We start from the raw sequence: 140,775 nt of genomic DNA on the forward strand, positions 1-140,775 counted from the left end.
ATAAAAACACCTGCAGCCACTCTTCTTTCCTCCCCAACTTCTACTTTCAATGGCTCACTCGCTGATGGCTCCCCCTCTGCCGTCAAACATGCCCACGTCTCCCCTAGCTCCCCCCACCGAAAAAAACCTTACCTACCTCCCACTGCCCCACCTGGCTATGGTCCCATTTCCCTCCCACAACTCCTGTACAGAGGTTTGGCAAGAACAGAAGCCCGGTAGGCTTCTGGAGTTGCTCAGGCTCCTGCAAGGTGCTAGCCCTCCTCTCTGCTCAGCCTGGGCCCAACCGTCATGGTCATCCCCCTCTAAACTGTAACCTGGACAGACATTCAGAGAGAGAGAGAGAGACCATGAAGCAGCATGGCCTAGTGGAAATAGAACAGACATGGGAATCAGAGGACCTGAGTTCTAATCCTAGCTCTGCCACTTGCTTGCTGTGTGACCTTGGGCAAGACACTTAACTTACCCGTGTCTCGGCTTCCTCAACTGCAAAATGGGGATTCAATATCTGTTCTCCCTCCTACTTAAGACCGTGAGCCCCTCTGTGGGGACAGGAACTTGTACCTACCCCAGCGCTTAGAACGGTGTTTGACACATTTTAACAAGTACCGTAAAATGAAACGAACAAGTTCAAAATGTTTTCAAGTGGAATTTTAGCCCATTCTTGGTTGGGATAAAGCATTCAAGCGCAGTAGGTCCGAGGTCTCCCCTCTCCGACTCAAGTCCGACGGGTGGAGGACGAGGACCGTGTTTTACCAACCATCGGCACCTGCATATTTATGCAGTTGGCTTTAGGCCACAGGTCATGTGTTTCTTCGATCAACGCACGTGAGCCAACAAGTAAGTACCTTGGATAAATTGGAACACACGTGGGGTCAGGGCAGAATATGGTGAAATGTGACCAGGTGTGTTTTGGTGAACATCTGGGAAGAGAGGAACGGGGCTGCTTTGTTGAGGACACAGCATTTCTCCTCATCAAAAAGGAGGCCACAAGATGGACCGGAAAGAGCCTAAATGCTACTATCGGTTGGGGGGAAACGCTGACTCCCTGAGTTATTTCTCTACCATTGCTGTCAGTTCTGTTTCCATCCAGGGCCTGCGGCCCAGGCCCACTGTGAACTGTGCAGGCATAAACACCAGCACTGAGGAAGCCCCATCCTGGGGCAGCTCCGGAGGCCCCATACCCAGAGTCGGGCAGTGACTCCCTCCTGGTGTTCAGCAAAAGACGCCATGAGTCAAATCAGCCTGGCTGGGAAAGCGGGACTGAGTCCTTGGCTCTTTTGGATCCGCCCTTTTTCCACTGGTCACGTGAATCCTGCGGGGGGAAATCCGGTGAATCTCTTCGGAAATGACATCGGTAGTCAAGATCCACTGGGGTCAGGATCCATGATCCACACCCAGATCCGCTGGGGCCGGAGTCTGTGGCCAGCGCCCAGATCCACTGGGGGCCACGATCCGTGGTTGCGCAGTGAACACGCATTTCTGTTCCTATTTCACTGGGGCTCAGAGTCCGCCACAAGATGCCAGGAAGGAGCCATGCCCTTACTCGACTGCGCTCGCTAGAAATTGACGAGACAATGAATCGGCTAAAAATAACAGATCGAGGCACTGCCTGGCCGCACTGCGGGCTCCCAGGCCGGGGCGTGGTCGCCTTGTTGGGATTCAAAGTGGGCGAATCTTGACAGCTCGGAAAGTAAAGCAGCAACTTCAAGCGCTGTGTCACTCCGTGGAGATGCGGCCCTGACCGCCGGGAGCGTCCACTAGCTTCCACGGCGAGCTGCGGCAGCGATGTAAAATCCCTGGCACCTAAGCAGGCCGCAGACATCGTCGGAGTTGCTTCCTGCTTCCTCCGGCTGCGTTTCAGGAGCGGTACCAACTGTGCGTTTCTAAGATCCGAGCTGCAGTCTCAGAGGACAACGTGGGCTTGAGGCTGCAGAGACCTGCAGCCCCGGAATACCAGGACTGTTGGCACGGATCCTGAGTGAAAGCGATAACGGTCAGCCTTAATTCTTAGAAAATAGCACGTGACAGAGCCTGGCTGGTCCAGAAGGGACTTCCTCTCCTGGGGCAATTGCTCAGGGAAGAAAATGGCCCCCAAATCACTGAGACGCCGTGGAGAGTCTGCTCCCTGGGGCTTGTGATGAAGGGGCTTGGCCATCTCAGGACACCCGGCCTCCTCCATCTCCTGCCGGTGCTTACGCTCCTCTTCTTCACCCCCACCGAGCCTCCAGCCCACAGACACCCAGCCAATCATTTGCTCCCGCAACGGCGGGAACCCTTGGGCCAACACGGCGACCATCGGCGGGACGTCACGGAGCTGGGACACGGACGTTTCTTCGCAAAAGGGGCTGGGCGACCCCGCTGCACAGTGGTCCTGCAGTGAGACACCACGTGGCCCGCAGAATCACAAAAAAGGAGTTGTCCGTGGGTATCTGAGCCGAAAAGAAGAGGAGGGCACGGAAACCCACTGTGCCCCCACCCGTCACTGAGCCTTCAGTCCCGGGGGTCCAGCCCTCCTTCATGCACACAGTGTCTCCACTTCCTTGGGAGAACTTCCTTGTAGGATGCCACAGGACCATAGACCACCCCCAGGCCAGATCAAGGGTCACCTCCACGATCGTGGACACGGACGCAGGGCCCACCTCCGTCCCCAGCACCGGGCACAAGAGGTCCCTGCCCTCGGGAGGCTTTCAGTCGGGACGGGAGGCCGACGCACAAACTGAAGCAGAGGTGGGTACGGAGCACTGCCCGAGTGCTCGGCCCTATCCTGAGCGCTTGAGAGAGTGCAACGGTCGCCAGATGCACGCTCCCTGCCCTCCGAGACCTCGCACTCTAATAGTAGATTACATGGCGGAACCCGAGAAAGATACAGAAACCCTGAGAACACGTGAAGAGCTGCGTGCGCTCTAACTAGGGCCCGGGGTGGAGAGCGCTGAGCAACTGCTCTGGGTCCAGCAGGCTGAGCCCTGAGCCTCCTAGTTTCTTTTATCTATTTTCAATTCTCTAAAATGGGACTCTGGGACCTGTTTCAGGCCTCCCTGCTGCCTCCCCACCACTCACACGCACACACACACACTCTCACCTCGCTACTCTCCTGCTGCAACCCAGCCGGCACATTTCGCTTCTCTGGTGCTAGCCTATTCACTGTACCTAAATCTCATCTGTCTCATCACCGACCTCTCGCCCACGCCCTGCCTCTGGCATGGAGCACCCTCCCTCTTCGTATCTGACAGACAATTACTCTCCCCCGCTTCAAAGCCTTATTGAAGCACATCTCCAAGAGGCCTTCCTTGTCTGAGCCCTCCTTTCCTCCTCTCCCACTCCCTTCTGCATCACCCTGACTTGCTCCCTTTATTCATCCCCCCTCCCAGCCCTACAATACTTAGGTACATATATGTAATTTTATTTATATTAATGTCTGTCTCCCCCTCTAGACTGTAAGTTCATTGTGGGCAGGGAATGTGTCTGTTATAGTGTCCTACTGTACTCTCCCAAGTCCCTAGTACAGTGCTCTGCACACAGTAAGCACTCAATAAATACGACACATACACACACGCACACATACTTTCTCTCTTTCTCTCAGCCATGTGGTCCTCGCCATATGGATTCCCCTGAGGGGGAAATGCAGAAGGGGAAAGAAAAGATCCCCGTAGAGATTGGGCCACAGAGATTCAGTCACGTTTCCTGACTGACCGGAAGAGAGGAGAGGGACTGCTGATGGTGTTTCTGCCAGAAGATCCAGTTGCTGTTCTGTCGTACTCTCCCAGGCGTTTAGTACAGTGCTCTGCATACAGGAAGCGCTCAATAAATGATTAATCGATCGATCGATTGATAGCAGTAGCATCATGTTGGTCGATCCCAGGAGTGGGATCTGGGTCTCCTGCAGCGGCCCCCAGCTCTGGGTGGTGTCCTGGTCACTGCCTTGCACAAGGACGGCTCCTGTCCATTCAACCTTGGGCTGGCCTGTCCACACAGGAGCTTCGCTGCTCCGGCCCCACGCAGATACAAGCCCGTTTTAAAGCGAACCAGAAGCAACTCTCAACTCAACTCTCAAAGCATGCAAATACCCACCTGCGGTGGTCTCCCCAAGCTGATATTCCCCGATCCCCAGCCGCACATTTCTGCAGAGAGGCACACGGTGTGAATATACTCTTGAGGTGTGAAAAGATTTCTCTGCCTCAGAAGCAAAGCTCCCCCTCTCCCAACTGTTCCTCAGAAAAGCTGTCAAGAAATTGACACCCCGGGGGGCCCAAATGGTGAATTTGCACAGCTGATTGGCCGCACGGTCCCTGCGCGACGACTCTGCACCGGGGCCACCACCTCCATCTCCTTGGCCGCAGGGAAGTGGTGCAGGGGAGACGGCATCTCCCCCGGCCCCGCCGGCTAGGCCTCCAGAACGCGCTGTGTATTCATTCATTTAGTCAATCCTATTTATTGAGGGCTTACTGTGAGCAGAGCACTCTTCTAAGCGCTTGGGAGAGGACAAGACAACAATAAACAGACACTTTCCCTGCTCACGACGAGCTTACAGGCGAAAGGAAGCAGACGGCACTGCCCGTCACACCGCGGGCCGCAGCTTCCCAAACGGCATTTTCTCCTGGGAGGTGGGGCCACCGTGGATGTCTGTCCTGCCGCTCGCCTCCTTGCCGGGCGGCGGGACGACACCCAGACACCTCAGGTTCGTCCCACTTGGGCGGCCCTCGCCTGGGACACACCGTCCACCCGAGCGTCCAGCTGAAGGCCGCCCAGGCCCAGGCCGCGGCCGGGTTACTGCCCGTGGATGATGATAGTCGTAATTATGGTACTTGCTAAGCGCTTACTATGTCCCGAACACTGCTCTAAGCGCTGGGGTAGATATAAGCTAATCAGGTTGGATACAGTCCCTGTCCCACATGGGGTTCCCACTTTTAATCCCCATTATACAGATGAGGTAACTGAGGCATAGAGAAGTTAAATGACTTGCCCAAGGTCGCACAGCAGACACGTGGCGGAGCCGGGATTAAAACCTAGGTCCTTCTGACTCCCAAGCCCGCGCTCTGTCCACTAAGCTGTGCTGCTTCGCAGATCCGCCGACTTCCTGACGGGGGGGGAGGGGACTGGTGTAATGGAAAAGATCTGGAATTCCCCAGCGCAATTTTCTCAAAGCCATGGCCCCCAGACAGAGAACTGGCATGCCCTGGGGGGAAAAGCATGAGGCAGAGAGTCAGCAGACCCAGGTTTGAGTTCCAGCTCTGCCACGGGCCTGCCATGTGACCCTGGGCAAGTCCCTTTACCTCCTTGAGCCTCTGTTTCCTCATCTGTAAAATGGGGATAAGGTCCTCAGCCTCCCCATGTGAGGCAGTGGCTGGGTACCATCTGACTGACTTACACCTGCCCTCATGTTGGGCTCACAGTGTGTGCTTCAGACAGACCGCTATTCTCATCAATCAGGATGAAAAGATTGTAAGCTTGTGGGGGGGCGGTGGTGGTGCGGACACCGCACGCTGACGGTGACGACGCTGGTCCGGCCTTGTGCTCACAGTCTTCCCCACTGAACAGGGAGGGACCCCTTGGGGCTTTCCGTAAAACCCTCCAAAGGCAACGCACCGACCTGCCAGTCTCACTGCACCGGATCCCCCCGATCCTGCTCAGGTCCAGCTACTCCTCCGAGGCCCCCGAATCTCGAGCAAACTCTCCTGGCCATTTGTCAATATGGTTACAAAGGTTTCTAGCTCCCTGGGACCCCAGCATGCTCCTCCCCTCACACACACACAAACACACGTACACAGGCGGGTGGGTCTATTCCAAGCCCCCGGCAGGAGGAGTGGGATGGAAGAAGGGTTGCTATAGAGACGGCTTTGCTGGAGAGACAGGCAGGAACCTGCGACGGCAGAACGGAAGGGGCGTCTCTGCCTCTCCCCTGGGCTGTGACCTCAAGTCATCTGGGCCGGAGCAGGGAAGGTCAAGGAAAAGGGGAAGACTGAAGACCAACACCAAGTGGCTTCGATAGCACTCCTTCTCCCCCTTCACCATCCTCCACTCCATCCTCTCTCTCACTGTCCAACTCCCCGGGGTGGTCGGGGGAGGCAGCGCGGACGTCTTCTCAGAAAGGCCACTTGACCCACAGCATGCGGGCCTTCCTCGGACCCCTTGGCTGGAAGCATAGCAAATGGTGGGAATTCTAGGAAATGGGAACAGTTTACCCGGGGGTCCGGACCATCGCTCCCGCGCAGGCCCTGGCTACTGGCGCCCGCCTCCAGGGCCCTGCTGGTTTGCTGGCATCCATGTTCTCTGCCCTCCACCGAGGTCGGATGCCCCCCGGGTAGGCGGTGACCTCCGCAGGAAGGGGTGCCTCCTGCTGACTTCAGCTGGCTAAGTTGGCCTGGGCATGGTGATGTAAAACAGAAAGCAATTTCAGGAAGAGCAAACAGCTTTCAACCTTTTCTCTATTTTTCAACCTACCAAGGGGCTGGAGGGATGGGGACCTCAGAAACCCCTCTCCCCAACAGCGACTCCCCAACTCAGAGAGGAGGAGTGAGAGCCTCCTGTTCCCTGCCCTGACAAACGAGCCAGGGCAGCTGGGGAGAGTCCCACCCCGCCCCAAACCCTCAATCCACTTAGAGCCCATGATCCTGTCAGTGTGGGGGGGGGGGGGCTGAGCCGGGGGGAGGGGGACGGAACACAGTCTCCAATTATTTCCTCTCTCAAGCTTCGTGACACAATCCCTTGTCATCTCCCTGCGTTAAAGTGGGGGACGCCGCCTCTAACTTGGGAAGGCAGCGGCCTGTGGACCGTGAGAGGCGTCGGGGGGCACCTGTGTTCCAGGCTATCTGGAGAGCGTGGGGCCTGAGTGGGGTCCAGTGACGGCTCCCCACCCGGGGAGCTGGGGAGACCATCCGCGATCCTCACCGGGGCTCTTTCGGGGACGGGAAAGGATGTTCACAGCCCCCCTGAGTTCATAGTCCCACTGCCCTGCCTTGTGCTCCCTCCCAAGACCGTGTTGAAGAACCCCCTGCTTGAGCTAGGAAGTCCACCAGTCCAGGTGCAAGGCCTTACTTGTGTCAAGTCATCAGTTTTGAATTTTGACTAGAGACTTATTAGCACTTCCAAGGTCTTAAGGCGGGAAGGGGAAGAAGAATCCAAAGCCAAACTCTTACCCTGGGAAGAGCTAAAGTTTATTTCTGGCAGGAAAGGGGAGGGGACCGTGAAACGGGCAGCCTCTAGAACGCCAGCTGTCTCCTCCGGCGCCTGCACCTCAGAGCGCCGAGGCTACTGAGGCTGCCCATCTCAGATTCTGGCCCTGCCTCGGTAAGGAGCCCAAAGGAAACGATGGGGGTGGGGAGGAAGGGGAAAAATCCAGAACGCATTTCACAGCTCCTCTCTTTTCCGGCAGGGATTCTGAAAAGTGGGATTTGGGGGGGGGGGGGGTCCTCCAAGTATCCCGCCAGCACCCCTCTAAATCCAGAGTAAGAGCCGTAAACCCGGGTGAGCGAATCCAACTCAGAGTGGCCCTATTCTTCTGGGGACTGGGGCAGACCCTTCCTCTACGCCGGACCGCATGGCGAGCACCCCCGTCAGCCTCAGCCTGTCAGAACAAACGTCTGGACGGCTCCCCTGGGGCGCTGGGTGGAGGCGCCGGCCGGTCCAGGAAGGATGCGGCTGGGACCTGGGCCACACAGCTCGGGCAGGGGGGCAAGGGATGGGGAGTGGGCATCACTCAGTGGCCTCAGCAGCACAAACATCAAAACATCAATCTGCACCTTGTCTCCCCTCTCCTAAACAACCATCAGTGATTGCCCATTCCTCTTATCAAGCAGAAACTGTTAAACATTGTTTCTAAGGCATTCGCTAAATTCCATCCTGTCTTAATTATCCACTCTCTCCACCCACCAGTCCTCAGTTCACCCTCATCATTCGTCTTAAGCCCGTTGACTGTGGCTCATTCTCCCCTCTCTCGCCTTAGACTTCTTACTCCCCTCTTCCTGCCTGGAACTCTCTCCTCCTTTATATTTGACAGATCATATCTCATCCCATCTTCAAGTCCTTCTGAGATCGCAACTCCTCCGGGAAGTCTTCCCCAGTCAATCTCTCATCTCTGGGGCTTATCTCCTCCCACTGCCCATTCGGCGTGACCCCTTAACCCATGTGCACTCACATCCCGCCCTACCACTTAGATATAAATCTTACATGTCCTATTGCTTAGGAGTAATAAGCATGAGTACTCATTAGCAGTAATAAGCATGAAGGGGGCCGGGGTGGGGGAGAGGCGGGATGGAGGGGCAGGTCCCAGCTCCCCACTCCTGTGGAAATTCTGCTTTCTGCTTCATGAAGTCGCCCGAATTTAAGCAATTTCCAAAAGAAATGGCAAAAGCCACACTGCCGTCTGGGAAGTGGGAAGAGGACCCTACTTGGCAAAATGGCTTAGCAAACACATGCCAACATAGGAACACACACAAACATTCCAGCACACACACACACACTCCAGCACACGCCCGTGCACACACTCTCAGCCGATTCCTTCTGCGGCGGAAGAGGAAACACGGGGGTCGCAAGCTGCCAACAGCAACCCCACACTCAATCCCTGATCCAGAATTAGATTTTCCAGGTCAAAGAATCAGTGCCAACCTCCAGGCCTACCAGATCTCAGTCTCTGAGCTGCCCGGCCTCTGAACATGCAGCTCATCACCTTCATCCTCCTCATCATCAATGATATTTATTGAGTGCCTCCTGTGTAGAGAGCGCTTGGAAGAGTACAACGCAACAGAGATATACGTATATATAAGCGCGGTGCCTGCCTACAATGAGGGGAAGACAGATATTAATATAAATAATTTCTAACATATAATTTATGGAGATGGACGCAAATATCAGCAGCGTGGCTTAGTGGAAAGAGCACGGGCTTGGGAGACAGAGGATGCGGGTTCTAATCCCGGCTCTGCCACTTGTCTGCTGTGTGACCTTGGGCAAGTCACTTAACTTCTCTGTGCCTGGTACCTGATCTAAAAATGGGGATTAAGAAGGTGAGCCCCACACGGGGCAACCTGATTACCTTATATGTACCCCAGCGCTTAGAACAGTGCTTGGCACATAGTAAGCACTTAACAGATACCATAACTATTATTATAAAGGTCACAGATCCAAGTGCATAGATGACGCAGAAGGGAGAGGGAGCCGGGGAAGAGAGGGCTTAGTTGGGAAAGGCCACCAGAGGAGCCGAAAGCGCGGCAACCACCGTCCTTCCTCAGATGGCCGCGCTGGGAAGCCCCGGCCACTCATCTCCCAGGTGGAGCTCCCAAGCCCCCACATCCCGGCAACATCAAGACTTCACGAGGGGCTGCACCTTCTCGGTCCAAGCTGCGTGACCTGACGGGAAGGCGCGCCCCGACTCCAACGGCCACTTGGGCCAACAGGGACAGGGCTTCTGGGAAAGGTGAGGTCCCATCTCCTCCAATTAAGCCCTCTCTTCCCCGGCTCCTTCTCCCTTCTGTGTCACCTATGCACTTCAATCTGCGACCTCTGGACATTTGATGTTTTCCCCACCCCAACCCCACAGCACTTGCGTACAGATCTTTGAATTGTATGTTGCAAACTGCTTATCTCCCCCTCGAGATTGTAAGCTTGTTATGGGCAGGGAATGCGTCTGCTAATTTTGTTATATTGTACTCTCCCAAACGCTTAGTACGGTGCTCTGCGCACAGTAAGCGCTAAGTAAATACGACCGATCGAAATATCAGCTTTTAAAAGAGGCAGAAGGATGGAGAAGAAAAAGGAATTTTCCCTGCAATCCTATGTCCTCCTTCCCATCCCCACGAGGTGAGGGTTTGGGGGCCTGCTCCTCTCCCCCGAGGCCGGCTGGGGTCTCCGCTGTTTCTTTCCAAACTGCAAAGTCTTAATAGGGATGGTGCCGTCGGGGGTCTGGCCCCCTGCCGCTTAATCACCGGCCCCCGCCGCCCAATGAAGCGCCTCTATTTCCTCCATTCCTTCCTCCCGGCAACCGGGCCTGGGGACGTCTCCATGGCAACAAAAAGCACTCGGCATCGCGCGTGTGTTTTGGGCCAATTTAACCTGGAATCGTCTATTGTGGAGGAAAATATGGTGCAGTAAGTGAAGAGCTGTCAAGAAGCAGCCGGCGGGAAGGAGGATGGGGTAAACAGGGATAGCATCCTCTCCGAGGCCAGAAAAAAACTCGCGCGCCAAAACTGCTGTCGAACCGCATATGTTGAGCGAGCGTTTCCCAAAAAGCTCTCCGGTTGTTGGGACGGGGGGTGGGGGGGAGCGGGGGCAGCCAGGCCTCAGGCTCTGAAAGGCAGAGAGGAGGCAGAACAGGGAGGAACCACGGGTTGTGCCGAGACCTCCAAACTTCTATGCTGGGAGACATTGGAGCCCAACGGATAGAGTTCGAGCCTAGGAGTCAGAAGAACCTGGGTTCCAATTCTAGCTCCTCCACTTGTATGATGTGTGTGACCTTGGGCAAGGTACTTCACTTCCCTGTGCCTCAGTCACCTCATCTGTAAAATGGGGATCGAAACTGTGAGCCCCACGTGGTAGAGGGACTGTGTCTAACCTGATTACTCTGTATCTACCCCAGTGCTTTAGATCAGGGCTTGACACATAGTAAGCGCTTAACAAATACCTTCATCAACATCACCATCGTCAATGGGGCCAGGGGATGGGGAGGGGACTCCAGCTTGGCGATAGTCCAGGGTCCCACTGTCTCTGGTCCCTGGGCAGAAGGCCGTGCCTCACCTCCCCTCCTTTTCCCTCTCCTGACCCCTTCCCTCCCCAAGCTCACCAGGCCCTGGAGCCAGCGGGCGCGCAGTCGGGAGCCACGGTCTCCCAACTCGACCCCACGGAGGGATTCGGCAGGCCACACTGCGGCCGGGCCCCTGCCCCGTCCCTTCTGTCCAGGGCGTTTCAGCCGATCCCACACTCCAGGCACCCTGGGACTGGGTCTGACACAGCGATACCAGCTCGTGACCCTGAAGGACCCGGGAGCAGAGCTATAAGTGCTTCTGGAGATCACATCTCCTCCGGGAGGTCTTCCCCGATCATTCTCCCAAGTCCCCTGTCTATTTCTGCCTTACTGCCACGCCGGCCACGGCCTCGGGGACCTACCTCCTGACCCCATAGCACTCTCGATCAGATCTTTATGCTCTATGGCTTTCTCTTGTCTTGATTTATTTCAGGGCCCGCGGTCACCCAACATACGCTGTCGCTACCCCGGGCAGCGGTGTTGGCGAGAGGGCTGGTGTGGCCTCCTCTGCCATTCCTACGGGAGCCAGCTACCCCATCCGCCGGCCGCCTCTGCCCGAGTCCTGATCAAGGCGAGAGGTCGGGGGGAACGGTTCTCCTGAGGACAAAGACGCCACCCCCACCCACACAAACCCCTCTATATCCCACGTCTCTGCACGTCCTGGCTCACAACTGGACTCAGAACGTCGGGACGGGCCGTCCCGCTGCACAAAAAGCACGAGGTACGCACTATCCGAGACCCCGAGGGCCTGGCTCTCTGCACCCGGGTAGGCGAGGGAAGCCAGGTGCTTCTCCAGCTGGGTTCCCCCTCAGGGGGGAAAGGAAGGCCTTGGGTGGGGAGTGCGGTTTATTAGGGGGAAGAGCGTAAGAACCCTGGTTGGCGACAGCCCACTGCTCCGGGGCCGTCGGCAAGAACACCTGCTTCCCGTGGCTTTAATTCAGACAAAAGTGCCCCCGGGAGGACCCTGCCACTATCCCGAGGCCGACTCTCAGACCAGGGCCTTCCCCGGACATACCCCTTCATCTCCCCCCCCCCCACAATCACCGTCCCAGATTCTCCCCCTCCGCACCTTGACAGCCGGGTCTCAGGATGGAGTCGATCGATCGATGGATCGACAAACCAGTAGTATTTGGGACCGGGGCAGTGTGAGGTTGGGTGGCCGGGTTGGGAGGGGGGAGGCGGGAGAGGTCAGAGGGACCCGGGGCCAGGGCCACCTGTGCCACAGCCTCAGGCCCTAATGTGCCAGTGATGATGCCAGGAAGAGGAAACTGCCTGCCTGAATTAGAACCATTTCCTTCCCTCGTTTGATCCATCAAGGACGGTTCCTTTCTGACGCTTTTCCTGCATCTTGCAATGCATTTTGTTCACACGCTCCCGAGACGGCGGGGGCGGGCAGCCTCGTTGCCAATTTGTTCTGAGATTCCGGTTTAGAAAGAAGCAGTAAACAGACTTATATTACAGGCCCCCCCCGCCCCCCCCCCCCCCCCGTAAACTGTCTGTTTTAGTGTCTGTGCTAATTACGTGTCATTATCCGATTGGCGTGAGCTCCGATTTCACGCCCCGTTCCCATGGCATCCTCTGGGCCGCCGCCGCCTCCCCCGCCGCTGCCCCCCGCTGATTGTTTCACGCTCACCCGGGCCTGGTGAGCAGGTGGCAGCTGCGTGGGCAGTGGCGTGGGCCGTGGCAATATGGGCAGCGGTGGCCCACGTGGCCGGCCTCCCGGCGGCCACGTCACCCGTGTCCCAGGAGCCATGACGGGCAGGAGGAGGGCACGCTCGGCGCTGGGCCCGTCATCCGCCCGGGGACGGTTCTGGGTGGCCGGAGGGCCCAATCCAGTGTCACCCTGGTTGCCCACCCACGGAGAGCTGAACGTGTGGTGGGGGTGGGCTGGGGAAGACAAGACTCTCCCCTAGAGGACCCCGGTACCGGCCACCGGGACAGCAGACCAAGGGGACCCCGCCCCCTCCCACACACTCCTGGCAGCTTTCCAAACCACCAGACAGCGAGACAGACATGGCGTCACATGTCATGATGGACACACTACATAACTCGATGACATCATCCACGCCTTTCTGTGGAAGATGGTCAAGTTCGCCCGCATCTAAAAGGCTTCCCCAAGGATGCACGGGGGCAGGTAGAGAGGGGAGCCCTCTCTCCCCACCCCCGGCAGCTCCAGAACCACTGGCTTACAGTGTGGGTGCGCTACTTTCTAAAATCCACTCAGAAACCTGGGTTCCCTCAGTTCTCTTCTCCTGCCCAAGAGAACAGACGGACCCCCACGGACCTTTCAGAAGGCCAACTCTCCTTGCCCTCCCTAACTAATCAATGGTATTGATTGAGACCCACCATACCACGAACTTGGGAGCATCTAATACAATAGGGTAGATAGATCCTGATCTTCCCCTCCCTGGGATGACCAGCTCCAGAAGGTGTCCCACCACCCCATTCCTCTTCACTCTTGATAATAAGGGGGATCATAGTCAAAGAGGTAGAGAAAACAGGCAGTGACCACCCCTTCCTCCCCCACCCCAGTTACAATGAGGGAACTGAGGCCCAGAAAGTTAAGTGACTTGCCAAGGTCACACAGCAGGCAAGGGGTGGAGCTGGGATTCGAACTATGAATCTCCTGACATCTAGTGCTGTGATCTTTCCCTTCTCAAGTCTATAGGGTCATTTCGGGCAGGGAGCATGTTTACCAACTCCACTGTACTGTACTCTCCCAAGCACTTAGGACAGTGTACGCAGTAGGTGCTTAATAAATATCACGGGTTGATTTCCGGCAGACCACTCTGCTCATCAACAGGACAGGAGGCATCCGGGAGGGCCGACCTCACTGTCTCCTGCCTCTCACCTCTCCAGTCTATACTTCACTCTGCTGCCTGGATCGTTTTTCTAAAAAATCATTCTGTGCACTCCTCCCTACTCCTCAAGAACCTATCAATGGTTGCGCTTCCACCTCTGCATCAGATAGAAACCGTTTACCATCGGCTTTCAGGCACTCAACCAGCTCGCCCCCTCCCACCATAACTCGTTAATCTACTACACAACCCGGCCCACACACTTCACTCCTCTAACACCAGCCTACTTACTGTGCCTTGATCTCATCTGTCTTGCCGTCAACAGCTCGCTCACTTCTTCCCTCCTGCATGGAACTCCCTCTGCCTTCATATCCAACAGACCACCGCTCTCCCCCTCTTTAGGGTCCTACTAAAATCCTATCTCCTCCAGGAAGCCCTCCCAGCTGGCATTCAGAGCTCCTGCCCCAGGACAGTTTCACACTCCGCTCAATCAGTTAGTGGTATTTATGAGTGCTTACTACGTTCAGAATGCTCTACTAAGCTCTTGGGAGAGTACAAGTGAGTTGCTAGACAAGGTTCCCTGCCCTCAAGGAGCTTATAATATGGTGGGGGAGACACATTAAGGTGGGGAAATTGGAGCTCAGCAGGGAAGACCCCTCGGAGGAGATAGGATTTTAGTAGGGCTTTGAAGATGGGGAGAGTGGTGATCTGCAAATCAATTCACGGTATTTATCGAGCACTCACGGTGTGCACAGCACTGTTCTAAGTGCTTGGGAAAGAACAGTACGGTAAAAGTGGTAGACCCAATCCCTACCCAAAGGGAGCTTACAGTCTATCTGTCAGATATCAAGGGGCTCTGAGTTTCAGGCCTGAGGGAGGAGGACCTGAACAAGGCGGTGGCAATGAATGAGAAAGACAAGATTGAGGTAAAGCGAGTAGGCCGGTGTTAGAGGAACAAGGTATGCGGGCTGGATTACAGTAGGAAATCCGGGAGGTAAGGTAAGAGGGGGAGAGCTGACTGCCTGCCTTAAAGCAGATGGTGAGGAGCTTTTATTGGCCCCGGAGGTGGATGGGCAACCATCCTGAGGCGTGGGGAGGCACGGACTGAAATTTTTCTTAGAAAAATGATCCGGGCAGGAGAGTGAAGCAAGACCTGGAGAAGGGGGAGATCGTTGGCATCTCCTCCCTTAACCATAAGCCCAGAGCCCGCTCGCTCCCAGCTCCTGAAGCAGGACCCAAGTGGGCCCAAAACGCGCCAGCTGCCCTTTCTGCCCTGACACTGGGCAACCATCTCAACCACAACCAGCACGGCAGGGAAGTCGCTAGAGGTTCGCCTGACATTAAATAAGGCCCCCTCTCCCCCGACCCCCGGGTTTCTGGAGACCAAGCCCCCCTACCTCCAAGGCCAACATGAGTTCGACTCCCGGCTCTGCCCCTTGGCAGCTGTGTGACCGTGGGCAAGTCACTTCACTTCTCTGTGCTTCAGTGACCTCATCTGTAAAATGGGGATTAACTGTGAGCCTCACGTGGGACGACCTGATGACCCTGTATCTACCCTAGCGCTTAGAACAGTGCTCTGCACATAGTAAGCGCTTAGCAAATACCAACATTATTATTATTATCTATCCCCAAAGTCTTACAGCAGCAGCAGCAGCAGCAGCAGCAGGAGAAACAGTGAATTCTGAGCGCCCTCTGGAGGCAATGCACTGTACTGAGCGCTTGGCAAAGCCCAAATCCAGGCTACTACAGTGTCAACTTTAAAACGGATGGAGCATATTATATAATACTGCTCTAGTGTCCTTCTTAGGGAAACAATTCACTTGATGCAAAAATCCCGAAATTATAAATACAAATTTGGTTTGGCTCCCACCCGTGGCTCAGTGGCAAGAGCCCGCACTTGGGAGGCACAGGTCATGGGTTCGAATCCCAGCTCTTGTCAGCTGTGTGACTATGGGCAAGTCACTTAACTTCTCTGTACCTCAGTTACCTCATCTGGAAAACGGGGACGTAGGCTGTGAGCCTCCCGTGGGACAACCTGATTACCTTGTATCTCCCCCAGCGCTTAGAACAGTGTTCTGCACATAGTAAGCGCTTAACCAATACCAACATCATCATTATTATTATTATTATTCACCCTTTGCACCCTGTATTCATCACCCCTGCTCCCAGCCCCATGGCACCTATGTACCTATAATAATAATGAAGATGATGGCATTGGTTAAGCGCTTACTCTGTGCCAAGCACCGTTCTAAGCGCTGAGCACTGTTTCTGGATTCCTTTATATCGTCTGTCTCCCCCTTCTAGGCTATAAACTCATTGTGGGCAGGGAATGTATCTACTAACTCTATTACATTTTACTCTCCCAGGTGCTTCGTACAGTGCTCAGCACACATTAAACTCTCGAGTAAGGGCTCAATAAATACGATTGAACAAACAGGATTAAATGAACCCTTATGAAAAGCTCCAGGCATGTCAGGCAAATGAGCCCTCGTGGACTGGGTGGACAGCCAGACATGGAAAGGTCCTTCTGGTCCCCTGCTGTTTTCAAGGGCGGTCGATTCTTTATAGAGCCCTCATCCATCCCGTCTGTCCTGCCGCCGACCCTTCATGCCCATCCTGCCTCTGGCCCGGAGGGCTCTCCATCCTCAAATCCGACAGACGATTACTCTTCCCCCACTTTCAAGAGGCCTTTCCTGACTATGCCCCCCTTTCCTCTTCTCCCGCTCCCTTCTGCATCACCCCGACTTGCTCCCTTTGTTCATACCTGCCCGAGCCACGCAGCACTTCCGTACCTATCTGTAATTTATTTATACTAATGTCCGTCTCCCCACCGCTAGACTGTAAGCTTGTTGTAAGGAATGTGTCTGTTTATTGTTCCTTGTACCTCCCCAAGCTCTTAGTACAGTGCTTTGCACCCTGAAAGCGACTCAATAAATACAATTCATTGATTGTCTTGATTAAGCATCCCCTCACCTGAGACGTTCAGATCCGTCCATTTCCCTGGCAACAGAACTTGGATCCCATTCAGCGGAGTGGGGATCCGTTTTCTCGGCCGGAGGCGCCTTCAGCCAATCGCTGCTCGACACAGCCGGGTCCCTTGCAGAGCGCTAGGGAAAGTCTGTTGCTAAGGTGTTTTGTGGTGGTTAAATGAACCTCTGAAATATTGATTTAGATGCTCCTGTCTTAAGTGGTTGGCTTTTCTCAATGCAGAGCCTCAAACAGCCGCTGAGCCTCCGATGTCACAAATCTGCAGGCACTGGCTGCTGGCTGTTGTAGTCAAAGCCACAGTTGCCTACCCCATGCTTACTTCGTGCCGAGCACTGTCCTAAGTGCTTAGGAGAGTACGGTATATTTGGTAGACACGATTCCTACCCTGGAGGAGCTTACGGTCTATCACGGGAGGGCGTTAAATTAATTAAATGGAATAATAAAAGTAACTGTGGTATTTATTAAATGATTACTACATGACAGGTACTGTCTTGGCACATAATAAGCACTTAACAAATACCATTATTATACAAATTGCTAGGGTCAATACAAGCAAATCGGGTTGGACACAGTACCTGTCCCACGTAGGGTTCACAGTCTCGACCCCCATTTTACAGATGAGGTAACAGATGCAGAGAATGAAATGATTTGCCCATAGTCACACAGCAGACAAACGGCAGAAGCAGCGTGGAGAAGAGAAGCAGCGTGGCTCAGTGGAAAGAGCCCGGGCTTGGGAGTCAGAGGTCACGGGTTCAAATCCCGTCTCCGCCGCTCGTCAGCTGTGTGACTTTGGACAAGTCACTTCACTTCTCAGTTTCCTCATCTGTCAAATGGGGATGAAGACTGTGAGCCCCACGTGGGACAACCTGATCACCTTGTATCTCCCCCAGCGCTTAGAACAGTGCTTTGCACATAGTAAGCGCTTAACAAATGCCATCATTATTATTAGGATAAAGACCACAGCCCTGGGAATCAGAGGACCCAAGTTTTAATTCTGGCTCTGACACTGGCCTGCTCTCTGACTTGGGCACGTCACTATCCCCCCATTAGACTGTAAGCCCATCAAAGGGCAGGGACCGTCTCTGTTACCGATTTGTACATTCCAAGCGCTCAGTACAGTGCTCTGCACATAGTAAGTGCTCAATAAATACTATTGAATGAATGAATGAATGAACTTCTTGATTGCCTCCGTTTCTTCTTTGGCGAAATGAGAATTTAATACCTCTGCTCCCTCCCTCTTAGACTGTGAGTCCTGTGTGAGAGAGGAACCGTGTGATCTGGCTGGATCATATGTACCTGACTACTTGGCACCTAAATGCTTAACAAATAGTCCTATTATTAGATGACAGGAAAGGGAAGCCATCGAGTGTAAGGATGCATGCGTAAGGTACGCTACGCAGAGAATAAATGGTGGTATTTGTTAAGCGCTTACTATGTGCAAAGCACTGTTCTAAGCGCTGGGGGATGCAAGGTAATCAGGTTGTCCCACGTGGGGCTCACAGTTTTAATCGCCATTTTACAGATGAGGTAACTGAGGCACAGAGAAGTCAAGTGACTTGCCCAAAGTCACACAGGTGGCAAGTAGCGGAGCCGGGATTCGAACCCATGAACTCTGACTCCCGAGCCCGCGCTCTTTCCAGTGTACCACGCTGCTTCTCTGAGAAGCAGCCTGGCTCAGAGGAAAGAGCACAGGCTCGGGAATCAGAGGTTCAAATCCTGCCTCTGCCACTTGTCAGCTGGGTGACTGTGGGCAAGTCACTTCACCGGGCCTCAGTTCCCTCATCTAAAAGGGGGAGGAAGCCTGTGAGCCTCACAGGGGACAACCTGATGACCCTGTATCTCCCCCAGCTTGTAGAACAGTGCTCTGCACAGGGTAAGCGCTTAACAAATACCAACATTATGGTGATTTTGCCTGGGCCCGGCCGCCATTACGAGGGCCTTCGCCTCAGGGGAGGCGGGGAGGCCCAGTGGTTGGAGCGTCCGCGCTCTGCGCACGTGACGCCCGGGCGCGCGCGCCTCCCTAGGCCGCCCGCCCGCAGGCCCTCGAAGCCCCCCAATGTCACCCCTCATTTGGCCTCCCCCGATCTCTGTGTGGCCAGGGAATATGGCTTCTCATTGTTCTCTTGTACCCTCCCAAGGGCTGGGTACAAGCGGCAGCGGGGCTCTGTGGAAAGAGCAGGGGCTTGGGCGTCAGAGGTCATGGGTTCGAATCCCAGTCCAGCCGCTTGCCAGCTGGGTGACTGTGGGCAAGTCACTTAAATAAATAAATGTTGGTATTTGTTCAGCGCTTACTATGTGCAGAGCACTGTTCTAAGCGCTGGGGAGATACAGGGGCATCAGGGTGTCCCACGTGAGGCTCACAGTTATCCCCATTTGACAGATGAGGTCACTGAGGCCCAGAGAAGTGAAGTGACTTGCCCACAGTCACACAGCTGACAAGGGGCAGAGCCGGGAGTCGAACCCCATGACCTCTGACTCCGAAGCCCAGGCTCTTTCCACTGAGCCGCTCTGTGAAGTGAAGCCACTTCACTTCTCTGTAATCATTATTATTATTATTGCAGTGCTCAGCACGTAGTAAGCCCTCATTAAATACGATTGAATGAATGAGTGGGAGGCCCCCTCACCTGTCTCCCCGCAGAGGGCCAAGATAAAGCTCACCTCCTCCAAGAGGCCTTCCCAGACTGAGCCTCCCCCTTTTCCCCCACCCTTCACCTCCCCTCAGCTAAGCCCCCTTTCCCTCTGCTCCTCCCCTTCTCCCTTAGCACTGTGTTCATTTGTATATATCTTTATTACCCTATTTATTTTAATGAGCTGTACATCCCATTGATTCTATTTATTGCTATTGTTTTTGTCTCTCTCCCCCGATTAGACTGTCAGCCCGTCAATGAGCAGGGATTGTCTCTGTTGCCCAATTGTCCATTCCAAGCGCTTAGTCCATTGCTCTGCACATAGTAAGCGCTCAATAAATACTATTGAATGAATTGAATGAATAAAGCAGCTTGGCTCAGTGGAAAGAGCACGTGTTTGGGAGTCAGAGGTCATGGGTTCTAAACCCCACTCCGCCACTTGTCAGTTGTGTGACTATGGGCCAGTCAATTTCTCTGGGCCTCAGTTTCCTCATCTGTAAAATGGGCATTGACTGTGAGCCCCACGTGGAACAACCTGGTCACCTTGCATCCCCCGCTCTTCGAACAGTGCTCTGCACATAGTAAGCACTTAACAGATGCCATCATAATAATAAAATCCATCCTTCCTCTTCAGGATAAGTGTGACTAAAAACACAACCAACTCACAAATCTGAAAGGGCACTGGTAGAGGGGGCGGTTGCGGGGCAGCTCATACTGGGCATACGCCCGTCTGCTCCACTCAGGCCCTTCATTAGTTGCTTCCAAAGCAGGCAAACATGGCGTGGGAGCCAGGAACCCTCTGAGGGCAAGGAACGTGCCGCTATTTCCTCAGGTACAGCAATGGAGAAAGGGGGAGGGAACAAAGCCTGGACGTGACCTTCCCTTCCCAAAGCCCGTGGGGAAGCCAGGGGACCTAGCCCTGTCTGTCCATTCAATCATATTTATTAAGCACTAACTGTGTGCCGAGCACTGTCCTAAGTGCTTGGGAAAGTACAACAGTAAACAGTGATACTCCCTGCTAAAAATAAGCTCGCAGTCTGGGGCAGGGAGGAGACGGACATCAATACGACGTCTATGTGTCCCCACCAGAGGTTTGGGGGGGGGGGGTCCCTCAGCCTATCACCCCTCATCCCCACCCCTACCCTAACCCGACCCCTGGTCACCCATCTCCAACCCTGCTCGCCCTTCAACACGCACTCCCATCCCCACCCGCTGCTCCCTTGTCCAACCTCCCTCTGCCTCTTCAGCTAGTAAAGTCACTGGAACCCAACCAGAATGGCATCAAAACCATTTCCTTTTCAGGGGCGGGGGAAGCTGAAACAGTTACAAATCAGGAGGCTGGGATGTTTGCTTCTGACAGATGGTGTGGTGCAGAGCCCTGGACTGGGACAACTGGGGCCCACCCTCGGTCACTATGGCGAGTTGGCAAAGCTAGCGAAGAGTGGGCAGCCCTCCGTGCCTGCAAGTGCGCACGCACGTGCACACACCCAAACCCACACCCACCCCCCATACCCAACTCTCTCACACACCAGCATGCCAATTTTGCAAATAGCACTAAAAATACGAATCTTTTATGATGACATGATCAAGGCCAACAAAGTTTGGTCCTGAAAATTGGGTGATTGCAACTCAAGTAATGATTTTTGCTGCCCCATTCCACTGACGAGAATTCTTTCATCTTTCCTTCCATCCCCACGGCACATATGTATCTACCTGTAATATACCTATTTATATTAATATGTCTCCCCCTCTACACTGTGAGCTCGTTGTAGGCAGGAATGTGCTACATTGTACTCTCCCAAGCACTTAGTACAGTGCTTTGCACACAGTGCTCAATAAATACAATTGAATGAACAAACCTCTTCTTAAAAAACAAATTATATGACCATCACTTTGACAGAACACGCTTAATCCCGCACACCAGACGTCGAGGGAGTTGGTGGTGTTTGGTCTGCCATTAACCTGGTGCTCTGACCCGACGTACAGGCAGACCTCAGGAACGGTGTACAATATCCAACCTGAATTGCTTGTATCCTCTTCGGCGCTTAGTACAGTGCATAGAGTGCCTGGCACACAGTAAGCCCTTTACAAAATACCATTATTACGTTCCTCTGACCACGAACAAGTTGTGAATCAGCATTTATGTCGGTTGGTTTCCCATTCCAGAGTCCACTGAGTTCTGACCGAGAACATAGAAGTAGACTGGACGTCACTCCAAGATTTCCCAGAGTTTCGTGATTCCCCATGTTTCCCAAACCCGGCCCCCTCCACTCAGCTTCCCGGCCCACCGACGTACCCAGGCGGGCCGCACGGGTCCTGGAATGGGTCAGCGATTATCACAGGACAATTCTCCGGATTTACTCACTGTGGGAGGTTTGGAACCGGGGCTATACCTGTAACAGATCAGTGTTTGGGTGCTGCTGTGAAGCAGTTTACTTGCCGAAAAGCATTCGAAGTACTTCAATACGTCTTCACCTCTACACTGAGCTCGTTGTGGGCAGGGACTGTGTCTCCTGACTCCATGGTACTGTATCCTTCCTAACGCTTGGGACCGTGTTCTGCACACAGTAAGAGCTCAAGAGATTTCGACTGATCGATTCAACATCATTCCCAGAAGTTTTTCTGACACCAGAATTCGGATAAAAGCTCTGCAATCCAGAGAGGCAAGTATGACCGGGTGAAAGAGCAAAGAACTGGGAGTTAGGAGATCTGGGTCCTAATCCCGGACCTGGCACTGGTGTGCCGGGTCATCTTGAGAAAGTCCTGCTCTGTGCCTCAGTTTCCTCCTAGGTAAAATGGAGATAAACTACCTATTCTCTCCCTAGGAGCCACAAAAGGGACAAGACTATGTACGATCTGATTACTTTATGTGCCTCAGTGCTCAGCTTGGCATATAAATTCTTAATACCATAAGTATCATTAATTAGAAAATCTCATTCTGAATTTTAATATAAATCTTACAGATTATTAATATTCTATTCCCAGACAGGTCCGAGGCACATTCACCATTCCCGATGGGAGACTCCAGCAGGATCCCCCAACCCATTCCGGGAAAGACTGCTTTAAAATAGGTCATGCGAGAACAGCACAACTATATTTAATCAACGAGGGAACCAGCAATTCACCTGTGATCCACTCATCACTTGAGGTTTCAGGAGGAAAAAAACCAGTTCAGGGTGTGCTGGGTTCAAAAGAGAACCCAGAGTGAATACTAGCCAAACACAAAATTGAATTCAACGTACAAAATGAAGAGCTCTTTTCATGAGACTCCCAGTTCTGAAAATTAAGTTAAATAGTACAGTATTTGTTCTTTCGTTGCCCTTGAAGCAAATGGTTCTTTTGTGTGGAAAGATTTCAGCGTTAGTTGACATGCCAAAAACTGAATAAAACTCAACCATGCTTTCTTCAGAAACAATGGGGAGGACAGACTGGATTTAGCTCCAAATCCTCCCTCCAGACTACAAAATTAGGTAAAGAATGTCCATTTTCTTCCAGGCTGAGCCTTGGAACCCTAAGTTCCTCCTGACTAGAATCAAGAGCGCAAATAACATTTAGAACTGCCACAGGTCGAAAGGCGCCGCTTTCTCCGCTCTCAGCCACCCTTCGGGCGCAGCCCTAGAAATCCACAGCCGGCTCCCGACTCCACACTCTTCCCCGGGTGGGTTAACACGTACTTGTCCTCTTCGGGGTTGGGAACTCTGACGAGATAAGCAAAATGAAAGGCTGCGCGGCCCGAGCAGGTGGCTCAGCCGGCCGCCCCGACCCATCCCCACCGGCGGCACTCTATCTCCCTGATCTCTGCTGATGGAGACTTTCTCCAGAAACAGCACCGTGAGGGGAAAGTCGGAAGGGAGACGGTTGGCACCGGCTGGGGCCTGACGGTCTCCCGGTTCCTGCTTCGACGCGGAGCATCTGGACGGGAGTGCCGGACAAACCCCGTGGTGGGGGGTGGGGGGAAGGCTCGGCTAGGGTTCTGGAGTTGTCGTCCACGGCCTGGCTCATTAGATACCCCGCGGTCCCTCGTCCCCGGCGGCCACGCAGGAACCCTGCGACCTGTTTTCAGCCTGCAAAGAAGTGGACTTTGCAAGTGACGCTGACCCACGGTCAGTGGGGAGGGCCGGCCTCTCCTTATTCTGAGCCGATCAGAGCCCCGGGGCCTGAAGCCCACTCCTCGGCCTCCCGGGAGGGTCGGCCCCTTCGGGGGGCATAGGCCGTGGACACCTCCTGCTTCTTTCTTTGCAAAACACAGATCAGCCGCTGGGCTGTCCTGAAACTCTCTCGGCATTACCGGCATCACTAGATTGACTGCCTTCCTCTTCCTCCTCTGCGATGACAGGCATACTCAGATAGGCTGGGGCGCTTTCCTGCTTCATGGGCTGCGGGCCACCTGGAGGAAAAATGGGGAAAACAGTCTCTGCAGCAAAAAATGACTTTAAAGGCAGGACCGCTACATGTCGGAACCCTAAAATGCAACCAAGAACGGTCATTTTTAGGAAAATGGAGCTGACCCTCATCTGACCAAACATGCCAATAACATCCCAGGGGTGCGGGAATGTAAACGACCGCCCGGATGGAAAGGCACGAGACAGGAAATGCGCGTGACAGGAAGACGTGAGTCTACCTCTATCCCACGAGGGAGGCTTCCTTCCACTCAGGTCCTTTCTTCCACTTTATGAGATAAGGCTCAAAGGATGAGATGGCCCACCCACCCGCAGACACACATCGCCAAAATGGAATTTGGAAAAAAATCCACTCATCGGTTACCAAGCAAAACCACTGGGTTTTCGGCGAGTTCCCATGAGCCTGCTGTTGGGTAAACATTTAACATTTAAGAAGGTGGGTCATTCCCAGGCCCTAAAGTTATCTGGGGCATTGAATCATTCAGGACTAGAGCTCCGCTGATCAGGATCGGAGCAGGGAAAGCTCAGGCTCTCACAGAACTATGTGTGGGTCACCGAACCGGCCTCCAACTCTCAGGCCCAGAACTGCTTTCCAAGTAAGGAGAAGTGAGCACGTGGTGATTTGCTGGCAGTAACAGCCAACTGGGAAAGCTCTCTGGAAAAAGGATTCCCCCTCTACATCAACCACGTTCTGAAAAGCCCATGCAGGAAGATTAATTGTTCCGCATTTTTCTAATCAATACCACTTCAGATCCCCATCAACTGCCGATCAACCAATTCATGAAAAACACTGGCTGAGCGCCTACTTACTCTGCACAGATCACTGGACACTTGCCCACCTCCCCACTCTTCAAAGAACTACAACGGCTGCCGGTTCCTCTCGGCATCAAGCTGAAACCCCGGACTGGTGACTTTAAACCGGTCCACAAATTCTCTACCCCACTACTTGTCCTTGCTCCTCTCCCACTCCACCCAGCTCACATACTTCACTCCTCACAAGCCATTAGGCCTTGCGCTCGTCTCTCTGGCCACTGATTTCTTGCTCTCACCTTCCCTCTTGCCTGGAACTCCCTCCCAACCTAACATCTAGCACCACTAACTCTCACCATCTTCAAAGCCCTTCTGAAATCACACCTCCTCCAGGAGGATTTCCTCGATTATTCCCTCATCTCCGCACCCTGGCATAATAATGATGGTACGTATTAAGCGCTTACTGTGTGCCAAGTTCTGTTTTAAGCGCAGGCACCCTCCCTGTCAGTCACTGCAGCCCTTCCGCATCAGCCGAGATCTTGGGGACTCACACCTCGGGCCCCTTAGCGCTTACAGCCATATCTTTAGGCTCTGTTGCGTCCCCTCTGTAATTTCAGTGTCCATCTTCCCCACTATAATGGAAAATCTTTGAGGGCAAAGCTCACGTCCAACTCTTTCAACAGGCGCTCAGTCAATGCTATTCTCTCTCGGCTCTGGGCCCGATTCTGAGGGCAGCTACCTTTCGCTCGGGAGGACCTCTTCCCTGCTGACTTTAACGATTTTGTATTTCCTGTATCCTTCAATTGCTTCTTCGTCTTCTTATCCAATACAGAATCGGAAGACTCCAATCTGACTTGACGATGTCGTCTCGATTTGGAGGCCTGAAAAGTTAAGGCAAGGGGAGTGAGGCCTAACTGGAAACTAATCACAGCGGCACACGTCAGAGAGATAATCTGGGAATAAAAATGCCAGCCAGTTCGACAAGTAGAGGAACGTACTATCATGAGATCTGGATTTGAGATGGTGGCTGCACACATCATCTGTGGCAGGAAGCACGTCATGACCTCGCTGGGACGGCCTCTCCTGCAATGAGCTGCTCAGACCAGCCCCCGCCTAAGCAATCAGTTCAATGGCATTTATTGAGAGCTCACAGTTTGCAGAGCACCATACTTAAGCACTTGACAGACTACAATACAACAGGGTTTGTAGACACGGTCCCTGCCCACAAGGAGCTTAGAGTCTAGAGGGGGAGATGGACATTAATAAAATAAATTACGATACGGACATAGGTGCTGTGGTGCGGTGAGTGGAACAGCAAGTGCTTAAAGAGTTCAGATCCAAGTGCCATAGGTGATGCAGCGAGGGGGAAGAAGGCCTCGGACATGGGGAGGCTAGGAGAGCTTCCAGCCTTAAAAGACGTCAAATCTGGCATCTCACCATTCTGAAAACCGGCACTTAAGGTTCAAAAGTTAGTGTCTCCTCATTGTACCGAGCAGGCACTCCCCACCCCCGCTGCCCATTTCAACACAGTAAAAACTGCAGCCAACAACCGCCACCTTGAATCTGTAGAAACTTTCCCCGGATTTCTTGGAAAGACCAGCTTGCCCATCTCACCTGAGCCACGGCAGAATAGGATTTGGATTTTATTTTAGCCAATGCCTTTGCTCTTTCTGAACCCTGCAGAAAGCAAAGACAAAAAAATCCAGGAAAGAGGGTCACGGTCAGTCACCAACACACAGCAAGACCCCCGACCAAGTGGGGAGAAAATACAGAGAACTGGAGACAACTGGAATTCTAAGAGGAAATTGCAGCAACTTCAGTGTACTAAAACAAAACATTAAAGCTTCAGAGTTAGCATCCTTAAATTAGTATCATGCTCTGTATAAGGAAAAGCACTAGTTGGCATCGCCATGTGAGGGTAATCACTTAATTATCTGCCCTAATCACCTTCCCAGTTCTGGAGACAATCCAGAATTGAGATGCAGTGTGGCCTGATGGAGATAGCACAGGGCTGGGCGTCAGGAGACCTGGTTTTTAACTTCAGTTCTGTCAAGAGCCTTCTATGTGACCTTAGGCAAATCACTTAACCTCTCTGGACCTCAGATGGATCACTTGTACAGTCAGGATGACATCATAAACCTATTCTCCCCATCTCTCAGATTGTACGCCCCAGGTGGGACAGGGGATGGGCCTGATTTGATTAACCCATATCCACACCACCACTTGCTCTGGCACTTGGGAGAGGCTGAATCAGTGGCGATCGTGACTATCGTTAGAATATCTTGAGACACCTATTTCACTACAGGCCTTGAGGGGGCTGAGCCCTTAATGGTCAGTGGGCTGTTTCATGGCCAAGTCATTAATAGGGACCTCTTCTTACCTCGGATTCTTGGGAACTTCCTTCTGTTTCATCCGTCACGTCAACGCTTCCTCTAGTCGCCGAGGCCGATTTCTGGGGCAGCAGAGAAATACCGATGTCATATTTCAGTACGTGAGGCAAGTTCACTTTAGAAGCGTGAGGTTCTGGGAACCGATCTAGAAAGGCTCTTGCAGGCGGCCCCTCCCTTGCGCCTTCTTCCCCAACCCCTGCTGAGCTGCTCCAGTTCCCCAGCTAAGAGCCAACCCATGGCCGGCATCCAATCTCACCTTTCTGTCCTGCAGCCACTGCTGGTGTTCCAGAACCACGCTCCTCACGTCCCCCACAAAGTCATTCTTTATCAAGTCCAGAGCTCTGTCCGGCTTCGACTTCTCCGCGGAGATCGCACACTTCATTTTCTGGTAGTGGTCGTGAACGTTCAGCATTTCCTGCAAATAAAAAAAGCAGTCAATTTGGTTTACTACGGTCTCCGTCGACAACTACCGGTCAAACGAGAAACCAAAATGTTAGGACTGTTCGGTTAGGGCTCGGGAATCCCTCTTCGACAAATTACCATATTTAAGATAGGCTGTGGCTAACAACACTTCTGATATTTTAAATGGATCAAAGTTAGGGGACATCAGATGCAATTCACCTCAGATGTCAACAGTCTAGCACCTATCGGGCACTTGATAAATCCCCCAATTACGATGAAGCTACCACAGCAAATCCTAGTACCTACGCCCCGTCTTAAGACGTCAAAGTCGTCTCTGACCCATATTGACCCCACGGACACATCTCTCCCGGAACGCCCCGCTCTCCTTCTGTGATCATTCTGGCAGTGTATCCATAGAGTTTTCTTGGTCAAAATACGGAAGTGGTTTACCACTGCCGCCTTCTGCCCAGGGTACCCAAAAACTGCTGTTGATGAGAACACTGTAATAACATCCACAGGTTAGTACCGCTGTACCTCTAGAACATCAGAAGTGATCAGCTTCGTTACACGGTCTTGTGGCTCCTTAAATTCCTCTTTGAATTCAGTGGAAGGCATCTTTCTCTTTATTCTGTAGGACAACTACATAAAGATGGATGCAGTTAGATGACTACCCTAAAAATGTTTTTTCTTCTTTCCAGAGAAGGTAGATTTGCTTGACAATAAAATCTTGCTCTGAATAACATCAATACAAGACCCAAACTGGGCAATCACTGGCTCTCAGGGGAGGTTGCTTTTTTAAGAATTTAGTCTTCTGTCTGGGACTTGACATAACTTGGCCACCCTTCAGCAACTTGAGAACAGAGAACCAAGAGCTGGAAAACGCGGTATGAAAATCTTTAAAAAATTTAATCCAAACTCATCTAAGTCATTGAAAAGAAACCCAGTCTGAAGGCAGTTTCAGTGGTCATGACGCTTGGATGACTCTGCTGGAAAAAATTAAATTTTTCAATACTGGCTTAAAGCATATTCAAGTTCTAGTTAGAAGACATCCCAACTGACATTTTAAGAAGGTTCGCCAAAATACCTGCTTCATCTGTTGTTCAATCCCACTCCTTGGCATCAAGAAGAAATTGACTTTAAGGTCCTCCACCAGCTCTCCCCCCAACTAATCCTCACTCCTCTCCTCCTATACCCCAACTCACACAATTCACTCCCCTCCAGCTAACCTACTCACTGCGCCTCATCCTTGCTTCTCTCACTGCCTTTCGCCCCGCCCGGAACTCCTTCCCTTTTCGCTTCTGGCAGACCGCTGCTCTCCTCCACCTTCACGGCCCTTCTAAAATCACATCTCCTCCAGGAGGTTTAATTTCACTTCCTCCCTACTGCCACTTCAGCCCATCTGTGTCATCCAAGCACTTGGGGATTCACCAACCGCCCCTTCCCCTCCACATACAGCCCCCAAGTACACCTTTTTATACTCTATCGCTCCCTGTAATTTATTGTAGTGTCTGTCTCCCCGTGCTAAAAGGGGATCATTTCTATTACTAAATATAAGCAATTAGGGTATTTGTTAAGCGCTTATTAATAAGGTTGGACACAGTCCCTGCCACTCTGCTTTCTTACTAATTCTAATGTACTCTCCCATGCCCTTAGTAGAGCGCTCTGCACAGAGCTGGAGCTCAATAAGTACTATTTTACCGATCCACTCCCTTTCCCGGGGCTTTGGATTCCCTACAGGGCAACTCCCTTCCATCAGGAGGCGTGGATACGAGAGGCCGTGGCAACCACATACCGGTTTGGGCATGGCCGTGAAGTGGAAGGCTTTTTCCAGCCGCAGCTTCCTAAGGACGTAAGCCGCATCGTAATGCTGTGCGTTCGTCAAGTCCTGCTGAAACTGCATTACTTCATCCCAGTCCTTCAGGGCAATTCTGATCTGCAACAGAAAACAAAACGATTCAGAAACGTGCTCAACGAAAAGCATCAACTACTGGAGTAGTTACTAGAGAAGCTGTATGGGCCTGGGAGTCAGAAGACCTGAGTTCTAACCCCAGCTCTGCCAGGTACCTGCTGTGTGATTCTGTACAAGTCACTTCACCGCTCTGTCCCTCCGTTCCCTCATCTGCAAAAGGGAGACTGGCTATCTGTTCTCCCTCCTACTTAGATTGTGTACCCCATGTGGGACCTGGTTAGTTTCTATCTACCCCAGAGTTCGGTACAGTGCTTGGCACATAGTAAGTACTTAACAGATATGGGTGTAACACGGATAAATACGGGTACGAGAGCATAAGAGAAGCAGCACGGTGCAGTGGATAGAACTCTACAGTGTGAGCTCGTTGTGGGCAGGGATTGTCACTCTTTAGTGCTGTATTGTACTTTCCCAGGCACTTAGAACAGTGTTCTGCACACAGTAAGCACTTAATAAATACGACTGAATGAACTGAATGAATGGAGCTCGGGTCTGCAAGTCGGAAGGTCATGGGTTCTAATCCCGGCTACGCCACTTGTTCGCTGTGTGGCCTTGGGCGAGTCACTTAACTTCTCTGTGCCTCAGTTGCCTCATCTGTAAAATGGGGATTATGATAAGTGCTTAGTACAGTGCTCTGCACATAGTAAGTGCTCAATAAATACTACTGAATGAATGAATGATTGTGAGCCCTATAATAATAATGGCATTTGTTAAGCGCTTACTGTGTGCCAAGCACTGTTCTAAACGCTGGGGAGGATACAAGGTGATCAGGTTGTCCCATGTGGGGCTCACAGTCTTCATCCTCATTTTACAGATGGGGGTAACTGAGGCCCAGAGAAGTTAAGTGACTTGCCCAAAGTCACACAGCTGACAAGTGGCCGAGCCAGGAGTGGAACCCATGACCGCTGACTCCCAAGTCCGGGCTCTCCACTGAGCCACACTGCTTCTCTGTCCCTATGCTGGACAGGGCCTGTGTCTAACCCGATTTGCTGGCATCCACCCTAGCGCTTAGTCCAGTGCCTGACACATAGCGCTTAAGAAAATATCGTGGCTCAGTGAGCCTCACGTGGGACAACCTGATGACCCTGGATCTAACCCAGCGCTTAGAACAGTGCTCTGCACATAGTAAGCGCTTAACAAATACCAACATTATTATTATTATTACCAGTTACTATTATTCTTATTCTTACCTGCTGTTTGGGCTGGCAGCGCTGCGAGAAGAAGAGCCCGTACAAGAGATAGAGGGCCCCCACGCGGATCTGGAAGGTGAACGGAGGGAGGAAATACCGCCAGGACAGGGCGAAAGCCTCTCGAGTAAAGTTGCTCATTTCCAGGTGACCCATTTTTCCGCTGAAAAACAAGAAGAAGAATGAGGATGAGGGCATTTGGGAAGGGTTTACTATGTGCCAGACACTGCACTAAGTTATTACCCTATTTATTTTGTTAATGAGGTATACATCCCCTCGATTCTATTTATCGTGATTCAGTTGTCTTGTTTTTGTCCGTCTGTCTCCCTCGATTAAACTGTAAGCCCGTCGATGGGCAGGGATGGTCTCTGTTGCCGAACTGTCCATTCCAAGCGCTTAGTCTTGTGCCCTGCACATAGTAGGCGCTCAATAAATACTACTGAATGAATGAACGGGAAGGGTGACGAGCGGGTCGGGTGCAGGCCGCGGGCCGGTCCTGGGGTCGCCCTTCCCGCCGGGATCTCGGGAGGCTGGACGGGTCAGGCTCGACCGGGCACATTCGTTCATTCAATCAATCGTATTTATTGAGTGCTTACTGTGTGCGGAGCACTGGACTAAGCGCTTGGAGAGTCCAATTCAGCAACAACGGGATCACAGTCTAGAAGGGGGATTAATAATGATGGTATTGGTTAAGCACTGTTTCATTCATTTAATAGTATTTACTGAGCGCTTACTATGTGCAGAGCACTGCACTAAGCGCTTGGACTGGATAATTCGGCAACAGATAGACACCAACCCTGCCCAACGTCGGGCTCACAGTCTAAACGGTCTAGCACAGTCTAGCATTTGCTCAGCACTGTTCTGAGCGCTGGGGTAGATACAAGGTATGGAAGTTGTCCCACGTGGGGGTCGCAGTCTTAATCCCCATTTTATAGATGCGGCCACTGAGGCCCAGAGAAGTGAAGGGACTTGCCCAAAGTCACACGGCTGACGAGTAATAATAATAATGGTGATATTTGTTAAGCGCTTACTAAGTGCAAAGCACTGTTCCACGCGCTGGGGGGATATAAGCTGATCAGGATGTCCCACGGGGGCTCACGGTTTTAATCCCCATTTTCCAGATGAGGGAACTGAGGCCCAGAGAAGGGAAGTGACTTGCCCAAAGTCACACGGCTGACGAGTAATAATAATAACAGTGGTATTTGTTAAGCGCTTCCTATGTGCAGAGCACCGTTCTAAGTGCTGGGGGAGATACAGGGTCATCAGGTTGTCCCACGCTGAAGCTCACAATTAATCCCCATTTTCCAGATGAGGGAACTGAGGCCCAGGGAAGGGAAGTGACTTGCCCAAAGTCACATGGCTGACAAGTAATAATAATAATGATGGTATTTGTTAAGCGCTTACTATGTGCAGAGCACTGTTCTAAGCTCTGGGGGGATACAAGCGGATCAGGATGTCCCACGGGGGCTCACGGTTTTCATCCCCATTTTCCAGATGAGGTCACTGAGGCCCAGAGAGCCAGGCTGCTCCGCTAAGCGCTCAACGAGAAGCAGAATGATTAAGGAAGTAGCGTGGCTCAGTGGCAAGAGCCCGGGCTTGGGAGTCAGAGGTCACGGGTTCGAATCCCGATTCTGCCCCTTGTCAGCTAGGTGACTGTGGGCGAGTCACTTCACTTCTCTGGGCCTCAGTGACCTCGTCTGGAAAATGGGGATGAAGCGTGGGAGCCTCACGTGGGACAAGCTGATGCCCCTGGATCTCCCCCAGCGCTTAGCACAGCGCTCTGCACCTAGGAAGCGCTTCCCAAATACCAACATGATTCTTATGGGGAAGCAGGGGAGGGGGGCGGAGGGGCGGCCCCGGCGAGGACCCTCACTGGAAAATGGTCCCAAACTTGAGGTCCCTCCAGATGGCGGCGAAGTCCTCGAAGCGGACGCTGTCCTTGTCCTGGAAGCGCCTGAGCAGCGCCTCGCAGTCGGCCTGCAGGCCCGGCGTGGGGGCCATCTTGGCGGCCCCTCTGGCCCGCCGCCGTCGCTGGGCGTCATGACGTAAGCGCGCCGGGGAGCGTCACCCCGGCCCCGCCCGCACCGGAGCGGTGGCTATGGCTATGCGCGTGCGCCGTCCCCGCTTGCCCCCCCCCTTTCCGAAAAGGTCTTTTCTTTCTTTCTTTCTTTCTTTCTTTCTTTCTTTCTTTCTTTCTTTCTTTCTTTCTTTCTTTCTTTCTTTCTTTCTGTCTTTCTGTCTTTCTGTCTTTCTTGTCTTTCTTGTCTTTCTGTCTTGTCTTTCTGTCTTCCTTGTCTTTCTTCCTTTTTCTTTCTTTCTGTCTTTCTGTCTTTCTGTCTTTCTTTCTGTCTTTCTGTCTTCCTGTCTTTCTTGTCTTTCTGTCTTTCTTGTCTTTCTTCCTTTTTCTTTCTTTCTTTCTTTCTTTCTTTCTTTCTTTCTTTCTTTCTTTCTTTCTTTCTTTCTTTCTTCCTTCCTTCCTTCCTTCCTTCCTCTCTCTCTCTCCCTTCCTTCCTTCCTTCCTTCCTTCCTTCCTTCCTTCCTTCCTTCCTTCCTTCCTTCCTTCCTTCCTTCCTTCCTTCCTTCCTTCCTTCCTTCCTTCCTTTCCTTCCTTCCTTTCCTTCCTTTCTTCCCTTCCTTTCTTCCCTTTCCGTTCTTTTCTTTTCCTTTCTTTCTTTCTTCCAACATTATTATTATTAAAGAGCCCGGGCTGGGGAGTCAGAGGTCTTGGATTCTAATCCTGGCTCCTCCGCTTGTCAGCTGGGTGGGTTCGAGCAAGTCACTTAATTTCTCTGTGCCTCAGTGACCTCTTCTGTAAAATGGGGATGAAGACTGTGAGCCTCCCGTGGGACAACTTGATGACCCTGGATCTCCCCCAGCGCTTAAGACAGTGCTCGGCACATAGTAAGCGGTTAAGAAATACCAACATTATGATGATTATTATGATTATTATTGGGGCTCAGCGCCCTGGCCCCGGGTTGGATTCATTCATTCATTCAATAGTATTTATTGAGCGCTTACTATAATAATGTTGGTATTTGTTAAGCGCTTACTATGTGCAGAGCACCGTTCTAAGCGCTGGGAGAGATACAGGGTGATCAGATTGTCCCACGTGAGGCTCACAGTCTTCATCCCCATTTTACAGATGAGGTCACTGAGGCCCAGAGAAGTGAAGTGACTCGCCCACGGTCACACAGCTGACAAGTGGCGGAGTGGGGATTCGAACCCATGGCCTCTGACTCCCAAGCCTGGGATCTTTCCACTGAGCCATGCTGCTGGTGCAGAGCGCTGGACTAAGCGCTTGGAATGGACAATTCGGCAGCAGATAGAGACCATCCCTGCCCACTGACGGGCTGACAGTGTAATCGGGGGAGACAGACGGACAGAAACAGCGTGGCTCAGTGGAAAGAGCCCGGGCTTGGGAGTCAGAGGTCATGAGTTCGAATCCCAGCTCTGCCACTTGTCAGCTGTGTGACTGTGGGCAAGTCACTTCACTTCTCTGGGCCTCAGTTCCCTCATCTGTAAAACAGGGATTAAAAGTGTGTGAGCCCTACGTGGGACAACCTGATTCCCCTGTATCTCCCCCAGCGCTCAGAACGGTGCTCGGCACCCAGTAAGCGCTTAACAAATACCGACATTATTATTATTCTCTGTGCCTCAGTTACCTCATCTGTAAAATGGGGATTAACTGTGAGCCTCACGTGGGACGCCCTGATGACCGTGTATCTCCCCCAGCGCTTAGAACAGTGCTTGGCACATAGTAAGCGCTTCACAAATACCAACATCATTATTATTAGAAACGATAGCAATAAACAGCATGAAGGGGATGGACACCTCCTTGAAGCAGCGTGGCTCAGTGGAGAAAGAGCATGGGCTTTGGAGTCAGAGGTCATGGGTTCGAATCCCCGCTCAGCCACTTGTCAGCTGGGTGAACTTCGGGCAAGTCACTTCTCGGGGCCTCAGTGACCTCATCTGTAAAATGGGGATGGAGACCGTGAGCCCCACGTGGGACGAGCTGATTCCCCCTGTGTCTCCCCCAGCGCTTAGACCAAGTGCTCGGCACATAGGAAGCGCTTAACCAATTCATTACCCTATTTATTTTGTTAATGAATTGTACATCGCCTCGATCCTATTTAGTTGCCATTGTTTTTACGAGATGTTCTTCCCCTCGACTCTATTTATCGCCATCGTTCTCGTCTGTCCGTCTCCCCCGATTAGGCCGTAAGCCCGTCAAACGGCAGGGACCGTCTCTATCTGTTGCCGACCTGTTCATCCCCAGCGCTTAGTACGGTGCTCTGCACATGGGAAGCGCTCAGTAAATACGATTGAATGGATATTATTACCTCCTTAAGAGACGCCGGCCCGCCTACCCGCGGGGGGCGGTGCCGCGGGCCGCACATGGGGGCTCACACGTAGCGGGGGCGGGGTCGAGGGGCCCGGGGCTGCGGCGGAGCACGTAGAGGGCGAGGTGGGCCCCGGGCCTCCCCCTGCCCCGTCCTTCGCCTTTACCCTCCTGCTGCAGCCGGAGCCGCTCCTGCCCCCTCGTCGCTGGCATCGGCGCAGTGTGCCCACCGGGCCCAGGTAAGACCCCGGAGAAGCAGCGTGGCTCAGTGGAAAGAGCACGGGCTTGGGAGTCAGGGCTCCTGAGTTCGAATCCCGGCTCTGCCGCTTGCCGGCTGGGTGACTGTGGGCCAGTCACTTCACTTCTCTGGGCCTCCGTTCCCTCAGCTGGAAAATGGGGGTGAAGCCTGGGAGCCCCACGGGGGAGTTGCCATGGTTTTTACGAGATGTTCTTCCCCTCGACTCTATTTATTGCCATTGTTTTTGTCTGTGCGTCTCCCCCGATTAGACCGTAAACCCGTCAAACGGCAGGGACCGTCTCTATCTGTTGCCGACTTGTTCATCCCAAGCGCTTAGTACGGTGCTCTGCACATAGTAAGCGCTCAATAAATACTATTGAGTGAATGAACAACCTGATTCGCCTATGTCTACCCCAGAGCTTAGAACAGTGCTCGGCACATAGTAAGCGCTTAACAAATACCAACGTTATTATTATTACCCCCGAGCCCTTCTCCGGGGGGCGGACGGAGGGTGTGTTTGCTTCGCTGGACCCTCTTCAAAACCCTCCTGAGAGCTCACCTCCTCCAGGAGGCCTTCCCAGACTGAGCTTCCCCTTTTCCCTCTGCTCCTCCTCCTCCTCCTCCCCTCAGCACTCTGCTCATTTGGATAGATTTTTATTACCCCATTTATTTCGTTAATGAGGTGTCCATCCCCTTCACTGTATCTGTGGCGATTAAATTGTCTTGTTTTTGTCCGTCTGCCTCCCCCCCCCCCCCCCCCCCAATTAGGGAAGCAGCGTGGCTCAGTGGCAAGAGCCCGGGCTTGGGAGTCAGAGGTCATGGGTTCGAATCCCAGCTCTGCCACTTGTCACCCCCATTTTCCAGATGAGGGAACTGAGGCCCAGAGATGGGAAGTGACCTGCCCAAAGTCACACGGCTGACGAATAATAATAATGATGATGGTATTTGTTAAGCGCTTACTATGTGCAGAGCACAGTTCTAAGCGCTGGGGGGGATACAGGCGGATCAGGATGTCCCACGGGGGCTCACGGTTTTCATCCCCATTTTCCAGATGAGGTCACTGAGGCCCAGTGAAGTGACCTGCCCAAAGTCACACGGCTGACGAGTAATAATAATAATGATGGTATTTGTTAAGCGCTTACTATGTGCAGAGCACTGTTCTAAGCGCTGGGGGGATACAGGCTGATCAGGATGTCCCACGGGGGCTCTCGGTTTTCATCCCCATTTTCCAGATGAGGTCACTGAGGCCCAGAGAGCCAGGCTGCTCTGCTGAGCGCTCAACGAGAAGCAGAATGATTAAGGAAGTAGCGTGGCTCAGTGGCAAGAGCCCGGGCTTGGGAGTCAGAGGTCATGGGTTCGAATCCCGACTCCGCCACCTGTCAGCTGGGTGACTGTGGGCGAGTTACCTCACTTCTCTGGGCCTCGGTGACCTCATCTGTCAAATGGGGATGAAGACTGTGAGCCTCATGGGGGACCTGATGACCCTGTATCTACCCCAGCGCTCAGAACAGTGCTCAGCACATAGTAAGCGCTTAACAAATACCAACACTATTATTAGACTGTCAGCCCGCCAGTGGGCAGGGATGGTTTCTATCTGGTGCCGAATTGTCCATTCCAAGCGCTTAGTCCAGTGCTCTGCACGTACTAAGTGCTCAGTAAATACTATTGAATGATTGGAGGGAGGGAGGTTCCCCGGCGTGCCCCTCTCCCTCCCTGCTGCCCTCGCAGGGGTGGGCAGAGGGGCAATGGGGAGGGGGCGGCCCCAGCCGGGCTTGTCCCCCAACCCGGGCCTGGGCCCGCGGGCCCACGTGTCGATGCCGCAGTGTGGAATTCGGTTTCCCCTCCTTTCCCGCACCCCAGCGCTTAGTACATTGTCCATCGCAGAGTAAGCGTTTATCAAATACCACAGTTATTATAGGCAAAGCAGCGTACAGTGCTCTGCACAAAGTAAGTGCTTAACAAATACCAACATTGTTGTACCCTATTTATGTTATTAATGAGGTGTACATTCCCTTGATTCTATTTATTGCTATTGTTTTTGTCTCCCCCAATTAGACCGTAAGCCCGTCAATGGGCTGCCAAATTGTCCATTCCAAGCGCTTAGTCCAGTGCTCTGCACATAGTAAGCGCTCAATAAATACTATTGAATGAATGAATGAATGAATGAATGAATGAAGAAGTGGAAAGAGCAGAGGCTTGGGAGTCAGAGGACTAGGCCCCAAGCCCGGCTCCGCCACTTGTCTGCTGGGTGACCTAGGGCCAGCCACTTCACTTCTCTGAGACTCAGTTACCTCCTCTGTCGAATGGGGATTAACACCGTGAGCCCCACGTGGGGCCACTTGATGACCTTGTATCTACCCCAGCGCCTAGCACACAGTAAGCGCTTTCTGAATACCATAATTACTTCTCCGGCCCCTCGTGGGCGACCCAGTGCTTGCCGCGGTGACCTTTCGGAGCCTGGCAAGGATGGGAGGGACGGGCCGAGGGTGGCACGTGGGAGCGCTCAGCCCAGAGACCCGGCCGCCCTCGGGGGTCCCGGGGAAGCCAGGAGGTGGCCCTCCTGGGGACCACCCCCTCCCTCACCTTCACCCCAACAACGGTCTGATCATACAGTCCACAACCAACGAGAAAGCCAGATCTTATCCTGCTCCCTCTGCCCCCCCTCCACCCCCCTTTCACCTCCCCCCCATTCACCTCCCCTCAGCTAAGCCCTCTTTTCCCCCTTTCCCTCTGCTCCTCCCCCTCTCCCTTCCCCTCCCCTCAGCACTGTGCTCGACCGCTCAATTGTATATATTTTCATTACCCTATTTATTTTGTTAATGAGATGGACATCACCTTGATTCTATTTATTGCTATTGTTTTAATGAGATGTTCATCCCCTTGATTCTATTTATTGCTATTGTTTTTGTCTGTCTCCCCCGATTAGACTGTGAGCCCATCAATGGGCAGGGTCTGTATCTGTTGCCGATTTGTACATTCCAAGCGCTTAGTACAGTGCTCTGCACATAGTAAGCACTCAATAAATACCATTGAATGAATAAACCTCACGATTCGAGGTTAGGCTGGTCTCAAAGCCCTTGGTATAGCGCCCTGATGCCTTCATGCCACTCAGTCCTTTGATAGCATTGATGAGAGCTGTGTGCAGAGGACTGTACTGAGCGCTTGGGAGACTATAATACAGTTAGTAGATACGATCCCTGCCCTCAAAGGGCTGAGTCTGGTGGAGAGACCGACATGAAACCATTTTAGCAGCCCAGTTCAATCTGTCCCTCCCGGCTGAGGTAGCTTCTACCCTGGCATTTTTTAAAAATTGTATTTGTTAAGCACTTAGTATGTGCTAAGTACTGTATTGGGTGCTGAGATAGGTACAAGCTAATCAGGCAACAGTCCCTATCCCACATGGAGCTCACAGTATTAATCCCCATTTTACGGATGAGGCAACCAGAATTAAGTGATTTACCCAAGGTCACATAGCAGACATGTGGGAGAGGCCCGTGCTGTATGCTGCTCCCCACCTCCCGTTCCCTTTATGGTCTCAAAGATTCTGAGTTTTTCATCAAGTGCTCAGCTTGCACCTCGGGATCTCTGCTTCCAAGCAGGGAATGTCATAAATCGGTTTGGGACATTGGACAGCTGTGTTCATGATCACATGGTGGACATTTTCCACGGCATGTCCTGGGTGGGCCGACCGCTCCTGCCCACACAAGAGAGACCGATAAATGAGTGGGCGGCAAGAAGGGAGGAAATGCTTCAGAACCCCTGCTTTATCAACTCAGGAGTCAAGGGAGCTTGTTCTCCCTTTTTGCCGGAGTAGGAGGAGGGGGAGAGGCCACAAAGGGAGTTCAGAGGCCTCAAGGCAACAATAGGGCCCCCGCCCACTGCCTTGGGGGAAGGATCCCGTTCAAGAGAATGGACAAACCGGGGCTTTTTAACCACCCGAAAAAAGCCTGGTGTCGGTCGTGATGGCTAGCTGGTTTTGGGGGGTGTCAAAGTTGCGGAGTGAATGTCTGTGTCCCGCTCTCGCTTTCCAGAACCTGAATCCCAGCTCCCCAACTGGAGCAGGCTAGCCGGTTTCACGGGTCAGCCACGTGGTCCCTTAATATGTCCCAGCAACTTCCCTCCCAGCCCTAAAATGGGGAAGAGCACCGTCAACTCGTCCTCCCTCCCTACCTGCCTGCAGCTGCCCATCCTGGCCTGTGCAGCCACTGTGGCCTGGGGCTCAGGAGTGGGTGCCCAGGAACGGGAGGGGACCAAATTCTCTGGCTCCTCCCTGCTGCCAGCCTATCAATCCATTAATGGTATTATTGAGCACTTGCTATGTGTTGAGCACTCAGAGTACAATATAATAGAGTCGGTAGAACCACTCCCCAATAATAATTGTGTTATTTGTCAAGTGCTGTGTGCCAGGACTGTACTAAGCGCTGGGGTGGATCCAAGCAAATCATGTTGGATACAGTCCCTGTCCCACGAGGGGCTCACAGTCTCGATCCTCATTTCACAGATGAGGAGGTAACTGAGGCTCGGAGAGGTGAAGTGACTTGCCCACGGTCACACAGCAGACAAGTGGCAGCACGGGGATTAGAACCCATGACCTCCTGCCCCCCGAGCCCGTGCTCAGTTATTATAAGGAAAGGTACATAAGTGCTGTGGGGCTGGGTTGACTGTCAAGTGTTTAGCAGGTACAAAGAACCCATGAGTGCGTTTGGGAGGGGGAGGGGGATGATGCCCGTGTGGGAGGGGAACCCAAGTACCCTCAGCTCTTCCAGTATCCGTGCGATCACTAAGCAGGGAAGGCACTGGGGAACAATCCACAGTCCTGTAGGCTTTAAGTTCATTGTGGGCAAAGAACATGTCCACCAACTCTGTTGTATTTTACTCTCCCACTCAGTGCCCTGCACACAGTAAGCACTCAGTAAATACCATCGATTGATTGAACAATCTCCCGACAGTGTGCTTCTGCCTGGATAGATGGGGGTAGTGCCGTTTTTCAAGGCCTGTGCTTTCAGAAGCGAGTTTTCGGCAGAACGGAAGCACTGTGTTACCGGAGAGCTACGTGGAGGACTTTTTCTCTGTTCCGCCTCAGATTGAAAGGTTTTTCAAGTGGGAAGGGGCATTGGCCTCCACCCATTCTCTGCCTGAGCTACAAATCTTGGATGTTTAGTTTATGGTAGGTCCCAGAAGGGAGCAGTGAACACGACTTCACCCTCAGCAAACACCATTGATTGATTGGAAGATAAGCGGTAAAATCAAGTGGATAGAACCCAGGCCTGGGAGTCAGAGGACCTCGGTTCTAATCCCGGCTCCGCCAACTGGCTGCCGTGTGACCGTGGGCAGGGCACTTCTCGGTGCCTCAGTTATCTCATTTCATTCAGTCGTATTTATTGAGTGCTGTGTGTGCTTTTGCAAAATGGGGATTTAGACAGTTGACTAGCTTGTATCTACCCCAGCGCTTATTACAGTGCTTACTACATAAGCACATAAACACCATAAAAAAAAAGTAGCCCTTCCTAGATGTCCTGGCATCACTGCCCAGGGGCTTGAGAAGCAGCGTGGCTCAGTGGAAAGAGCATGGGCTTGGGAGTCAGAGGTCATGAGTTCGAATCCCAGCTCTGCCACTTGACAGCTGTGTGACTGTGGGCAAGTCACTTAACTTCTCTGTGCCTCAGTTACCTCATCTGTAAAATGGGGATTAACTGTGAGCCTCACGTGGGACACCCTGATGACCATGTATCTCCCCCAGCGCTTAGAACAGTGCTTGGACATAGTAAGCGCTTAACAAATACCAACATTATTATTATTATTAAAAGAAAAATTTAGCCGGCCAGTCGCACTAACAGAACATCACCTTTGATAATAATAATGTTGGTATCTGTTAAGCACTTACTATGTGCCAAGCACTGTTCTAAGCTCTGGGGTAGATACAAGGTAATCAGGTTGTCCCACGTACGGCTCACAGTCTTCATCCCCATTTTACAGATGAGGGAACTGAGGCCCAGAGAAGTTAAGTGACTTGCCCAGTCACACAGCTGACAGGCGGCAGAGGTGGGATTCGAACCCATGACCGCTGACTCCCAAGCCCGGGCTCTTGCCACTAAGCCACGCTACTTCAGGTAACTGGGTCCCAAGGACACACCAGATGGGCCCAGTCCAAATAGCTTTGATGTGCCCTGGTTCCAGAAGTTCCAGCGGACTGGTGGAATGGTTACGCTCCTTTCCAGTCTGTGGTCCGAGGGATGGCGGGTTACTTTACGGGGCTACCCCTCAGGCTGTGGTGTAGGAATATTTCAGTATCAAAGCATGTTAATGTTAATTCACCCAGAACTACCCTTCCATCTGCAAGAGTCTAGAGCAGCTATCTGGACAGCTGGGGAAAATGTGGGAAGACCCACAGAAACGTTTCCGCCTCCGCTTGCATTACCAACTTCTCCTCGCTGATCCAAATCCAAATATTTATGGAACAGAAACTGAAATGGTACTGTTTCGTTACCGTACAAAGTTTGTGGCTTTATTGGTGACTAAATTCCTCTGTCCTGAGAAAGATGAATTCCTTCTGGAATACTAGGGTTCCACATTCCTCACCTTGGGCTCTCAGAGACCTTACAGGATGGACTGGAACACCTCCTGGGGAAAAAAAAACAAACACGCACACACACACACAGAGCAAGTGAGAGCAGAAACAGGGGAAACACAGATGTAATTTGAGAGGAACACTTGAGATTAGTAAGAAAAACAATGCAAAAAGGAAGTTAATTGAACCAGTCTCTCTCCATGTTAAAGATTCCACTCTTACTTGCAGACAAGACAGTCCCTGAGGGGCCTGGTCCACAGAAAATGTTTATTGATGTAACAAAAACAATACAGTTAGTGTTAGATCCAACCACAAAGAGCAAAAGAAAAAGAATGAAAAATTTTTACAATACACATAGGAAAAACAAGATGTTTAATGTTAACTCTATATTCCTAAAATAAGGTTTCTAAAAAAACATTCTGAATTTACTGAATTCTATATGAAAACACAAGGATGTTAATAGCGACAAAGTGCATGAAACCAAAACATCAAATATTGAGCAACTCAGTGTACTACGCAACTTTGCTAACAATGCATGGGGTTTTTTTTTTTTTATTTTGTTTTGGTCTTTTTTTTTTTTTTTAAACCACCTGCTCAAAATATCACCTATACCACACAGGGTAAGCAGAACATTTAGATTTAATATCAGTTACACAATATTAGCCAGAACTTCCACAACTACAGGTAAGATTTTTTTTTTGAGCTGGCAAAGTGACTACAGAAATGTCAAACCGTCTCTCTAAATGAAGAGAATTTATCCAAATGATGCTGTTAGTCCTTCCAGATCAGACCCACGTTTCTACTCTAGTACGTGAATAGCTTCATTCACTTTAGACATAAATCACCCAGCACGGAGCAACCGTTCTTATGGGACTAACAATGACATCGGGTTTAACAATTTCATAGGCAAACAAAAGTTTTTCTTAAAAACTAGTTTTATAAACGCAGAATATATTGCATGAGGAACTGCTGGTTTTTTTTTTAAGAAAATATATTGTGCGATTGTGGCTACGATGTACTGCTGGCAAAGCATTATTGTTTACGTAAAAATCGGAAAAAACCGAGTAAGACGATAAAAATCTTCCGACTGCCTATGATCTGGAGGAAAGTTACTGCCGGTTTTACTCTACTGGTTTTTTATTAATAAAGAGTTCTCCAAGGGACAAGATCCCTAGCCAAAAAAATAAATAAATAAAAAAGGTGCATATTTTCAAAGTTGCTTCTGCAATGTATTGAATTGATTTGGAGTACCACAGGATTATGAAAATGCACTACGGTTGTGACGGGGTGTTACTCTGTTATTTTTTTTCTTTTTTTTTTAAGGAACAAAGGAAAAGGGACCATCAGAGGAAATCAAGGAGACAGGGGATCGAAACTGAACTAACTGAATTAGTGCAGTATTGTAGCCAGGCTGCTTCTAAAATCAGATATAGAAAATATAAATAGGCTGCTTTAGGGGATGATCCACCAGTGTCCGGAGAGGAAGGAGGACTGGGAAAGGCTCAGTTAACTTGATCCAAAGCTCTGAGTAACTCCTCCCCCTGGAGCAGGTTTCTGTTGCCTTGGATGGGCGCGTTGACTTCGCAGTCGTAACTGGTCAGCTGGGGCAGGCCGCTCTCATCCATCGACTGCCCCAGGAGTCTACTTGCTAAGTCTAAAGGGGGAAAAAAAAACAACCCGCCCGTTAGATGTGGACACTACAAATGCATAAAGGAGACAACCATCAGCATCCCTCTGAGCTGCCCCTGGTCATTCTCATTTCTTCCCTCTACTCACGGAGAAAAGCAGAGCACTAACCAGAAGATAGTAAGACAACCGTCTTTTGTTCCTCCCCACTCTGCTCACTAGATTTGCATCCTTTTACGCGTTTCCAAGAGAGGGATGTGTTCGTTTCATTGTCCTCTGGCTGCTGAAATAGCAACGACCCCTACAGATGAAAAAGTCATTCAAATTCCATTGCACAATGAAGGTTCCACGTCAAATCCCAATCAGTAACCAAAAACAAGGTCTCCTCCTACAGCTTTTATCTACCCCTTGCCTAAGGATGGGCTTCCCTCCCTGAGACTCAGAGACAACATCCAAAAGAACGGGAGCCATTCTAGATAAATGCCATGGGTTATCTGTGGCTGAGTGTGAAATCTTAAGTGGCAGCAGTCGCTGGCCTTTCTGCCGCCAAAGGGAGAGAAGATAGAGGTGCTGGCCAAAGTCGACCACCCGCTGGAATTTCTAGACCCTAGCTTTGCGCGGGAATCCACGGCAGTTCTGCACATCCCACCGAGGAAGGGAAGGGGAGGTAGCTCACACAGACGGAGCAGATGGGGAATACCGGGGGCCTGGGGGCTGCCAGCAGCGGACGGAGGGAACCCGGCTCCCCCGGACTTCGAGGCCCACTCTCTACCCTCGAGACCCTCAGCCTCTCTGTTGACAGAGAACCGAGGCCCGACACAAGAGGGAGATCTTAGTACACTGCTCTGCACACAGTAAGCGCTCAATACGACCGAATGAATCATTTACTATGATGGTGAAGATTAAAGTGGTACCTGTTAACCACTTACTATGTGCCAAGCACTGTTTTAAGTCCTGGGGTAGATCCAAGTCAATCAGGTTGGACATAGTCCCTGACCCACGTGGGCTCACGCTCTTAATCCCCAGTTTAGAGATGAGGGAACTGAGACTCAAGTGACCTGCCCAGGTCACCCTGAAGGACCAGGGATTAGAACCCAGTCCTTCCGACTCTCAGGGCCATGCTCTATCTACTGAGCCATGCTGCATCTATGCACCTAAGTGCACGCACACTTACAATTCCCACTACTTGGAGTGAACTGTCCTGTTCCATTTTTCGTTTTCTCTGGGCATTCTGCAGAGCCAGCATCTTTGGATTTAGCTCTTCATCTAGTGCAGTAGTTCTGAAAGGAAAATAATTAGGCAGAGTTAACTGAATATTTGTACTGCCACCAAACTGGTATAAAATGGTGCAGGTTGGGTAACAGTCTTTTGCCAGCACTGACCACTGTCTTTATAACAGGGTTTGTTGTCCACAAGAATGATTCATCCTCCCTTTAATTAGTATTTGTTTCAAAGGCCACAATCAACCCTTAACTGTCCCGAGGAGATAACAACAGATCACCACTAGCCTCAGCTAGCCATGTTGTTACAGAATAATGATTATATTAAGCAACTATGTGCCAAGCACTCCGCTAAATGTTGGGGTACAAGATAATCAGGTTAGATGCAACAATCCCTTTCCCATTTGAGGATCGCAGTAAGGAGCAAGTAGAAAAGCTACTGAACCCCTCTTTACAGGTGAGAGAGCCGAGGCAAAGGTAAGTCAAAGGACTTGTACAAGGCTACCCAGCAGGTAAATGGTGGAACTGGGATGAGAACCCAGATCCTCTGACTCCCAGGCTCTTCCTACTAGGTCACGCAAAAAGCAGTAGAAGCACTCAATGGATAAGACTGATTGATTGGTCATGGGGACTACTAGCCTGTAAAAAAAAATCTGAATCCATTTAGATCAGCAGAGAGCAAATGAGCCATCATCCATTCAGGGTCAATCGCTTTGGCAGAGAAAGACAGGCGTTTTTACCCAGGGGGCCAACACGAAAATCAAGTGCTGAATATTGGTTTAGAACATCTATCATTTAATCCAAAATCTGGGGACACACCCAAACTTCGATGGTTGAAGGGAGGGGGGTCGTGGGCAAACCCAGGGCAAAAGCTATAGTCTTCAACTAATCAGAGCCCACAATGTCAATAAAAAGAACACATTCCCACTTTTAACATAAAGAAAAACAAAGCCATTCAGGAAATTAGTGTTCAAAGGCACCAAAGTTAACAAGTGTACTCTGTACCTTTGGGGTGATTCTGTTGCTGTTATCCATTTTCATGAAACAATAATAATAATTGTTGTATCTGTTAAGAGCTTACTATGTACCAAGCACCGTTCTAAGCGCTGGGGTGGATTTGAGATAAGTGGGTTGGACATAGTTCCTGTCCCACATTGGGGTCACAGTCTTAATCCCCATTTTAAAGAGGAGGGAACTGAGGCACAGAGAAGTTAAATAACTTGCCCAAGGTCACACACCAGACAAGTGGCAGAGCTGGGATTAAAACCCAGGTCCTTCTGACTCTTAGGCCCATGCTCTATCCACTAGGCCATGCTGCTTCTTACGAGTCAACAGGACTAAGGCTTCACTCAAAATATCACCGATACCTTTTACTCAGAGTGACAGAGAGCAAATTAGGACTCCTTGGGTGAGACATCTCCGTCTGTTCTATTACTCCTTTGCCCGCTCTGGCCGGAGAAGCCGTCCGACTGCGAGCCCCCCCATAGGGCGACGCTGGGGCCCCGGTGGTTTCCGTCGCGTGACCGGGAGATGGAGAAACAATCTGTGTCTTCATGTCATCTATGCCCTCCGGGGTTCCCGCTTTCAGTTTGTCGGTAGTGGCAGGTGGCAGGAATATGGCGATGGGGTTCCCGTTCGGAGGACCGGCGGAGCCAGTCTCTATGGGTGACAGCTGATCGAAGGAGCGTAACTGGAAGTCATCATCCATCGGAATGTATGGCGCCAACATCTCCAGGTCCAAGTCCGTGTCCTTTAAGTGAAACACACGATAAGGGGGTGGTTATGTCCTGGGGACCGTTAGAATGCCAGTGACGCGATTGGTGGGTTTCAAGACACGCCGTCACAGAGGCGTGTTGTGACTGACCGGCCAGCCAAAGACCTCAAAACATAGGCAACCAATGAACCTGTGCCACCCTGCATTCCCCCTTCATTTCAGTGGAGCAGAGCAGACTCTCGATCTCTCCCAGGTCCCTCCCTTACAGGCCTGGATGAGAAGGAAGAGGCAGGAGGCCAGACAAGGGGGAAGGAGCTGGGTAAAGTAAGAGGGAAGTGAAGGTCTTGAAAAGCATCTTTATCTTTTGTGAAAAAAGCCACAAGACCTCTTCCCGCAGAGCTGTCTTCTCCCCACGCAGAGCTGTCTTCTCCCCACCGGTGATTTGTAATTGGGAGGATCTCATTTCCCCCACACTCCCAACTCCTGCTCTGCTCCTCCCAACCCTCCCAGTCAAGCAGGCGGCCCCCTGACAAACAGCCTCGGGCAAGAAAGCTTGATCATCCTCAGAACCCAGCACTCTCTTTCTGGACCTTACCGACTGTTTTCCAGTTCTATGAAGAGAAAAGAAGGTGACCAAATTTAACACAAAGAGCAAGAGGCAAGTAAGTTGCGTACCTGAGCAGAAAAAGGATTCTTTGCTTCCGTGTCTTCTGCAAAAAGTTTCTCCACCAATTCCAGCTTGAATTCACTAGCCATATCATTATCTACATTAAAGCAGTATTCACTGGGACTGCTAGGCTGTAAAATAATTTTTAATCAATTTTAGTTTTTTGTTCCAAAAGCAGCTCCATATTTTATTACTTAAATACAGTCTTGAGGATTACTAAGCTTAATATCGATACCACTTCCTCCCTGATGACTTCCCTGACCTTTCCCCCCAGGGACAGGGCATAGGTCACCCTACCTAGCCTGACCTTTGTCCTCACCTCCACAGAACGTGGTCCCTGGGGTCTCAGATGGAGACGAAGGGCAGAAGACTCTGCTTTCTGTAGGAGCTGAACAGCTCCAGCTTCAGACTCTGGGCCCTGGGTGGACAAAGGAAGGAGGTGCTGAAGGCCCCAAGGGTCTTGGGGGCCTTGCTGCCCATTGTGTGAACAAGATGGCTAAAGCATATGCACCTAACTTGTCATACAGATGCACATGGTCCCACTGTTGCTATTATTAACACTAATTAAGCTTTTACAGTGTGCTAAATAAACCCTGGAAAGATGACAAGAAAGCCCAATGAGACAAAGTCCTTGACCCACAAGGAGCTCACAGGCAGAAGGTGAGGATGGGCATATAAAACAATAATACAGTCCAGACCACAATTCAGGCAAGTAAAATAGCCAACCAACACCGGAATGTCCTTTTCCTTTCAGATCCAGTTTACACCTTCGTCCCAAGAAAGGGAGATGGGCCCTGGGGGACCACCTCTCCCCAGAATGAGTACAGCGGAACCCAACCTGGAACAGCCTGAAATTGCCCTGTTCCAGCACAAGAGGAAGATACTCAACGGAGAAAGAGCAGAGATCCGCAGGGACTGTCCAGACCAGACTGGTGCGGGAGGGGGAAATCAAAGAGGTGTGCTGGGCCCAGGGAGTCCTAATCTCACACTGTGGTAGCCTTTTGGGCATCAGAACCTACACTGCGTGCCGGACTCGTTCCCACTCCCGAGAGCCCGACGCTGGTCTCTGAGAAGCGGGTCGGGGTCGGACCCCAAAGTGATAACCGTGGTACGTGGGTGGTTACGTGCCAGGTGGCGGCAGTCCGGCAGTCACAATCCATTGGTCGTTCTGCCGCAGACAACTGCTACCCAGTGGGGCAGTCTCTTCTTTACTCCTCTCAGCCGCCTCCCCTCTGGACCTTCCTTTTGCTACACTGAGCCAGTCCCTCTGGCCCACAAACCCCAGCCCGAGCCGCCTGTGGGTAACGGGGCTCTCGGCTCAGGTCGACTCTGGACCAGACGGAGTGGCTCCGGCACCCTGCAGACCGACCCCCTATGCCCGCCATTCCAAGGGGCTGGTCGCCAGAATCAGCTGGCCGGCGGCTCAGGGCCGGACACTCTCCGAGCGATGTTGGGGTTATCACAATTTTATGGAACCTGATTCCCAGATGGACCCCAGACCCTTAGGAACAGCCGTCCCCAACACTTTCAGACCCGGTTCGGCCCACAGCCGACCCCCTCTCTACCCTCAACATCTACTCCCGGTTAGGCTCCTCGCACCCTGGATGCCACGGTGCACCCGGTGGCCCCGGGTGTCTCCGCGAGCCCCCAGCATGGCCACAACCCACTCGGGGCTGGGTGCCCCGGCACTCCTCGATGCATAGACAGCAGGCCCGGAAGCCGCCCCGCCTCCACTCTGCCCCGGGGACTGACCTCCGGGGAGCTCTGGTCAGTGCTTGCGTCCGAAGGGCTGGCTGGCCGCTCCTGTAACTGAGGCACGGTGAAAGTCAGTTCCAGGGGCTCGGAATTTGGCTCTAACTTGGTGACGATTTCTTGGTTGAGCGCTGGATCGGCGCTGCTGCGCAGGGGTTTGTCTGGCTCTGTGGCAGGCAGGGGAGACAGTGCCAGGTTGAGGTTCTGCAATTTCTCACTAGACGAGGGGAGCATCACATCATTATACAAGGGAACTTCGTCAAGCAGCTGCTGCTCCTCTGTTTCTGCAGAAGGGGAAGAAAGGGAGCCTGTAGGGACTGGTAGGCTTGCAGTTCACTTGAACAAACAAGGACACCTTCCTCCTCTGCTTCCCTGGTCCGACCCCTACCGCCTCACGGGCCCGAGAGAACGTGGCCAGGGAATGGGGGAACCCGGGTCTTCCAGGACCGTGCGCCCATCGAGGCACGGTTCTCTGCCCGGCTTTTCCATCGGGAAAGGCAGCCCCCACATCCTGGAAATGCGGATGCATCCGGAGCGTACCGGAGCGACTACTGAAGTGAGTTTGCCCAGAACTGGTTCGGTACTGGGATTTTCTTGTACGCTGAACTAGAAGAAATTTTCACTTAAGTCAATATTCTTAAGGTTGCAGGAAGTTGAGCAAAGAGGGAGATGATCACATATCTGATACCAGTTAGCACTTACTTTCAGAGGAGAAAATGGTTTGGGAACTGATTAAAAATGGGGTTTCAATACCCGAATGAATCCAACATCTAGAAAAACCGAGCCCTCGTCCCCCGCCAACTCTTCTCAGTAGTCTCTCTGTCCTCAGTCTCTGCTCTCCTCCCACTTCCGGGGCACCACACTCTCTTTGCTGCTCCCCAATCTTTCTTTAAAATATGGGTCCGGAGCCCTGCGCCGGTAAAAGTGATGGCCCAGCCCCTGTGGCAGTACCGAGTCTCCCTCCTCTCAGGGAAATCCTAGAGGGATCTGGGGCCCAACTTTTTTCCATCTGGACAGTAGATCCTCCTAAATGGGCTCCCCTTACCCCTGCTTCTCCCCATCCCCCTCCCAGCCCTCACTAAAAGCCAAAATGGCCCTAGCTGTGATACTAGCTTCCTGAATAAAGACCATCCTAGTGTCTTCTCCCTTACAACCCCTGCCTTCCCCCCTTCCCCGACTGTCATCCAGAGTCCTCACCCTCACTGTCACCTTATCCTTTTCACCTTCACCTTCCCGTCAACCCTGACCGTCGCTGCGGTGGTCTAACCTGGGCCTGGCCATTTCCATCTGGGCAACGCTTCAGTAATACTAACAACGGTATTTGTTAAGCCGATCACTATGTGCCAATCCCTGGGGTAGATATTAGATAATCAGATCCCACACGAGGCTCACAGTTTAAGTTGGAGGGAGAGCAGGGATTGAATTCCCATTCTGCAGATGAGGTGACTGAGGCACAGAGAAGTGAAGTGACTTCCCCGTGGTCACACAGCAGTGGTGGAGTTGGAATTAGAACCCATGTCCTCCGAGTCCTAACCCTGTTCTTTCCACTGAGCCATGCCAGCCAGGTGCCTGGGGAGGGTGGGGGAAGTGGGGAGGGGACAGTTTCCCATCACCACCTCACAGGCACAGCCAGACTCCCGACTCTGCCATCTCTGCAGGAGACCAATAGGCCTGGACCCAGCAGGTCCCGACAGGCGGGCTGGAGGGAGGGGAATGGAGGGAGCCCAGCCCCCAAAATATATACCCTATTGCTTAATAATAATGTTGGTATTTGTAAAGCGCTTACTATGTGCAGAGCACTGTTCTAAGCACTGGGGTAGATACAGGGTAAATCAGATTGTCCCATGTGACGCTCACAGTCTTAGACCCATTTTACAGATGAGGTGACTGAGGCACAGAGAAGTGAAGTGACTTGCCCACAATCACACAGCTGACAAGTGGCAGAGTTGGGATTCGAACCCATAACCTCTGACTCCCAAGCCCGGGCTCTTTCCACTGAGCCACGCTGCTTAATGCCTACCTCCCATTAGGGAATGGACCAAATGTATACTGACCATTATTGCCAAAGTCCAAATATATAATAGTATCTCCAGCAGCTGGGGCCAGCAGAGTCAGAGCATCTGGTTCCTTCTTCAGCTTGTCGAAGAGACTGCTTGTATCTTCTGGATCTGCCTTGCTGAATATCTGTGTCATCTTCATATCCGGAGATTCAACCGGTTTCAGCACGCATTCGGTTTGCCCCAGGGAGAAAATCAGGTCTTTCTGAACGATCCCACTGTCCCAAAGGAAAATCAGAATGGTAAATCACTCATTGGGCCTCTTTTCACTCCACCCCATCCCATCCCATCGTTCTCGGGAAATTGGAGAAAGACACTGACATCTGCCTCGGGGTTGATGTTTTACTAAAGGATCCTGGCTCAATGAAGGGAGAATGGTGAAAACTTCAGTTTCCAGCTCCCTCTGGGAAGATTAGAGGAGCAGCCCTAATTCATTCTTTTCCACTAAAAGGCTGAAATATCAACTCTGGATAGAAAAGAAATGAAACTAATTCCTAACATCTTACAGGGAGTTTTCTCTAGCAATTCCCAGAAAGCAAAGGGAGGGGATTAGAATCATTCCCACTGTGAGAAAGAAAAGGTAACATGCATCCAATGCATTCCTTCACCGAGCTTACCTTAAGACATAATTTACACACACTATGCACTGTGGTTGAGAGTTCTTAGTGTTGTATATCACAGTTGCTTGGGTTTCGACCCAAACATATCCACCTCGTTTGGCGAGCATTCTGTACTGTCCTGTAGTGACTTGTCCTTTAGTGAACACTAAAAGGATAGAGAAAGATCGTTTAACTCTGGGTAGCATTTTAAGCAAAAATATTAACCCTGTCTGTTTTACTGCTACACGAGAAAAAATGAAAACAAAAACCCAAAGACAGTGATGGAGGAAAGTGAAGCCCTCATCATCACGTTTTCATTTGGTCCCTTAAAAAGTATAACGTTTCAAGTCTTGAAAGTAAAACAATAAAGCCTCCACCCCACAAAACTCTGCTGCTAAACCCTCTCTCTTCCCTCCAAAACAACTCTTCTTGGAGTAATTCCCCGCCGGGGATTGAGGCGAGGGGAAACGCAGATCGGACCGCAATAGCAAGCTGGTGGGACTCCGAGGGAGCCAGAAGGAGCCAGGATGAGCGGTTTCTGACTCCCTCCCTTCCCCAGAACTCAGTCTTTTATAAGTCACTTCATTGGTATCATTCTCTAAACGAGAGCTACTAGCTGGTGCTCTTTAAAAAGGAGTTGTAATTTTAGGTTTAACTGAAAAATCTTCACCATTTTCTAGCCAAAAAATTGGTTCAGAAAGATGTACGAGAGCTGATTTGCCACTCACTATCGTGGTGGGTTTTGGTCAGATGATCCGAGTCCAGGGCGTGATAGTACTCATAGATTGAACGGCCCAAAAGTTCCTCTGGTTCGTAGCCCATCAGTTCGGTAATTCTTTCGGTCCAAAGGAAGGAGGGAAAAATGGAAGCATTTTTGTTCAGAACTGAACTTTAACTGAAACACTAGAATCCAAAGTCAGCTCCCAGCCTTAGTTCCCCCCGACACACATCCCGCCTCCCACACACACTTCCTCGGGCCTTCCTAAACATTCTGGAGTCATTTGGCCAACTGGAACATCAACATGTATAAGGTCTTTCAGGCTTCAGTAAGCGGCTAGATGGGCGTAGGCACCTGGGGTCTCTAGGCTTTTCTGGTCCTCTGCACCCATCCTTTCAAAAGGGTTCATTTGAAGATGAATCCATTCCAAGGACCCTCCGGCCGCTCCCGACCCGAGAGGCCGTGCCAGGCTGCTCACAGTAGCCCCAGCACCCGTGACATAAAAAGTGGGGAGGGTCGGGTGGACTAGAGGACACCCCTGCACCTCTTGGGAGCAGAGACCCGAGCCCGCAGCAGCCCCGGAAGCATCCAGCAGATCCCAGTGCCCTCGATGCCTCTGCCTGGGCGAGGGGCCGGGGTGCCCACCAGAAGGTACCGCGCTTTGGGAGTCTCGGCCCTGTAGCTCTTCACTGTCGGCCGAGCCACAGTTTTTCATTAAGATTACTGTTTGGGAGTAAAGCTCATTCCATCCCATTACCATCAAAATAGAGGGCAATGCTTCAAAATAAAAAAAAGAGCTTCATCGTTCAATGGACGTGGATTGTGTAAGGTCAGTAATGCCTAGCCTCCAGCTGAGTACAGATCAGCTTAAAGGTCCACGAATGAGCTTCGGGCCAGCAAACCCTGCTTCGATTTAAATAAGTCCTTTCACACCACCAGATGTCAGCAGAACCCAGGAAAAATAAGATTTGCATTACCAAGAACACCAGAAGCTTTTGAACAATCCCTTTTCAACTTGTTCCTACAGCTGTTTCCCTCTTAATGACTCCGCCTCCTTTAGATTGTGACCTCGGAAACACCAGAGCTACAAGTTTAATCCGGTAATATGCTCAAACACCAGTTGGATGATGCGCCCTATTTATACTGGTACATTGTTACAAATACATGGAATTTCCCAGCATTCAAACCTCTCTTGCCGAGCTGGGTCTCTTTCGGAACCGATCACTAAAAGTTATCCCGTTACCTTTCGTCGCAATAGGAAAACTTCATATCGAGGCTGTGGCGGCTGAGGAAAGTCTTGCTATCCAAAGGAACCTCAATGTTGGACGGGTGCAGAATAGGTTCGCAGATCAACACCAGGCAGGTCATAGGCGGTTTCTTGTAGCCACACTGGGCCTGGTTAGAGCAGGCATCGTACACACGGATGTGGCCCGTGCAGTGCAGAACCTAGACACGGAAGCAAAACCGCCGGTCTACCGAAGGCACCGTGGCAAACGGCTCCCCGGGGTCACGGGCCCAGGGCCCCGCACTTGTGGCCAATGGTTGCCACTGTGGAGCGGGGGTCATCAGGAGCTCCTCGCCCCCACCAGCCTCGCCCACCCATCCACGACCAGACTCGCCCTCCACGCGCGGGGCCCGTGGACTCTTTTTTGGTGAGCAGACAGAGCACAGGGTGCACGGTGACCTCAGAGGAGGGCCTGGGGCAAGTGGGGGCCCCGCTGCTCAAAATTAGAGATCTCTCAGGCAGCTACAGCTAACCTGCCTGGGGGATCGCCTTCCCCGAAGGCTCTCGAGTAAAACGTGCCTCTGGCTTGTCCACTGTCTTCACCGAGATTTTTTCTCTCAACATACACTGGATATTAACCAGTGAGTGGCATTCATTGAGCACTTACTGTGTGCACAGCACTGTATTAAACTCTTGGGAAAATAGTGGTAGGCACTAGCCCTGCCCACTGCTACAGAAGGAGTAAGTAGCTTTTGAACAAAGACTGTATCCAGGAAAGGCACCGTGGCTGGGACCAGGTTTCTACCAAAAGAAATGCAGGATGGCCGAGGTTCAATCCGTCAGCCAAAACACTCTCCCTTCTGGATGACTCCATGAGTCCTTCCCTCAGTTTAGGGGGCTTCATTCCTACTTGGGCTGCTCCCGGGCGGCAGCGCTCTCACGCTCACCTGGAATTTGATTATCCAGAATCCCCACTCTCCCAATACGCCACACCCTGACATCTACCCCCAATTTCTTTTTCCTTCTGGTGGCGGGGGAGCACTTCTAAAGGGCACACCAAAAGAACATTACTACGAGAGTCGGGCCACACCATACAAAATACAAAGGCCATGCTCACCCACCTTCCACGCCGCAGATTTTATGTTCACAGTTCGTCCCCTGCTAGTCAAGGTACACTTCATTCTGAGAAAAAAGCTGCGCTCCGTGTTTTGTTCTCTGCCCTTTTTCACGGAACCTGATCAAAGTACAAAACCAAGACTTTAGGGTCTCTAATGAAAAATGTGGAAGAAACAACTGCTGTGACTCAGTAATGACGACGAGGACCATGATAAAAGATTCGGAGAGCCCGCCGGATCACTTCACGCTCCTAGCCAAGTAAGGCTGATGACGTTATAGAATTGAAGCCCAGTCCATGTACTCCAAGACTTCAACAGTGAAATTTCTCCATCTCCTGACAAATTTGGAAGGTGGATCCTAGGAAGTCATTTCTTCAAATAGGAGCAGTATTTGTTAAGGGCCTGCGTGTACAGCCCTGTGAGCATTCAACTGTATCTAGAGTTTGGATTTATAAAGTACTTTTCTTTCCAAAAGTTTGCAGCACGTCCGCCTACCCTATACACTCTCACCGTATCCTTGTGCGTTAAGAGAGAGCTCTATTGTGCTACTTAGAAGTTTAGAGAGCGACTACCCAGACTGCAATCAGAACTCAGATTTAGCTCTTGGGTTCTAAACCGTGTAGTCACAGGGGCCTGGGTGCCCAGCCTGAAGTTCTCAAAACCACTCCATTCCTCATCCCTGGTGTGGTGGTCCCGGAGGGCCCCACGGGGCTCTCTCGGTCTCAGTCGTTCCAAGCCAGGGACCGGGGGCGAGCACCCGGGAGCTTCCTAGAGAGGCTGCCCAGTCCCGAGGCGCTCCCGGAAGCACCCAGGCTCCCCGAGAGTCCCTCTTCCTGGAGTTGACCTGGTGACTTTCTGCAGCAGCTCGGGCTTGGGGCCTGGCCACGTGTCCCTGGGCATCCCCGGGGGGAAGAGGGGCGCACCAGCGGATGGGCCAACTAGCTTTCTGGAGTTTACCCCACTCCAGGGAACACTGCCCCTGGCACTGGACCTGATGGCACTGGCAGCGGCTGCCTCTCTTCTCACTTGCTTTAGCCGCTGAGAGGTGGGAAGGCTTCATGGAACCCGGAGACCCTTGGATGTGGTTTCTAATTTGGGAGGTTGAAAACCTTTGCACTGGCTGATACTGCTGTGCCCTTGTGTCATTAGATCTAAGAGGCATTTTTCAGTAGCGGGCATCCACAAGAAAGAAAATCAATTGCGTTTGTTGTTCCCTGGAGCTATATGTTTTGAAAAGGTGTTTCTTATGTAGTTAACGGTAAGGCCAAAAAAAGGTATTTTAATCTCTCTGCAAAATTTGCAAGTGGGAAAGTCAGCATTTGACAATGGACAAGCAATCTCTGGCTATCCATCTGGCAAACTTCGGACCCAGACTCTGCATATTTACAGGAAAATACTTTGGTAGTGAGTGTGTGTGTATATATACATATGTATATTTTTTGGATTCCAGTTAGATTTATAAAGAAGCATTTACTTCACTAATGAAAAGCTTCATCAGTGGTATTTATTGAGCATCTGTGAGCAGAACGTGGCACTGACTGCTTGAGAGAGTACAACAGCAAGACATATTCCCTGCCCTCAAGGAGTTCACAATCTAATGGAGAGACAGAGACACAAAACATTTAAAAATAGTGGGAGCAGGAGGAAGGGCAAGGAAAGAGCAGGAGATATGTACCAGGAGGAAACATATGAATTAGAAAATATGCAAAGAAATATTCACAGGTGTTAAAGGTGGCTGTTGGGCTGACAGGGCTTGGAGTGTTGGAAATGAATCAGAGAAGGCTTCCTGGAGGAGGTGGGCTTTTATGGCAGTTAATGATTCCATCAAAGTACTTCTCCATTTATAATTTAGTTTAGGAAGATCACACTGAGGGGGCAATTTAGGGCAGAAATGGAAGTGATTAATGGATTAATAGGGAACTTAATTCTAACTTTCTAAACAAAACAAATTTCCTTACGCGTTGGAAATGTAATCCAAACTGTTTTCTCTACTCACTGGTTTGGGGGGGGGGGGAGGGGGGCTTTAAAATCTCCATTTTCTTTTTGCAAACCTCAAGTCTAAAGTCTTTTGTTGCAGATCAAAGGGGGTAGTGTCATTTTAAAAATCACTTATTTCAAGATCAATTTTTAAAAGGGACTCAGCGATACAGTTTAAAAAACAGCCAATGTCACAAAACATTACTCAACAGCTAAATTGGCGTCACTGATTTTAAACCACAACACAATATTTTACACACCTCTAATTTACTTCGTCAAACTAATTTCCACCTTGAGTAGCCTTCCCCCTCTCCACAAACAGAACACTGTTAATACAGATTCCTCGGTGAGGAAGTTTCCCAGGCCACTGGGTATGTGACATGTCAGATTATGAAGGAGTGATCTCCAGACCTAGGGGTTCACCCAGAGACCGTCTCACACATTATAATCTGGTGTGATACAGTCCTCTGGGGGAAAGGGCGGGGAATGAAATAAACAAAACCCCCCCACCTTTTACATCCCTGTTAAAATCCCTAAAATGAAGTCACCTTTGACATCATCTTAATCAGATAACACGCCCAACATTATTGTTCTGGCATTTGTTAAGACCGTACTATGTGGCAGGTGCTGTGCTAACCACTGGTTTTATATTAAAATTTGGAAGGTTAACACCTGGATGAGGAAAAATTAAAACATGCTCAGTTTCTCAAAACTTTTCCTCTCCTGGCTGGACAAGATACTTCGCACATCAGGTCACTAAGAGGGGTTTTTACTGTTTCCACTTTCATCTAGAAGAGTCTATTTAAGGCATAATGCATACTTAAGGTTCAGGGGTCTCTCAGACTTCCGAGAAATCAGACAAGCAAATAAATTCGTGAAAGCCCCCTCGCCTCTTGATTTGATTTTCCGGTAAAATATTTTGAAATTACAGTATACTTGGTGATAAGAAATTTCAGAAATCAAAACTGAATTCGCAGTATTTTGCCAAGCTAATATGATTCATTAAATATCAACACTGGTAACAGTGTCTCATTATGTAATACTAATGGGAACCATCTGTCATATTAAATCAAACAATAGACTTTTCTTCTCACCATTTCTGTGTGTAAGCATTTCTCTCAGCTCCTCATGGTCACATGGATGAGTAAAATCAAACACACTGTGCCCAGTTAGTTCAAACTGTAAACATAAAAAAAAAACAGCAGCTCTAGTTTCTGAAAGGGTTAGAACACACGGAGGGCAAAACTCTGATGACATTTTGAAAGGTAATTGTACTTACCTGAGTTAGTCCCATGCATTTGTTCACATTTTCAGACATGAAGATCATGTCTCCATCTTCTGTGAGAACCATGACAAAACCATCCAGGGCTTTTAAATAAAAGCAATTCAGCTGAGCTTCCATTTCAGCTTCAGCCTCTAAATCACCTAGAAAGAAAGACTTCATGATTGCTGTAGCCATTTTTAATGGCTCAAACATTGCAGCTCATTAATGCTAGGATTCTAGAGGGGCTTTTTTTTGTTGTTGCCTTTTTTCGCTTCAGCAGAGAAGTCTACATTTGGGAAATTAAATTGCTTTAAAAAAGGCACAAAGCTAAAATTAAGATACATAAAGCCATCGAAAAAGTTAACTATGCTTCATCAACGGTTGGGTTGTACCATATTTCATACCATCACACTGCACTCCTCTAAATCCACTGCCTCTTCACTACGACAGATTTAAGGAAAATGCTGTCTGTGTAAAAATTTACCTTATTTAAAACAAAAAGTATTAGAAACATTCTATGTCAGAATGTTTCAAAAGGAGAGACTCAGATACAGAATTTTCAATATGGTAACAATCAATCTTTATCACAAACCCAGAATTCAACAGATATAAGCTGTGGTAGGGCGAGGGAATTTTGGTGGTCATTATGTATGTCTCTATTAGATAAAATGGAGCTTCAAAATATGAAAAATCAGCCCCCAAAAGATTACCTCATAGACTTCCTTCCAGATAATATGTGTTCAATATTTTTAGAGGTTATATTTCCAAGTAATTCAATAAATGTCTTTTTCCCTGTAAAGCTCACTTTAAAAAACAGGAACATTTACAGCTGGAGGCTGATCTGCCTAAAATTAGACCTGCCAGCTGCTTTCTGCAAATGCTGACAGTAATGCAGCAAGCCAGGCCAAAGAGAGAGCTGGGTGATGTTATCATTAAAAAACAAAACAAAACAAAAAACACAAAACCCCAAAACACTCAAATGTGAAAAATTTTCAGGGGAAAGGTGAAAAAAACTAGCAGGGAGATAGGATTCGCTGAGCCCTAAGAGAAGGCGTTTCCAGCGATAAAAAGGCGGAACAGTTTCTGATGGGGGTGGATCCAGCAGAGGAGGAGGAAGGGCTGCGGTGGCTAGGAAGGCTGGCTGGGAGAAACCCAGAAGGCGGGTTAAGGCGGGTCTGTCTCTGCTGTGTGACCGTGGGCAAGTCACTTCACTTCTCTGTGCCTCAGTTACTTCATCTGTAAAATGGGGATTGGGACTGTGAGCCCCATGAGGGACACTGGACTGTGTCCAACCTGATTAGCACGCATCTACTCCGGTGCTTAGCACAGCGCCTGGCACATAGGAAGCCCTTAGGTACCACTAAAAGAGAGCGAGCGAGCGAGCGAAAGGGACACACACACACACAATTCCCGGGAATTCAGCTAATCCAAAATGGCTTCAGTCCCATTAAGCCCCAGCACAATTACTCACCAGTATCTAGAAGTTTTCTCATGCGTAAATAGCTGATAGTAAGCCTCATGATGGAAGCCTTATCAAGGTGGGAGCTCACATTGTGTGGGAGGGGCAGTTGGTGAGCAAGTTCAAAGAACACTTCAGACTCTTTGCTTCTTCGACACCTAGCTGCGTCCCTCGACTTCTCTTTTCTGCGTTCGGAACTAATCCTGGAAGAAAATAATTGAATTCAAATCAGCAGAGCCTTTCCCCCTCCCCTTCGCCCTTCATAGCACACTCACACTAGTCGGTGCGCCAAAGGAGGGATGAAGATTATTTTTTATAATCTTTCAAAGACTAGGGCTTGCCGGTTCCACGGACAGAGTGTGTGCTCGAAAGTTTTCCGTATTCAATTGCAGGTGTGTACGGTAGCTGCATGAAATGGGATACTTTCTTCTTTTTACTCCCTTTAAAATCCCCTGACAGAGTTTCACTCCAAGCTGATTCTGTGCCTATTTTCCACTCTTGCTGCACCTTATATGCAACAAATGAATCACCGAGGTAACACGGAAAAAGGTAGCTGTCCTCTGCCCCTAGGCTTATCAGAGGCTTAGCCCTTTCTCAGTGAAAGCAGCAGATCCCAGTTCAGCGGGATAAAGTCTTCCTTTAAGGTGTTTTCCACATCCTTCTTCCCTGTAGATAATCTAGAATGGAGGAAAATGTCTGGATATAAAGTAGACACTGGGTTCCAAAATAAAGCAGGAAATGGCTCCTGGCTACTCAGCTAAGATGATATCGGGGCAAGAACTACATTTCAGTCAAGTTATTAATAGTGCTTCAGAAACCAAAGACCACTGTGGACCTTCACTTCACTCAGGGTAGCGCTCTCCATTATTTCCGTTCAAAAGCAAAGTAAAATCTTATCACTCTTTAATCTACTTTTTACCCACACAAATCTCCCCTTCGGTGACAAACGCAAACAAGGCTGACCCCATGATCAAATGGCTTGGCCAGAGGTCCGAACGGTCTCAGCCTGGACAAATTGGAAAGACAGATGCTGCAGAGGGAGGATTGGTTTTTTCAGAGCGGTCAATTCCTGAATTAATGTGGTGGGGTACTCTTCAGATACGAAAAACACGACAGAGTTTGATCTAGGAATTTTTAAATTCCCTTACTGAAGCCGTATTAAAATGACCAAGCTTCATTAGTTTCTCATATCCCAACTTACTTTCAGGGGAAAAGCTGGTCAGTCAGGCATTCATTCAATCAATCGTAATAACTGAGTGCTATGTGCAGAGCACTGTATTAAGTGCTTGGGAGAGTACAATATACCAGTAAACAGACGCATTCCCTGCCCGCAATGAGTTTACAGTCTAGAGGGAGCTTAGAGTCCTGTATCTTCTACCCGGCGATCAAGAACAGCTGAAAAATAAGTCTGCTGAACCTATTTTCCATGCACATGTAATGTGTATATTTGGCCTCGAGAAATCAGTTCTGGTACCCTATTTGTCCCTCATCTATAATCACCAATTTTTCCTCTATAACAGCTCACAGATGGGCCTACTGCTCTCTACTCTCAAGGCCACTCCCTTACGGATGCATTTGTCAGCACACCCTTGGCTACCGTCACGGTAGCCGTCACAGTCTATCTGCGGACCTCCCTATTTTACAAATGAGGAAACCAAGGCCCAGAAGTGACTTACTCAAGGCCCCACAGCAGACAAGTGGCGGAACCTGGAAGTATTTCTCGGGTCTCTCGACTCCCAGGCCCATCCTCTTTCCCAAACTCCAACACACCACGAAAGTATTTTTCTAAAACACTCCTTGGTTCATTATCGTGCCCTTCCTCAAAAGCCTATGGTGGCTCCCACCTGGCACCCCCAGACTTGCTTCTAAGTTTTGAGTTCAAGACTGTCACCGGGCTGGCCCCTCACTTTCTGAGCTGACCTGTTCTCCTTCCCTGCCTCGGTGGGTGCCCTCCATTTTGCCCAGCCTCTAGCCTTCCCACCACTCCCCGCTCTCAATACTCCTGACCTTGAGCCGTCAATCACCCCTTCCCCAGCCGGCCGGCCTCCCTCCACCTCCTCTTCATCGCTCCGATACAAAACCTTCCCCAGTGAGTCTTCTGCTGTCCTGAGTGTCCCATTCACCCTTCCTCCCTGGAACTGGCTGCACATTCATTTGCACAAGGGTACACGTTTTTGTTTGTCTTCTCCCCCACCTCCCCCAAATTAGACCACAAACTCTTTGGGAGCAGGGACCTTGTCTTCTCTTTGTGCCACATCCCCTAGTATTCCATTGGCCCAGTGCAGTTCCCAAACCAAGTGCCAAATGATTATCCTGAGCCCCATTACAAAGGGCTCGGTGGGGTGCGGGGCCTCACCCCAGGCCCCGGGACAGCCGGAACTCACTCGTTCATTCAGGAATTGGCAGATTTCACTGCCCTGACCGCACCCACACCCTACCGCTCATTAACCATTCCCACCTGCCGCTCTGCTGCCGGATGGTCGGAAGGCTCGCAGCTGTGCCGGTCACGCTCTACCCGAGGGACCCAGAGGCCCGTAAGCCTGTACCGAGGCCTAGCTGGAGGGGAATCAGGAGAGACGGTAGCAAAGGGCCCAGGAGCTCAGCTCAGACTGAGGGCTGCCTTTGTTCTTGCCTGGACTCCTGACCAAAAGCCAGAAAAGACTTCGGATCCATTCTCACCACAAGTCAGTCCCTTTTTAAAAAGGAGCCCAGAGAACAGGCCAGACTTTAGGTCCTGGTGGACCTTGGGCAGCGAAGATTCGAGGGCCCTGACTCACAGTGCCCTCCCGCCCCCCTCGCTGGCACTTCACGGGCTTCTTTCAAATCAGCCTTGGCAAGGAAGAGAGCACAGAGCTGGGGAAAAGGGGGAAGTTACTGCCAACTTGGCGCCGGTGGGACCCGGCCCTGGAAATATGGCCACATTGTGTAGCAGTCAGAGAGTCCTGGCCACCCTAAATTGGGCTGGTCTCTGAACTATTCCCGAGAAAAGAAAAGAACTAGTTAGGGGTGCATAGGGCATGTAGGTTTTTTTGAAGCCGTTCAGTGCAATCTGGGGGCCCAACTGGTATTTTCTAGAGGAAAATTAAGTCCCAGCCCAAGAAAGGGAGCTGGACCATGGGCGAGTGGGGCACTTTGGGAGGGAAGTACACATTGCAAGCTTCATCTCCTGGCCCACGGCAGCAGCCCCAACCCAATGCCTTTCCTACCTCTCCGTCCCCTCTGCTCACCCCAGGCCATCCTAGATGCCGGTGGAAGAGAAAGAACAGCCTGTCGAGAGATCAGAAGGAAAAGACAGTGGGCATCCCTCCTCCACTTCACCTCACTCCTGTGGAGGAGTTGGGCTTTCCCTTCACTTCCAGCACTCTCCCATTCCCTTTTCCCTCCTTCCCACATGGACCCCGGCCCAGCCCTCCCCAACCCTGCACAGGAGCGGGAACCCTCGCTTCCAGGACTTCGTTTTGGGGACCACCGCCGCCAAGGCCTCCCGATCTACTGGGAGGCCTCCCATTAGCATCAGCCAGTCGCCCAGACAGAAAGACAGGGGCCGTGAGGCAACTGACATCCATGGAATATGGCATGCCGCTCTTAGGATTGGGTCCTGTGGGACCCAATGCAATCTTTTCAATGGACGAGTCCCTTCGGAGGGGACAAAGAGTGTTTAAAACTGTTCTAATCAGACCTCATTCCAACGTGAACTACTAAAGCACTGGGGGATTTCTGCTGGAGCTTCCCTCCCGCCAACATCGGCGGACGAGCCCCCGTCCTTCCTGCGGCTCCTGACGGTCGCAAGGGAGGGATTTTAGGACCGTGGCAGTCTGCGGCGGGAGGCCTCTGCCTTTCCCGGGCGGCTTGGCGAGTCACACGCAGCTTTGGAAGGCACTTCAAGAATCTGGCCCCGCGAGCCCCCTCAGGCCCCCAACCTATGCCCGTCCAAGGCTCTTCTCCCCCCACACCACAGCTGAGCAGGCCTCCCGCCCACACACAAACTCTGCCAAACCTCCCAGAGGCCAAGCGGGGCCCAATCTTCCCGCCTGCCCCTCAATCAAATGGACCGCTGCAAATGGCACCCCCAGCTCAAGGCTGGCGCATTTGGGGGTTCAAATAAGCACACGAGATACGAATCTCTTCCCCCAGTTTCTAAGTGAAGGGGACTGCCTAACAGGGGGAGGAAAGGCGGACAGGGAAAATGAGTTAAAATCCAAGTGAAGAGCTTTGTAAGCATGACAGAGGCAGGTCTGTTCACATCCGAAAGAGCCGTGCCTGCCTTCCGGTCCAGCTGCCTGAGACGACGGCGGGGTCTCCAGCCTGGAACGGCGGACGATCCTTGGTTCCGAGAGGCCGCGCGGAGAGGACTGGCTTAGTTGGAGTGCTGCTGGTTTGTACGGTGCCACCAGACTCTTGGCCCGGCTCCTCGCCGGGATCTGAGAGCGAGGGCCTCCTCAAGCTCGAGAATATTTCGTATTTTTTAATGATATTTGTTAAGCACTAAGTGCTTAGTAAGACAAGCACTCAGCAGACAAGCGGTGGAGTCAGGATTAGAACCCAGGTCCGTCTGACTCCCAGGCCCTTGCTCTAGCCACTCCCCAAACTGCTTCTCTATAGATTGCTGGGCTTAATCACTGTGGGCTTTACAGCAGGCTAATTCACATTCAGGCTGGGTGATGGCATCATCCTCCTCATAAAGAGTATTTCTCGAACACTCACTTTGGGCAGAGCACTGTGGTGGGTTCTTGGGCGCAGACAAAGAAGAACAGAAGGCAAATCGCCACTCTCAAGGAGTTTTCCATCTATTGGGGAGGACGACCAGCCAAATTTACAATACCCTTTGATTAAAAGAAAACAAGAGATAGGAAAAATATAAGTGAATAAACAGCAGATGTGTGAGGAGGTGGCTGATGGGGTAACATGAGTAAGAAGTAGGGAGGATTAAAAAGGGGGTGCGTCCTGAAAGAGATGATTTTGTGAGGGCTTTGAAGGGGAGGGTTAGAGGAAAGATTTGGTAAGCAGGGGGTATGGCATTTCACGGAAGGGGAGGATTGGTCAGAGAACATGCCAGAGGAGGGAAAGCGGAGAGCAAGGGATACTTGGGAGTCTGCCGCTGGGGAAGCTGGGGGACAGTGGGAGAAAATGACATATTAGGTAAGGGTGAGGTGGCCAATGGAGACCCTTGAAGCCAACGGTCAGGACTTCATGTTTACTCGAAGGTGCCTTGGGGAAACACTGGGGACTTCCGCGAAGAAGAGACTGGGGCCTTGGAAAGACGCTCTGTACAGCTGTGGGTAACACCCACTGAAGCACAGAGAAGCAGCGTGGCTTACTGGAAAGAGCATGACTTGGGAGTCAGAGGTCGTGGGTTCTAATCCCAGTTCTGCTTCTCGTCAGCAGTGTGACTTTGGGTCAGTCACTTCACTTCTCCGGGCCTCAGTTCCCTCATCTGTAAAATGGGGATTAAGACTGTGAGCCCCACGTGGGACAAGCTGATTACCCTGTATCTAACCCCAGCGCTTATAACAGTGCTTGGCACAGAGTAAGCGCTTAAATACCCTCATCATCATACGGGACTCCTCAAGCCAGGGAAGCAGTCACTAAAGCCATCGCAGTCCCCACTCCGGGAAGAAGTACTGTGCTTATATTGTACCCTCCCGAGTGCATAAAACAGAGCTCTTAATATAGTAAGCACTCAATAAATATGTCTGATCAACCCATCAATGATATTTACTGAGCACTATGTGCAGAGCACTGTACTAAGCACTTGGGAGAGTACAATATAGCAGAATTAGCAGAAACGTTCTCTGCTCGTAATGAGGTTAGTCTAGAGTTTCACGACTGAAGCGATGCGGAGCTTATGCCAGGGTGGTAAGGACGGCAGCTGGAAGTGAGGAGAGAAAAAGGGGCAGATTGTGAAAGAGGAGAGGAGGAAGAATTGGCAGGGCTTTAGACAAAAATTGAATGTAAGGATAAATGAGGTAAGGGAGAGGAGAGCCAAAAGTGACGTGAGCTTTGTGAGCTTGTGGGATAGAGTTAAAGATAGTGAGTTTATTGACTTTAGAAAAATTAGGTAGAGTAGATGAAGATTTCAGGTTTGGAGATATTATACTGACTACTCATCTGGGCCCAACAATCTTCATCTAAGTTGGGTATGGATTTGTGAGTTTGCAGGTTGTTGTTTTTTTTTTTAAAAAAAAAGGCTTTAAAAAGAAGGTCTGCGAAATAACTGGGTTTAAATTTCAAAGGTTTGGGAAGGGTATACGTAGCAACTTTAAGGAAACCTTCCTTTGTTTAGGGAATCAGACTCCACTATCAATCCAAAACTTGGGGCCAAATCTTAGTTTTGAAGGGTGGGTACTAGACACTGCTGTCATTCAAGAGATCAGCAAAAACTGATCACAGATTCCACTTTCCCAAGGAAAAAGAGAGGGGGAAAAATATTGGAAATATTAAAGTTATCAACGTTACCACGTTTGCACATATCACACACTGCCTTATGTTTTGAGGGGTGCTTGTCCCTAACTTAAAAAATATCATTTGGCAAATAGAAATTGGGCAAAGGACTAACAACCCCCAGTCTCATATAGCAATACACTAAGATGAAGCTGCAACTTTGCACACTGGGGTACAGACCCGGGAGCATTCTTTCCAAAGAATCTCAACCGTTTACCTGAAAACTTGGTTGAAAAAAATTCACGACCTTCCGCTCGTAAGCAAATAGACCTCAAGGAAGAGGCCGGTCAGAACGAGGGGGTGCTGGCACATCACCCTCATGGGGGAAACAGGAATGTGTACAAGGGGGGCCATCAGAGCCGGAGCTGGAGATTTGGGAGGGATCATGGGGCACCGCCCCCGTGGCCCTTGTCAGCTCAACTGCCTGACTCGCTCGTCCCATCTCTGACAAGACCCGACAGTTTCCTGGCAGGGGTGAAAAGACCCCAAATGGTGGTTTTCGGCCTGCCCCAGTTCCCCCTCGCCCCTGAAATCCCCCTCTCCACCCCCAAAAAATTCCCATGTCCTCATCACCCCTGTGCTCACAATGAAGAGCTGGCTCCTCTGGAGTCATCTGAACAGACGTGGTGGTTCAAACTGTGAGCTGATAAGTTCCCCAAGGGGGGAGAAAGCGAGAAGAGCAGAGGACCCAGAGAGACGGCCAGGAGTCGAGATACCGTTAAGCTACTCAACTGGAGAAATCTGGGGCTTGCCTGGTGCTTTCTAGGTAATCTGTGTGGGTGACAGAGGAGCAGCGTGGCTCAGTGGAAAGAGCCCGGGCTTGGGAGTCAGAGGTCATGGGTTCGAATCCCAGCTCTGCCACTTGTCAGCTGGGTGACTGTGGGCGAGGCACTTAACTTCTCTGTGCCTCAGTTCCCTCATCTGTAAAATGGGGATTAACTGTGAGCCTCACGTGGGACAACCTGATTACCCTGTATCTACCCCAGCGCTTAAAACAGTGCTCGGCACATAGTAAGCACTTAACAAATACCAACATTGTTATTATTATTATTATTCTACAGTTTCCATTGGTTAAACTGAAACCAGAAACAAAGGAAAAGATGTGGAAGGGAATGATGCCACCCCCTGAGACTTCACTGCTGCTTCTTGGGCTTCTGATGTCAAGCTTGTGCCTTGGTTTTAGTCTGCTTAGAAACTCTGAACCTTAGTTTTCAATGCTTTCTCCAGAGAAGTTTTGAATAGATTTGCACTTTCTAATAGATAGGATTCATGAGCAATGAACGTGTCACTTGGCTTTGTACTTCTCCTTGCGCCCAGGGAGAGCTCAATAAATACTAATAGTACTCCCACCACCACTATCCAAAACATATGCTCCTTCTGGCCAAAATAATCAAGGCAATCACATTTCTTTTACCCTCAGTGAGGTTCAACTCGTAACGGAAGAGACCTACGATTAAGAACATCTCAGCATTTGGAGGATTAACATTTCAAGCTGTTACAAGTCTTGAACATGCCATTACTGGAAGAAAATGTCGCTGTGATTCCATCTGCTTTCCAAAGAGACGGCCAACCCTGAATTCAAGCCTCAGCGAGGCCACGAATCTTTTTTGGGTTTCATTTTTAATGGTGTCCCAGAGAGGCTCAAAAGGTAGATGAGGACAGCTGTGCCTAGTCTACCATTAAAAGCTAGTCAATTTGTAAACTACTGTGACCTAAATGATGACCATCCCCTCAATGATTAAGATGTTAACTTAGTGATCTTATTCGAAAGTCACTCAAAGAAAAGCATTAAAAATCATCATGCTGATGCCAGCCCTAACACAGCTAACTCCTTTGATCTAGAAGACGATTCCCCGTACCAGGAAGCCACTACTTGGCCAAGGGTGAATACCAAAAAAATGTATTTTCCGATGATTTCAGTAACCTCTACTACCTCTTCTGGTTGACTCTGGCCTACCCTGAAGCAGGCCCAGGGCCTGGATGACTTTTTGAGCTCCCCACCAGCTCAGATTTGATATTTAGACTGCGGGGCATCCTATTTGGTTTTATTCTAGGCTTAGGACCTCGGAAATACAGAAAGCCTCAAGTCCCAACTCCTTAACTTAGAATTCACAGTAGCTCGAACTTAAAAAGCCACACTTGTCAGTTCAAAATGAAGCAATGGCTAAGCTAAGTACATCACTGGAATGACTGGAAACCGTCTGCAAACATTCACAGAAGACACAGTGGAACCTTATCACAAGAAGCCTGGCTCACTGTTTCAACCTTGGGGCCTGTCTCCTGAAAAATGTCTCCAGCTGAGCCCAATCACTTCTGAGCCAGCTGCAGGGGTTAAGACTAATAATGACAGTAATATAATAATAACCGTGGCATTTGTTACGCGCTTATTATGTGTCAAGTACTATACTGTGTCAAGCGCTGGGGCGGGTACAGGATCTTCAAGTCGACACAGCCCCCATCCCACATGGGGCTCACAGTCGAGGGTGGAGGAGGAACAGGTATTTAATCTCCATTTTACAGGTGAAGACACAGAGGCACATAGGAGTTTGGTAACTTGCCCAAGATCACACAGCAGGCAAGTGGTGGAGCCGGGCTAAGAACCCAGATCCTCAAACTCCCTGACCTGAACTGCTTGACTCCGTGTTCAGGATCTTATCTCCCTAGGCCTGACAAAATGAAAAGGCTGAGATTGTCTACAATAGATCCTTATTTTAGTTGAACGGTGCTGCGGCCTACCCGTCCGGAACCCTCCCAAATGGGTGGAGAAAGGGGGAGGAGAGGAGAAGAGAGAGGAAGTCTGCTTGAACTTGTCTCAACCCACACTCGAGCTGGTCTCGGGGCAGGCCCCCCAGCCTGGTCCCCTAGCTCAGGGCCCCCAGGTCTATGGGTGCGGAAATCACAACTCCCTTTTCTCCAATGACTTTCATGATTCTGTTCATGAACACGCTGATTGCAACACTTTCCCAGAAGCTAATCTCCACAAACATAAGGGTTGACTACTCTTCTGCTAAGTCATTAGTATGAATTCAGACAGATTTAATAGGGACTCAGCATCATTCATTGCCCTTTTTAGGACACTTTAGATTTCGGGCTAGAATTACTGTTTCATCTCAGGGAGTTTGGACAGCCTTCCCTCTCCCCCCGATGCCCTTCCCCGCTCTTGTCTGCCACCGAGGGAGCCAAGGCCTCTGCAGAAGTGGAGGGGAAAGAGGTGCCGAAGCTACCGTCCTTGCGAAGGTTAAGCTGTCGGGAAGGTTGGGGCACATTCTCGCCTAGGAATACTTGCCTGGACTAATGAGCTGCCTCAAAGCTGCCCTCTCAAAATTGTGTTCAACTTGTTTTCATTGTTGCCTGAATTAAATTCACTTAGACTGGGAGCCCCCTGGGGGCCAGGCGCTGGATCTTAATTGATTTTCACGTAATTACCCCAGCACTTAGTACAGTGCTTTGTACACTAACAGTGCACTTAATAAATGGTAATAATAGGTTATCCAAGCACTCCTGGAGCCTCTTTTTTCCCACTGCACAACTTTCTGGGATCCCTAATTACCCAGGCTCCCCACCGGCTGCACGAAGAAGTGTTTCCTTGGGATTTTTTAGAGCTAGTAATACACAGCCCCTTGACGTGGTGCTGTGGAATTCAGTGAACAATTTGGAGCTTACCCGGATCACACCTTTCACGACTCTTTTTTTTTTTCCAGGCCCTCGCCTAGGGACTCTCTGCCTCTTTACCTGGTGTCCCGATCCTCTCAGATGCTGAACCTTCTCTGGCTCTCAGATCCTTCCTAACACAAGGTAATCGGAACCAGGCAGTGCTCAAGATGCAATGGAGCCATGGTTTCTACAGGGGCAGAACTTGGTCCCCGGTGGATTTCTAAGGCCTTCTTGATCCCACCCAGCCCTTCTGGCTCTTTTCAAACACTGGACCCATGACATAAACAGGACTTTAAAGAGGTGGTTAAACATTCAGCTGCCTAGAAATGAGACGGGGATAGGGGGTTTCTTGAGTTCCTTGGAATCTGCCCCCATCTCTCAAATGAACATGAAGGCCAATCAAATCTGTAGAATGCTTGACTCCATGTGCAAAGTCAAGGCAGGGGGAGGGCTGGGGAGAATTTTTGGAGGGTAGAGACCCTTCCCCTCACAGGCAGACAATTCAGAAAGACGAGATAGAAGCAGAGATGACCCAGCTGGAGAATCACGCATAGGTAAAGCCAACACCAGCACAGGGTTCAACGCCCATGGGGTTTCCTGCTAAATGGTCTCCAGAACCAAAACCCGGGGAGGTTCGTGCAGGTAAGCTGCTGGATAATGAAGCTAAAAGACCACCTGAGCATGACAGTGCCCCTCCTTCCCTCTCTGGAGACCCTATCTTGGGCTACCCAGGCTTCTTGTGGACAACCAAAACGCTGTTTCCAGACTGGGTCTGGGAGAAAGGGGCAAGCAAGAGGGGCAAAGGGAAGAGGAGGAAGAAGGAGAGACTGATCTTCACTAAGTGATCTTGGGCAAGTCACTTAACTTCTCTGGGCCTCAGTTCCCTCATCTGTAAAATAGGGATTGAGACTGGGAGCCACATAAGGGACAGGGACAATGTCTGAGCTGATTACCTTGTATCTATCCCAGCGCTTAATAGAGTGCCTGGCTCATAGTAGGCACTTAAATACCAGAAATAAAAAAACACACAAAAAACCTAATACCACGCAGATTTGGCAGTGACCAAGGAAGCAGAGTTCAGAAGGGGAGGAAGAGGACTGGGAAGCTCAGTCATGTAACAATGGGAACTACACAGAAGCCATCCTACGTCAGAGGGCCACAGGATGGTGGGCCGGGAACAAGGAAACCAGGAGGCCCCTCCCCTCCATTTGGGGGCATTCTTCTCTTCGGTCAGCTCCAGGGACAAAGCAAGGAGAGGTCAGAGGAGGGGAACACAAGGGAAGGGTGAAAAACCGGGGAGGAAGACTCAGAAATATCCCCCGGTTAATGGGGCCCAAGCAAAGCAAGAGGGGAGAGAATGGTGGAAAAGGGAAAGGAGTTGGGCATGGCGATTGAGGTTTCCCCTTCCAACACACCTACTCTTCTTCCCCAGTCCCAGAGTCAAGGATGGGAGACAAAAGTGGAAAGAACAGACCCACCTCAACTCAGGAGAGGAAAAGGGTGACAAAGGAATCTAGGTGTTCTACCTAGGGGACAGAAGAGAAGCCCAGCAAGGTGACGTGTTTTCCTCCCTGCCAGGTACATGAGGTGTCTCCCCTCCTCTCTTGGACTGTCCAGCTGGTGGTTTGGACAAATCAAACCCATGGGCTGATCTGGAGATTGCTCTGCACATAGTAAGCACTCAGTAAATACTATTGAATGAATTAATGGATGGAGATTAACCCACTACAGTATTTTTTCTATTTCTTAATTTCACTGGACATGTCAAACCCAAGTTTGACACACAACAAACAAATGAAAAATACATGTAGTTCACAGAGTTTAATCACCTAGTTCTTCTGGCCTTTCTATACTGCTAGCTTCAACCTCTTACAATTTAATTTAGAAAAACCTAAATAGATCCTGGGGCTAAACCAGAAGTTTTATAATTTTCTAAGACTAAAAGTACTTCAGGACTGCTACCAAGATTATCTCCCAGGGTCAATACTTTTTGAATGAATGTATTACAAAATCGCAAGAATTTTCATGGCACACTTAAAAACCTGATTCCTCTAAATTTCAACTAAAATGAAATCAAGAAAAGAACATTATTTTAACACCTAAATCACCACCTGCATTATTTCCACACCATTTAAAAAAAACAAAACAAAAACAATGAATCGTGACCCCATCCCAAGAGGAGAGGTTTTGGAATACTAAGAGAATTAGAGTACAAAGTTTTAAGGCATAAATCAAGAAAGGGTTACTGACAAGGTATGCATTTTATTACAAACACACACTAATTTTCTTCCAAAGAACTTTTTCCAATGCAATTAACTGGGAAGAGAGAGAACAAATAAAAGATCAAAGCCTGCCGCAGCCTGAGCCTAGAAGTAAGAACGTTGTCCACATCGCTGCTGTTCTTCAGTGTTTTCGGAGGTAGCGTGGAGGACGAGCGGTTAACCAGGCGTGTGGGTGCGGCTGAGGACTCTGTCTGACTGGGCTCTGCATCGCGTGCCCGGACTCCCAGATCCTGGCTGCGCCGGCCGCTTGTAGGCCCGTTTCCGGCTGGCATGGGTGGCCTCTAGATGCCCAGATCTTCCCAAAGCCTCTGCTCAAAGAGGGAGCCCCCTTTCTAAATGGTTGCCTCAAGGCCAGCTGAGCTGCTGCTGGTGGCTTGACAACCTCCTGCTCTCCCGTCATTCAGCCCCATCTTCTCAGAGACTGAGACATTTATCCTGCTTTTCCTATGCTCCCTTTCAGTTCACTGTACAGCAGCCAACTGTTGGGTTTTCTCCACGAGGCTGGGCCGCAGAGGCCAACTGACTCTCGGACCATTGCACGTGCCTTTCCCTGCCACCTGAAGCACTCTCCTCCCCTCCACAGTTTGGCCCAACCAGGTTCCTCCCATCCCTCGAAGTTCTCCAACAAATCCCTTTCCTTTCAGGAGGCAAACCATGGTCTTCTCAGTCTTATCTGTTTGCGCAGTTAGTTGTTGGCATGAACCTAATCTCACACTCTTATCTAGTGTACATTTGGCAATCTGGATTCATTTATCTCCAGGGATTAGAAGTTCCCGGACAGCGGCGAGGCAGTCAGTTTCCAGGCAGGCTTCCCCAAGCGTTTGGTCCCGTGTTCTGCGCTCAGGTAGGCACTACTTCAGAGAACGATGAAGGTACCCGAGTTTGAGACCGGCTCAGGGACGACACAGTGATGAAACTGCTCAAGCCAGAGATGCCTTCTGCAGTAGATCCAGATCTCACAGCCTGACAGAAAATCGGACACCATTTTGGCTCTACTGACTTCCTGCTTGCAGAATTTAATATCCCCACTGCTGCCAAACTGGTATTCTTCTAGAAGCCAGCCTGGCTTTCTTGACATGTCTGCATCGTTGGCTCAGGTAAGTAGAAGTCAATGACAGCTCTGCACCCTGTGATATGGATGAAGTCTTTGGTGTGAAAGAGAGACAGACAGAAAGAGAGAGACAGAGAGAAAGCGAGAGAGAAAGAGTGAGAGACAGAAAGAGAGAATGTGTAGGTTTTCCTGGGTCTTCTTCTGTCTTGTCAACCCATAGTATCCTGTACTAACTCTGCTAAGCAGTTAATAATTACCCATGTGTCTTTTTTGGGGCATATGCCTCAAAAGCACAGTCATCAGTACACAATTCCCTTGCCAACCCTGGTTTTTCCAACCACAGTTTCAAATATCCACGGGTATACCATTTTGGCTACCCTGGTACACAGTAACCATGGTTTTCCATGGCTTTGGACAAAAATAGCTGTTATTTCAAGCCCAGGCCCTCCCACTTGCTACCTCTGGTATTCAGCTCCTAAACTTACGGCAAAAGTGACCTTTAGTCACAATTACTTCCCAGAATATTGCTAAACAACTTCTAATCCAGTGATGAAGATCAAAGAGCATCTGAGTGCTGGAGGCACAAAGTTAGAACGCTGCCAAGTGAGATAGGTTTAAAATGATGGACTATTTCCCTTCTTTCTCCACAATCCTCCTTGAATTTCACACTCAGTTTGATGCAAGCCAGGCAGTTCCTCTATTTCGTAAGCCACTGCCGCAACTTGCAGGACCCCAACCCCGGCGGCTGACCCCGAAAAACCTGGATCATCCACTTCCCGAATGTCTGTCTCAAAGACTTCCAGTGATGCACAGGGTCTCGTGGCTCTGCCTTCAGGTCCCTTGTCACTTCCTCAACTTTGGTTGATTAGAATGGGTTAATCACTACCGGTCCTACCAATGTGAACTTCTCACGGGGGGGGGGGGGGGGGAGAGGCCAATTTTACAGACCAAGATTTTGATATCATATATTTCTAAATTTGACAAATACAGGATTGGGTGGGGGCAGAGGAATGGGCCGGTCTTAACATCAGTAATGGTATTTACTAAGCCTTTACTATGCACTAAGCACTGTTCTAAGCACTGGGGTAGATACAAGGTAATCAGGTTTTTCCACATGGGGCTCATAGTCTTAATCCCCATTTTACAGATGAGAACTGAGGCACAGAGAAGTGAAGTGACTTGCCCAAGGTCACACAGAAGACAAGTGGCAGAGCAAGGATTAGAACCCTGGTCCTTCTGACTCCCAGGCTCATGCTCTTTCCACCAGGCTACACTATTTCAGACATTTAACTCTCTTCTCAAACCCTCTGCCCTCCCTCCTCCAAAACTCTTGCCCCTAATTACTTGGCTGTGTAGTTGATTTACAGAATTCAAACTATAAGCGTGATCTCTGTAAAATCCCCCCGGGGCTCCACTCCAGTTCCCCCCTCCTCCTGACCCCTCTTCAAATCTTCCATCTTTCCCAGCAGTATCTCAAGAGATCTCCCACCTCCTCTCAAAATCCACCCTCTAATCCTGAGCTCTCCAACCTCATCCCTTAGCTCTTTATCAAAACACCTGTCCCCTCCCTTCTTCCCTCCAGTTATGCTAGCTTCAAATGTTCACGCATCACTTGGCCTTAAAAAAAACACCACCTTCATGACCATACGATTCCCTTCTTTTACTGCCCCATCTCCCTCCCACCATTCTTCTCCCAACTCTTTGAGCAAGGCTGCGTACACTTCCTTTCCTCGACTCTCTCCAATCCGGTTTCTGCCTCCTTCAGGCCACGACAGTGCCTTCCCTAAGGTCATTAATGACCTACTACTGGCAAAATCCAACGGCCTCTTCTCCTTTCTATTCCTCCTGGACCGCTCAGCTGCCTTAGACTCGGTGGACCACCCCCTTCTCCTGGGAATATTATCTAATCTGGGATTCACTGATTCTGTTCTTTCCTGGTTCTCCCATCTCTCTGGCTACACCTTCTCAAACTCTTTCACGGGCTCCTGCTCTGCCTCCCACTCCCCTACCTGTGGGAGTCCCTCAAGGTTCAGTTCTGAGTCTCCTATTCTCAATCTACACCCACACTCATTCGCTCCGACACCTTCAACTACCATTTCTATGTGGATGATTCCCAAATCTACCCCTCTAGCTCTGACCCCTCTCCCTCTCTCCGCTGCAGTCTTGCATTTTCTCCTGTCTTCGGGACATCTCCAGTTGGATGTCCTGTTGACATTTCAAACTAACGTGTCCAAAACACAACTCCTCAACTTCCCACCCAAACCCTGTCCTCCCCATCACTTTAGACAGCACCACTATCCTCTCTCATGAGCCAGTAACCCTTGCATCATCCTTGACTCATCTCTCTCTTTCAACCCACATATTCAATCTGTCACCAAATCCTTTCAGTCTACCTTTACAACATTGCTAAAATCCGCCCTTCCCTCTCCATCCAGGCTGCTACCATGCTGATCCAAGCACTCGTTTCCCAACTTGACTACTGCATCAGCCTCCCCTTTGACCTGCCCGCATCTTCTCTCTTCCCTCTCCGGTCCATTCTTCACTCTGCTGCCCAGATCATTTTTCTGAAAAACCACTCGGTCCATAGCATCCCACACCTAAGAAATGCCCAAGGGTTGCCTCTTGATCTCGCATCACACAGGGCCCTTGCTACTGGCTTTAAGGCACTCAGTCACCTCGCCCCCTCCTATCTGACCTCACTGATTTCCTACCACCCAGCTCACACGCTTCTCTAACACCAAGAGAACTACTCACTCTACCTCACCGACTCCCGGCCCACGTCCTGCCTTTGGCCTAGAACTCCCTCCCTCTTCATCTCTGACAGACCATCACTCTCCCCACCTTCACAGCTTTGCTAAAAAGTACACCTCCTCCAAGAGGTCTTCCCTAATTAAGCTCATTTCCCCTACTTCCTCTCCTACTGCCTGTGCGATGCGAAGTGAAAACCTGGAGCTGTACCCATTAAGCACTCGATACTCACTCCCAGGGTATTTGCGTACATATCCATAATTTAATGTCCATCTCCCCCTCTGACTGTGAGCTCCTTGTGGACAGGGAACGTGTCTACCAGCTCTACTGTACTCACCCAAGTGCTCATCACAATTAGGTGCTCAGTAAAAACCACCGATCAAATGATGATAACTATCATTTGTAAATACTCTCTCCCATACCTATACCATGGGTTGGCAATTTTCATCTGAGCTGGTCTCCCTCATTAGACTGTAAATCCCTTGAGGGCCAAGACTGCATCCTTTAACTCTTTTGTGTTTTCCACGTGCCCCACACAGTGAGCTGCACCCAAAAGACGTTTAGTAAATGCCGCCAGGTGATGGGTATCTGACTACAATCTCTGCTGGCAGGGGAGAGGAATGAGATACTTCCGTAGGTTCTCCGGTCTGCTCGCTTACCTTTCTTCCCGAAGATGGTGATTAAACGGCATCTCTTCAGCACTCCCCATGGGAGGAAAGCTGTGGGCAGGTCTTTGAGCATTAAGTGACCACATTTTATATGGATTGCTGCCGGAGTACTAGCGCATCCAAGCACTTTACTTTTTTTCATGAGGCTCGTTGTGGGCAAGGATTGCGTCTGCCAACTCTGTTGTACTCTTCCAAGCACTTAGTACAGTGCTCCGCACATAGTAGTAAGCGCTCAATAAATACCACCGATGATATTCCCAGTCGTTGCCACTTTTTCAAAAGTTGGAGCAAAGGTCATCACTCTACCTTTAGCCTGGTTTCTGTGTTTGGTCAGTGACGGTCATGTCCTTTCCATCTCCCCAGGATTCCTCCATTGCCTGGGATGAGGGGAGATTCATCTACCCTCTTTAGCAGTACTATAGTGAGACGCCAAATCGCTCCTTTATTGATGAGACAAGTCTGATCTGCTTAGATTGTATCTAATATCTGTCTCCCCCTCTAGACTGTAAGCTCCTTGCAGGCAGGGAACAGGTCTACCAACTCAGTTGTACTGTACCCTCCCACACGCTTAGTACCGGACTCTGCACACAGCAAGTTTTCAGTAAATACCACTGATCGTCTGCCCCAGGGCTTAGTAAGGGCTTAACAGAGACCGTAATAATCAATGAGAAAGAGACCTTGGGGTGGCAAATTGTCGGCCCCTTCGGCAGCCCACTGTGGGGCCGGCAGATTTCCTAGCTGGATCTGCATGCCACATCACTGGCGTTCGGAAGCCTTCCTTTCATTAGGGTTATGAGGCGCTACAGGGTGTGGACTCGTTTTTTGCTTTGCTACAAGTAGTTTTTTTGATCCGAGTCTCGCTGGATTCTTCCTACACAATAGACATTTCTTGGAGATGCACCCAAAGAGTTATGCAAATACCACCAAAAGGTCTTATTTAGCTTCAAACTTCTAGACGGTGAGGCTTCCTCTTTGGAAAAGCCAGACAGAGTGGTCCCTAAGCGTCAGTTAAATATTTCCTCCTGACCTTTTGGAAAAACTCGGAGCCAAGTAGATCGAGGCTATCTCGTCTCCGGAAAGTGGGAACTAATAATGTACCCAGGAGAGTTCAATGCTCTAACCAAAAATGGGAAGGGATTCCATAGCTACCTCGAAGGAAGAGAACCAGGGTCAGAGTGGATGGACCGATCGTCTACCCTAAGCTCCCTCTGTGCTGCACAGCCACACAACAGCTGGCGAGTGTCCCACGGTGGCAATCCTGCTGCTGCTCATTCACCCACTCCCCCCACCCACCCGGCTGCCAGGGACCCAGCTTAGCCCTCCTGGGACAGAGAGCTGCAGCGGGGCCGCCGCTGCAGCAGAATTAGTAACACTCATTCCCAGAAGCTAAAGCGCTTCCTTTTCTGCTGTGCAAAACCCCATCTCCCACATCAGAACAAAAACCCAACAAGGCAATGGAAAAAATTACTAGGGGAAACTTTGCTTCTGTTGGCCTTATTTTGGGTCTCTTGTGCCTTCATAAAAAGGTCGGTGAGAAGATGGCTGGAAAGAAGAGAGGGGATCGGTCTATTGTCACAGATGGGCATTACTGACCTGGGTGGTGGTGGAAGGGTGGGAGCCCAAGCTAACCAAGGAGCCCAGCGCAGCAACAAGGATCTTGGGAGCAATTTTTTTTTCCCTAGAGAATAAGAAAGCCCACGGAACAACCGCAACGGACTGTTCACTGACTCTCCAAGTTAGTAATCACCCCAAAATTGGAAGCCTCAAAAATTGAGAGAGCATAGCAACTAGACCCTCCTTTGGCTAAATACCTGGCATTAAATGAAAATGTCTAATGAGATCATCGGGTCACATCCCTACTTTATGACATCTTGGTAATTGTGCCCTTTGGAAAAATTCAGGCTCAAGCCCAACAGGGTTGGTGACTAGAATATTTTTACTCGCTCTCTGGCCACCTCGCTCACAAAAATCTAGGCCTCGATTTTCAGGCTCTTTCGGAATCTCGTCACAATAAACTTTTGAAAGTCTCGGAGGGGGTTCTAGGCATATTTCACCAATGCCACCTTCTCCCCTCCCACAATCCTGAGAGCGTCAAGCCCCAAGACAAGACCTTCAACGAGAAGTTCCTTCAGCACCACTGTTCTGGAAGAGTCACGGTCAAGACCCCGGAAGCTACCTCCCTTGGGTGGCATATTTGGAGAGAACGCACAACCTCCAAAATACACAAGCTATTTCTTTACAGCGAATTGGATCAGAATCAACTCAGAGCACTCTGAAGCAAGATCACGGTGTTGGAAATAGAGAAGTCCCTGGGGTTGACGGCCCAATTTCTTACAGAATGATCCACAGAGCACTCTCACCAACAAGTCACAATTAGGGGTTTTCAGGCTGGGGTCCTGTACAAGAACACCTCTCCAACTGCCATATAACAAACATATGGCAGAAAAAGAAAATGGTAAAGAACTGGCTTGTTCTTTACCGTATATAACGTGGGAGATCATTTCCACCAAGGAGAGGGTCTTAATAATAACCACCGTGGTATTTGTTACTCTGTGCCAAGCACTGTACTAAGCACTGGGGTAGGTTTGGGATCATCAGGTCCTACATAGGTCTCACAGTCTCAGCCGGAGTCTCTCTACATAGGACCCTATAATCAAGTTGCTATCATCATGAACCAAGATGAAGATTCTCTAGCTTATCTAGTCCACACTTTAGCTTCATTAAACACGCTTAACTTACAAAAAAATAATAATCACCAGGCAACACAGGTCTTTCAAGAGTAATCCCAACTAAAGCCACCGCATGACTCATGGTCTTGGTGATCCAAGGAACAAGGACAACCCATTTAGGGAGAAAAAACAAACTACCCAGATGGATGAGGGGGACGAGATTGGTCATGCCGAAAACAGGAAAATGAAATGAGGGCTAGAGGAGAGAAGGTCAGGGTGGACCACAAGTAGAATGGGTACGCAAATGGAGGGAGGTTATTTCAAAAGCCCGGTGCGATACTGGACTGTATTACTAGGAGTATGTCATGCAAGACTACTTCCATTGTACTCTCTGCACTTGTCAGCTCCTGATTAAAGTACACCCCGTTCCCCTCTAATGGCGGGGCGGTGCATTCTCGCAGAACCCAGGGTTACAGAAAACAGGCGCCATAGCATTCTCCCCACGTCGGACCCCGTGCACACACGCCCGGACATTTCTCCCATCACCACAGCAGGCCACATCCGGGGAGGCTAATGTCGGGAGATCGCTCCCTCATTTGACCGTCACGTTCTTGCCAAACCCGGAGTGAGAACATTTGCCGTCCCACCAGTACTGACTATGCGGGGGGCCTAGTTTTTGTCTCAATTTGTGAGAGAGCTACAGAGAGGGCGGAAGGGTCGAGGTGATCGGAGGACTGAGAAACGAGGCCATCTAACGGGAACAGAGAGTGCTGAGGGGGAGGCTGGTCGGGAGGTCGCTGTGTCCATCAAGGGTAGTAATGGGGAAAAGGGGATTGAACTGAGGCTAAGAGAAAAAACACTCTCGTCTGTTACACCCTACTAACTGGGCTCCTCGGGCAGTTTGTGACATCTCCAATCTTGGCACTCTTGAAAAATAGATCAGGAGCTTCCACCCGTTTTTACAGGCTGTACCCTCACGGCTCCGTTTCACCTCCGGCATCCCTCCTCACACCTGGACGGAGAAGACCGTGCAGTAGAAGGGCAATGGCAGCGGCCAGGAGGTCAAGGGGCAGAGGGGGAGATGAGAAATTACTCTTCCTGCCACCACACATCCAGGTCCCCAGAGTTTATACTTCTGGAGCTGCAGGCTCTGCTTCTTGTGCTCTTGGCAGAGGCACCAAGTTGGGAAGTTGGACGCAGCAACAGTTTCTCTTTTCACCCATTACAGCCAGCTGACGCAACTCCTCTCCTCGCTGGGCTCCCCAGAGTTCTTCCAACCACCTAGCACGGTGCTCTGCTCAGAACGGGCACTCAAAAATCTATTTATCGATTCCCTCTCCCCTTGTCCGAGAGCCCGGCCAGAAATAGTATAAGAAACACCAGCCCTATTTCCTACCACATTTTGAACAATTCCTCCTGAGTGAAAAACCTCTGACCTTGATTAAAGCTCCTTGAGGGAAAGGATCACGTCTACCAAATCTATTGTCTTTATTCTCCCAAGCACTTAGCACAGTGCTCTGCGCACAGTAACCTCTCAATGATTGCTCAAAAGCAGACTCAAGAGGCTCACCAAATATCTTCTGGGGGTTTCTAGAAAATAGCAATCCACTAGTCAAAGCTCCTCAAGAGATGGAAAACTCCTTGGGAGCAGGTATCATGTCCACTGATATTATTATACTCTCTGAGGTGCTTAGTAAAATGGGCTCCATACCAAGATGGCACTGCTAGTTTGATCATGGAAACCTCAATTTCATTGGAGGCAAAAAGATTTTGGAATAATTGAATATAAAGATTCCCACAACAAAATCCATTGTTGTTTTTTCTACACATGAAACAACTGAGGACATTTTCAAAATGAAGAGGAATTGCTTACACCCTTCATAGTTTAGAAAAGCTTAAAACACCCCACCCCAAAAATGCTAGCAATGTAACACCGCATTCTTTGGAGATCTACTTCTACATCTTTATGATGCAATGGGGAAAAAAAAAGGCTTAGTGTTGTCAAGGCCAAAGGAGGATTTCAAATTTCATCCCAACCTAATAAAAAAACTTGATATGAAGAGGATTCTCACAGCTGACCACGAAGTACTGGTTAATCATTTTTAAAAAGACAGTGTTTTCTCAAGTTGAAAGTCTCTTTCAGAGAGATTTTGCGAGGGTTAGAGGGATGGGTGCCATTCATCCTGGCCTTCAGGCTTCCAGCTGAAGGGGATAGGTGAAGCCATTACTTTCAGGCTGGTTTCCCCTGCCTCTTCCACCCCACAACTGAGAATGGGTCCCTCTGATCTGATGAATCTTACAAGTCTGCCTTCCAACTCCCAAACCCCACTCGCTCGGCTCCCCTCCTAGAAATCTCATCCCCTTTCCATCCTTGGATGCCAAATGAAAAAGTTGGCACCTATGGTGGGGGCGGGGGGAGTGGGCATGGCCATTTTAACTCTACCTGAACATTTACAAAATCGGTTTCACCCACTTAGTTGAAACCTAGGAATGTCAAATTGGAATTCCACCTCCCAGTGCAAAATAGAAGTCTCGATTAAAGTGGATCCAAAAAAGCCAAGGACAGAATGGAGAATGCTGTGGAAGGCAAGTGAAAGGGCAACCTGAACAGGAAGCATCCAAAGAGTGAGTTAAGATTTTCAGGAAAGGAGACTCCGAAAACTGCACTCCTTAGCATTTTCATTCTTCTCCACATTAGTATGTTAGCTCCTTGTGGGCAGGGAACAACTCACTGCTTGGTGTTGGGCTTTCTCAAGCGCCTAGAATGGCACATCACACCCAGAAGCCACTCAGCACCAGTGGCCACGGCTACTGGTTAGCTCTGCAAGCAATAAGAGACCCTAGAAAATAAACGATGAAGGACAGAATCGGGGGGAAAGACCTGGAGGAGAACAACGCAGGTGCGATGGAGGTTAGCTCACTCGCGGGAGGATCGATGCTGAGTGCAAGGGTAAAATCCATACTTTCAGCCTAAAGAAATGGGAGCGCTTGCAATGTTCAGAGCACTGTACTAAGCGCTTGGGAGAGTACAATCCAACAGAACCGGCAGAGATTTAAGAGGCCAAAATATGTTTTATTTGCTGTATTTTTATGAAAACCTCCAATTGCTTTTACAATAGTGAGGTAGGATCACCAAAAGGTAGTTCATCTCGGGTTGAATTTCCTAGCTATTCTCTCAGGTTTAAAAGAAAAACCCCCAAACCCTGTTCCCTTCCTCGTGAGAAGCGCATTTATTCCTGGGACAACGGCTGCTGGCCAAGTTAAATTTCCCACTTGCAACGTTGGCCGAATGTGAAGCAGCATGGCTTAGTGGAAAGAGCCCAGGCTGGGGAGTCAGAGGTCCTGTCAACTGTGTGACCTTGGCCAAGTCACTTCACTTCTCTGGGCCTCAGTTCCCTCATCTGGAAAATGGGGGTGAAGTCTGTAAGCCCCACGTGGGACAACCTAAATCAACGGTATTTATTGAGCGCTTACTGTGTGCGGAGCACTGTACTAAGCGCTTGGAACGTACCAATCGGCAACAGATAGAGACCATCCCTGCCCAGTGATGGGCTCCCCTTGTATCTATCTCCCCCAGCGCTTAGAACAGTCCTTGGCACATAGTAAGCGCTCTACTCTGCCACTTGTCAGCTGTGTGACTGTGGGCAAGTCACTTCACTTCTCTGTGCCTCAGTGACCTCAACTGGAAAATGGGGATTAACTCTGAGCCTCTCGTGGGACAACCTGATGACCCTAGATCTCCCCCAGCGCTTAGAACAGTGCTCTGCACATAGTAATCGCTTAACAAATACCAACATTGCTATTATTACCGATTAGACTGTGAGCCCGTCAAAGGGCAGGGACTGTCTCTGTTACCGATTTGTCCATCCCAAGCGCTCGGTCCAGTTCTCTGCACATAGTAAGCGCTCAATAAATACTACTGAATGAATGGTCTCTGATGCCCAACAGTCCATCCCAAGCGCTCGGTCCGGTGCTCTGCACATAGTAAGCGCTCAATAAATACTACTGAATGAATGGTCTCTGTTGCCGAACAGTCCATCCCAAGCGCTCGGTCCAGTGCTCTGCACATAGTAAGCGCTCAATAAATACTATTGAATGAATGGTCTCTGTTGCTGAAGAGTCCATTCCAAGCGCTTGGTCCAGTGCTCTGCACAGAGTAGGCGCTCAATAAATACGACTGAACGAATTATTACCCATACCAACATTATGCTAGGATATTTTCTTGCGCTCAATAAATACTATTGAATGGTCTCTGTTAACCGAACAGTCCATTCCAAGCGCTCGGTCCAGTGCTCTGCACAGAGCAGGCGCTCAATAAATACGACTGAACGAATTATTACCAATACCAACATTAGGCGAAGATATTTTCTTGGGCTTCATACTATTACATGAATGGTCTCTGTTGCCGAACAGTCCATTCCAAGCGCTCGGTCCAGTGCTCTGCACAGAGCAGGCGCTCAATAAATACGACTGAACGAATTATTACCAATACCAACATTAGGCGAAGATATTTTCTTGGGCTTCATACTATTACATGAATGGTCTCTGTTGCCGAACAGTCCATTCCAAGCGCTCGGTCCAGTGCTCTGCACAGAGCAGGCGCTCAATAAATACGACTGAACGAATTATTACCAATACCAACATTAGGCGAAGATATTTTCTTGGGCTTCATACTATTACATGAATGGTCTCTGTTGCCGAACAGTCCATTCCAAGCGCTCGGTCCAGTGCTCTGCACAGAGCAGGCGCTCAATAAATACGACTGAACGAATTATTACCAATACCAACATTAGGCGAAGATATTTTCTTGGGCTTCATACTATTAAATGAATGGTCTCTGTTGCCGAACAGTCCATTCCAAGCGCTCGGTCCAGTGCTCTGCACAGAGCAGGCCCTCAATAAATACGACTGAACGAATTATGACCCATTCCAACATTACGCTAAGGTATTTTCTATGCGAACCACACAGCGGGCCTCAAAGAAAGCTTCGGAGGGGGCCAAGGGGTGGCAAAAAATAGCAAGAACACAAAGAAGTTTATCTCCTTCGGGGAGTGATTAGGGGAGTTAATCTGGGAGGGCCCGGTGGCGGGGTTTAGGTTAAATCCAGATCGGTGGGGGCCGATCCAACCCCGCTGGCCGCCGCACCCCCGACTCCACCACAATTCGGGCTGGAATTGGGGCAAAAATCTCAGATGTGGGGGGAGGAAAGCGTTGGGGTACCGCCATGCCCGGGGAGGGGAGGATTAAACCGGGAGATTGACGGGCAGGGATGGTCTCCGGTGCCCAACTGTCCATTCCCAGCGCTCAGTCCAGTGCTCCGCACATAGTAAGCGCCCAAGAATGAGGGTCCGGGGCCCGGCGGGGGCCTTTCCAAGTGGGGTTTCGTTTTTTTTTTCATTCATTCCGTCGTTTTTACTGAGCGCTTCCTCTGGACGAGGGGGTGGGAATGGAGCATTTTTGTTTGGGCTTAGGTGCGGGAGGCCGGAGAAGAAGCCCGGCCGGCCACCATTCGGTTTACGAGGACTTTCCCCGGCGGCGGCCGTGGGAGGGGCGGGAGGCGGCGGCGGCGGCGGCGGGCGGGTCGGTGGGGCGGCCGGTCCTGTGACAAGATGGCGACGTGGCCGGCGGGGAGAGGGGGGTCGCTGTGTGTGTGTGTGTGTGTGTGTTTGTGTGTGTGTGGCGCGCGCTCGGCGGAGGAGCCGCCTCCTCCTCTTCCTCCTCCTCCTCCTCACCTTTTCTTGTCGGTGCTGCCGCCGACGGCCTCCATGTCTGCGGGGCGTCCGGGTGCCGGCGCGACGCTCCTCCGTCGTCTTCCCGCTGAGGCGGCGGCGGCGGCGGCTGAGGCGGCCCCGGCGCGCGCGCCCCCCGCCCTCCTCCTCGGGGCGGGAAGGCCGGCCGCGCGCGCGCCCGCCTCACCTGAGGGGCCGGCCTCCCCCGCCGCGCCAATCACCGGCCGTCCTGACCCGGAGGCCCCGCCCCCGCTCCGGGATCCGCCCAATCAGGGAGCGGACAGCGGAGGCCCCTCCCTCCCCCGCGGGAGGGGGGCGCGGCGCGCGCCGGCCGCCGTCACGTGCCCGCACGCGTGCCCGCGCGGCGCGCGGGACCGGCCGCCGCTCGCCGTGATTATCCTTAATAATAACGTTGGTATTGGTTAAGCGCTTCTTATGTGCCGAGCACTGTTCTAAGCGCTGGGGGAGACACAGGGGAATCAGGTTGTCCCACGTGGGGCTCACAGTCTTCATCCCCATTTTACAGATGAGGTAACTGAGGCACAGAGAAGTGAAGTGACTTGCCCACAGCCACACAGCTGACTTAATAATAACGTTGGTATCGGTTAAGCGCTTCCTATGTGCCGAGCACTGTTCTAAGCGCTGGGGTAGACACAGGGGAACCAGGTTGTCCCACGTGGGGTTCACAGTCTTCATCCCCATTTTCCAGATGAGGGAACTGAGACCCAGAGAAGTGAAGTGACTTGCCCACAGTCACCCAGCTGACAAGGGGCAGAGCTGGGATTCGAACTCATGACCTCTGACTCCAAAGCCCGGGCTCTTTCCACTGAGCCACGCTGCTTCTCTAATTATCCTTAATACGGTGGCTCGGGGAAAATCATGTTGGTATTTGTTAAGCGCTTCCTGTGTGCAGAGCACTGTTCTAAGCACTGGGGTCATCAGGTTGTCCCCCGTGAGGCTCCCAGTCTTCACCCCCATTTTGCAGATGAGGTCACTGAGGCCCAGGGAAGTGAAGTGACTTACCCACAGTCACCCAGCTGACAAGGGGCAGAGCCAGGATTCAAACCCATGACCTCTGACTCCCCAGCCTGGGCTCTTTCCACTAAGCCATGAAAAGAGCCCGGGCTTGGGAGTCACAAGGTCATGGGTTCTAAATCTGCATCCCTCACTCGTCTGCTGAGTGACCCGGGGCAAGTCATTCCGTTTCTCTGGGCCTCGATGACCTCAGAATAACGTTGGTATTTATTAAGGGCTTATACTATGTGCCAAGCACTGTTTGTAAGCACTGGGGGAGATGCAAGGTCACCGGGTTGTCCCACAGAGGGCTCCCAGTCTTCATCCCCATTTTCCAGAGGAGGGAACTGAGGCCCGGAGAAGTGAAGTGACTTGCCCACGGTCACACAGCTGACGAGCGGCGGAGCCGGGGTTCGAACCCACGACCTCTGACTCCCAAGCCTGGGCTCTTGCCACTAAGCCACAATGCTCATCTGGAAAATGGGGATTGATCCTGCGAGCCCCACCGGGGACAGGGACTGTGTCCACCCTGATTTGCTTGGATCCATCCCTGCGCTTAGAAGGGTGCCCAGCACATAGTAAGGGCTTAACAATAATAATAATACTAATGACGATGGCATTTGTTAAGGCCTTATTATGTGCAAAGCACCGTTCTAAGCCCTGGGGAGGAAACAAGGTGATGGGGTTGTCGCCCATGGGGCTCACAGTCTCAATCCCCATTTTACAGATGAGGTAACTGAGGCACAGGGAAGCGAAGTGACTTGCCCAAGGTCAACCAGCAGACGAGAGAGGGATGCGGGATTCGAACCCATGACCTTCTGACTCCCAAGCCCGGGCTTTATCCACTATACCATGTGGCCTCGCAGACGTGCGCCCCACTAGCTGTAAACATTACCTGTGTCTCCCCACGACACACCGTCGTAATTTCTTGATTTACTTGTATCGATGTCCGTCTTCTCAAGACCGGAACCTCGCGGGCAGGGAACGGGATTAAGTGCTTAGTCCAGTGCTCTGCGCACAGCAAGGGCTCAAAAAATTCGATTGAATGAATGAATGGGATTGTATCCACCCCAGCACTTGGTACGGCGCCTGGCACCTACTAAGCGCTCCACAAATACCGTAACAATTACTAATTATCAGTAGGTACCTGTTTATCGTTAAATTGTACTCTAACATACGGTAGTGCTTTGCGCGCGGTAAGCGCTCAAAAAATACGATTGAATGAATGACTGAACCCACAGCCGCTTCAGCACTTGTTCTGCACCAAACCCTCCGGGGCTCAGTCCCCCAACCCCCAGCAAGTAGGTCTATGTATTAAGTCACTGCTACTTCCCCTGCCTCACCCCTGCTAGACTGTCAGCCGCTTGAAGGCAGGGATCTTGTCTGTGAACTATTTTGCTCTTCCAAGTGCTTAGCACTGTGCTCTGCACACAGTAAGGGCTCAATTGATACTATCGATCTATTTACTGAGTGCTTCCCGCGTGCAGAGCACTGTCCTAAGTGCTTGGGAGAATACAGTACAATAGAGTCGGTGTGCTTCTTGATTACAGTGCTCGACACAGAATAAAATGCTCCGTAGATACCATTTTTTCGCTTGGTTTTAATGTTTGTCTCCCCTGTTAGAGCCTGAGCTCCTTGTAGGCCCGGAATGTGTCACTTGCTTATTTCCTACTTTCCTTCTTTGGTGGAGGGGAGGGGGATGCTGGCAGCTACACAGGGAAAGGCTTTTGAGGTGGGTGTGAGGGTTTGTCTTGGCCCCAGTCATCAGATGGGGTAAGGAGCGGGGAGCGGAACCTGAAAAAGGCTGTCCTCCTGTCACGAGGTGTGGCACACCTAATTCGCCCGGGGTGAAGTTGGCGCCAGAGAGAAGGGAGAACAAGTCAGGTCACCGTCCAAATAAAGGCCGCCCGCTTTGGAATGAAAATGTGTAAAAATCCTCCAAAACCAGATCTGGGTTGTCTCCCGCTTGAAGGTGAGTTAGGTCAAGTGGCCGCTACTGATTCTGTTCGTACTGGTGAGAATCCAGGCGATGCCGTGGTGGGTCAGAGGCGGGGCCCATCCCCTCTCCCGTCTGCAACAATGGCAACGGAATAGGAGGAGGAGGAGGAACAGTAATAGCAGTAGTTGTAGTCAATCGTATTTATTGAGCGCTTACAGTGTGCAAGGCACTGCACTATGTGCTGGGAAGAATTTCCTGGGAAGAATTAAACAAGGTCCTTGGCCTTCGAGAGGCTTCTGGTCTATGTACGAAGGCGGGGAGGCAACGGACGTATCCCCCGATTAGACTGTGAGCCCCTCAACGGGCAGGCATTGTCTCTACCTGTTGCCGAATTGTACGTTCCAAACGCTTAGTACAGTGCTCTTTGCACAGTAAGCGCACATAGATACTATTGAATGAATGAACGAAAAGGTGAAACAGCAGAAACTCTACAACAGGATAGACAAGGACAAGGATAAATACAAAAAAAAAAAAAAAAGATCGGGTACTGTGGCTAGAGGAGCAGGGCTTGGGGGCTCCCCGTGGCCCGGAGACCGACGGTCATCACAGCCACAGCGATCGCCACTGCCATGGCCGTCCCCGAGAGGACTCCAGTTGCCTCCGAAGGACCGGTGATGGAAGGGTCTAAGGAGATGACCTCCTTCTTTGGGATCCATCCCGGGGGGATGGCTCCATCACAAAATCTTATTTATTGAGCTCCTTCTGTGTGCAGAACACTGCCCTGAATGCAGATCGCTTTACTAAACACCTGGAAACAATAAAAATTGTGGTACTGGTTACGTACCAGCCACACACCGTACTCAGCAACTGAGGTAGACACGATCCCTGCTCTCTAGGAGCTTACGGCCCACCTTCATCCAGAGGCCGACCGGGGGCTGCCCTCCGAAGAGTTCCCTCATAGATAGGGTTTGTTGAGCGTTTCCTGTGTGCACAGCGCTGTATTAAGCGCTTGGGGGGAATAAAAATGTAACAGAGTCAAGCTTACAGTCCGGAGGGGGAGATAGCCGTTAATATACATAAATAGCCCTCCAACATCCCCAACTTTCCTTCCAGTGACTCCCTTCAGACTTTGCCCTGGAGTTCACCGAACTGACCTAGACCTTAAAGATGTTTGCTGCCTCCAGTAGCTTCCTGTGGCGATTGATCGTCTCTGCTCACAGCCACCCACGGGGTGCAATCCTCCCTTGGGTTTTGATCTCCCCCCCCTCGGAGCGGCCACGGGGGCCAGCCGAGCGTGAGCGATAGCTGTGGGGGGTGCCGGGGGAGCGGGTCGGGCTGTGGCTCGGCCTCGGTTTGGCCTCCCTCTGGGCTCCTTCCTGAGTGGCAGGGCACTCCATGTATGGCGGGGAGAAGGTGGGGGAGCAACCGATGCTACTGTTTGCTTGCCCCCTTCCCCTGCTTCACCCCACGTCGCACCGTCCCCCCGGGGCCTTTGGACCACTGCCATCTGAGCGGCCAGAGATCAGACACCCTCCGCCTTCACCCTCTCATCCGTCGGGATGGACGCCTGCTGGGCACAGAGCGCCGGGCACCAGGCACCTACCGCGGGCACCGTGCTGGGCTGGTGCGCCCTGGATGCGTTACGTAGAGTAGGTTTAATAGTAATAATAATAATAATGTTGGTATTTGTTAAGCGCTTACTATGTGCAGAGCATGTTCTAAGCGCTGGGGGAGATACAGGGTCATCAGGTGGTCCCACGTGAGGCTCACGGTCTTAATCCCCATTTTACAGATGAGGGAACTGAAGCACGGAGGAGTGAAGTGACTTGCCCACAGTCACACAGCTGACAAGCGGCAGAGCCGGGATCTGTCGGACCTGGGCTTGGAAAGAGCGCAGAGCTGGGAGTCGGGGGACCTGGGTTCTAAACCCGACTTCTCCGCTCCGGCTCTGTCGTGCGACTTTGAGAGAGTTGCTCGGCTTCTCCGAGGCTCAGTTCCTTCGTCTGTAAAATAGAGATTGAATACACGTTCTCTCTCCCCCTTAGACTGTGAGTGCCATGTGGACCCGGGACTGTATCTCACGTGACTGTAGGTGCCCCAGCCCTTAGCACAGTGCTCGGGATATAGAAAGCGCTCAAGAAATACTGCAATTACTATCACTGCTATTACTGCTGCTATTATTATTATTGTTTCTAAATGGGGGCCCCGGCCACCAGCCAGTCACCCGGCATTAGCGAGCACTGACCACAGCGGAGCGGCCGTGAGCGAGTGTCGTCCAACTAAGCTGAAAGGCCGTGCTCTCCGGTCGACCGCCAGTCGTCGTTTCGGTGACGGCCCGGGTCCCGGAGATGCCCGGCGGAGGCCCTGCTTTCCTCCTCTCCCCGAGCGCAGCGGAGCGGGGGAGGTGGCCGCTGGTTTTCCCCGATTTCGAGGGCCAGGCTGGTGAGCGAGACTGCTGTTATTATTGCGTTATTAAATATTTATAGCGCACTACTGCGGGAAGTGCTGGGCAATTAGTAGCAATTGTGATGGGATCGTGTGAGTGAGCGCGTGGGCGGGAAAGGGCTCGGGGAGGGAGATTCGGCACACGGGAACGCGATCCGGGACCTCGGCCGTCTCACGCCGCCAAGGGCCCCCGGGAGACCGGTCTCCCCTGAGAAATCCGTGTTGCTCGCGAGCGGCGACCCAACCGGGCTGTAAGCTCACCGTGGGCAGGGAAAGGATCTACCAATTCTGTTTTAGCATGCTCTCCCAAGTGCTTAGTACAGTGCTCTGCACACGGTCAGCACTCGAGAAACACAACTGATTGTTCGATTCCTTCCCTTCCCGGTGACCCCTTGCAGAGAGGAGGAGAGCACATTCTACCCGAAGCTACCTGCTCCATCATCCAAGGGTCGATCATTCTGTTGGGGTTCCGTCCGGGCCCTTCCATTCACTTCTCTCTCCCCTCCGCAGCCACCGGCTGGACCGCACCCGGCTCGCCGACCTCTCCCCTTGGTGAGGGGCAGGGCGAGTCGGGTCAGGACGGCGAGAAGGGAGAGAGACAGCGGAGGATGGGCGTTACAACCCAGAACGATTCTTGTTTGCTCTGGTGTGGAGAAGAGGTGGAGGGGATTGGTCAGAATGAGCTTCGGGGATTTCTGTCAACCACACGCTCCCTACCTCCACTCAGCCCAGACAGTCAAGAATCAACTGAAGAGCCGAACCAGTTTTTGGAGCAGGGTGAAGTGGAAAGCAGTAGGGTAGTGATGGCTCGCAGCTGGAGTCAGTCACGTCCCCTTCGCTTTGGGCAAACATGGGTTTGTGACTTTCTCCCCTACGTGCCCGCAAATATCACCACCTCGGAATACTGCCTCCTTCTTCCCGGATCTTCGCCCCGAGGATGGACCCTCCATGGAAGCCCTCCTGGGTGGGACACTGTACGTGTCGTGTAATGTCTCCGACAGTTCAGTCAGGGGGACCCTCGATCGGAATATCAACGGGACCATGCCCAACACCAAGGTGCAGAGCAGTGCTCCAGGCACTCGTTGGGGGCAGAGCCCAGTCCTTAGTGCAGTGTTGTATTTAATGCCTACGTTTCCCACGGCACTGTACCGCGTGCCTGTCGTGGGCACGCCACTGTTCCGGGCAGTTGCTGGGCCGCAGAGCACTGTGCCTGATGCCTTGTGTCTGCAGTGCAATACGCGGGACGTCTCTGTGCGGAGCAATAGAGTGGTTGCCTCCTGTGCCTCGAGCACTTTTTAGGTGTAGGGGTGAGTTCAGTAAAAGGCGGCACGTTCTCAGTCCTCGAGGAGCTGCCCGTCTACAGCGGCTGTAAACGCCCCGCTGCCCGAAGCACAGACCCACCCTTCTCGATGGTAGCTTCCTGAATGCGCCGCTGCTTCCCTTTTGCTCTTCTGGGGAAAGAGAATGGCTTCTGAGAACTCTCTGTCCAACTTTCCGTGAAGCCACTGGTGGGCAGTGGGGCAGACGGGCAGCGGGACGGACAGCCGGGCAAAGGGAGCCCGGGAATGAACGGCTCCGAATCCGTAGCTTTCCTGGGCTGCTGGCGCTGGCTCCACGGTGGAGAGACGGTCCCGTTCTCAAAAATAGATTAGTTTGAGTTTGATAAAAAGACTAGAAGAGGCAGGATGCCAGTCTGCTGTTTGCACTGAAAGGTTTGGGAAGTAGCGTGACCTAGTGACAAGAGCATGGGCCCGGGAATGGGAAGACCTGGGTGGTAATCCTAGCTCTACCGTTTGTCTGCCGTGTGACCTTGGGCAAGTCATTTCACTTCTCCGTGCCACAGTTCCCTCATCTGCAAAATGGGGCGTCAATGCCTTACTCTCTCCTAATTAGACTGCTAGCCCCATGTGGGATCTGATTATCTTGCATCCGTGCAAGTGCCTGCCCCACAGTAAGTGCTTAATAGATACCATAATAATAATTATTATTATTCCTATCATCATTAAGGCGGCCCTTGGGGTCGAAGGCTTTTCTCCATAGAGAGGCGGAACGAGAGGGGTGGAAGGGAAGAGGGCCGTAGGGTGAGTTAACACGCATTCTCGTCCAAACACTCTTTCCATGAGCTTCAGTTTTTGGAGGAAAACACTAGATAATTCACAGATTCCTTGGGTGATGCAGAAACATGACATTTTTTTTGGCTCAAATACTGGAAAGGCTGTGCAGGCTTCTAGACCGAGGTGTGCCCAAACTTGCCTTATGGAGGAAGACTCAGGCATTCACAAGGGGTTGATTAATATTATTCATGGGCTTGCAAAGACAGGTTAGAAACAATTGCTTCTCTTTAAATGGAAAAGCTCTTTTAAACCAGCAGCTTCTCCTGCTTTAAACCCATACATGTGAATTCCCCGAGATTAGCACCGGGGCGGCTGGCGGTGGGGAGGTGGAAGGGGGCCTCGCTCCGGCTGCGCCCGCTGGCAGCAGCGGGTCCCGAGGAGGCAGGAAGCTTGGCCGGCTCGCCCCCAGTTTGGCCAGGTGGCCGAGGTCCGAGATTCATTCGTTCGCGGTGACATCAGAGTTCATCCGAGAAGCCGGAGCTGTAAACTTCCCCGGGAGGACTGACTCTCCAGGAGAGGCGGATCGGCTCTGGAAAACCCGGGACCCGATTCCAGGAGCCTGGATGGCAGGGGGAGGAAAAAGAGTGGGCCGCTTCCTGGCCCCCGACCCCATCTTCTCCCACCGACCAGGGGGCTTTTCTCCCGCCTGCAGTCTCTGAGGGCCCCCCGCGCTGGGGAGGAGCTCGAGCAGGTCTGTGGCCACAGGCCCCTTCCCCCCCAGAGCCCTTCCCCAGGACCTCCCTTCTTGCCCCATGCTCAGGGCTCTCCACCATCCCCAGGGGTCTCCCAGGCCCCTTGCTCAGGGGGCTCCCGCTCTGAGACTGGGATAAGGCCCAGCAGGTGCCAGAAGCCCTGCTAGGAGGGGGCAGCACCATGCTCAGCCTTGCCTGCCGGGAAGGAAGGAAAATCCCCGCCTCTTCGGCAGACCCGGGGGAGCGGGAGCCCTCAAACCTCCTCGTGTGGATACCTTCCTCTCCTGCCCCAGACCCCCATGCCACCTACCACTCCCATGCTCAGACCGCCCACCCCGCCACTGCCCTAAAACGGGGATCGCCCAACCCCTCCTTGCCCTCTGCCCACACAGTCTTCTTTCAGCAGAGGTTCCTCGTCCCAGTGGTTCTCCCTAGGCAACTCACAGGTGTTTTCAATGGCTTAACATACACACACTCACACACGCACCCATGCACCCCCACCCCCACCCCACGTGGATGCTCAGAGTTCTCTCTACATTCCCATTTGGTGTGTTCATACACCATCTCGACCAGCTCCAGTTCATTACCCATCTTATCCCGAAAGGATCCAGGCGGAGGAGAACGGGGCTGGGCCTCAGTGGTGCTCTACGCTGGTAAAGGCAAGGCATGTCAAAAGCTGAACTTGGCCTTGGGGAAGTGTAGAACATGCTAAATAGGAAGTTGTGGAGGCTGAAATAAAACCTTAAGATAACTATGAAAAGCAACCTCTGAGTTTGTCCTTTCAAGGTGTCGTGCACGGCGCCAGGCCCGCTGAAAGCACTGGAGAAACACGGGCTGGGACTCTAGGGGCACTGGGGGCCATCTCTTGAAGTTTATCTGCTGCTCCTCTCAAACCCTCCTGCCTCCTCTCGGTGTGACCCACCTTTCGGGCCATGCCGATCCGGGACCCGGGACCCAGGTGGCATCCCTGCCCACCTCCAGGCCACACTCGCTGACCCCGCCAGCTCACCGTGACCGCAGACACATTTGGCTACGTGCCAGAATAGCGCTGCGGGGAGAGGTCTGTAAAAACGTAGGGTCCGGTCACTGAAGGGGTCACCGCTTACCGGGACGGGGGTAGAGAAGTAAGAATCATAATCACATTTCCATATAGCAAGCACGTACTATAGGCTAAACACTGGGCCGGATCCAGGTTCATCGGAGTAGACACAATCTCTGCCTCACATGGGGCTCTCTGTCTAAGACGTAGGGTGAGCTGATGTTTTATCCCCATTGTACAGAGGAGGAAACTGAGGCCCAGAGAGGTGAATCACTTCCCCACGGTCACCCATGGGTCGGGGCAGAGTTGGGACTAGAACTGGGTCTCCAGATTTCCCGTCTCTTTCAACTGGGTGACGCTGCCTCCGGGTCGAAGGTCATGGCGGTTCGATTCAAATCCAGAAATCAGGGGCCAATCCACCTCCCGCCCGGAATTACGGCATTCCGAGAGCCCGTTCGAATTCTAGACTATAAGCTCCTCCCAGGTCGGGAAAATGTCTACTAACTCCATTATGTTGTACTCTCCCAGGTGCTTAGTACGGTATTCTACATACCGTAAGCAGAAGCAGCATGGCCTAGTGGATAGAGCATAGGCCTGGAAGGACCTGGGTTCTAATCCCGACTCCGGCACTCTGCTGTGTAACCTCGGGTACGCCACTTCACTCCTTTGTGCTCTCATCTGCAAAATGGGGAATCAAGACTGGGAGCCCCATGTGGGAGAGGGATTCTGTCCAACTTGAGTAGCTCGTATCGACTCCAGTGCTTAGTACAGTGTCTGCCACAAAGTAAGGGCTAACAAATACCATAAATATACATATATATGTGCATATATATATATATATATATGTAAAAGCACTCAATAAAGCACAATTGATTGTTCAGTGGCTATAAGGAAGGCAGCTTAGTAAACGATTCTCATTCAGCCCCCTGGATCTGAATATTGTTTCTCTTGCAGGCAGCGGGGACTGCTCACAGCTCCCTTCTGCTTTGCATAAACAGCCAGGAGACGTCAAAAGGGGAAGCCCAGCCAGGCTGGCCCTCGGGGACCACACCGCACACTTCCTCCTGTGGAGCGGGGCTGTTACCACACCGAGCTGCATCGGTGTCACTTGGGGCCACTGGGTCTGGTGGGCATGCGTGCACCCAGTAAGCGCTCGATAGATACGATTGATCGATCGACTGCGTCCCGGTCGGGCACCGCTGGCGCCGACGTGCCCCGAGCCGCGGGGGTTGTGGGGTCACGAGCGGAGCTCGCATCACCGAGTTCCCCCAAACTCACAACGACACTTCATCTGCGTCAGCACGGCGTGCCACAGAGGCCACTGCACAGCCCTGCCCGGGGCCCCAGGGACCCCCGAATCCGGTGGCACGGGGGTCGCAGGGCAGCATGCGATCTAATAATAACGATAATAATAATAGTAATGGTAATGATCACGACGATGATGGCAGCATCATGAGAAGCAGCATGCTTAGTGGAAAGAGCACCGAACTGGGAATCAGGAGACCTGGTTCTAATCCCGGCTCTGCCGCTTGCCTGCTGGGCGACCTTGGGCGAGTTATTTAAACTTCTCTATGTCTCACAGTTTCCTCTTCTATAAAATAGAATTCCCCCTATGCATGAAAACCCAGTGTGGGACAGGGACTAGCTCCGACCTGATCATCTTGTATCCCTCCGGCACACCCGGTAAACGCTTAACAAGTCCCACAGTCGCTGTTATTATTATTATTTATTAAATGCTTACTTACTCTGTGTCGCGCCCTAGCATCAAACCACACAGCTATCAGATCTGACAGTACCTGTCCCACAGTGGCTCACAATCTATCTTACCATTTTACAGATGAGGGAACTGGGGCCCAGGGAGGATAAAGGACTTCCCCAAGTCACACAGCAGGCCAGGAGCAGAGCCGAGATGAGAACCGGGTCAGTTTCCCGACTCTCAGAGCCGTGCTCTGTCCACTCGGCCACGGTTGTTTCTGGGAAAGCTACCTCTCCGTGTCTCTCGCTGTGGGCCTCCCCTTCCCCAGGGAGCCCAGACCCTCCCCTCCACCGGTAACTCGGCCAGACCCGAGCCTCGGTTTGGCTTGGCGTGCTGTCCCTCAAGGCCTCCCTTGGGGCAGGAAGAGGCAGCGGGGACGCCTTGCCCCATCCCGTCAACCCGCCAACCCCACCCCATCAGCACACCCCCGTAATGGCTGGTGTCCCCGATCAAGGAGCGGAAGCCTCTCGGCCTCGAACGAGCCCGGGCTTGTTCCAGATGCACTGAACTCTGACCTCCAAATAGGGTCGGACGCTCCACTCGGAGCAAGAGGGAAAAGGGATCTGTGGTGAGAAGTGAGGTGAACATCTCCTACCTCAGGCACGATCCATCTTCCCACTCCCAGCGGAGTTTCCCTCTGGGCCTCTGGCCGCCCCCAGCCATCTCCCCGGCAAGGATCGGGCCTCCGCCGCCCGTCGAGCTTCGGCCGGAGGAGTCGGGTCGGTTCCAGGCCGGGCCCGGCGGCCGCGTGCTCACCACAGGTCTGGCCCCCGCACGCCTGGCCACCCCACGACGTGTTCGTGCTCGCGGCCCAGACACCCCGCTTATCCTGGCCGGGGGCCCGGCCCGCCCTCCTCAGGAGATCTTCAATACCTCGTTATTCTTTCCAGAAAAGTCCTATCGGAGAAGTTTGAAAATGTTCAAGGTTCAAGGGAGCCCGGGACACCTTAGCTGATACCAGGCTCTTGAAGTCGCAGGGTATGACCGTTTAAAGTTGAGGTTAACATCAAAAAAATTACAGTGGATTATTAAAATGTTTTTCATTCTGGACTTAAACTGTGAAGGGAACATTGCTTTGAACCCCCAACTGAGCCCACCATGAGACCAGAAACAAGCATCTGGGCCCCTTCCCTCCCCTATTTCTCTAGACTGGAAAGCTCCTAGAGGACACGGACCCTCCAGACTGTAAGTTCAATGTGGGCAGGAGCATGACTAGCAGATCCTCACATTGTCATCTCCCAAGCTCTGCGCACGGTAAACGCTGAATAAATACCGCCGATCGATCCATGTCCACTAACTCTGGGTTCTCCCAAGTGTTTAGTACGGTTCTCTGCACAAGGTAAGCACTCAGTTCGCCTGATCTAACTCCACTGTACTCTCCCAAGCGTTTAGTACAGTGCTCTGCACACAGTAACCGCTCAGGGGAGCTTACCGAAGGGCTCCCGGGAACTCCCAGCAGTTTTCCGAACAGAAGCCTCTAGCGAGCGGGTGGGCGATTTCTTACTTAGCGAGAATTCAAGTCAGATTGGGTGGAGGTGGTGGCCTTTTATGGCGGGTTTGCATTTTGTAGCTACGGGTAGAACCAAGAGCGAGGTTACTGGAATGTACACCCTGTCACCTTCTCTCAACCTATCAGTCAATCGATAGCATTTGTCGAGCTCCCCTTGTAGGCCGAGCTCTGTACTGAGCCCTTTGAGCGCACGGGAGAGTTAACAGACCCGATCCCAGGTGTGTTTTAAGTAGAAAAACATTATTGAGACACCTTGCCCTCAGTTTGCCAATTAGGAATAAAATCTCTTTGTACTCAGAAAAATTAGAGCTCTGCCGGCAGTTTCTCCTTTTCCCAGCAAAGACAGTTTAATCTCCTGCCCGGGGATCGTCCTATTTAGTAGCCAATCCCGCATGGGATAGGGTTTCAGATTGCGCGTTACGCAAGCCGAGCAGATGGAAGGGAACGGTCCCTTCTGTCAGGGCTGAGCAGGCTGCAGCCACCTGACAGCCGTCTCTGGGGCCAGGAAGAGCTAGCCGGCTCACTCTTCTCTCTCTTTCTCTCTCTTCTTTTCTCTCTTCGTTTCAGGGCCCGAGGCAGGGCCACGGCCAGTGGGGAAAGCCTCCATCCCAGCTGCAGCGGATCCTCGGGCCCTCAGCCAGACTCGGATCGCCGGTGCTCACGCCGCCCGCCACCCTCATCGGTAGCCCTGACCCCTTCCTTCCAGCCTGCAGACCAAACTCTGCCACCGTCGGCCGCCTCTCCCTCGCCGATGCCCACGCCATGGCTGCACGCCCGGTGCCACCGTGGCACTCCCTGCGCTCCCCCGTCCCGCCGCCCAACGGGGGTGCTGCGCTGACCCAGAGCAGCTCCGGCGGTGACCCAGCGGGCTAAAGGCTTGGCGATCGGAAAACGGGTGGCCTGGCCACATGCCGTGCCTGGGGCCGGCCCCTTCCTCCCCGCCTCCCGACGGGATCTCCCAGCCACCGGGCCCGGAGTCCTGGGACGGAGCACTGGGCGCTCGAAGGCTTCTGACGCACTGCGGCCCGGACCACCGCGTCGGCCTTTATAACGCGACCGCCTGGTCCCGCCCTCCTCCCTCCTCCCCCTCGGCCCCCGACCTCCCTCTCCTCCCCCACCATAATCCCCTCCGGACCGCTGCTATTCCCGGACACGCAGGGGCCTCCTCCGTCTCGCCGGGCTGACACCGAGCCGGTCATTAGGCGGCTTGCGTAAGCAGTGAGTGTCTGAAAGTCTGAGGGTGAACAGGACAATGAGGGAAGCTCACAGCACAAGAGCAGAAAGATGGGCCTGTCTCCGCTCCCCTCTCCACCCCTCCCCGGCCCAACACCCACTCACCCCTGCCCTGTTTGCCTCAGTGCCTTCTCACTGGCAGCACGGGTGGGTGTGGGGCAGAAGAGGTCTACGCTCCTTTCGTGGGGGTGGGGGGAGCGGGGTATGGTGCTCCCCTCCACCCCCAAATACCAGCAGAACCACCCCAGAGGGGCTGGGGTTCCCAAAAGGAGTCCAGGAGGTTGGCGTCCACCTCGGCTACCTGAGGCCTACCTGGGCACTGGTGGAGCCGCCTTTCTACACCCATAAGCTTGTGGGCAGGGAACGTCTCTTATGCTGAAATCTCCCAAACACTCAGTCAAGTGCTCCGTATACAGTAAGCGCTCAAAGAGAAGCGGCGTGGCCGAATGGATGAGCATGGGCCTGGGCGTCAGAAGGACCCGGGTTCTAATCCTGGCTCCGCCACTTGCTTGCTGTGTGACCGTAGGCAAGTCACTTAACTTCTTTGTGCCTCAGGCCCCTCGTCTGTAAAATGGGGATTAAAACCGTGAGCCCCAGGTGGGAGAGGGACCGTGTCCAACCCGATGACCTCGCATCTACCCCAGCGCTTAGAACAGTGCCTGGCACATAGTAAGCACTTAATAAATGCTATCATTATTATTATACATACGATCGATGGACTGAATGCTATCATTATTATTGTAAATACGATCGATCGACTGACCCGACGTTGTGGCTGCAGCTCAGCCTTGGCTGACCCTTGACCTCTGAGTCGTTGGGAAGAGTCACCAGGGAGGTCAATTAGCACTAATCGAGGACAAGGACTTGACTATTTTGGAGTCAGCCGACCGTAACCAGCTGCCCTGGGCCAGAATCCAGAGCACGTTCTGGCATGGACGGCGGCGGCCAAAGCCACGAACACATGCCGGCGTCGTCCAGTTGCTGGTATGATTCGATGACCGCGCTGTCCCTACCCGACCTGACACTGCACATTCTTCTTCTCCGGGGACATGAGCCACCCGCCAGCGGGGTGTTGAGGTGGGAGACACACCCCTTTTTTTTTTTTTTTTTAAATAGTATCCGTTAAGCATTTACTACGTGCTAGGCACTGTACTGAGCGCTGGGGTAGATATACAAGCTTAATCAGGTTGGACATAGTCCATGTTCCACATGGGGCTCACAGTCTTGATCTCCATTTTACAGATGAGGAACTGAGGGAACTCCCATCTTACCCCCCTGCTCTCCTACAACGTAGCCCGCACACTTCACTCCTCTAATGCCAACCCGCCCACTGTACCTCCATCTCGTCTATCTCGCTGCCAACCTCTCCCCCGCGTCCTGCCTCTGGCCTGAAACATCCTCCGTCTTCATATCCCACAGACGACGACTCTCCCACCTTCCCCAGCATTGCTGAAGGCACAATAAGGTCGTTTCCCTTTTTCCCCACGCTCTTCTGCATCACCCTGACTCACTCCCTTTATTCACCCCACCCTCAGCACCACAGCACTTATTTACATATCCATAAGTTATTTATTTATATTGACGTCTATCTCCCCTCTAGACTGCGAGCTCGCTAAGGGCAGGGAATGTGGCTACCAACTCTGTTGTACCGTACTCTCCCGGGTACTTAGTACGTTCCTCGGCCCACACGAGCACTCGATAAATACGACTGATTGAGGCCCGGAGAGGTTAAGTGACTTGCCCAGGGACACACTGAAGGCAAATGGCGGTGCTGGGATTAGAACCCAAGTCCTTCTGACTCCCGGGCCCGTACCCCTATCTAACTGCCCCTAGGGAGGGCGCCCTGTGTCTGCCCTTGTTCCCAGCTGCCACGAGGCCCTGCCCTGGCCAAAGGAATCGATCCAATTGGCCTGCCGGGCCACAGCCTCGCACCTCCCTGCCCCGGCCAGGGCCGAAGGATGACGGAAAACGGAAAACGTTCGCAGCCCGGAGACGGGCAGATCGTCCCAGGCATCTCGGCACGCTCGGTGTCTGCAACGTTCACCGCACGGGGTCTCGGGACCACCCGCAGAAAACGTAACAAAAAGCCATGGCTGAGCACGGGGGGCTCACCTTCTCCTCGGAGGGAGGAAAGGCGAAATGGAGATAATTCTGTCTCAACACGGAAACACGCTGCTCGGCCAGGGCGTTTAGCACAGTGACACCTCCATCCTCCCTTCCAGCCTCTCCTCATCGGCTTCCGCTCCTGCGTTCATTCATCCATTCGTTCAGTAGCCTTTGTTTAGAGTCTACCGTGGGCATGGTGCTGTACTGGATGCCTTCCGTGGGCACTGTCGGATGAGACAACTCAGAAAATAATAGTAATAATAACAGTATCTGTTAAGCGCTCACTATGTGCCAAGCACCGTACTAAGCGCTGGGGTGGGTACAAGCAAATCAGGTTGGACCCAGTCCCTGTCCCACGCGGGGCTCACCGTCTCAGTCCCCATTTTACAGACGAAGTAACCGAGGCCCAGAGAAGTGAAGTGACTTGCCCAAGATCACAGAGCAGACAAGCGGCGGAGCCGGAATCAGAACCCACGACCTTCTGACCCCCGGGCCCGTGATCTATCGGCTACACCGCGATGCTTCTCAAAATACAAGTAATAACAACAGTGGTGTTTTTAAGCTCTTACGGTGTGTCAAGAACTGTACTAACCGCTGGGGTAGATATGAGATAATCAGGTCATTCGCAGTTCCTGTCTCTCAAGGGGCTCACGGTCTAAGTAGGAGGAAGAACGGACGTTCTTCCTCAGTAAAGAAACCGAGGGCCAGAGAAGTGGCTTGTGCAAGGTCAGACACAACCCCTGCCCTAAACTCCTAAAATGGGGGTTTGACCCAACTCACTTAAAGGACGGAGCCCCGCCCAAGCCTCCGGCAGGCTGGGTGGGCAGAGGGTGATTGCCGGGAACTCTTATCTGGGATGTTGCGAGGATGTGAGGTACTTGATAAAAGCCACTTCCTCTTACTTCACTGTTGACACATGATTCTGAAAACCATCTGAATTTTTCTCTGAAAAGGAACGGGGCCTTTCGACTCGACGTTCAGGCAAGCCGTTTCTGCCGGGTCGGTTCTCCTCCGAGTGGGGAGCGGTGGCGCCCGGCCCCACGTGGGACAACCCGATGACCTTGTATCTACTCCAGCGCTTAGAACGGTGCTTGGCACATAGTAAGCGCTAAACAAATACCAACGTTATTATTATTATTATTATTCTGGAACTGCATTTGGGCGATCTGGCAGGTTTCCGGGACCGTATCTGGGAGGCCCGGCAGGTTGAAGGCCGTTTCTGGGTGCGGTTCCAGCCTGGCCCTTCCCACCCGTTTCCCCAGGTCAGAAGTGGAGGAGTCGCTGGACGCCCAGCCCGGTGTCAGAGGCCTGGATCGATCCGGCCGGCCGGCCGAGAGCACCACGAGTGGCCCCAGGATGAACCCAAAGCGCAACCTGCACTGATGGGAGAGGGACGCTTCCTGTCGAAACCCAGAACCACGGGATAAGTTATCTTGGGCTCTGGGAGCCGCCCTTCCTGGGCCCAGCTTGCAGTGGATTCTGGGACAGAGGGACAAGCGAAGACGATACCGGAAGCCGCGGACAGGGGACGGTCCACGACGGCGCACGGGGCAGGGCGGGGCGTACGCGTCGGCGTGGTGCCGGCGGGGCACTCCGCGCGTGCTCGCCAGCCCGCTGGCGAGTGCACGACGCGGGACGGTCCTCGCGGGCCCGCGCCCGGAGAGGTTGGGGCTGTCTACGTCGGCCTTCCCGGCCACCCGCCCCGGCCAGAGCTCCGCTGGGATGCCGGCGAACCCGTGCGCGGGCCTGTGCCAGCTGCGGAGAAAATGGGACCACTGCCCTCCTCCCCAGCTTCCCGAGGCAGTTTTTGGGTAAACAGGCCGGCATTCCTGTGGGTGTCCCGTTAACAAATACCGTCTGACGGGATTCCTGGTGGCTCAACGGTCTCTCCCAGATGCAGACGGGAACACTAACGGGCCCCCAGCTCCGGCAGACATTCCCGGACCCCGGCAGGATGGGAGCCGACGACGGAGAACTCCCGGGCCGGAGCTGTTCCCGGGCCCTCGTTCCCCTGAAAATCCAATGGAAAACGTGTTCCTTCAAAAATCTAATCTGACCCGGAAATTCAGAGCACACAACAGACCCACGCACCTCTTCAGGGAAATTAAAAGAAGTAAACTCATTGTGGGCAGGGAATGTGTCTGTTTATCCCTGTATCGTACTCTCCCAAGCACTTAGTACAGTGCTCGGCACACAGTAAGGGCTCAATAAATATGGCCGACTGAGTGAATATGCTTGTGTGCGTGCGTGTGTAGGTAAACATATGCACAGGCACGGGCTTGTGTACACACAGATGTGTGCACACAACGGTGTTGGCGTATAGGTGTGTGTGCGCATGCATGTACACGTTTCCCTGACCACACTCTGAGCCTGGCACAACGCAGTCATCCTCGCATTACGCCCAACCCCTACGACGAACATCAGACCCCAGATCCTGACCGAAGCCCAAACGGACCAGGCACCCCCAGCCCTCCCACTTTCACCGGCTTTCCTCCGTCAGCCGGGAGGGTGGACACCGGCTCCGGGGCTCAGAGCACGGCATGCCTAGGGGCGGGCTGTCTTCCCTCTCCGCTCTGCTCCGCCGGGGAAATCAGGTAGAGGAAGGCAGGCCCACCCGCTTGCCGGGGCTGATTTTCTCTTGGGGTATGGGGAGAAAGAGAGGGCAGATTTCCCGGCCTGTGTTTGGAAGTAGAGAGGCGGCGTGGCCTAACGGATAGAGCACAGGCCTGGGAGTCAGAAGGTCATGGGTTCTAATCCTGACTCCGCCACTTGTCTGTTGTGTGATCTCGGACAAGTCACCTCACTTCTCTGGGCCTCGGTTACCTCATCTGTAAAATGGAGCCCCATGCGGGACAACCCGATGACCTTGTACCGACTCCAGCGCTTAGAAAAGTGCTCGGCACACACACAAAGCGCTAAACAAATACCAACGTTATCATTACTATTATTCTGGAACTGCTTCTGGGAGGCCCGGCAGGTTCCTGTGACTGCATTTGGGCGATCTGGCAGGTTTCCGGGACCGTATCTGGGAGTCCCGGCAGGTTGAAGGCCGTTTCTGGGTGCGGTTCCAGCCTGGCCCTTCCTACCCGTTTCCCCAGGTCAGAAGTGGCAAGTGACGCTAACGAGATGAGAAACGAGGGATCCGGCAACCCGCATGGGAGTTTTGCGATCTTTCCCTGAACCGTGGCTGCTTCAGTGTCTATCTCTAATGGCCCGAAATCAAAGAGAGGAAGCAACCAGGCCAGCTGGGTGGCCCAGGAGCCCAGGTCCACTCCCGGCCTTCCCCAGGCAGATGGGCTCTGCAGAGGGCTCCTCCACTCTCATCCCAGGTTCTTGTATCAGTTCCCAGGCCCCTGAAGCCCAAGGGGAGACCTTGGGCTCACGATCAGCTGGCATTCCCGATGCCCTCCACTTTGCTTTCTGCCAGCCCCCGTGGCTGGGGATGTGGGCTGGGTCTCTGTTGTCTCGAGTGTGATGGGGATGTCACTCTCAACCCTGTTCCCTGCCCCAGAGGGCAGCATCCCTCCTCTTTGCGGGGAGACCAAAATGACCCAAGGCAGGACCCGGAAGCAAAATGCACACCCCCCCCCCCCCCAAATCGGACCGCTCACCAACCCTCACCCACCTCCCATCTCTCCCTCCCCGCCAGTGGGAGCAGAGGGGGATGGCGGTGACGGCCGGGACCCCACAGTTCGCTTCCCAGCCGGACGACTCGACCGCCGTCCCTGCCGAGAGCACAGACCCCAGGCGGGATGCCGAAGGGTCACCGGATCTTCCCGCGTCTCCCTCGGCTCCCGGCTGACCCTCCCCCCCCGCTTCCAGCTGACCCCACTGGGGCAGGCTGCCAGCTCTTTCTGCAATCTGGCAGAGAGGGTCAGACCGGGGTCAGCGGGGTGGGGCGGTGAGGCAGGCCGTTTGGAGTATTGGCTCGCATCCAGTGGCCACTTCCTCACTGGCCTGAAAGTCATCTCGATTAACTTTCATCTGCAGAACGCCGGGTACCCGCCGCAAGCAGAGCTGTGCTGTTCAGATTGGCCTGGAGGGCACCGCCAGGTGGCAAGGAGCTTCTGACCAAGCTGCTTAGTACAGTGCTCTGCACACAGTTAAGTGCTCCTAAATACAACTGACTGACTGAACCAAGTTGCCCTTCCCGGAGGCTCAAACTTCTCTCACCTTTCCCACCCTAGTGCTGGTTGGTCTCACCCCAGCTTCCTCAGCCGGTCTAACAATCGGTCGATCCATCACGGGGCCCACCCTTGGGGAGGGTCTCTCTCCTGCCTCGGGACTCACCTTCCCCCTCCCCGCTTTTATGATTTCTGGGGAAAGCCTTCAACACTCCCTCTCATTTCCTGCCCTCACACCCGAACTGTCGGGTGATTAGGTGACTGTGTCTGCAGTAACGTCGTCGTTCTCCTGCTGCCTCTCCCCCCGACCCCCAGATCCCCATCCCTCCGGCCCTCCCGGCCTCCTCTGCCGCCCACAGACTGTGTTGCGCTTAAGGGAAGGGAGGTCCCCAGCAGCACTTCCCGTCCCCTCTCGGTTGCCGTGAGTCAATCCCAGTCACCCACGGGGAGGCCGAGGCCCAACCCATCTCACGCTTTAACACGGAACTTAAATTTAGCCTGGGTGGGAGGTTGACTCAAACTCGGGTGGAGAGGAGAGGAGGGGAAGAGGGAGGAAAGAAAGAGGAAGACAAAGGAGGGGGAAGGGACTCTTGCCGGGGTCTTCCGTCCCCCACCCCACTCAGAACAAGTAGCCGGTGGGGGAAGACCTGGAAATTCTAGATGGGATTCTCACCCAGTCGTCCTTTCGATTTCTTGACAAGGACAAACCTCACAACGGGGCGCTCGCAAGTGCCCACGGCCCATCGAGAACCGAAATGGCTTCGCTTCATGATCTAGGCCGGGCCGGGCCTCTTCTCAGAGACTCCGGGCAGGGCTGGATGGCCCTGGTCCCCGTAAACCGCAGGGTGGCACACCCTGAGGCCCTCGCGGCCACCTCCCCATCTCAGAGAAAGCTCGCAGCTGCGGGATTTAGTTGCCGAGCCTCGCATCCCGGTGGCTTGGAGATTTCAGCTTTTTCTGAGCAGTTTCCGCTTTGCCGGGGCCCCTTCGCCACGAGGACCGACAAAGCACACGTTGGCCTCAGGCCCCTCAGAGCGCCCCCGTCCGCGACTCCCACGACGCGAAGCAGAGTGTGTAGAGTGTGGGGGGGCCTGGCTCAGAGCCGGGGCCCAGCTGGCCGACGTGGCCGGAAGCTGCTTCCCCCCGCCGGTCACCCCGGCTCCGAGATGTAGATGGGGGTCCGTGGGGTCAGAGGTCATTCAGCCCTTACCCTCCGGGGGAGACATCCCAGCAGGAAACCGTTCGGACGGGACCTCCCTACCCAGTCGACGTCCACGCTCCGCCCCCGCTCTGAGCACAGCGCCGCCCACTTGTCCGTCCCTGGCCGAGGCACTCGATGTCGCCTGTCTTGGCCCAGAAGAGTCGGTCAGACCTAGGCCTCGAGGAGGAGCCCGACCGGAACACGGTTTCCTCAAAGGTCTTGGGCACGAGCTTTCTGCCGGCCACGAGCGGCAGGAGCCGCTGCCCGAGGCGGGCAACAGACACACGAGCTTGGCTCCGAACAGGGGACGCCGGCAGAGGAACGGGGCCCACGGGATCACGGACCGGGGGCCAGAGTCACCCCCAGAAAAGGTTTCACTCGCTCAAAACATCAGGTTCGGTACCACAGCACCGACACCCGGGAGGAGACTCGGTGGGTGATCTTGCCCCGGTTGGTCATCGCTCAACTCCTCGGAGAACGTGGTTTCCCTCTCGCCGCCGGGCCCGAGGTAGGTAGGAAACAAACAAGAGCCGAATTCCTGTTCCTGATCCCGGCCCCGGTGTCGGGGCCGAGGACATCCGGGCCGGGAACGGCCTGTCTCCGCGGACCACGGGGTACGCTTCCCTTTCTTCGAGGAAGCGCTTGCGCAGCCCTGGCGGACGTCCCAACGTGCGGCCACCTGGGTCCCGGGAAGACCTGACGCTCCGCCAGCCCGCCGCCCCGAGCTTGGCCGGAACCCGTCAATCCCGCCCTGAGGTGGCGGCCGGTGGGCGCCACGCCAGCTGCTTCCCCACACCCTGGGCGGCCCCTCCCCGCCCCTCTCTGCTACCCGCTGGTCACGGGCCTCTCCGGGCACAATCCGGAAAGGAGAGTGGTGGTTCCAGAGACGGCGGCGGTAATGACGGCGGCGGTGACCCCGGGGGCGGCGGCTGGACGTGAAGGATGTGATTCCCACGGGTCGCACCCTGATGGTCCAGCTGGCCCCCGGCTTCACGGAACTGTCCCCGTCGCTGGGGGCTCCCCGCTGTCCCTCCCTCCTGCCGGCGTAAGGCACTGCCCACCGGGCCGACGGGAAGCGTGGCTGTGGCTGAGGGAGACTCTACCACGCTCGCTCCCTGGGTCCACGGAGACTCAGTGGGGCACCCATCCTGTCCCGTGCCACGCGGGTGACTTAAGAGGTGTAAAGGAAAGTCCCACCCAGCGCACAGGACCTGGCCCAGCAAACCGCACGCAGAAGGCAACCGGCTCACGGACGGAGAGGGGAGGGGAGGGCGAGTCCGAGACGGCGAGAACAGTTCGGGCTCAAGCACGGCCCGTTCCCGCCTCCCCGGGGAAGCCACCCGGGGCTCAGGGCGACCAGTCAGCCAGCCGGCAGGCCGGGACTGACTCAGAGTCGGCTGACCGGTGCCGACGGGGATCGGCGCCTGCCCGCGGGTGGGGTTGGGGTGAAGCGAGGTCTGTGCACGAGGACGAGGGGTTGGAAGGCATCCAACCCTCCTAGGGGAAAGCGGGGCCCGGGAGCTCGCTGGGCAACATAAGGTAAACCCATCCGGCCCAGATGCTTGCGCTCTAATGAGGGGGTGAGGGGAATGGTGAAGGGGGAGGAAGGGAGAGAAAGCATGAGCGAGCAGCCCTAGCCTGTCTTCAGCCAGCGGGAGCAGGTGGGAAGCTGGTAACGCAGATGGAGAGGAAAAGCACAAACTGAATTCACAACAAGGGAGCTGAGACCGAGCGTCCGCCAGAACGAGCCGGTCTGAGGCGGGGAGTGAGTGAATCCAGCCGCGGCGAGGGGGCGGGCCGACCAGAGCTTGGCCTATTCCTGTTTCTAATCCTGAACCGGACCGTCATCGGGCAGAGACCGCTGACCCCAGCCCACGGCGTGGCGAGCCGTCCAGCCGCAGGGAGGCCGGGGCTGGGGGATCCAGGCTCCGGTTCCTGAATACGACTCGGCGGTGGTACACGAGGCCGGCATCGGCGGGCCGCTCTCGCTCGCCCCGTATGGGGGAGGGGAAGAGAGGAGAGAGGAAGGGGAGAGGGAAAGAAGAAGAGGCGAGGAGGAGGAGGAGGAAAGGATGGTGGAGGGGAGGGACAGGTGCGACGGCTCTCCCCAGGACGGGGGACACGGTCCCCGGCAGGAACTGCAGACACCTCCGGGCGGCGGGACCGGAGCCGGCTTCCTTGGGGGTCCCGCCGCTGCATCCCCGAGCCCAGGGTCTGCGAGATGGAGGCAGCGGGGCCGCCCCAGTACCGCTCGCAGCCCGCCTCGCCCCCCACATTTGCCATCTGCCGGGTATTTCGAGATACTCCCAGCGGACGGGGCCTCCCCGACTCGGCTGGCACGCACGACGCCCCAGAGAAGCGGAGTGGCTGCTCGCGGGTTTGCTGTAAGGTTTAATGGCCCGTGAGTGGAGAGGAAAGCTCTCTCTCCAAATATAATTTAATGGCAGCCACGGAGGGCGTCAGCGTGCAGATACGGGAACCCCAGGGCTCGGCGGCGACTGGCCGACTCGCACCCCCGTCTCCGGGCCCACACCGGGCCCCCGAGCGCACACCGGGTTCACAAGCTGGCGGGGACACGGGGACGGTGCGCCGAGCAGCCGACCGGCGGCGCGGTGGGCGAGGTCCCCACCGGGCTCCCGTCGGGGCTGAGGGTCAGCTCAGCCAGGAAGACCAGCAGAGCGAAAAACAGAGGACTGGGGATTGGGCACAGGCGTCATTTCGACTGCAAAGGATCGTCACTTCGCCATTCCCCGAAAGCTTCCGGCCTCCACGGGTCAACCTCCGCGGGCCGGCCTCCGGGGTCGGGCGCGGGCTTTCCTGCCGAAGCACCGGCGTTCGGGAGAAAGCCGCCGCTCCTCCAAGCGGATCCGATCCCCGGCAGGCAGCGGGCCCCGCCCATCCGACCGTCCCCCGGCTTCCGGGCTCAGCCTCCCCAGCAGCAGGTGGGGGCCGGAGCCAGGCCGGTGGCCGTCTGGGGCCGGCACACGCCAGTTTGGCTCAGAAGTGCGAGGGCTCAACTCGCCCCCTCTGCGGTGCGGCTTCCACCCGAGACCCCGGGACCGGCCGCCCGGAGCCGGCCACAGCCGCAAGCCCAACTGCAGGGAGGCTGTTTTCGGTCTGGCTATTTATGGGCGCGGGGCGCCGTCCCGGGGCTATAAATATTTCCTCTCCCAGTCAGAGCCCCACAGGAGTCCACAAACAAAGAGCCCTTTCAGCTGCTTTCTCCTCCTCCTCCCGCTCGCATTCAGGCATCCCGGCGGCTCTCCCCGAGGACCGAGGCCGAGGACCCCTCGGGAGGGAAATTCCTGGGGGCTCGGGGGCGGAGTCCTGCCCTCTGTGCCCGGCCCCTTCTGCCCCTCTCCCATCCGTCCCGCTAGGACTGCAGTTCTGGAGAGATGTAGGAAAAGTTTCTAAATTCCTCCTGGTTGATCATCGGGAGGTGGGCTTCGTCGATCGGGGTTAACACGGGCTCTTCCTTGATAAAATCCGGGTCGAAGTTACTGACGTCTTCTCGGGATTTCTGCCAGACGGAGGGAGAGAGCGACGCCGGTCAGGAGCCGGAGTCCCACCCCACCTCGGAGGAGACCGCCGGCTCCAGCGGGGACGGGGAGGGACCCCGCGGTCCCCTAGCCCCGACAGACCGCTCGTTGGCTGCTGATCGCCGGGGGTGCCACTCCACAGCCCCGCCCCACCCTGTCCTGAAACTCCCGGGGGGACCATAATACGGGGAGGAGGTCCAGCCGACGCCGGGCTGCATCCTTAGGCCGGAAGAGGGAGAAACTAGGCTCGGTCTCCAGCAAGCACGTCCACGGCCACGCTGGCACCAGCCCCTGACCTCGGTGAAAGATCATCCCAGGCCCTCCTCCGTGGGATCGGGTGCCCGGGGCAGGAGAGCGTCGGGGACCGGGCTCACGTGGCCCCCATCCGTGGTCACCCCGCCCTCTGTCCCTCCTCTTGATGGACTCTCCACCTGCTCAGCCTCTTCATGAACCGGCGACCCTTGAGCAGAATGTCTACAGCGCTCCAGCCAACATGAGGGTCAGCCTCACGTCGGCGAGGCCTGGACGCCGTCGCCTCTTGCAAATCCGGACTATCTGGGCCAGGGCGCCGGGCTAAGGCACGTGACTTAGGGCACGGTGCTTTGGTGACCGGTCTAGGCCCCTGGGACACAGTACTTGGTTTAAGGCACTGGCTGAAGTGCCGGGCCCGGGGTGATGCCATCGGGCCTTTCCCTCCTTCCACGGAGGAACCACCGCTAGCCAACTGGAGGAAAGTAGTTGGAAGCCCCAGCTGGAAGTCAGCCAAACCTCAGAGCCCTCAGGATGGACACTGCTGGTCTCAGGCTGATTCCGATTCAGGTGGAGGCAGGGGAAAGGAGGTGACGGATTCACTGACTCGGCAACTGGTCGCCCGGAGCCTGCCTCTACGGGCCTCGCCCTCTTCCGCCCCTCCTCCACTGTCAAGGGCCCAGGGGCCCAAACTGTCTTTGCCCCTCCCTCACCCCGTGGCTCGGTGGGCACCCCCACCCCGGACCCCGTCCCCACACTCACGATCCTGGGCCTGAACGGTGGCTCGAGCTGGCGTTGGTTCAGCCGGTCCCAGTCCATTTCCTTGAAGAATGGGTGGGCCAGGATGGCCCGCTCGCCGCCCTGGTTCTCCCCTCCCAAGCGCAGGTTGGGGTTCTTGGTCATGAACTGTGAGGGCGAGAGCGAGCGGGTGAGGGCAAGAGCCAGAGGAGAGGAAGTAGGGGGAGAGAACTCTCCACTTGGGGGTATTCCCGCGAGGTGGTGATGGGGCGGCGGATGGGGACGGCCCGTTTCAGGCCTAGACGGCCGCTCATCTTCTCCTGTTGCGCCGAGCGGCCACAGCCCGCCCAGAGCGGTCACCGCTGTCCGAGCTGGAGGCTGCAATGGCCGGTTATCTGGCCCCTGGCCCCCTTTCCTTTACCAGGGCAAGATCCCTTTTTTAACGGCATTCGTTAAGCACTTACTATGTGCCAGGCACTGTTTAGAGTGCTGGGGTAGGACACTTTAGGTTGGACACAGTTTGCGTCCCAGATGGGGCTCACAGCCTTAATCCCCACGTTACGTATGGGGTAACTGAGGCTGAGAAAAGTTAATGACTTGCCCAAGGTCACGAGGCAGATAAATCTCGAGGCTGGGATTAGAACCCAGGTCCTTCTGATTCCCAGGCCCCCGCACGATCAACTAGACCACGCCGCTTCTCAATCCTGCAATGGCTCGATACTCTGGATGCCGGTTCTCCTCCTTCCCGATCGGTGGCCACTCCGCTGGGGTCCGTGGCCACCTGGCAAGGGGAGGAGCCGGTGGGCGAGGGGAGGTGTGGGAAGCCCCAGCTCACGTCTAAACTCAAGCTGGGTTTCTGCGCTGACTCAGTTGCACAAAGGGGCTGGTGATGCAATATCTTCAGGCTCTAGCTGTCATGTGCCAGGGTTTTTGATTCAACATTTCTGGAAAATGATGGCGAGCGCAGTAGCGGCTGTCGGTAACCTCCTTCTCCTCCAGCCCCAAGGAATGGGGAGCGGTCTGTTCTGATCCCAGGGGGAGATTGGAAAAGACACTCGTGCGCGCACACACGGATGTGTGTTCACTTCTCGGCTCCCAGAGAACCACGGACCAGGGAAGTTCTCTTCCTTCCTTCCGCATGGCGGGGGAGAGCTTGGCCCGAGCTCTGGGAAAGGAGCCGGTTCTATTTCCTCTGAGGGGGTGTGTGTGTGTGTCGGGGAAACAGTGTAGGGAACAGTACAGTGACCTAGTCAGCGGCCTCCGTACTCCCCTCCTCCCCGCCAACTCTCCCGGCTCTGAGCACCCCCTTCCCCCCCACAACAAAAACAATGAATGTGGGAGCGGCTTTACAAGCTCCTAAGCAAACCTGGCTGCAGGCACCTTGTAAAAGGCTGCAAATCTTCAAAGGGGAGCTAATAAAAGGGAAACTGATTCAATTTAGTGGCTTCTCCCCTCTCCTTGGAGACCGGGACACAAAAACCACAGGTGGAGTTGGTTGGAGGTGGGGCAGATGGGAAACAGCCTCAACAGTAACTCACAGCAGATTCCCACTGCTTCCTCTGTCTCTCTCTGTGTGTTGCTCTCTCTCTCTCACACACACTGACCTGTGCTGGGTTTATACAGGAGCATAACTGAAAGCAAAAAGACACGCTCTCTTCCCGGGAGAAGCTTACACCCTAATGAATTTCACTACTGAAAACGTGCAGTGTAGGGTTCAGTCGATCAGCTGAGGCATCTGGGCTTCATTTTGGTATCACGGGGGTCCTACTGGGGTAGAGGGGCCCGGTGTTGAGGTCCTCGGGCCTCCCTGACCAGGCTGGCTACCGCTGAGGCCTTCCCGAACTCCGCTCGGGGTTTGGGGGAAAGGGGAACTAAGTCTGCTGTCAAGGGTTGGCCCAGGGCAGGAGACTACGGAGCGGTCGGGTCGCCGCTGGGCAGGCCAGGCCAGCCTTTGAGTGCTTTCCCCTCGACCCCCTCACTGTATGGAGAACACCTCTTTAATCGTTAGGCTCCTTATTCAGGGCTTACTATGCACCCAACACCATGCTAAGCACTGGGGTAGATAGAAGATAATCAGGTCCGACACAGTCCCTGTCCCACAGTGGGGAAGCAGCGTGGCTCGGTGGAAAGAGCCCGGGCTTCGGAGTCAGAGGTCATGGGTTCGACTCCCGGCTCTGCCACTTGTCAGCCGTGTGACTGTGGGCAAGTCACTTCCACTTCTCTGGGCCTCAGTTACCTCATCTGTAAAATGGGGATTAACTGTGAGCCTCACGTGGGACGACCTGATTACCCTGCGTCTATCCCGGCGCTTAGAACAGTGCTCTGCACACAGTAAGCGCTTAACAAATACCAACATTATTATTATTATTAAGTAGGGGGGAGAACAGGTATTGAATCCCTACTTTACAGATGAGGAAACAGGCCCAGAGCAATTAAGTGGTTTGCCCAAGGACCCAAAGGAGGGAAGTGTGCCAGGATTAGAACCCAGGTCCTTTGACCTCTAGACAAGTGTTCTTTCCACCTGGCTACGCTGCTGGCTCTACACATTTCTCAAGGGCACGGATCACTGCGCCTACTTAACAGTGTGGTACTTCCCCAGGCGCTTAGCACAGTGTTCTGCAAACAGTTGACCGTACGCTCCTTGATGGCAGGGATCACGGCATCGACTACTTCGACCGTACTCTCCCACGCACTTAGCATAGCATTCTCCACTGAATAAACGCTCGATAAATACCAACCGATTGATTTTTCTTGGACTCGAGGTCTTTAAGATGCCTCATACCAAGCCATGAGGCGTCCAGGAAGATCTGGTCTACCAGGATTCCTGGGAGAGGAGCCAGAGGAAAGGTCGTGGCACCTCCAGACCTGCCTAAACCCTCAGAGATGGGGCACGGAGGTTTACTTTAATGCTCAGAGAGAGAAAAAGGGAAATTAAACCGGATCCAAAAACTCACCCGCCTCTACGAGAAGTAGTGTGGCCTAGAGGAAAGAGCACGGGCCCGATTCGGAAGGACCAAGACTCCAACCCCAGCTTTGCCACTTGTCTGTGTGATCTTGGGCCAGTCACTTGACTTCTCTATGCCCCAGTTTCGTCATCTGTAAAATGGGGATGAAGACTGCGAGCCCCATGGGGGACATGGATCATGTCCATCCTGATGAGCTTGTATCTTTCCCGACACAGTGCCTGGCACGTAGTTAAGTAATTAACGAATACCATTTTTTAAAAAAATTGGCACTCGGGCCGCAAAACTCACACAATTACCATAACTTTAATGGCATTTAGTTTAGTGGCCCAGTGGAAGTCAGTGGACCTGAGTTCTAATTCCTACTCTGCCACTTACCAGCTGGGTGACCTCGGGCAAGCCATTTCTTTGTGCCTCAGTTTCCTCATCTGCAAAATGGGGGTTCAAAACCTGTTCTCCCTCTTACTTAGGCTGTGAGCCCCATGTGGAACAGAGACTTGTCCTTCACCTGGTTATCTGTAGCTACCCCAGAGATCAGTATAGAGAAGCAGGGTGGCTCAGTGGAAAGAGCCCGGGCTTGGGAGTTAGAGGTCATGGGTTCGAATCCCAGCTCTGCCACTTGTCAGCTGTGTGACTTTGGGCAAGTCACTTAACTTCTCTGTGCCTCAGTTACCTCATCTGGAAAATGGGGATTAAGGCTGTCAGCCCCACACGGGACAACCTGATCACCTTGTATCCCCCAGCGCTTAGAAGAGTGCTTTGCACATAGTAGGCGCTTAACAAATACCACCATTTATTTATTTTTTATTTTATAGTGCTCGGTACCTAGTAAGCCCTTAAGCAGTTCCTCGATTATTACTATTACAGCTGACTTTTCTTGGAAATTTGCTCAGACTGTTCTGAGCGTGTAGGCTCACAGGACCAGGTGCGGGTCAGGACATCCTACTGGAACTAACTGGCTAACGAAGACTCTCTCAGCAGGCAGGAAGAGAGGAAGCAAAAGTTCTTTCCCCGGAATGTAAAGACTGGGCCTGGCCTGCTGATTGACTCTCATTCCCAGAGGATTCTGGGACACGCTGGCCTGGTAGCGGGGGTCGTAAGAGTAAATTCCTACTTGCTCTCAGCTCCACCTTCAAAGGAGGCCTGAGCACAGTCCTGCGCCAATCCACGTCAGCTCCTCTGCACCCCAAGTGCACTTCCCCTAACCTCAAGCCCCAAATGTGGTTTGTTCTCTCCCGCACAGCTCCAAAGTCGGGGGGCAGCTCGGTGCTGGGGGAGAGGGAGGAGGATGAGTGGGGAAGAGCGCATGCACAGTCACCGATTCAACGTCCCCGATCCCCCTGGTCTCAGCTGACCCCATGGGGGCCGTGGCCCAGTGACCTAAAGGGGAGTGTGGCGGGGGGGTGGGAAACATAAACCCAACTTCACAAAACGTCCGCCCGTGCCCACTCGGAGGGAGCCGAAAGAGCGATGGGTGGGAGACGGAGGGCGGGGGGAAGACAACCCAATCGCCACCAAGGGTAGGGTCTCTGAATCACTGAGGCGGTCAGACCGCGGCCATTCGAGGGGGCTGAAGTTCGGGGAACCAACTGAACTCCCGCAACGGGCAGGGAGGGACGCCACCCAGGACGGAGGAAACCGAACGAAACTACAACCTAAGGAGTCGTGAGCCATGGAGAAGCGAGAGAGGTGACACTTTGCAGGGGCGGGGGGGGAACCGGCTCTCAATCGGCCAGGTGAATTTCGGGAGCACCTCCTGCACGTGCACTGGAGTTGTAGGACTGGGCCCGGGCTCTAGAATGGCGGGGTGTGTTTGTGCGGGGAGCAGGGGTGGGAAGGGGCAAGGCCGTGGAGCTGAAACTCCAGAGCAAGACCAGAGCCGAAGGAGGAGGAAGGGACCGGGGCTCTGGGGGGGACGGTCCCACCTCAGCCGAGGCCCGGTTCGTCTCCGCCGGCCCCGGGATGCCGCCAACCTCATGGAATCGACCGGACTCCCCGGGAGGAAGCCCAGACAAAAGCCAGGCCTCGGAGAGGCTTCGGCTTCCAGTCACGGGGGCGTGTGCGGGGCCCGGGCCATCGGGCCGCGGGGGTGAGCGGGGCCGTGGGGTCGAGCGGGGCCCGGCGCCACGTCTGACTCACGGCTTTCAGGATGGCCGTGGCATCTTCGTGGAGCCACGTCGGATAGACCACCTCATCGTTCAGTATGGCCTCGAACAGGTCGTCCTCGTTCTCCGCCTCGAAGGGAGCGTGGCCGCAGAGCATCTCGTAGAGCAGCACCCCCATGGCCCACCAGTCCACGGCCAGACCGTAGAGCATCTCTTGCAGAATCTGCGCCCGCCCGCCCGACGCCAGCGAGGGAGGTAGGGAGGAAGGGAGGGAGAGACGGAAGGAGAGACAGAGAGACAGAGCTGGCATCAGGGCAAGGGTGAAGGAGCTAATAATTCGGCAAACGGGAAGCTGGCCAAGGCCAACCCTGGTCATCCTGACTACTGAGGCCTAGTCCCCCCCCCCCCCCCCCCCCCGGGCTACATTCCAAGATATAAAAACCTGCTTTCCCGTCACAACTGCCCATTTGGGAATCAAAGGGATCAGAGCGCCAGGCTGAGCACTTGGCTTGGAAACACCAGCAAAGGCAAGCCTGGCCTCCTCGCAAGGACCTCCAGGGGCCCTGCCCACCACGGGGGAGGGGGACAAGAGGGCTGCACTTTGTGGTCCCCACGGCTCGGTCCACCCACCCCAACTCCTCACCCCGGCTCCCCTCAATCAGGGCCCCCCTGGCCGCAGCCTGGTGACGTCTGGCCCGCGGCCCGGGGCTCTCTGCCGGACGCGGGGGCGGGGACGACAGACTGACCTCTGGGGCGATGTAGTCGGGGGTGCCGCAGAACGTGGCGGTGGTCACCCCGTTGCAGATGCCCTCCTTGCACATGCCGAAGTCCGCCAGCTTGCAGTGGCCCTCGGGGTCCAGTAGCACGTTGTCCAGCTTCAGGTCCCTGAAAGGGAGCAGGGGCCACCGTGAATGGGGGAGTGGGGCCGGGGCCGGCCGGCAGAGGTGACCCCGCGGGCAGGGGCAAGACTTCTGCTGTGGGCTCGCTGAGGGCTAAGCACCATGTTGAGCGCTGGGATGAAGACAAGATAGATCAGGCCCAGTCCCTGTCCCACATGGGGCTCCCAGTTTTCAAAGGAGGGACAACAGGGACCTGATTTCCATTTTCCTGATGAGGAAACTAGTCCAGGGAGGTTGTGTGACTTGCCCAGTACAACTCTGCACACAGGCACTCGATACATAGCATCGACTGATTGAGAAGCACACAGGAGCGCTGCAGGGGAGCACACGGCCACTCCATCCGTGCCGCCCTCGAGGACAACGGCGGGAGGGGTTGGATGGGAATGAACTGATGGGGGTCGGCGTGGAGGGAGGGGGATGAGCACCCAGGGAGGGGGATCGGCACCCAGCCCGAAGCACCCGTCAACAGATACTTGCACCTTCCACTCTGCTTCCGGAGAGCTCACGTACTGCACTCTCCTCGACCGGCAAAGTCACACGCTACACGCTCTGCGTCCGGCAAAGTCACACGCTACACACTCTGCGTCAGGAGAGCTCACACGCTACACATTCTGTATCCGGCACTGTCCGGCACGCTACTCCCCATCCGACCCTTCGATCCTTGCTCTTCCCCCGGCTCCCACTATTGGGCGAGAGATACCGTCCGTCTGCTTGTTCGTCCCCTGACTAGACGGTGAACTCCCCAAGAGCAGAGAATGTATGTCTTGCTTCAGTCATCCTCTTTAGCACCTTGTAGATGTGCCTTGTCCCCAGTAGGCATCCGACCCCATACTTGGGAACCAGCAGCCGCACAGAGCCCGCCAACTGTGAGCACTGAGCCGAGGGGAGGAACCAAAATGGGGTTCTCAGACTCATCGAGGGAAAACCCCATTTCCCGGCCTGCCCCTGCTCCTCCATGGCTCATCGGGGTCAACCATTCTCATCCCTTCAAAAAGAAAAGTCAGAGCCCCCAAATCACACCCACACGAGCCGCGTGGCTCCTCAGCCGTGGCCCACGCAGACAGAACACCTGCTGAGTGTATGACGACCCCTCCCCCATTCCGCATGACACACACATACACACACACACACACACACACTCCAGACTCGAGGGGGGTTGTCCCCATAGTCCCATCACACTTTGTGAACTACCTCCCCTGGGGCTTCTCCCAGTCTGGGGGATATGGGATTGGGTGGTGGTATTTTCCAGCTGCCTCGGGATGAACCCTGAAGCTGTCTGCTCCTGTAGGTTCTCACATCGGCAGACCCCACGTCCCTTAAAAGGGAGGAGCGGGGGGCTCCCCCGCCCTGGGTCAGTCTCCCGCCTCTCCGCCACGAGGGTCTGGCTGGGAGCCGGTGACCACAGGCGCGGGCTCTCCTGCCACGGCCGGCCGGCGAACAGCGAGAGTCGGAGGTAGTGGAGTTACCCAGCTACCTGAGGACTGGCCCGCACCAGGGACAACACCTCGGGGAACGGAGCCAGAGAAAGGCAGCCACTGGGACCGGAGGAAACCCAGCCCCTTCACGGAATTCCGGCGGAACAGCCGCGTGGGACTTCTCTCTTTACAGGAGAAGGTTTCCCTCTCCCTCGACAAACTGCGTCCCAGGGCTCAGGGTCCTTGTGGTGACATCTGGGGCAGGAGGGAGAGTTGCGGTTACATAATTTCCGGGCACCCGCGGGGCCCTCCTCAGTGGCGGGGATGCCCGGGGCGCTGCACCTGAGGACGTCTGCAACGGAAGGCTGCGCGATTAGGTCAGCGGTCCCACAACGTTCGCAACCGAGGGGTCGGCAGTTAAAGCTGACGATGTCGTTTTGAGACAGAAGCCCGAAATGACTGGAAAAGGTCACTGAATTATCCCTCCCAATTCTAACTGAATCATTGTTTTCTTGTTCTTAGAAATAAATGAAAAGATACCGTTTCACAAACCGAAGGGTTTTTTTTTTTTACAGCGGTGATTCAATCTAGCGAGAAACATTCAATACGGAAACACCGTCACCATCGTAATACATTTACCACCTTTCGAGCACCCACCTCCTCCCTCCACTCCCCACCCCTTGCACCGCCCCCAGACCATCCCTCTTACCCTGTCCCAGCGCCACCCCTCATCCCCCTCCCTCCACGCCGACCCCCATCAGTTCATTCCCATCCAACCCCTCCCGCCGTCGTCCATCCACCCTCTGCCCAGTCTCAACCAAGCGCAGCCTGTGGAACCTCTGCTCCAGTATGGGAAAACTTTCCTTCATCCTTGACCTGTAAAAAAACTTTCCTTCATCCTTGACCTGAACCTGATCCAGTCACCGCTCCTCCTCACCATCCCTGAAACCTGGCTCGCCCCAGACGAGACGCCGTCTCCTCTGCTGCTCTCTCTCGAGGTGGGCCTCATCTACACCCACTTCCGCAAAACCCACTGGGAAAGGGCGAGGAATCGGTTTCCTTCTCGCTTCCCCAGTGCCACTTTCGCACCACTCCACCTCCCCCATCTCTTTCCCTTCCTCTGAAGCCCAAATCATCCACCCCTACCACCCGCTCCAGATACTAGTAAACAGGCATCTATCGCCCCTACCTCCAACTTTTTTAACTATTTTGCTTCTTCTCTCGCAATCCTTCTTTCTCCATCCCTACTTCAATGTCGATATAGATGCTCCTGACGACCCTTCCGCTGCCCGCTGTCACTCCTCGAATCCAGTGACCTCCTACTCAATCCCAGCTTGCCCGTTCACCAACTCAATCTCATACACACGCTCAATCTCATCATCTCTACTCGCTGTACAATACCTACCTTCACCAACTCTGAAATCCCTCTTTCTGATCAAAACCTCCTCACCTGCTTTCTCTCCCTCACTCGCCCAGCCCTGCAAATCTGTACCGTTCCCCGTTCCTCTGGTCTTTTGATCCCATCCAATTTTCTCAAGGCACGTGCCCCATTTAGTTCCCATACCAACGCTACCTTCCCTTGATGATCAAATTGACACTCTCAACGATACGCGCTCTCCTGAACTCATATTCACTCGCTCCTCTATCCCTTCATCCATCTCCTTCCACTAACCCACAGCCCCGGATCGCTTCCACAGTTTGCTTCCCGCACTTCCGTGCACGAGCCGCAGAGCGCCGCGGGCAGAAAGCCGGTTACCAGGACGACCTCGTCCACCTCAAGTTCATCCTTGCGTGCTTTAACTCTGCCCTCTCCTCTGGCTGGTAGAATTATCTCTCCATAATAATAATAATATTGATGGCATTTGTTAAGCGCTTACTATGTGCGAGCACTGTTCTAAACGGGGTAGATGCAAAGTAATCAGGTTGCCCCACGTGGGGCTCACAGTCTTAATCCCCGTTTTTCAGATGAGGTAACTGAGGCACAGAGAAGTCAAGTGACTTGCCCGAAGTCACACACACACAGTCCAACCTTATTGACTCCCATGTCCACTGTCCTCACCAGTTGTTTCAGACATTAAACTCCCTCCAAAGACAACCTGTCCCCCGACCTTACTGTCTTAGACCTTACTGAGATGTCCCCATCTCTTACACCTAATGACCTGGCCACATACTTTATTGCGAAAATCGAAACCAGCAGGCGTGATCTCCCGAAAGTCTTCTCTGCTTCTCTCCAGCCCCTCCCTCTTCCTACCCCTTCTTCAACTCTCCCATTTTTCTCAGCACATCAAGAGGAAATCTCCTGCCTTCTCTCAAAATCCACCCCCTCCCCCTGCACCTCCAACCCCAACCCTCTGCACCATAACAGAGCACTTGTCTTCTCCCTTCTTCCTTCCCTGACCATCATCTTCAACTGTTTGCTCTTCAGTGACTTTTTTCCCCACTGCTCATGTTTCCCCTATCCTAAAAAACTCTTCCTTGACCCCATGGCTCCCTCCAGTTGCCACCCATCCCCCTCTTTTCATTCCTCTTCAAACTCCCCGAGCGAGTCATCTATACCCACCATCTCCAGTTCCTCTCCTCCAATTCTCTTCCTGACCCCCTCCAATATGGCTTCTGCCCCCTCCAGTATACAGAAACTGCCCTCTCAAAAGTCACAGATATTCTCCTTGCCAAATCCAGGAGCCTCTACTCCATCCTAATCCTCTTCGCGCTCTCGGCTGCCTCCGACACTGTTGACCACCCCCTTCTCCCAGGAACATTATCCAACCTTGGCTTCACTGACACTTTTCTCTCCTGGTTCTCCTCTTATCTCTATGGCAGCTCAGTCTCTTTGACAGCTTCCTCCTCTGCCTCCCACCCCCTAACTTCAGGCATCCCTCACGGTTCAGTTCTGGGTCCCTTTCTATTTTCCATCTATACCCAGTCCGTTGGAGAGCTCATTCACTCTCACGGCTTCTCCTACCGTCTGTATGTGGATAACTCCCAAATCTACATCTCCAGCCCTCATCTCTCTCCCTCTCCAGTTTCACAATTTCTCCTGCCTTCAGAACACCTCTCCTCGGATGTCTGCTGACACCTCAAACTTAAACGTGTCCAAAACAGAACTCCTTATCTTCCCAAACAAACCCTGTCCTCCCCTTGACTTTCTAATCACCGTAGACAGCAGCACTATCCTTCCTGTCTCACAAGCCCATGACCTTGGCTTTATCCTCTACTCAACTCTCTCATTCAACCCGCATATTTAGTCTGTTGCTAAATCCTGTAAGTTCAACCTTTACAACATCACTAAAATCCACCCTTCCCTCTCCAACCTAACTGCTACCGTGTAAATCCAGACACTTACCCTATCCTGCCTGGATTACTGCATCAGCCTCTTTGCTGACCTCCCTGCCTCCTGTCTCCCCCCACTCCAGTCCACGCTTCACTCTGCCGCCCGGATCGTTTTTCTACAAAAACGTTCAGTCCGTGTTTTCCCCCCATCAAGAATCTCCGGTGATTGCCCAACCTCCTTCGCATCAAACAGAAGCTCCTTACCATCGGCTTTAAGGCGCCCGATCACCTCGTCCCCTCCTACCTTACCTTGCTGCTTTCTAAGTACGACCCAGCCTGCACACATCGTTCCTACCCACTAAACCTCGATCTTTTCTATCTCGCCACCGACCTCTTGCCCACCTCCTGCCTCTGGCCTGGAACGTCCTCCCTCTTCATATCCGATGGACTCTCCCCACCTTCACAGCCTTACTGAAGGCACCTCTCCAAGAGTCTACCCTGAGTTCACTCCCTCATCCATTTGGATTTGCATTCTTTATTCACCCCTCCCTCAGCCCCAAAGCACGTAAGTACGTATCCCGAATTCATTGATATTAACGTCTGTCTCCCCATCTAGATTGTAAACTCGTTGTGGGCAGGGAACACGTCTGACAACTCTGTTATATTGTCCTCTCCCAAGCACTTAGGGCAGTGCTCGATACAGTAAGCACTCAAATGTGATTGTTGATTGACCAAGAACCAGGAGCGCAGAGCTAACTTCCAGGAGCCAGGAGAAAGTGACTCATGAGAATATTCATGTATAAGGGAGAAGTTCCAGAGGCTGTGAAAAGGCCTGTCTGAAAATCTTAAAAAGAAATTAAAAAAAAAACACCCCAAAACGGTAGCTCCATGCTCTCCCGAAGCCCGGCACAAAGGGGTTCTTGTCTAGAGTCGACTGGTCTTCCCGCTGCTTTGGGACTTGCTGGTGTTGCAGGAAAGACGCTGGCTGAAGGGAGTGTTGTTTGCCCCAAGATTTCTCTCCTTCTGGTAGGAAACAAACCCAATTCTTGAGCCCTCTCAGCGAAGGAGGGAACTTCGGTCCTGCACTTGATTTCACCCAGCGATCGCCCGTCAAGGGCAGTTTCCGAGGGCTCCTTCTGGGTCTTACGGAGGTGAAAGGTGCAACACCCTGCAAACACTGGTAGGAGGCACCTCAGAGGCCGGGCACAATCTAGAACCTGCCCACCCACCTAGCAGCCAGACAGGGGCCCCCGTGGGCACGGGCCTCTGGATTTCCTCGCTCGGGCTGGCTCCGGGCTGCTCCCCAGGCCTCTCCCAAGAACGGGGCAGGCAGGGGTGTTGGCATGTGACTTAACCCGCGTCTGCTGCCCGCTGCCCAGAGAGTGGTCACTTGGGTTCGGCACCGGGAAAGAGGCGGGGAGCCCCAGGGGACGTGGGCAGGCTCACGTCCTGAGATCCCGCCTCCACGGAAGCCGGGGGAGGGCCGGAGGGTCGGTCCCGCAGCCCCTGGGCCTAGTCTGGTTATAAAGCCCCCGAGGAGGGCTCCGGCAGGGAAGGCGGGAGCCCCTACTTACTGACCCTTCCTCGCCTGGGAAGCTGGGAGCGGATGAATACTGTGCCGAGCTGTGGTGCCTTTTTTTTTTTTTAAATCCTACATACTTTCTCCTCTCAGTTCAGCTGACCTATTTTCCCCAGTTACAAAGAGTCCTTTCCCCGGCAGGACAGAGGAATCCAGCCCCCCTCCACCGCCCGGGCGCCTCGTAACCACGGCCACGGAGACACGGGGCCTCGCGAAGGAACTGCCGCACGCGGACCAGCAGGGGTGACGCCGCCGCGACCAGCCCTCAGCCCTAAAACACCACTCCAAAAGAGGGGTGGGGCAGCGGGGGTTCACACACGCGCACCCCCTCAGCATCCCGAGCCAGCGCCTCGCTGGTCACACTCGGGCCTAGGGGATCACCCCAGAAGCTGCAGTGTATTCTAAACGTTCTGGGCAAAAAGCCTCACAAAAACGCGCCTCTGTGTGTGTGTGTGTGTGTGTGTGTGTGTGAGTGAGAGAGAGGGAGAGAGAATATGAATCTGTGTGGCCCAGCTGGTGCCAGTGTGGCATTTTAATAATTGTGGTATTTGTCTGTCAAGCCCTTTCTAGGTGCCAGGCACCGTACGAAGCGCTGGGGTGGACACAAGCAAACCGGGGTGGACACAGTCCCTGTCCCCCGTGGGTCCCACGATCGCCAGCTGAGGGAACCGAGGCACGGAGAAGTGAAGTGACCTGCCCAAGGTCACACAGCAGCCAAGCAGCCGGGCCCGTGTTCTATCCACTACGACACGCTGCAATTCTGCCTTCAGGAAGCTAGTAAAGTCACGGCGGATGACAAGAACGTTTTGCAAGGTTCCCATGCCCCCGGTCTGGGGACTCTGGGCCGGGAGACGGGGGCAAACTCCGACTCCCCGAGAACTGGGGTGGAGGCGGAGCACCCAGAGGCTGGGGGGGGGGGGGCGGGCAGGGGAACCCAGCAGATGGCGCTCGTTTCCCGGCCACACTCGGGGCGCCCCTGCGCCACCTGGCCTGGAGGTCTGCCGCCGGCGCACTAGGTGCCGGGCTCGGCGACCCGCCTCCGCCCGGCCTCAGCCGCCACCAAGGCCCGGCCCGGGGGACGGCCCCCCGCTCTCCTCCGGGGCGGGGGTTCGCCGCAGCGTCGGCGTGTGAGCGCGGGCCGGGCCCCGGCTCACGGGGTCAGGAAACTGAGGTCGAGCGCCTCGGGGCTTCCCACCAGCCCCCGCTCCGGCCCAAGGAGGTCAGATACCGCGGCGGTCAGCCCGTGGGTCAGTTGCATTTACTGAGTGCTTACGCTGTGCAGGGCATTGCGCTAAGCACCCCGGAGAGTCCGATATAGCAGGCAGAGACAGCTCCTCGGCTGTCAACCTTCACAACGTCAGGAAGTGCCCCCAGTATCCCTCGGACCGCCCTCCCCGCCTCCCGCCCCGTCCGCTTGCCGCAGAGCCCCCGCGCTCTAAGCCAAGGGGAGTCTGAAACTGCCCCCCTTCCGGTCCCACCCCAACCCTGGAGCCGATCGCTCCTTTCCAGATTTCCACAGTCCCGTCCCTCACATTCTCGTGTGTTCTTAAGTGCTCCGGCTTTCCTTCTGTCTGTCTGTCACTAGTCCCCTCTCCCTTGCCTGATTCTTAGACTGGGAGCCCCTCGGGGGCCAGGGACCGCGTCTCATCTCCACCGTGTGTTCTTTCCGTGCGCTCGATACAGTGCTCCGCACCCAGCGGGCCCTCGATAAAGACTAACGGCTGATCGATGGAGGGACGGAGCGAAAGACGTAATACCAAGGACCGACCGGATGGCGTTCTGGGGGTTGGGGGGGTGATGGGTGTTCGAGACCACGGCCGGCAGCCCGGGTGAGAATAAGGCCAAGCCGCGGGGGGCCCGGTGGGTGGGTGGGAGGAAGGAAGGGGAGGAGGCGGCGGCAGTGAGGGGGTGGGGCAGGGGCACCCGGGGGCCCGGGGCTCACCGGTAGACGATCCCTTTCTCGTGGAGGAACATGAGGGCCGAGATGATCTCGGCCGCGTAGAAGCGAGCTCGAGCCTCTTCAAAACGTCGCGACTTCTGGATGTGGAACATCAGGTCGCCCCCATTGACGAACTCCATCACGAAAAACAGACGGTCCTGGTCAGGGGCGTCGCAGAGAAAGGGGGGCTCAGGAGGGAGAGGAGGGATGGGGAGGGAGGGCGGCCTCCCCAGCTCATATCCCCCGACCGTCCATTCCACGCCACCTGCGGTCCCTCCGTCCAGATCTTCCACCCGCCGTGACCTCAGCGTCCACTCGAGTCCACATCCCCTTCTCCTCTCCCTCCTCTAGCGCCCGTCTCCCCGACGAGACCGTCGGCTCCTGACGGGCGGGGAGCACGCGTTCCCCGAACGCTCACGGTACAGCGCTCGACTCAAGGTAGCCGCCCAGTAGATAATCGACGACGGGCGGACCGACTGGATGCTCCGATCGGCTTATTCCCGCACCGTCCACCCCAAGTCACGCTGGCGCATCACGCGGGCCCCCCACCCCCTCGCTTGTCTCCAACAGTAATAAAAGATAGAAACCGAGGTACCCGTTAAGCGCTTCCTCTAGGCCAGGCTCCACATAAAGGTCTGAGGTAGACCAGATAACCGGGGCCCCGGTGGGGCTCACGGTAGAAGTAGGAGGGAAAACAGGTACCGAATCCCCGCTTTGCAGATGAGGGAACTGAGGTGCGGGGAAGTGAAGTGACTCGGCCGAAGTCACAGAGCAGATAAGCGCTGAGGACCTGGGCCGTGCCTCCCAGGGCCGTGCTCTTTCCACCGAGTCGCGCTGCCTCGGGCCCTCTCGGGCTCGGGCAGGGAGCCCCGGCGGCAGGTCCTGCCCACCCCTCTGCCCTGACCTCCCGGGCCGGAGCTCGGCCACCCCGGGCGGCTGCTCCGGCCTGCAAAGGGCGGGCACGGCTCGGTGAAACGGCTGGGGCGGCCACTGACCCACTGCGGACCGGCGATGGCAGCGGGGCAGGGAAGGGATGGGCAACATCCCTGGGCGATCATTGCCACCTAGTGGCCAGTGGGGCACTACTGAGCAGGCCCCAGGAAGAGGGGAATTATTAGTATTAGTAATAATAATAACAACAATAATAATCGTGGGATAGAGCACGGGCCTGGGAGTCAGAAGGTCATAGGTTTGAATCCCAGCGCCTCCACTTGTCGGCTGTGTGACCGCGGGCAAGTCACTTCGCTTCTCGGTGCCTCGGTCACCTCATCTGGAAAATGGGGATTAAGACCGTGAGCCTCACGCGGGACAACCTCATTCCCCCGTATCTCCCCCAGCGCTTAGAACGGTGCTCTGCACGTAGTAAGCGCTTAACAAATGCCAACGTTATTACCTCATCTGGAAAACGGGGATCGAGACCGTGAGCCCCGTGCGGGACAGGGACCGTGTCCAACCCGATTCGTTGCTTCCAGGGTTGAGTACGGTGCCTGGTACAGAGTAAGCGCTCAGCGAATTCCACAATTATTATTATTATCACCATGTGCCCAGCACATAGTGAGGGCTGGGTATAATCGAATCAGGTTGGACCCAGTCCCTTGGCCCTCATGGGGCTCACGGTCTTAATCGCCCATTTTCCAGATGAGGTAACTGAGACCCAGAGAAGTGACTCGCTCAAGGTCACACAGCAGACGAGTGGCAGAGCCGGAATTTAGAACCCAGGTCCTTCTGACTCCCAGGCCCGTGCTCTATCTGCTAGGCCACGCCGCTTCAGACGAAAGGTCACCTTGGCGGGGCAGCAGGGCCCGGGGTTCCTGGGGGGGGGGGGCGGGGTCACAGCGGGTGGTGGTCCCTATCGCTCACCGCTCAGCGGGGCGGGGGCCGCTGGGGGCCCCAAACAATAACTCGCTGCCACTTAAGACACTCAATCATCTCGCCCCCTCCCTACTCCCCTCTCTGATTGCCTGCTACCATCCAGTTGGCTCACTGCGCTCCTCCGATGCCATCCTACTCACCGTACCTAGTTCTCGTCTATCTCGCCCACGACCCCACGGCCACGTCCTGCCTCCGGCCAGGAACTCCCACCCCCTTCATATCTGACCGACCGCCATCGCCCCACTTTCAAAGCCTTATTAAAAGCACATCGCCTCCAAGAAGCCTTCCCCAACCAATAATGATAATGTCGGTACTTGTTAAGCGCTTACTATGCGCAGAGCACTGTTCTAAGCGCCGGGGTAGATCCAGGGTAATCGGGTTGTCCCACGTGAGGCTCACGGTTAATTCCCATTTTACAGATGAGGTAGCTGTGGCACAGGGAAGTGAAGTGACTTGCCCACGGTCACACGGCTGACAAGTGGCGGAGCCGGGATTCGAACTCATGACCTCTGACTCCGAAGACCAAGTCCTCAATTCCCCTACTCCCTCTCCCTTCTGTGTCGCCCTTGCATCTGAACCCTTTAAACACTTGATATTCACCCCATCTTCAGCCCCCCGACACTTATGTGCATATCGGTCATTAATTTTAACGTCCGTCTCTCCTAGTCTGCAAGCTCCTCGTGTACTGAACTCTCCTAAGCTCTCAATACAGTGCTCGGCATATAGTAAGCGCTCCGTAAATTCTATCGATAAACCGAATGGGAGTGAGGGTTTTGGGAAGATTGTCATCTGGGGGCAGGGCCATCGTCAGACAGGGCAGCCCCCCCGGCGTGGAAGGACTACAGTCCAGTCCCGAAGACCGAGGCCTCCACGCCGGCCCGAGAGAGATCAGCACGCCGGCGCCGGGCGATTCCGACGCGACGGGAGGGAGTGTGTGCCCGGGTCCATCCCCGGACACGGCGGACAGTGGCCCCGGGCCCCCCAGCCCCACGGGCACTCACGGGGGTCTGGAAGCAGCAGAAGAGCTGGGTGAGGAAGGGGTGGCTGCGGGCCAGCGCCAGGATCCGCTTCTCGGTCATGGTGCACTCCACGTCGTCGTCCTGAAGGATGACGTCCTTCTTCAACACCTTGACGGCGTACAGGTCCCCCGTCGCCCTGGTCCGGGCCAGCAGCACCTGCCACGCCGGGACACGTCCCTTCAGAGGGCCGGCCAGCCGCGGGACGGCGAGGAGGCCCCCGGGAAATACGGTCCCGGTCCCCCCGACCTCCCCCGATCCCGGGCTCCGCCCGGCACCTACACGCTCCCGACCCTGAGTCCCCCGTGATCTTCCGGGGGAGAAGCAGGGGACCACTGACCTTCCCGAAGCTGCCCTTCCCCAGCACGCGGATGAACTCGAAGTCTTCGATCCCGTGCCGGTTGGCACATGGAGCGCCGACTCCGTTGTCTTCCCTGAAATTTTCCTTTCCTTGTCTCCTCAGCGTTGACCGGGAAACTAGCTTCTGCTGGGGGTAAGGAGCGGTGAGCTCGGAGTCCGAGCCGGAGGGCAGCGACGCTCACGCGCCCAACCATTTCCCTGCCCGTGCCACAGGGGTCATGGGGGGACGGGGTGGGGGCGTGGGGGGTGCGATCGCCATAGCTACGTGAGCCGGGCGCCCGGCCTCACTCGCGGCTGCTCTCCGGCCAGGGCAAAAATCATCCAAAACGGCGGCCGACTGGCCCATTTTCTCTCCCGCAAGTCTCGGCCCGCTTCTCGCCCAGCGCTCACGGCGAAACGCCAGTCCCGCGCCGGTGACCGGCCTCGCCACCCGGTACCGGCCCCCCGAGGAGCTGAACGCAACTCAGGAGAGCCTCGAGCGGGCAGGGTGCACGGGCAGGGTGGAAAGAGGGGAGGTCTCCACGTGGGAGTGGGGCCCTGATGCAGAGCGCGGCTCCCGGCGTAATAGTAACGACGGCATCTGTTGAGCGCTTACTAAGTGCAAGGCACTGTTCTAAGCCCGTGGGGCGGGGGCGGCGGGGGGGTGTCTCACCGAGGTCGGGGAGATGCTTCCCGGCTGGAGCCCCATCCCGGCCAGCGTCTTGGCCAGTTCCACGGCGTTGACCCCGCAGTTGGGAGCCACGTTGGCTTGGCAGCGAATGTGGACGTTCATCCTGCACACTGGGGCGCGGGCGGATGGACAGACGGATGGCGGTTAGAGCCGGCCCAAGGCGGGGCCGGCGGCCCCGGCCGGCCTCCCCCCGGGCACCACCCCAGGCTCCCCGGGGTCCCCACCTCCCGGCCGGCGCCGCCGCCCAGGTGAAATCCCTTCCCCCTACTGCGCCTCTCCACTTGTGCGGTGGTCAGCACTGCGCCGTCCTCACTCTAGGTGGCTGAGCTCAGCTCCTGGGGCAGACCCTCGAGCCAGCCAGGGGACCGAGATGCCGGGGCTACCCTGGGCCGTGGGGGATTAGCCCCAGACCGCCCCCGGACCCCGCGGCACCTGGCCGCCCCCGAGGCTCACCCCGGGGCGGAGCCTGCCCCACCTGCGCCGACGACCCCGGCGCGAGAGGGGAAACCGGCAGCTCGCCCGGGACACGGCGGCAGCGCCATGGTCCGCTCCACGAGACACGGAAAGAACACGCGGGCACGCCTCCGCCCACACCCAAAGCCCGTGGGGGCGGGGGGCACCGAGGGCAAACGTTTCCTCCCTTGAGCAGAACGCCTCCTCGGCCTCCCCGACGACCCAAAGGCACATCATTCTCAGGATTCAGGAACTGACTCCCACTCCCCATACCGAGTACACGGGACGCACGTACTAAGAAAGGAATCCTCACCACCCCCTCGATGCCTGCACTCGGTGGTGCAGAGAACGATTCATACCGCGATCCTTAGATCAGACGGAGAGACGGACACGGACGCGCGCACCGCCTTCCCCTCGCCACCGCCCATTTCCCCGTTGGGCCTCAAGCTCCCTTTATTTGTAAATCACTTACATCTGGCGTCACCCCACCAGACTGTAAGCCTCCCCCGGGGGCAGGGCTCATGGCAGTTGGTCCCGCTGGACTCCCTCAAGTGCTCTGGGCGCAGTGCTCTCAGTGGATACGACCGACCGACTGACTGCCCGAAGACCCGCCTTAGCTAAGCTGGGCCTCCCTCACCTTTCAACTGGCCCGAGGGGCACGGGGCTCTCTGTCTGACAGCGGCCCCGGCCCCAAGGCGGGGCCCTCCGTGCCTGCCCGAGCAGCTCGACAGAAGACGCCTGCGCGTCCGGGTAGTGCGGAGGCGGAAGGAGGATGCAAAGAGCATCGTGGGTCCTGTGGCTTTGAGGTTCCTCACCTACACCTCCTGACCCCTTCCCTCGCAGTCCCTGCCTGTCCAGCCCCCCGGTCCTCATGCCGCCCACCCTCCACCAGTCCACACCTCCAACCCTTCTCGCCCCAGTCCATACCACCCGTTTTCTCTCCCCCCACCCCCCGGCTATACGGCCCACCGCTCCCATCCCTGCTCTATCCAGCCACCGCCTCTTTGCCCACTCCCCCAAACCACCAGCCTGCTCCTCTTTCCATCTGCCCTCACTGCTCTGCGCTGGTTGGAGAAAACACAGAGACAAAGGGGCCTGAACCATCAGGTGTCAGGGCAGAGCGCCCAGGGTTTCCGCTGACCGCGGCCGGGCGGCTGGACTGCCCCTGGGTGGTGCCGACTGCCCGACCCCTGACCCGCCTGACCCTCTCCGCCCTCACTCCCCGGGGGGCACCGCTCCATCTCCGCCACGAGACCACCGGATGGCCACGTGGGGCCACTCCAGACCCTCGGCCCGAGCGGGGCCGCTGGGGGTCATTCGCGTTCAGCGGCGCGGGGCCGGGGTCCCGGGCGGCACGGCGGGAGCGGAGGGCCGGGGCGCGGGGCGCGGGCGGCCGCCCCCACCACTCACTTTTACACTGCAGGCCCTGGCGCATGATCCCCCAGAGCAGGGAGCCGCAGTGGTCGCAGAACGTCGGCACCTTGTAGTTGTGTACGTGGAACTTGTGGGGAATGTTGATCCCGAACCTCTGTTCTGAATTCTGCAAGCAAGGGACAGGGAGAGCCGTCTAGCCGGCGCACAAGGCCAGGGATGGCCAGGGGCACTCGCCTGTGGGCGCACGTGCCCAGGCATCAGGTATCTTACTAGCCCAGTCTCCGGGCTCTCGTGGCCGCCAGTCTCGCCTCACGCCCCCCGAGGCCGCTTCCAGGGGTCGTGATACCCGCTTCTGGGGCTGGGAGTCACGGGACGGCATCCGGTGGCCCATCCTAGACCCCCCGAGATCAGCACGGCCCTCTGCTTGAGGGGGCTGGAGGAACGCGACCTTCGGCGGTCACTGGTGACCGAGCCCACACCTCCCGAGCCCCGCCCTCCTCCCTCCTCCGGGTCGGGGCCCCCGTCGGGTCCAGCCGCGGGTCGGGGGTGCGGAGCCGCCGCCCTGACCCGGCCGGGTAAGAGCCGGCCGGGCTGAGCTCGGGCCAGGCACCGCATGCCAGTCGTCCCGATCGCCGGAGCTCGGCCCCAACGAGCCCAGTGGTTCCCGTGCGAGTTCCTGACCGGCTACTTGGGATCTTTGGCTCTCCGTGGCCAGGTGGAAGATCTAGGGGGCTGGTGCGTGCGAGCGGCCTCCCTCCGGAGACTCCAGGACAGCGGACCGTCCGGGCTTCCCCGGACACCGGCTACTCCCTACACATGAACGTCAGGCCAGGCGGAGCCCAAGTTCACAAACTGGAGGGGCAGACGGTCCTGGGAGGCAGGCCACGGAGAGTGAACCGTTGGGAGGCTGAGCATGAGAAGCAGCGTGGGCCGGCGGACAGAGCCCGGGCACGGGAGTCAGAAGGACCCGGGTTCTAATCCCGTCTCTGCCACTTGTCCGCTGTTGGTGACTCTGGGCAAGTGACTTCGCTTCTCCAGGCCTCAGTTATCACATCTGGAAAATGGGGTTGTGGACCGGGGAGCCCCATGTGGGACGGGGACTGAGTCCGATCTGATGAGCTCCTATCTACCCAGAGCTTAGTACGGGGCCCGGCACGCAGTAAGCGCTTAACAGATGCCACACGCAAAAAAGAATCTCAATCTGCCCGCTCACCTTTTCATCCACCTTGTTAACGTTGTTCTGGCAAGTGCAGGCCGTAACGATGAGGTGGTGACACCGCTTGTGGACGACACAGGTGCAAACTGGGAAAAATGAGACCGCGTATTAAGCGTCACCTGGGGCTCACAGACCACCTCGAGGCTGGAGAGCGGCGGGCTGCAGCCTGCGGACACCCCCCCGGGGCCGCGCACCCACCCCGAAGCGATGCCGTGGCAGGAAGTATTCTGTTGGCGCAAGCACGTGTGGGTGAAAGCATGCACGGGTGCGGCTGTGTAAATGTACACCCACGTATACATCAAGGCATACGGCGATCCTTTAGGCCGAAGAGACACCAGCGACGGTGAGGTTCACCCCTGGGTGTACGTGCGACTGGCCGGGCCAAGATGCACTCAGAGCCCTAGGTGCCCGTGTATATACGCACATGCACAAACTCACACCCACGTGTACACACACGGCCTGTCTCCCGCTGGGCTGTCTGGAGTGACATCTGCAGCGCCTGGCGCTGTGTTCTCGCTTCTATCTGTCTCCCCCTCAAGACTGTAAGCTCACTGTGGGCAGGGAACGCGTCTATCAATTGTCGTACTCTCCCGGGAGCCCGGTTCGGCGCTCCGCACGTAGTAAGCGCTCAATAAATACTGGCGATCGGTCGCTCCAGCAAAGCTGCTCCTCCCGGCCTGCCGTGCGCCGGCCCAGTCTGTCGGGGAGCGACGGATTCCCAGGTGCCGGCCGGGACGCGGCCGACCCCTCCGTCTCCGGATGCGGGCGGGCGCGGCCACCTAAACCCCCCAGTCACCACAGACGGTCCCCCAGAGATGCCAGCGGCCTTTGAGGGAACGAGACGGCGTCCGGCCTCTGAGCCCACGGCCAGCCAGGTCCGGCCCCATTTCAGGTCCTTCCCGGGGAGGTACGGAGGCCCGACGGACTGACTGGCGTGCGGCCCGGCCGCCGGTCTTAACCGGGAGGGCAGGAATGGGCGGCGGGGGGAGGCGGCATCACGACAGGGTCCAGAATCAATCGTGCTTATTTAGCGCTCACCGTACGCAGGGCACAGGTCCCGAGAAAGCCCAGAGCACTTGGGAGAGCACCCTAAGGTTGGTGGACACGAGCCCTGCCTTCGAAGAGCTTACGGGTCCGAGCCGGTCCTGGGCCGGGCGTCTAAGCCAAGGGGTCCCTTGCCAGAAAGTCGGCCCCTGAGGTGGTTTCCCTGCCAGGTGGCCCCTCTGGTCCAGAAGCGAGAGGGCGGGGACCCGGTCGGCTCTTACCTTGGCACTGGTAGCCCTGCTTCCCAAACACTCCCCTGTTAAAGACAGACGGAAAAACGGCATCAGACGCGTCAGCGCGTGTGGGTGACAGAGCAGGCTCCTGGCCACGGAGAGCCCACCTAAGCCAGAGCACCCGCCCGGGCCGACAGAGCCGTGGTGGGCCCCAGGGCCGGGAGAGAGAGAAGGGGATAGTGGGGAGGGGCGGCAGGACCAGCGATGCCAACCGGAACCAACTGCGGGCCCCACACCCCAGCCGGTCCGGACCTACAGGTGGTGTCCTCGCCCACCGCCTGGGGCGGTTTAGGGGACGTGAGGGGGATCTGGTCCACGGTGATCGGGGAGCGGCAAACCCGGCCAGGCCCTTCGGTCTCGATTCGGTCTCGATCCAAACGGAGGACCACGATGACTTTCACCTTGGGAGGAGGCCAGTCACGGAGCTGGTGGCCCACTGAGCTCCGGACACTGCCCCGCACTTGCTGGGGAGGGGCGGGGGGCCGGGGCAGAGAGGTGACGGGGAGCCCAGGAAGAAGCACATCTGGGAAGTGTTTAAGGCCTGAGCGAGTCCTCCAGGCGGCACATTCCTGTGTCTCCGCTCGGACGGAGAGCGGACACCGACGGCCGCTCGGCCCTTGGAGGACACCCACCCCCAACTCAACTACCCCTAGGTGTGCGGGTGGTTGTGAGGGAGTTGGGGTCCCTCAGGGGTCTTACTGGCAGAGCCGCCCTTGCAGCCCCGCTGCCCCTGGCTGTCGCTCAGGCGGAAGGGTGACCTGACTGGGCGGGAAGTGGAAAGAGGGTTGGTGGGGTGGGCTTGGGTCCACCTGCATTTCTGCTCTCCCCGCTTCCCGGGAGCGGGGGCCACGTACCAGATGAACTCGCGGCAGTGGGAGCAGTACGTGGGCTGCCTCAGATACGTCGCCATGAACTTGTGACCGTTGACCTGGTGAACGCGCCTCCGCATGGCACGCTGGCGCTTCCGTGTGAAATGCTTGAAGATCCGCTCTCTCTGCAGGGTGGCTGGCGCCGGGACGGAAAGCGGAATATTCAGGACATCGACGGACATCTCTGGGTGGTCTCGCTGGGCCCCGGGGCGCTGCCCGAGCCCAGGCAAACCCCCTCGTGAAGGAGCCCGACCAAGCCCAGGACCCTCACCCGCCCCGCAGCAGCCAGCTTCCACAGGGGGGGCCGACTGGGACACAAATGGCCTCCTCCCTGTCCTGAGCTTCTCATCTCTTCCTCCCATGGTTCCGCCCACTGGCCTCTCATCAGCACTCTGGCCCCGCACCCCGGTCCTTGCCTTACGAGAGCGGACGGGGGCAAGCAAGCACTGGGTGAGCGGGAGTTCTCTTTCACCATCCCCCTCCTGCCCGGCCCCATCTCCCGGGGGTCTTGCTCACCCGTGTGCAACATCTGCCCGGTTGGATGCGGGGGAGGAGGGCACCGGATACGCCGCTGTAGGGATGGGGCCCAGGGAGGGGCCCACAGATGGAGGGAGGGGTGGGAAGGGTCCTCGGGGAAGGAGGTGGCTCAGAGCTGGACCCGGGCCCGGTCCCCTCACAACGTCACGCTCCCCCTCCCCCCCGCCCATCCGTCCATCTACAGAGAGGTCAGGCCGCCGGCCAGCCACACAGGATGCGGGAGCCAGGACTCCGTTTCCTCCAATTATGCTCAGCCTCGGTGAGAGGACGTGGCCCAGGGCTGCTTGTAGACAAACAGCAAGAACCCCGGGCTGGGGGCAAGCGGAGAGACGGGCAGACGGGCTCCCGGCACAGGCCTCCTAAAAACCAGACTGACATTCGACCTCCGCCTCAGCCAGGGAAACCTCGGCTTCGTACCGGCAGCCCGGTCCGCGTCTGCCAGCCCGTTCGGCTCTCCCAAGCACCCACACGCACGGAGCGGGTCAGGGGAGGCGGCAGGCGCAGGAGGGGGGATAGGGCTCCGGGACCACTGTCTCCTCCGCCGGGCCCACGCGGCGAGGGAGGGAGGCCGCTCTGCCCCCCGGCGGCGCTCCCGGCAGGGCAGTGCCGAAGGATCCCCACCGAGGGAGAGGTGAATCCTGCCGGTGGCCCCCCGGGCACGGGGAGACCGAGTCCAGCCATCAGCAGGCGGAGGTCCCCGGCGGCCGATTCGGGATCTCATGACGAGGGGGTTGGGAGAGTGCCCGGGCCAGGGCCGGCCCCGGGCCACACTGTTGCCCCGGCCACACAGCCGCCCGACCCTCTCTGCCGCCCGCAGGGCTGTCCGGCGACCGCCCGTCAGCCGAGCGGCCCCGTGGCTCCGGGTGCCGCCCGGCCCCAACCCGGCTCCCCGGAGTGACCCGCCAAGTCGGGTCTGGAGAGACGCTCCCCACCAAACCGCAGAGGAGAGAGAAACCGGAGAAGCCAGAGATGTTTACAACATGGAACAGAAATAGCTCCCGCTGCCCCCGATTTCACTTCCTGAAACTCCGCAGCCGTCACGGGTGGCTGGATCGGGCACGGGGGCCGGGGCCGAGGCGGAGCCGCGGGGCAGCTGCAGATGGCGCTCGGCAAGCCGGCGTGGGCTCCGGGAGCCGCCTCCTGCCACTCTGCCGGCACCCCCTCCGCCACTCGGAATGATCACGGCACCGATGGAGCGCCTGTTCTGTCCGGGCGCCGTGCCGTAGGTGTCGGGGACGATATAAGGAAAGACTGGACGATCGCCGTCCTACGTGACCGAGGGGAGCGGATATACTATCCACGTCTTCCAGATAGGGAAACTGAGGCACGGAGCGGTTACGGGACAAGATCCTGCCGGGCAGAGTGTCCGAAATGATGAGTGAGGAAGTGAGTAGGTCGGCTTGAAGAGCAAAGAATGCAAACTGGAGTGTAAGCGCTCAGTACAGTGCTCTGTGCCAGTAAGCGTCCAATTAACCCACCAATAAATGACATTTATTGCGCACGTATCTCGTGCAGAACACTACTGAGTGCTCGGGAGAGTACGGAACGAGAGTTGGTGGAAATGATCCGGGCCCACCGGGAGCGTACAGCCTACAGGGTGACAGACAGGAAGATAAATTAGAGATACGTACGGAAGTGCTGTGGGGCTGAGGGCGGAATGAATATCAAAAGCTTAAAGGGAACAGAATCGAGTGTATAGGAGACACGGAAGGGAAAGGGAGTAGGGGGGGACGAGGGCTCAACGCGGGAAGACCTCTTGAAGGAGATGTGATTTCGATAAGGCTTTGGAGGTGATCTGTTGGATTCGAAGAGGGAGGGGGGAGTTTCAAGCCAGAAAGAGGATGTGGGAGAGGGGTCGGTGGCAAGATAGACGAGATCGGGGCTCAGCGAGCAAGCTGGCGCCAGAGGAGCGGAGTGAGTGGGCCGGGCTGTCGCAGGAGATCAGTGAGGTACGGTAAAAGGGAGGGCCAATTGAGCGTGGGTCTCAAATGCGATGGTAAGGAGTTTCAGTTTCACGCAGAGGGAGACGGGCAATCATCGGAGACTCCTGAAGAGGGGGGAGGATGTGGACAACTTTTTTAGAGAAAAGCGATCCAGGCAGCAGAGTCAAGTATGGACCGGAGTGGGGAAAGAGACAGGAGGCGGAGAGGTCAGCCAGGAGGCTGAGGTAGCAGTCAAGGTGGGATAAGGATAAGTACATGGGTCTGGGTGCTAATGGTTTGGAGAGGAAAGGGTGGGTTTTAGTTTAAAGTTGCAAAGGTGGAACTGACGGGGTTCAGTGATAGATTGAACAGGCGGGTTGAATGCGAGAGATGAGTCGAGGAGGACGCCGAGGTCTCGGGCTCGTGAGATGGAGGGTGGTGGCGTCGCCTACACTGGCGGGAAAGACGTAGGGAAGACGGGGCCTGGGTGAGAAGATAAATACCCACTAGACTTTAAGTTCCTTTAGAGCCATAGGGTGACTACCGACCCTACGGTATTATACTCTTTCAAGTAATTAGTACAGAGCTCCGCACACCCTAAGTGTTCGATAAATATCACTGATAGATTTAATGAAAGCCACTGATGGACAGAAACTTCTTACCGCCGGCGGTAAGGCACTCGATCAGCTCTCCTTCCTACCTTAACTCACCGATCTACTATAACCCAACTTGCACATTTTGCTCCTCTAATCCCAAGATGAACTTCGATCTCTCGCCCAGGTCCTCCCTCTGGTCTGAAATTCTCCCCGCCTCCGTATACAAAAGACCGCCCCCCACACACACACTTCCAAAGCTCTCCTGAAATCACATCCCCTCCAAGAGGCCTTCCCCGACTAAGCCCTCATTTCCCTTCCTCTGTGGGCAAGTCACTTAACTTCTCTGTGCCTCAGTTCCCTCATCTGTAAAATGGGGATTAACCGTGAGCCTCACGTGGGACAACCCGATGACCCTGGATCTCCCCCGGCGCTTAGAACGGTGCTCTGCACATAGTAAGCGCTTAACAAATACCAACATTATTATTATTCCCCTCCCTCTGGGCCGTCTATGCACTCGGCTCTGTAGCCTTTAAGGACTTGACAGTCATCACGTTGAGAAGCAACGTGGCTCAGTGGAAAGAGCACGGGCTTTGGAGTCAGAGGTGATGGGCTCGAATCCCGGCTCTGCCACTTGGCAGCTGTGTGACGGTGGGCGAGTCACTTCACTTCTCTGGGCCTCAGTTCCCTCGTCTGTAAAATGGGGATGAAGACTGTGAGCCCCACGTGGGACAACCTGATTCCCCTGTGTCTACCCCAGCGCTCAGAACAGTGCTCTGCACATAGTAAGCGCTTAACAAATGCTATTATTATTATTATCTCACTCAACTCCACAGCTCTATCCAACTCTACTTCAGGGCACTCTCAAGTGCTTAGGACCATGCTTTGCACACAGTAAGCATCCAATAGATACCACTGATGGATAGACAGTGGGAAAAAAGAGCGGATAAGGATGGGGAGAGAGCTGATGGTGGGCCTCCAAGCTGTGGCCTAGGAGTCTCTGCTGGAGGCAGAGAGGAACGGACAGCCTTAGGGGATTTTGAGGAGTGGAGAACAATGTGCAGAACGATGTTTTAGAAAATCGCCCTGGAGCCAGAGAAGTCAGCGAGGAAGCCCATGCAGTAGTCGAGGTGAGATGCGACAAGTGCCTGAGGCCGGCGTGGTGGCCATTTGGATGGGAGAGGGGGGCGGATTTTGGCGACACTGTGCAGGTAGAACCGACGGGATCTGGTGGCACACTGAACGTGGGGGTTGGAAGAGAGAAAAACGTGACGGATAAAGCCGGGGTCGGGGACCTGTGAGATGGGGAGGATGGCTGGATTCACTAGCGCATCTTTAAACTCGCTTGTTTCCGCTATCCGTAATTTATTTAGCATCTGCCTCCTCAACTAGATTGTAAGCATCTCCTGGAAGGATTTGTGTCTAACTCTACGGTGCTTTCCCAGCCTCTCAGTATAGTGTTCCGCAGGCACTAAGTACTCGGGAAAAATGACCGATTGATCGAAGGACCATACCCTATCTGCCTCTAAGCGACCCAGGGGGACGCGGCCCACATGCTCCTGGACCTCCCCGCTGCACAGTAGCCCCCCCTTAGCCCCATAACCCACCCCCCCGACGGCAACGGCCCCGAGGACACCCCATGGCACTGCCTCACACAGATGGAACCCCAGATTGGCTGAGAGAGGCACAAAGGGGCCGCTGTCCGGGGGGGGGCCGGTTCTCGGGGGGGGGCCCCAGGCGGCGTGGGACGAGAACCCCCGAAGCTAATAATAAAAGTGGTATTTGTTAAACGCTAACTACATGTCAAACTCGGCTCTAATACAAGATAATCGGGTCGCGCCCAGTTCCCGTACCTCATGGGGTTCACAGTTTAGAGGGGAGGAAGAACAGGTATTTAATCCCAGATGAGGAAACCGAGGTCCAGAGAAATAAAGCCCAAAGTCACCTACGCAGCAGGAGAGCGGCAGAGCCGGGATTAGAGCACAGGTCCTCTGGCTCCCAGGCCCACTTTCTTTTCACTAGGCCACGGCCGGGGCCAACAGCTCCCAGTCAGGTCCTCTTAGGTGAGGAGAGGACTCCGGAGGGAGGGAGGGGCGGGACGGGTCAGTGGAATGAAGACTTTCAAGAAAAGCGGGCCCGCCTCTCGATTCCTACGCGGAGTCACCGCATCGGACGGCGCGGGCCAGAGAGGCGCTGTCGGCTGGCGCTCAAAAGCTGCACCGCAGAAGGGGTGAGGGCCGCCCACCTGCCCGCGCGCCCGCCAGATTGAAGGACGGAATGACCCCCAGGCCCGAGGGAAGCTGGAAGGAGCCCTCGGCCTGGGAGCCACCAGAGCGATAGCAACGGCCTGTGATTCTACAGGAGGTGACCACTTTCTGGGTTTGCAGTGTGGCTGATATCCTGCCCCTGCCCCCTGCCTTCCCCCAGCCCGCAATCCCTCCTCTCAGTGAGCCAGTCCAGAAGCAGCGGGGCCTCCTGGAAAGAGGGCAGGCATCGGAGCAGGAGGACCCGTGTTCTAGTTCCACTTCCATCCCTAGCCTGCCGCGTGACGTTGGGCAAGTCACTCCACTTCTCCGGGCTTCAGTTTCCTCACCTGCAAACTGGGGATTCACTTCACTCGACGGTACTTTCTCAAACGCTCAGTAAAGTGTTCTGCACATATTGGGTGCTCGTGAAAAACAACCGAGGGATGGAATCCGGCTCTGAACCCTGTGGTGCCCGGGACCCGGGGGCGTGGGGGGGGGGGAGAGGGACACAGCCCCCGTGCTCCGGGACCGTGCTCCGCTGAGGGGGTGTTTTCTCCTTCCTTAGACCGTGGGGCAGGAACTGTGTGCGACCCGATTCTCTACGCCAGAGCTCAGGACACCGCTTGGCACGTATTAAAAGCATTTACCAGATACCAAAGTGATCATCATCCCGATGAGGCAGCACCCCAGGGTCCCCCGGCTCGGCGCCCAGGTGTCGCACGCCAGAAAAGCACCCAAATCATGCTCTTACCTTCAGTGCAGCTGCCGGTCAGGGTGATCACCACAAACACCTTGCCCTCGGGCTCCAGGTCCACCTGGGAAGAGAAGCAGCAGCGTAACCTGTGTGCCGGATGTCAGGCGCCCCGACCCCACACGCCCGGGCGCGGACGCCCACGGGGCCCCCCGGGCCCCAGCCACAGGCGACAGAAGGCCGCGTGAGGACGCAGAGTGACGGGAGACGAGAGGCTCCCCGCTCCCGGAGAAGGATCTCGAAGGGGTCCGAAGGGGCAGGGGCGCCCCTCCGTCCTGGGGACCCAGCTGCGTGCCCTCGGGGCAGGCATGACCGGAGCCCCAGCCAACGTGCAGCCACTTGGCAAAAAGTCACCCAAAGAGCGAGCGTGCTCAGCCAGTGGTCTGGTCCCTAATAATAATAATAATAATGTTGGTATTTATTAAGAATAATAATATTGTTGGTATTGGTTAAGCGCTTACTGTGTGCAGAGCACTGTTCTAAGCTCTGGGGTATACAGGGTAATCAGGTTGTCCCACATGAGGCTCACAGTCTTAATCTCCATTTTACAGATGAGTTAACTGAGGCACAGAGAAGTTGAGTGACTCGCCCACAGTCACACTACTGCCAGGTGGCAGAGCCGGGATTCGAACCCATGACCTCTGACTCCCAAGCCCGGGCTCTTTCCACTGAACCACGCTGCTTCCCACTTGGGTAGGACACCCGTGGCCCACGAAGTCCGTTCGTAGCCTGGACCGCACCCTTCCGACGCTCCCTTCCCCCTTCCCGGCCTTGCCCGGTGCACCGGTCACTCCGGGGATTTCTCCCGGGAATCCCAGCCGGATCCAACGGTCCAAGCTTCCGTGCCAGTCCCCTGCTGGGACCCCCTTGGGCTCCCGTAACGGCACGTCCTGGCTGGGGCCTCCTCATCTCCCAACCCACCCGTCCGTCACCGGTAAGTGCCGGGGGGCGCCTGCTACCTATCCTCTCTTCTCCCACTCCACCCCAGCTCGCGCTCTTTATACCTCTTGAGCCATTTTGCCTCAGTCTCCTCTCTCACTGCCGACCTCTTGGTCCCGCCCCTTCACATCTGGGAGACCACCCCTCTCTCCACGTTCGAGGACTTTCTGTAATCCCATCCCTTCCGAGACACCTTCCTCGATCAATCTGGCATCTCCCCACCCTTAGATCTCTTCCCCAGCTGCCAGTCCAGCACTTCTACGTCACGGTCGCCCCATCTGTAAAACGGGGATCGAGACCACGAGCTGATTACTCTTCATCCATCCCGGTGCTTAGAACAAACAGGGCCCGGCACGTAGTAGGCGTTTAACGAACACCGTTTTAAAAAAAAACCCCGAATCCCAGGATCTTGGGCATTCCCTCCCCACACCGCGAGAACTTCTGCCCAGCTCTTTAGCGTCGACTGCTTCCTCTTAGCTGTAATTCACTTCGGGATCCGTAGACCCGCTCGACTGGAATGCTCCCTTAAGAGCAGGGGTCACGTCTAGAGCCTGTATCGTCCCCGGCCAAGCTCTCGTGAACTGTAAAGTCTACGAGGGCGGGGATGGCGCCTACCAACTCTACGGTACTCTCTCCCGAGCACTCAGTCCAGTCCCCCGCCCGCAGGGGACGCTCGGTGAACACCGGGCCCACGGCCGCCGGAGCGGCGGGATGGTCGGAGGAGGCCAAGGAGGCAGACGGGAGAGGCCCGCGGGATCTAGTGGGAAGACCCCGGGACGGGGTGTCGGGAGACC

The 140,775-nt window shown here is 54.1% G+C and overlaps 3 protein-coding genes and 1 long non-coding RNA gene across 9 annotated transcripts in view; 1 reads left to right on the top strand and 3 right to left on the bottom strand.

Annotated features, from left to right (window-relative positions):
* Positions 1-22,056: 22,056 nt before the first annotated feature.
* SNAPC1 (small nuclear RNA activating complex polypeptide 1) lies at positions 22,057-32,266 on the bottom strand. Of its 2 annotated transcripts, XM_001510956.4 has the most exons (10): positions 32,111-32,266; positions 30,241-30,400; positions 28,877-29,017; positions 27,619-27,723; positions 26,939-27,097; positions 26,673-26,744; positions 25,907-25,969; positions 25,032-25,173; positions 23,431-23,529; positions 22,057-22,840 (listed from the first exon to the last, which is right to left on the bottom strand). In XM_001510956.4, the coding sequence occupies exons 1-10, from the start codon at positions 32,236-32,238 to the stop codon at positions 22,806-22,808; spliced, it is 1,104 nt and encodes a 367-aa protein (XP_001511006.2). In that variant the 5' UTR covers positions 32,239-32,266; the 3' UTR covers positions 22,057-22,805. The 2 variants fall into 2 exon arrangements, with proteins under 2 accessions (XP_001511006.2, XP_028935148.1); XM_029079315.2 differs by having other exon boundaries at positions 22,057-23,529.
* A 9,363-nt stretch (positions 32,267-41,629) lies between these two features.
* HIF1A (hypoxia inducible factor 1 subunit alpha) lies at positions 41,630-84,136 on the bottom strand. 3 transcript variants are annotated; one of them, XM_039914107.1, is made up of 15 exons: positions 84,021-84,136; positions 58,788-58,978; positions 57,332-57,477; positions 57,147-57,231; positions 54,082-54,194; positions 52,979-53,181; positions 51,746-51,852; positions 51,036-51,183; positions 50,416-50,636; positions 48,362-48,645; positions 46,618-46,740; positions 45,596-45,978; positions 44,183-44,288; positions 43,180-43,309; positions 41,630-43,036 (listed from the first exon to the last, which is right to left on the bottom strand). In XM_039914107.1, the coding sequence occupies exons 1-15, from the start codon at positions 84,053-84,055 to the stop codon at positions 42,885-42,887; spliced, it is 2,427 nt and encodes an 808-aa protein (XP_039770041.1). In that variant the 5' UTR covers positions 84,056-84,136; the 3' UTR covers positions 41,630-42,884. The 3 variants fall into 3 exon arrangements, with proteins under 3 accessions (XP_039770041.1, XP_028935305.1, XP_039770042.1); XM_029079472.2 differs by lacking the exon at positions 84,021-84,136 and adding an exon at positions 63,480-63,577; XM_039914108.1 differs by lacking the exon at positions 84,021-84,136 and adding an exon at positions 61,982-62,000.
* LOC114816696 lies at positions 45,974-49,511 on the top strand. Its single transcript, XR_003764506.2, has 3 exons — positions 45,974-46,604; positions 47,188-47,269; positions 47,364-49,511. It is a non-coding gene; the product is annotated as an uncharacterized LOC114816696 (long non-coding RNA).
* A 23,425-nt stretch (positions 84,137-107,561) lies between the features above and the next one.
* Positions 107,562-140,775, bottom strand: part of PRKCH (protein kinase C eta) — a 48,237-nt gene continuing 15,023 nt past the window's right edge. For 2 of the 3 annotated variants that reach the window (XM_029078969.2, XM_029078972.2), the window contains exons 2-14: positions 139,043-139,106; positions 132,979-133,129; positions 132,113-132,147; positions 130,845-130,933; positions 129,668-129,797; positions 127,787-127,914; positions 127,115-127,261; positions 126,760-126,933; positions 123,890-124,044; positions 115,531-115,669; positions 114,819-115,007; positions 109,741-109,884; positions 107,562-108,710 (exon numbers count right to left, since the gene is read on the bottom strand). In XM_029078969.2, coding sequence (XP_028934802.1) covers positions 108,564-108,710; positions 109,741-109,884; positions 114,819-115,007; positions 115,531-115,669; positions 123,890-124,044; positions 126,760-126,933; positions 127,115-127,261; positions 127,787-127,914; positions 129,668-129,797; positions 130,845-130,933; positions 132,113-132,147; positions 132,979-133,129; positions 139,043-139,106 — 1,692 coding nt within the window. In that variant the 3' untranslated portion in view covers positions 107,562-108,563. The remainder of the gene's footprint in view (positions 108,711-109,740; positions 109,885-114,818; positions 115,008-115,530; positions 115,670-123,889; positions 124,045-126,759; positions 126,934-127,114; positions 127,262-127,786; positions 127,915-129,667; positions 129,798-130,844; positions 130,934-132,112; positions 132,148-132,978; positions 133,130-139,042; positions 139,107-140,775) is intronic. The other variant, XM_029078970.2, reaches the window with a different exon arrangement.

The sequence above is a fragment of the Ornithorhynchus anatinus genome, chromosome 14, assembly GCF_004115215.2.
Source record: "Ornithorhynchus anatinus isolate Pmale09 chromosome 14, mOrnAna1.pri.v4, whole genome shotgun sequence".
NCBI lineage: Eukaryota > Metazoa > Chordata > Mammalia > Monotremata > Ornithorhynchidae > Ornithorhynchus > Ornithorhynchus anatinus.

What these genes read in the sequence shown, in the direction of transcription:
- HIF1A (XM_029079472.2), bottom strand. Translation starts at nt 63,562, where the DNA reads ATGGAAAACTCCTTGAGAGTGGCGATTTGCCTTCTGTTCTTCTTTGTC. An exon ending in AATGCATGGGACTAACTCAG is followed by an intron (nt 57,232 to 57,331) that starts GTAAGTACAATT and finishes TTATGTTTACAG; the next exon opens with TTTGAACTAACTGGGCACAG. An exon ending in TTTTCCTATTGCGACGAAAG is followed by an intron (nt 51,853 to 52,978) that starts GTAACGGGATAA and finishes TTGGACCGAAAG; the next exon opens with AATTACCGAACTGATGGGCT.
- SNAPC1 (XM_029079315.2), bottom strand. Translation starts at nt 32,238, where the DNA reads ATGGCCCCCACGCCGGGCCTGCAGGCCGACTGCGAGGCGCTGCTCAGG. An exon ending in CCTATTCTGCCGTGGCTCAG is followed by an intron (nt 25,174 to 25,906) that starts GTGAGATGGGCA and finishes TTAACTTTTCAG; the next exon opens with GCCTCCAAATCGAGACGACA. An exon ending in GAGGTCCTCCCGAGCGAAAG is followed by an intron (nt 23,530 to 25,031) that starts GTAGCTGCCCTC and finishes TTTTTCCTCCAG; the next exon opens with GTGGCCCGCAGCCCATGAAG.